Raw genomic sequence first — 108,945 nt, forward strand, 5'->3', positions numbered from 1 at the left:
TGTCATTTGCGAAAAGCTTGATCGACGCACCAATGTCAGATACTATATCGTTGATAAATAGTATAAACAATAAAGGTTCCAGAAAGGAGTCTTGCGGAACACCCGCTTTACTTGATCTCCAATCTGAGTTACTTCCATACAAGACAACCATTTAAACCCTCCCCAATAAATAATTTTTAAACCAATGTAGCAGCGTTCCCGTAATTCCGTATTTTTTTCAGTTTAAATAAGAGTCTAGCATGTCAAACTCGATCGAATGCTTTACTAATATCACAAAATACGACTCTTATTTCTTTACCACTATCAAGAAAGAGCTCGACCAATATCATTCGAAAAACTATCTAATTGATTTACAGCTGAATCACCCTTTGTAAACCCAGACTGACTTGGAGTGAATACATCTTATTAATGAACAAGACATCATGATAAAGATATAACTCTAAGTATTGAAGAACCACATAATCTATTTTCACAAAAATAAAAATAATTTGCTACCTGTTTTGAATATTACAACGTAGTTGATGTTCCACATTGTACACATCGTGCGAGGTTGAAAAGGCGTGAACTAAAAGTAGGTCTAATGCAAAAACCATCAATTATCTTTTCTATAGAAACAGGATGACACTGACAAAATGCTAAGAAAATCAAAACACCACTTCCAGTTTTATAGCAGCAAAACCGTATGCATAGCCTTTAATCGAAATGAATAAAGACATTTGGGAAAAAAAAACTTTTGTTAAACAAATATTATAAAATTATTGTTCATCATGTCATGCATAGTTTTAATTTCCTCCTTCGTCTACCTCGGACTTGACTTTTTATGAGCAACTCGCGGGTGTTTCTTGAAATGCAGAGGACGCGCACCCTACCGGTGCACCTGGTCCATGCTCCTAGTTTTTAGTGGAGTCCGAATTGCTCATTTGCTTTTGTTACTTTCTATGTATAATTTTAGTTACTCAATGTTCTTTGTTGTGCAAGTCTGTTTTCCACGTCTGATCTATGTCCCTGGATTACTTTCTTTGGATTTCCCCTAGAACCTTGGTTCCCTTGATTACTCTTTCAGTTGTTATTACCATTTATGAGACACTCCTTTTATATACGTCTAAAACATTAATTATGCATTTAAAACATACCACTTTTACAAATGTTTTTCTATACGACATATTGTGTTCAGTATTCATGTGATGTTAGATTTAGACAGCATAGGCGTATCTTATCGAAATTTCAGAAGTGATCATTTTCAATTATCCATTGAAACAGGTTGTTGTACCGAGTCAAAAATGTAAATACTGTTCTCTACTGTATGAAAGACATCTATGATCGCTTGTATAATTTTAATTCTTATTAACGTTTTTATTTATTCTTTCAGTAAGGAGATTTAATAGACAGCTTCGATACTCTTAGTTTAGGCGACAGTTTAATTTCTATTACGGGAAATCGTGATTTACAACCAGTTTTAGCAAAGATATCATATTCCAATATATAAAATAGTTTAGGAATGAAACGTTTTTAATTATTTCCTACACTTTTTTTTTTTAAAAAGTAATAATTTAAATAATGAATGAAAGTTTTCAATGAAAATATTGAACTTCTCAAATGTTTCATTTTTTTTTTTTTTTTTGGGGGGGGGGGATAATTTATTAGTTTAGGGATCAGGTATTAAATGCGATTAAGATTATATATTAGCAAATTATGTGAATGTTTGTTACCTAACGTTCAAAGATGTTTGGTTTATACAACATATATACCTATGAGTACAGCCATCCAACAGAGGTCCGCTGCTATTGAATTCAGATCTGATAATTTATGATACAAACTTAAAAATAGAGGAAACTGGTCAAGTTGACTTTCTCTTCAATGGTATATGTTGAACTCTTTTGCTTAATAGCGACAAAACAAGTTACATAGTGCTCATTGTATTGAAAACTATTTTCTTTAGATTCTTTTTGGATAATTTATTGTTAATAAGGAGATTATTGTGTATAAATTTAAGTCTTTTTCTTTGTATGATTTTGATATTAGTGTTTTAAAATATTTTTTTTATGTATTTTTACATTCTATAAATGTTCGTATTACTGTTACGAATCTTATAGCTTTGTTGTATTTGTTGATAAGCAGGATTCAGATATTCGATACTTTGCATGTATATTCTACTCTGAATGTTAAGTATACTTTGTATTAGGATTTTGCCAATTTATTTTGAATTTTAGTTTTCTGACAACTGATTGTGGTCTCGATACTTTCAGTGTTTAATTAGAGTCGTGTTGTAGTATTTGGTGGTTCTCACTTATTGTGTCCCTTCAGTATTGAAGTGGCAGTTAAAGAGAATACCACCATATCTTTCTTTTTAATTCAATGATAAAACTTTATTTCTGATCAAACGTTTAGTTCATTATTATAGATTCAACTTCATTTCTACTTGAAAAAAAGAATTTTATACAAGCACAAATTATTTCAGTTTTACAACAAAGTGTTCAATTACCGAACATGTAAAGTTAATTTTAAGTAAACGTGAAATCAATGACTTAGATATTTCGCCATGCTAATTATTCCTGCGCATCTATCTGAAGTTAATTTTCTAGGATTACACATTAAATAATCTTAATTAGTAATGATATTTTCGACTTGCTTGTATTTAAATGACTAGAGCATGCCCGCGAAATCGCGGTCGATTGAACAAAGTGTGGACACAGTACTAATTTGACTAATCCAAACAAAATGAGTAATCGTTGCAAAGGATCTACGATCATCTACCATACATCAATGGTGTACAGTTTTGTTCAAATTGGCCGAAATCAGTTAATACCCACTATATGTAAATTCATTTTGTAATATTACAAATTCCTCATTTAGTAATATTATAAAATCTCACAAATTTTGTAACATTAAAGATTCAATGTTGCAAAATCAGTCACATTTTTTAATATATCAAAATGATTTTCTAAAATTAAAAAATCGGAATTGAATACAACAAATCCATTTCCTAATATTAGAAAATCATTTTGTTATACTGTATTAAAAAATGCGGCTGATTTTGCAATACTGCAAAATGATATTTTGATATAACAAATTTATTTTATAATATAAAAAGGGGTTTTGTATATTAGAAATCTAATTCGTTATATTAGAAAATGAATTCGTAATATTAAAGAGTCATTTTTAATATTAGAAAACACTCATTTTCGTGCACTTTGGCTGGACCATACCCCTTTAGAATGTCAACGACCACTGAAACATTAAGGCCATGATAAATAAGCAAGCTGATAAAAAATCTGAAATTTAGTCAGCTCCCCCTGCTGACCAAGGTCTGGATCCGCCACTGGGTAAAACTCACTTTGCTCGCTGATTTAGGCAATGCCTACTCCATATTAATGAAAACTACAGAACGTCATAACCAAGCACCGAATATAATGTAAAAACTACTAAAAATAATGTAAGAACTACTGAACATAATTACTGAACACAATATAAATACTACTGAACTTATTGCATAAAGCACTGAACTTATTAAAAATCAACATCAGAAGACTGTCATGGTGTTTCATAGTAAAACAATGATGAAACTGATTTATTTCTATTATAATAATGACTAAAGTGGTTGGAAGATGGCAAATGTTACTGCAATTTACAAAGGCAAAGGTGGTGGTGGGAGTGCTAGTAACTTCAGACCCATATCTGTTACCCACTGTTTTGGTAAGATGTTGGAGAAAATAGTTTTTAAGCACCTTCATAACTACATTTGCCGAAATAATATTTTGACAGATCATCAATTTGGATTCCGTCCGAAGGATTCAACCGTGAATCAACTATTGATTATTTATGACGATATCATGAAAAATTTGGATAAGGGAAAGGACGTTCGATTTATATTTTGTGATGTTTCCAAGGCGTTCGGTCGAGTCTGGCATTCTGGTCTTCTATATAAACTGCGAAAATATGGCATAAAAAATAACTTATTGGGTTGGTTTCGAAATTATTTATCCTATAGAAAAGAACGCGTATGCATGGATGGATACCATTCACAAGCGCGTAGCTGCCGTTAGGCAAAAAAACATTTGCCTGCACTTAATTTTGCCAATTTTTTTTAATCGGCCCCTAGAACCCCATGCCGTAATTTTGCCTACACTTCAATTTGGCCTCCGCTACGCGCCTGGTTCATCTTGGAAATCTATCCATGCTGGTGTACCACAGGGATCCATTTGAGCACCTTACCTATTTTTATTGTTTGTCAATGATATTGTAGATGTTGTCTCTAATAAAATAAAGTTATTTGCAGATGACACTTCATTATACTGTATCGTTGATAATCAAGAAATAGCTGCCGAATCACTTAACTCTGACCTTGATAGTTTATATACATGGTCTACGGATTGGGGAGTTACGTTTAATTCTAAAAAGACAAAGTCCATGCTATTTACTAGGAGACTATATGATGATATCCCGACATTATACTTGAATGGTGACGCCTTAGAAAATACACAGGTTCATAAACACCTTGGTTTGAATCTTAATTCGAAAGGTATATGGAGAGACCATATTAACGATATCTACTGGAAAGCCTGTGCTCAGTTGAACGTCTTGAGGATGCTCAACACAGCCTTTATCGCGATTCTCTAGAGAAGCTTTATAGCAGGTTCATGAGACCCATTTTAGAATATGGTAATCTCATATGGGATAATTGCACTAACTAAGAATCGGATCTAATAGAATCTGTGCAGTGCGAGGCTGCTAGGATAGTGACTGGCTTGCGAAGAGGCACATCTAGATTAAAACTTTATAATGAAGTGGGATGGGATTCACTCAAGGAATGGCGCAGAAAACAAAAACTTATATTTGTGTATAAAGCCTTGAGTAGATTTCTTCCCAGTTACATATCTGAACATGTTATATCATGCATACAAATTGAGGAAAACTATCCTATCAGAAACCCACGATTCTTCAATATTCCTAGATCAAATACTCAGTGATACAAGAACAGTTTTTTTCCCCCGAGTGCTCTGGCTCTATGGAATGATTTGGACCATGAGTTTCAAAACGTGCCGTCACTTTCATTATTTAAGAAAATACAAATATAAAGAAACATCCCAGTCACTATTCGGTGTGTACTTGAAAATGGTGACATCCTGTACATGTAAATGAAGGCTTCGATGCTAATTTGAATTTTAAACTCCTCCCTTGAGGTCCTGAATTTGACTTGAAGTTGACTTTTTCTATTACTGAGGTATTGATCGACGTATATAAGAAATTTTGCCGAAAACCATCCCTGCTTTATCCCCATTTATTGAGAGTATTAACTAACTATTACAAGACACTTAAAAATATAATTGACGAGTATGATTAATGTTGCCACCCGAAATACATTGAGAAAGAATGAGATTCTAATTCTTCTATTTTTAACTTCTTGGGTTGACCAATTGTTACAAAGTTTTGATATGATTTTACTAACAGCATGTACTTGAAGAAAGAGTAATCAAGGGAACCAAGGGTTTAGCAGTAATCAGAAGAATGTAACCCAGGGACAAAGACCAGACATGGAAAACAGACACACAACAAAGAACATAAAGTAACTGAAATCATACATACAAAGTAACGAAAGCAAATGTGCAAATCAGACTCCACTAAAAACCAGGAGCATGGACCAGGTGCACCAGTAGGGTAGAAAGTTCCTATTTACTGGTTTTTGGTCCCTTCTTTTCTAGAAAAAAGGGTCCATGAAGGGAAAAAAAATGAGAGTTTTATTAAAACCCATGTAGAATTTGTTTTTCTTCTGATTTTGATTATTTCTTTTTATTGTGTTCCTCATTTTGGACTGTTTAAGTTAAAAACGGTCAGAGGGACCACACCAAAAAAACTTGACTTGTATTTTTGTTTCGATTACAGTTTTGTCATTGGATTTTTTATGGAAATCCCTTCCTGCATTTACATTCAGATATCTTATGGTTTTCTAGTTATTAGGTGTCAGGGGCTACACCTAAAAAGTTGACTTTTTTTGGGGTCAGATTTTGAACAATTTTAATTGAATTTCAAATTATGTGCAATATAGTGACAAAACCAGTTGTTGTGTTCATAATGAATTGTAAGTCACTATGTGTCAAAAAGTAATGTTATGTCCACAATATCCCCAACTGCTTAGGGTTCTGCCAATGCGGTCTTATCATGCTGTACTCAGCCAAGTTTTTAATTTACAATACATGTATATTTTCCTTTTGAAAACCCATGTGGATTTTAGTTATCTCTAGTTTACTTTTAGGTATTGAAGGTAAAGGTTTTTGGTTAGCACCCATGAAGCACAACTTTTTTCACCTTCAATTGAATTTCAAATTTTGTGCTACATGTATATTGTGTTCAAAACAAATGAACTGTTAGTCCCTACATGTATGCTTAAGCATGTGAAAAACTATTACTGCATAGGTGTTAACCTTCCCATTTTTCCGGGAGTCTCCTGTAATTTTTTCTTTTTTAAGTGCAAAAAAAAGTCTCCTATTCAGGAGGCATCGATCTCCCAGTTTCAAGAATTTCTCCCAAAAATCTTCCAATAACTGAATTTATAAAATTTTTATCATATATTGTCAGCCATTTTGTTTGTTTATGTCAACAACTGTGTGGGTCATGAAAGTGGTTTATCGTCAAATGCTTGGAATAGCTGATCGACATACATGTACAAGTCTCTCTAGAATTATCTTCATTCGTAAAAGTTCTTTGCTATTCTTCTTTGCATTTTTAAAGATGGAAGCGGGTCCATCAGAATCAGATTCATTGACATGCCAGCGATGAACATTGGAACGGCAAAATTTATTTTATTCTATACCAAGCATCACTTCTGTGACCTACATGTATAATTCATACTGTTGATTCATTTGTATATATCATGTATTTATGGTTTAAAAAAATATTTGAAATCTGTATTATTTAATTTATAACATAACAAAATATGTTGATAATGTCATCATGCAAAATATCCTGTAATTTTATGATGGATTGCAGGTTATCTCCCACAATAAGGTTAGACTAGGTTAACAGGTATGATATTGTGTCTATACATGCCCCAGTAAACAGAGTTCAACTGAACTTGCGGCAGCTGTATCTTGCCACATCGGCTAAGCTTTTTGTTGTAAAATATTGCAGAAATTAGAGGTGCATGTTGCTAAACTTAGAAATTTCAATATTTCATAGGGGCAAAGGGGTGGTACAGGTTTGTACGGCTACAGTGTTTCTACTATCAAGAGGTGTGCAAGGAGAGCCAGAGGTTTTTGATTTTTCATTAAAAGTAAAATATCTAGTGTATACATGTATAAGGGGACATAACCATTTGAATCAAGTTGGCCTGGCCAATTCCATGGGTCTATGGTGTCATAATATTTATTTTTGAAATTTTTTTAGTCCAAAAATTTATTTTCAACCACACGGGGCATAAGAATAATTTCTGCTTCAATGTATGAAGTACATGTATCTGGACTGAGGTAAGAAAATTCATTTTTTTTAGGTGTAGACCAGAATATTTATTTCCAATAATTGCCAGCTGTTATCCTCCTTGGGATCTAATGTTCTTCCTCTGCATTCCACCCACAGTGAACAGTATAATTCAGGAAAGAGCAAACAGAAAATATTCTAATTTTCACCTTCAGTATCTTTCCACACATGCTTTTTCATGCATGTCAAGATTTACTGTTGTTTGGTCCTCATCTCTTCTGTCCTTTATACTTATTTTGTAACAGATTTCTAAGCTTCTACTAGATGGAATGCTATACATGGTATATGGCTTTCTCATGATAACTTGTACCCAGTCATCTCCTTAACCTTAAACATAGCTCATCCATTTCCTGTTTACTGATCGTCTTCATAGTTTTTTAAATACTGGAATACAAAAAATACCAGTTTTACAGTATATATTGTAAATTTCGACATGCTGTACACGTGTTTCAAGAAGTAACCTCTTATCAGCAGCATTAAAATCAAAATATGTAAGAAGATCATAATCAAAATATTAGTTGTATACAAGAAGTACTCCAAAACAATCGATAGAGGAAGCCAAATCCATCACCGAGAGGTTCTACCATTTGCAATGCTTAGATATTTGGTATATTGCTTTCTCTAGATGACTTGTACTGTGTCTCCCCTTTTCAGGTTGATGGCTCATCCAAATCCTGTTTACCAATGGCCTCATTGTCTCCCTTTCCTAGGTTGAGTGAGGATATGTCATTGTCTCCCTTTCCTAGGTTGGGTGAGGATATCTCATTGTCTCCCTTTCCTAGGTTGGGTGAGGATATTACATTGTCTCCCTTTCCTAGGTTGGGTGAGGATATCTCATTGTCTCCCTTTCCTAGGTTGGGTGAGGATATTACATGATGTTGCATGCAATCTATTGTTTTTATATTGCTTTAATAGTTTTTGACTAAGGTACATGTATTGCTTTTCATGTGTGACATTGAAGTTCTACTTAAGATTATACATGTATGTTAAGTTTCTGATTAAGGTAATTTTTATTGGTATTTTGTCTGTAATGGAAATCTTTATAATATATTTCTCAGCTTCTGTTAGAGGGATTGCATATGAATGTATTTTTTAGGGGAATCCTGCATAAAATTTTGTGGGGATTTTTGATAATTTCTGAAAATAGAACATAGGGGTCAGACAGTAGTTTTTCGCTACAATTTGTTCAATCAATCAGCATCCCATATTTATATCTGATCTGCCTTTCATGACAGATGTTAAAGCAAGTAGTCTGTTTCTGTTGTCTTGTCATTGGTAAAGTCTTAGGATGAAAATGTGTAAGGGTTGAACTATATACTTACTGTAAGACATTCAGATAATTCTGCTAACTTTTATGAATGAATACTGATGAGGAAAAAGTAGCAACGTCAAACGTACGAGCGATATGAAAAAATGGACGAAATAATTCAGGTTTTACTTAAAGAACGAAGAACAAATCACATTATGAAACGTACGTGCAGAAAAGAAGTTTCAGTAAATTGTTTCAAGTTTGTTTTTATTTTATATGTTTTGCAGTGTTACATTTTTTGAAATACTGAATTCTACTTTAAAAATTAAAACAACTAAATATAAGTATACCACCTTTCATTATTACAGGAATGGTAAAGGTCCAACACAGATTACTGAAGCATGAATAAACTGATGTACAAACATTCACATGCAGTTCTGATGATGTTGTTTTACAACTTTCAATGATACTTTTACCATGAAGTAAGTAAATGTAAGTTCTTCATCTGAAAAAATCATTTTGTGAGTTTTTGCTCACAGTTTTTCATGAATGTGGATGTTTAATTCCATATCAAAGTGAAGAAAGATGGTATTTAAGCTAATAAATGGGACTGGCATATGGCTCTATTTTCTTGAAAATAACAGAGTTCTAGAGGCTGTGAACTGCCAACTTTGATGAAAATTTATATCTATGTCCATATTTTGTGGTTGCTAGATCTCCTACATTTATAGTTGGAGTTTAATGAAACTTTACACATTCATTTAGTTCAATGAAAAGATGTGCAAAACACATTTTAAGAAATTATTTTCTATGTTTTTCTTTGTCATACAACTGAATGTTTCTGTGTTACAGTAAAAATGCACTTATTAATTGGTGGCATCTGTGTCTTTTAGGCAGAATTCTATAGAGAAAGTATCGTTTGGTAGTGCTTGGACAACACCATACTTCATCTCTGAGACCCCCCCCCGTGGGACCCCCGGGGTATATAAATAGGACCCAGTATCTCCAACTGTGTGGTACAACTCCTTCTTAATGGAGTGTCTTATTTACAAGACAAAATGAGTATCTGTCTGTGCACATGGAATATGCCAAATGCAGGTTCCAATAAAACATCAGACACATCAGATGTATTAATATGTACCCATGGACATGAAGAGAGGCATCCATTTTTCTCTTTGTAGAAGCTTGCGTTTGTGAAACTTAAGTTAATAAAACTTAGTACAGATGTTATAAGGTTGAATGAAGGGGAAGTGGTCAATAAATGATGATGTCTTGGTGAGTAAGGCTATTGCTGATTTCAGGGTTTTTACTGGCCCAGGAACACATCTCGACTCCCCCCTCCCTCCCCACCAAAAAAAACCTGTTCCTTGAGAATAGTGTAGTCTGGCTTTTCCATGCTTCTTTTTTGTTATCAATCTTCTTTCATTTTGATCCGAAAACTGTGCAGAGTATTGCTACCTTCTGGTCCATAAGTGCATGCTTAGTCTAACAGTTCTCAGTTAGAAAATGACTCGTGATGTGAAATCATCATAAACATTTCATGAAATATGGAATATGCATTTTCATGTATATATGAAATATTGTGAGGAGAATCGTGAGGTGATACCACGCAGTCCCACAGAACTCAGTATTTGAGAAAAAAGTTTAAATTCTGTGGATTTACATATGAATCATAAACTTTATCTCTGTTAAGTATCAAAATCCTTATGATTCCTATAGCTGATGTGAAATGTTGCAAATATGATAATTATTTAAGTTGGATCTTAAATATAGTTCTGAGAATTTCTTTGAACTTAATGAAGAGGTATTTTGTAGATGTGCACAAAAAGACACTAACATTACAAGCATAGGTGTCATCATTGGAATGCCAATGCCCTATAATTATAATTAGGATTGTCTGTCTATCTGTTATTACTAATTTTCTTGTTTTTTTCTAAAAAAAAACATGTCATGAACTGTACACAGTACTCAACTGCAATTATGTACCATATTCATTGTCAACTACTAGCATATTGAGATGAAGTTTATGAGTAAAATTAGGTAAATGTACCTGTCAAAGAATTAGTTGTGAGCACAAAATCGGGGTTTTCATACCCCCGTGGGACACACCCCCCAGGTTTATAAATAGGACCTGAGTATCTCCTACTGTGTGATACCACTCCTTATTAATGGAGTGTCTTGTGAACAAGACAAAATGAAGATCTGTTTGCATAAAATGCCATGTCTATGTACATGAAATATGCCAAATGCAGATTCCAAAAAAACAGACACATCAGATGTATTAATATGTACACTTGGACATGAAGAAAGGCATCCATTTTTCTCCCTGTCAAATGTAAAAGTAAAAAATAAATCCATAGGGGGGAATTATTTATTGCAGGTTGTGCTACATCAGTTAACATATACCGGTACTTTTTATTAAGAAAATAATTTGTGTTACTGCTCACTAAGTGGGCTTGACAGTACATTTTTTCAACTTAAGTGACTTGTTTTGTTTTCATAGATTACACAGCATTTTGCTATGGCTTATGATTCCATTTTCTTGAAAAGAACAGAGTTCAAAAGGCTGTGAACTGCTGACTTTGATGAAAACTTGAAACTTTCTTTTGATATCATATTTTGTTTAAATGGATTTGGAAATTTTCACTTTCAAATATTTTATGTGAGGATGCCGTGTGTTAATATTTTGGAAATTAGTATTTTTTTTTTGGAGGATAAGAATTCTAAATCATATCAACTGTTTGTTGCATACAGAACTAATTTTTAATCCTCAGTAAAAAAATTTTTTAAATGAGGAAGTTAAGGCACATAGACTGTCCAACAGTCAATCCATCTTGATATTTAATATTTTGGTAATGTATCTATTATATAAAGATATACATATTAAGGTTTGGTACTAATTTAAGAGAAATTTTTATGCAAACTCTTCTTTAATTTGTAGTGGTGTGCTTAGCTTGGGTGCAGTAGGATTTTGATTTCCTCTCCAGCTATATCATACCAAAGACTTTAAAGATGGTGCTCACTATTCCATGAAAGCAGTAAATGAGTGATCGAGTAACCTGACTGGTTAAAAAACTTAACATTCAGTTATCTGATAACTTTATTTCAACATGAAACCCTTATGCTAGGTCAATGATATTTTCAGTACAGATGCATTACCATCATTGCATCAAATTCTTGCCAATTTTAGGCATATACCCCATTATATCGAACTGGCAAGACTTATCTCTGATAATTAGTTTGGGTTCCAGTTGAAATCTATATTCTTGTATAATGGTATCACACAGTAGTCATTGGCATCCATTAAATTTTGTTTATTGTATCTTGAGTAAAACTTACCTGATCTTTTTTTTATTTTGAACACAACATTCCAAGGGACATGGAGGAGAGCCCTCCAATACATGAAGGTTTTTTTTTAATAATAGAAGAGTTAAAATACTTAATATATTTATAGAATTAAACGTTTATCAGATTTTGATGACTCATATTTCTATGTGTTCCTTTTTAAATTCTGTTTTAATTTTATTTTAATTTGGAAATCAACTTTTTTTTTTTATTTTGTGTCCCCTATTTTTTTAATTGATTCCATATGGAAATATCTGCTGACAGATATCAGAAGGCGCACATCCATAAAAATTAAATTCTTATTTCTGGTTTGATTTTCAAAATTTTGTGTTTGTATAATAGATTCCTTATGAATTCCCAGCCCACACTTTTAAATCAGATTTCAGATATTAGTTTTCAAAATCAAGTAATTAATGTTTTAATTGCTATGAATAAATGACGACTTTTCAGTTCAGTAGGTTCTGCAAAATCTCAAGACTCATCTGAGTATTGAGGTGAAGTATTTCTAATGTTTACTTTAATACATATATAGCAAACTAATCACAGTTCAAAAGGTGGCCACTTCAAACGGCTATAAAATTTTATTTCTTCAAGAAAAGATTCAATTAGTTCTAGTTATTCAATTTGTATTAAAATGACATTATTAACCAATATTTCTGTTCCTCATTTAAAAATGAAAAATGTTAATCATTACTTACTTTCTAATATGAAGTATTGACTTAGGAGTTCTTATAATGAATATCTAAAAGTGGACATCTGGTTAAAATATGTTATTCTTTACAATTTCAGTGAAACATGAATAACACAATCTGTCTTATAGTTTCTATACTAAATACCTCCCTCTTTATATATTACTTAAGTGAATAGTGAAGTTTTACATATTTAATTTTGGTAATAATTGGTTCAACACTCTTGTAAAGTCAGAGATTGTGAATAAATCCATTCTAATTGACAAGAGTTTAATTGGAGTAGCTGGTATTATTTCGTGTGTCTGCTCACAGTATTTTGTAAGTATATATGTGTGTGTAACATATATCATGAGCTTTGTAGAAGTATATGTTTGTAAAACTTAGTACATATGTTATAAGATTGAGTTAAAGGACAATGGCCAATAAATGGTGATGTCTGCATGAGTAAGGCTATTGCTGATTTCAGGTTTCAGGTTTTCTATTGGCCCTGGTGCACATCTCGACCCCCCCTCCCCTCCCCCCCCCCACATTTTACTTGAAATTAGTGTAGTTGGGCTTTTCCATGCATCAGTTATGTTGTCAGTCTCCTTTTATTTTGATCTGAAAACAACTGTACTGAGTTTTGCTACCTTCTGGTCCATAAGTGCATGCTTCTAACAGTTACCAATTAAAAAATGACTTTCATGATGTGAAATCATCATAAACATTTCATGAAATATGGAATATGCAATTTCAAGTATATATGAAATATTGTGAGGAGACTTGTTAAGTTGTGCCACTCACTCCCACTGAACTCTTGACATTTCAATTTTGTTTAATGATCACTTTTCTGTGCAAACTATATTTCTACTGTTAAACACAGTATTATGATAAAACCAGGTATGCAATAGTTTAAATAACATTTGGCTAAACAACTTCTTTGGTACATAATTATCTTTTGAAAATAAGAATATTTCTCCACTTTTTGTTAAGAGTTCTATTTTACATTATTTAGAAGAAAAAGAACATAACTGCATCCTGTGATCTGTTCATAATTTGTAAGATTTTCCATTTTTAATGATTATGAGATCTATATTTCAAAATGTCCAACCTCTTTCTGTAACATAAAATATTAAATTGAAGTTATATTTACATAGGTTCCATTTGTCTATCTGTAAGATCTTGTAAAGACAACACCTGAAACCACTGGTTAAATTTCTTCTATAATTGGTAGGTTGTGTTAGGAAGTGTGGCTGGGCATGCTATGCCATATGTTTTATTTTGGTTCAACAATCGTAAGGTATTTCTCTATACATAAAAACATGTAAACTTATGCACCAATTAATAATTTAGGATTTAGGAAGACATTTGTTTTTCATGAAAGTATAAGGTCGTATATACTTAAAGAAGTATTTTGTAAAATAAGAAATTACTTCCCTGGCATTACTTCTGAATGCATAAATTTGTGTATTTTCACAGAACTTGCCCTAAATAACCTGATTTTTTGGGCTGTTGGTTCATGTTTGGGGTCTCCTGTTGGTAAAGAATTACACTTTGGTATTCCAGGCTTAGCTTCTTAATCTTTTGTGCATTTTCATTTTTTTTAAAGATTCTTTAAGGGGTGAGAGAGTGAGTGACCTATTGATGAAATGGTCAATAGCTCGAAGTTCTAGATTCAAAGCACTTTTCAGAAATAAAGTATTGTTATGGGAAATTTGCATTCATTCCAGAGAAAAGGTATAAGAGGTAATAACTTGTGAGTTTGAATAATAAAATTACGATTATAAAGTTCTGCTTCTAACTGAAAAAAATATGTCACGCAGTTTGTTATTTTTCCATTTCTTTTGATGCACTTTAAGTATTTTTGTTTGGTTGTATTTTTGGAATTCTTTTTGTTTAGTTGTTTCAATTTTGGCTTTCATTTTTTTTCTATGGTTGGGTAAATATTACTATGTGCAGAAATCCTTTCTTTTTTGAATTTTTTCTTGTTTTTGGACTTTATTTCATTTTAGATCAATTTTTTTTTCTCAAGTCACCAAATTGTGGCATTCTAGAAATGGTTATACACCTGTCAAGCCTGCAAATTGACTCAGGCTTGCAGTGTAGACACTATTTTGAATGTTCACACTATCAGCACATGATGAGGAGGATTCGTTAACAGATACACATATAGATTATGCAGCAATTACTTTCCAGGTATGTTAATTCCAATTACAAATAAGTATACAATATGAAATTACAAGAATATGCTTGCCAACCCACACATTTTGTACCAACTATAAGATGGAAAAAAGAACAGATGTGATGAAACGCAACAAATGCACCATCATATAACCTTTATTAAAAGTAAATACTTACAGATATCTCCAAAAGGTCTTCCAACAAATGTTAAAGCTCTGAAAGGCCCCTACATCAAAAGTAATTAAATGTACAGTAACATAACAAGGACACTTCTTCAAAATAAATTAAAAAGTCCAATAAAGTCATGAAGATACAACATCTACACAACTGTAAGTAAAACAACGGATTCAGAGGAATAGTATTATATAAAGGTTGATTGATTGATTGTTGGGGTTTAACTTCCAAGCAGCAATATTTCAGCTATATACAGACGAATTATATAAAAAAAGGGTCGAATGAAGTGAAGTCGGGCAGTGTTTGGGGTTCACTGCAGCAGCCATCGGCTGCCACTTCCCCGATTCGACCCTATATTAATTAAATAATTATAGGGTGGCATCAAGAGATGCGGCAGATTGTTCAGCTTCCACGAACAAATTTTCTACTACTTTTTTGTTTTTTGCCAAAAGAAAACAAAGGCGTGTTTTTAATCAACTACTACTTTGGCATCAATTGTTTTTAAATTCTGTCAAGTTCAGTAAATTCTTCTTTGGTAATTTTCTTTCCATCTGGGTAATATAGCAAAATTATGAAATAGTTAAATTTAAAAAAAAATTTATGTCAAAATCAATTCAAGTAAATTATAATCCATCATTTTTAGGACCAAAAAAGCATTTCAAGCTGATTGTTAGTCCAAAGTTTCATACAGTATGATCTGTTCGTCCATCTGTTAAACCATTCCTCAGTCCATTCATAGGTCAAGATATTTTCTATGTGCACAACACTTCTTTCACTGTTGAAGTGATTGAATTGATGAAACTAACATCGGATGTGTATGTGCTAGTTGCAATGAAATATTGTGACAATACTTGAGAAAAGGATTACATAGTATATGATACTAGTAAATGCAGCTTTACTTATGCAGTTAAGATGATTTTGATGAAACTTTATATGAGGTGATGTAGATGTAGCAGAACAAAAAGCAATCATTAAATGCTTATAAAGGGGGATAATCCAACTTCGATGTTTTGACACCATATTTTCAGCCTTGAACTCCTCCTTCAAATGGATTTTAATGAAACTTTACATGGATAAGGTTGAGCTTCATGTGAACATATTCATAAAGCAAGACTATATGTAGCTGCTGACAAAGGGAGACTACTGTCCAAGAGTAATCAAGGGAACCAAGGCTATAGCGGTAATCGAAAGAATGTAATCCTGGGACAAAGACCAGACATGGAAAACAGACATACACAACAAAGAACATAAAGTAACTAAAATCATACATACAAAGTAACAAAAGTAAATGAGCAACTCGGACTCCACTAAAAATTGGGAGTATGGACCAGGTGCACCGGTAGGGTAAGCGTCCTCTGCTTTTCTAGAAACACCTGCCGAGTTGCTCATAAAAATTCAAGTCCAGGGTAGACAAACGAGGGAAGGAAAACTATGGCCCGTTGAATAAGTTAGTTTTCATGGTGCTGATGGATACACCATAACGATTCACGAATTCATGATAACGACCATAAAACTTCTGTAGTGATGACTTCAATCTTGTAGGAACATAACCCTGTTCCAGAAGCCAGTTTGTTAGAGTTCTAGCGCGATACAAAAAATCTGCGTAGTTTCGGCAAGCTCTGGCATAACGTATGAGTTGTGATATGAACACTCCATACGCAGGAGCCGAAGGGATGTTGCCACAGATGAAAGGAAAGTTGACAATTCTGAATGAAAAGTCATCACGTTTGTCGTAAAGTTTGGTCAATAATTTTCCTTTACTATCGATTTCTAAGTGTAGTCAGGATATGAGGCTGACTTCACAGTGTCTGTAGTATCCTTTATCTCAAGTTCTTTTGGGTAGATGCGATGTATGACATTCACGAAATTAGGATTGTTTAAAGATTATACGTCATCTATATAGCGGAAACTGAGATTGAAGGATCTAGCCAAACGATTTTCTTTCTTTCTGATCAGATCAGCTATAAAGTCAGCCTCATAGGAGTGAAGGAATAGGTCAGCAAGTAAAGGAGCACAATTTGTTCCCATTGGAATGCCCATTGTTTGTTGAAAAACATGTCCACCACACTGTACAAATATGTTGTCAATTAAAAATTCCAGCATTTTGTAAACATCTTCCTCTGTATATTTGGAAGATGATTTGGAATTATTTCTTACAAAGTATGAGGAATCTCTACCAAGAACTATATATTTGTATCTAGATGTACCATCTTTTTTGGAAAAACAGCGATGTATAATGTTTTTAAGTCAGGATTTTAACTGAGTATGTGGAATAGAAGTATACAGTGTTGAAAAATCATAGGTTTTAATGTTATTATATTCAGATAATAGTCTTGAACTGATTGTCTTCAAAAGATCTTTCGAATTTTTCAGGATCCACATTGAATTAATACCACTGCGGGAGTAACAAGTGTTGTGGTAGGACTGTAGACCCTCTTTGACAGTTGTGAGTATAGAAGTTAAAAGTTTTGAAAGAGGTTTGGTGGTACATTTTGCAGATCCAGCTATGAAACGTTGTTTGTATGGATTATTGTGAAGTTTAGAAATCCAGTACATAGACGGTAAATCACAATCATCGTCCTTGGTAGAGAGACCAAAAGAAGATAGCACAGATTTATGGTTTTCCACAATCTCTTCTTTGGAGAGAGTGGTAGCAGTGTTGGTCTTATCACTGCTATTATTTTCTACGTCTACCTCTGATAATAAACACTGGATATTAAACGTTTTGCAGACAAAAAACAGTGTTGTTGTGGGCTTTGTCTGCTGGTACGACAACATATTTGTCATGTATAGTAGACAATGTCTTTGCTACATCGGGGTCTTTGAAAACTGATGTAGCTTGGCACTCATTGACCAACTTAAAACTTTCATTCGTTTCAAAATTAAAGACCTCACGGCCTTTAACCACTATGACAGAGAATCAATGTCTTGTTCTCGTTTCATCCATTTTCTTGCATAGTCCTCGACGGCATCCAATTTACAGGAGGATATGTGGAGGAGTCAGGCTACACCTGAATTTCATGCTTAATTCAATAAAGATGTGTTCCAGGGTCAGGCCTCACACACCAGTGTGAGGTAAAACAAAATCTTTTTATGTTCCAAAGGGGTCCCCTGATTCAACCCTATCATTACTATTTTGCTAATGATAGTATAACAACATCAAAGCGAAACTGCAAAATTGATTTCTAGATTGCACTTATGAACTTAGTGACCATTTTGATTATCATGAACTCAATCACAAACCCTGTTTTTCTAATTTATTTTTAAAGTTTAAATATCAATATGAAATAACCATTTTCTTCATATTTTTCGGGAATGTCGGTAAACTAAGTACCATTTTTAGGTTGCCCAATTGAACTTTTTATCTTCTTGTTAAAAGAGCTCCATTGCGGGAAATTGAAAAAAAAAATGAGTAATCGACCTCGTAGAAAGTGTGTTTCTGTCAGTTTTGTTGCGGACGAAGATGTCATTCAACATATTGTTGATGCACATGATAGAGTTGCGAAAAAAGGTGGTATGTTTTATGTTCTGTATGTATTTATATTTTGAAAAAAAACCAAAAAAAAAAAAAAACCAAACAAATCTTACCGTATCATGATGTTTATCCTTACCTTATCTTACCTCTGGGTCAAAACCTTCTTCAAAGAGGAACCGAAGTTACTGAACTGCGTACAACAGGTGCAATTGGGTACTAGTGCTCTGTGCAGTGTGTGTTGGTGCTCTTCATTATTTCACATCCACCACCATGAATGGGTCCATAGAAATACCCCAGAATACCCAAGAATACCTCCAAAACATTATAGAGTAATCATGATAATTATAGAAAACATATATTTTCCATTGAGACGTGATATGTTTTAATGGAAATTGCAAAAAATATATAAATCAAAAATGGGTGAGGTACGACAGACGGATTAATGCACCCAGACTTGTTCATTCATAATTAACGGAGCCATGGCTGTATTCTAACTATTTTCCAGGTTTGTATGAATTTGCATAATATTAGTTATTTTAAACTTTGTATTTATATTATGTATTCTCTTTATTATGTAAAACAAAGAGTGTCTAGCCTTGTGATCAGTCAACCATGAAGATTTATCTCACCTTTGTATATTCAAATAAGGAAAACAAGTCAAGTAATTGTTTATGCAGGAAAAAAATGGAAAATTGATTTAATGTTAAAATGTAATGATGTTGAAATTTCAAATTAATTACCAATAATGACGGACGACGGACACAAAGTGATGGTTGTGAAGAGAATTTGTATTATAACACGTTTCGAATATGTCTATTTATACTTGTTTTATCATGTCATATGAAAAAACAAAGTATCAACCAAAATACCCTTACTGTATGCATGTTTTTTACCAAATAAAGAAAACAGACTGCATCTGAAACACAGAGTGAAAAAATCCCAAGGGTACCTTTTAGTGTTCAATTGTTGACGAGCAACACCCTATACAATAATAATCAGATCTGCAATGAAGGTACATATTTGCTTTGACAATAATTTTATGCTGGAAAAACATAGTATCAATTGAAATACTCCTATTTCGTGTTAAATCTAACTCAGAATAAAGATTTGAAAAGAAATGAATATAATTTCACATTTTTTAGAGACGTTGAAGCGAACTGCTTTTGAGTGTAATAGCTACAATTTTGTCACACCACACATCTTTACTTCTGAATGAAGTTTTGTTTTATGTGTAGGTTATAGAAAGAAAATATACAATAATAGTAATAATAGTAATGCATATAAAAATCAAGCACAAGTGTTTGAAAAAAAAATCCACAAAATGTTCTAAATAAAACAATTAAAATCAAAGACTGAAGTCTTCAAAGTAGCTAATCATCAAATATTCTCTGCCACTGATTTTGGCTTACTTTCAACATCCAAAATGCACTAAGACCATAAAAGTAGCACTAAGACCCATCAGATGGCATTTTTTCAAAGTAAAAGTACTATCATTAGAAAGGTAATTAAAAAATGGTCATTTTCATTTTGAATTTTTATCATGTTTGAAATTAGAAAATAGATTTATTTTTTCATTTTTACAGTAAGAAATAATAATTATTTCTTCATTGGGAGGGTTGGTTTCTCTCGTATCATACATGTATATTCCTATCACATATAAAGGCACGTCTATAAGGGACTATCAACTGTATGGACTTGAGAATAGGCAGTGACGAAGAAAAGGGTCTGACAAAAGCGGTAGACAGTGTCTTTCCAGGAGCCACCTGATTATTATGCACAAAACATTTAAAAGACAGTGTTGCTGATCATCTAAAGAACAACCTTGGTACAAAAGATACAGAACGGACTGACATAATAAACAAAATAATCGGTCCATGTGGTATAGCCAAAGCAGACGACACCTTTGAATTTGACCAAAAGACAAAAGAAATTGTAGCCGACCACCAAAAATTCACAAACTGCTTCGTGTGGAGACTGAAAGACAGACTAAAGGACTATGTAAACAAGCCATGTGTAAACTTGACTTAAGACCGCCTTTGGACCAACAACAATCGTGAATCCATCAATCACGTTTTCAAATGGGTATTGGACTGGAAGCCACAACCAATTCCATCACTTGTAAAGTCATTACATTTAGGAGACCTGAAAAGAATCCTGTTTGGTACAGGAAATTATGAACTATTTGGTTATTTTAAAAGATATGCCGTTACACATCAAATTTGGTTCTCAAAAACTGCCGACGAGAAAGAAACTCTGTACCAAAGATTTTTATTGGACAAAAAGAATTATGCTAATGCTGTTCAATCCTAATTTGGAAAACTGAAAGTGCTAACATACCAGAGACTTCCTAAAAAACCCAATCAACGTAAAAGACCTCATACAAATAGAACACAGAAAAGACTTTTAAGTTGTGCCATAGATGTTATTAATGTAATGAATATTGTTTCACTATTAAAAATTACACGACTTAATACTGTTTCTTTATACATTTCTTGTATAGGCTTTTTTTCAAAATCGGTGTTATGATTATTCATAAATAACAACAAAAACTGCAAAATCACACACGTGATTGTCGGCATGTACCGGAAATTTCAGCATCAAAAACTACAAATCTAATGATTCAATGTCTGTTTTTATACTAAATTTGGTGTATTTGTTTTTTTTAAATAACCTTTCTTATGGTAGTACTTTTACTTCAAAAATATGCCATCTTATGGGTCTTAGTGCTACTTTTATGGTTTTAGTGCACTAAGACCGGTCTTTGCAGTGTTAAGATGTACCTGGTTCATTCTGAGTAATCAGTGTCTGGCTTGGTGTTTTATGACCTTTTCCACATCCTGTCATTCCGGTTGAAAAAATCAATTACAAAAACACTGGATGTATGTTTTACAATTAAAGAACAGAATCTGAATTTTTCATACATTTTCAACTAGTTGATTGAATCATGTATTTATAATCTTAACAGTTTCTTTTGTTGCAATAAAACTGGTATGAAAAATCTTAAATCTGTTATATAAAAAGTAAATAACTGATTTTCTTTCTTGATTTTTGTTAAATTTTAGCATCCAAATATAACAATATAAAGAGAATAGATATGGTGTATATTATTCTGGCCTTAAGGCTTAATCTTAGAATGTAAGGTTTTCAAGTCTGAAGTTTGAACACACAGTTAATTAGTTCCACAGTTATACATGTAAATATTAAACAGTAAATTAAAAAAAATTAATGAAACTCTAATTTTAACTAGAGATTAAATGTTTTTATTAGTAAAACTAATGACCTTGAAATGTTACCAAAATATGTAGGAAAGAAGTCAGTATAATGTTATGGAACCTGATACACACTGTGATTGTTTATTCAAAATTTGCTTTTTTTAAATCAGTAAAAACAATATTTACTAAAATGCAAAATTTGATATTAAATCAAGTAACATTTAGAAAAAAACTGTCGTGTTTTATATTTAATATTTTGTAAAATATGAAAATAACAAAAAAAACTTGCTTTTAACACAATTTTTAACTTATCTACTTTTATATCAGTTTTAAAACATCTGTGTGTGGTAACTAACTGTACAGGTAAAATCACCAATAAGTCCATAAACCTTTCAGTTAATTAGTCACTTACTTTGTATATTGGATACAGGTGATGCTGGGGGATGGGGGTCCTGTTAATTAGGAGCCAATAAGCAATAAATATTGGATGCCAGGTATGAGGTATACCAGGTATTTATCAGACTCTCCTGCGAGATGTACTGTAACAGTGCCACGTCATCTGTGCACCCAGTGTTCTTGATGTTGGTATAACCAATATTCATTCCAAGATTGGTATTTTGAAAGTGATCCAGTAATGGGTTGATACAAAGTGCTTAGTATTCCTCCTCGGCGGACTTCCATGTTAATTTTGAATGCATCTGATGTTTTCCATTCCGTTTGATTCAGCTTGCTGTGTTAATGTGCAAATTCTTTATAATTGTTCAGGTCTTTTTTTGTATTCCTGTGTGGTATACCCTTCTGAGGAAGTTGGAGTGTACAACTTTATCAAAGGCGGTTTTAGCATCCAGAAGCACAAGATATTCGTTTCCCTTTTTATCAGCTAAGGTACAGTGGGCCTCTTCGACCTGTAGTGCAGCATTATTGGAGAGGAACTCTTTGTAAATCCCTGTTGTGTTAGGTTTCTTACCTGATGAATCAGTGGTTGTATCATGTCTCAAATGATAGCTTCCAGTATTTTGCTGATGACTAGTAGTACAGTAATTCTATGGTATTTGATGGTGTCATTATTATCGCCCTTGTTCTTAATTATTGGTGACAACGGTCCTATTTTTTTAATTTTCTGATATTTCCCCCTCAGATAGTATTCTGTTGATAATTTTGGTTAGAGTGGTTATCCGTTTTTGTCATCCACATACATGTATAATGTGCTCAATAGTGATGTAATTATAGTCTGGTGATTTTTTTTTGGTTTATTGTGGCAATTGCTTTGTTTATTTCTTCGTTGGTTACAGGTTGTATTGATTCATTATTTTAATAGTTCTTTTATATATTTGTTTTCTAATTCAACTTGCTGGTGGTAAGTTCTGCTAGTTTTATCCATTATCCAAGTAGCTAGAAGGGGTGAAATATTCCATGGATTGCTTTGAACTGGAAAAAATTAAGTGAACATCTTTCAATTCAAGTTTTCTCTTCGTTACAAAAATTGCCGCCACTGATTGTTTATAATCTGTAAGGGCTAGAGTTATCTCTCTTTAGTTAAATTTCACAGCAACTTCAGTTCTCTTAAAAGGACACGAGCTGGCGGCTTTTAACTATTTTTAAAAATTCTTGGCACCTTAAATCTCCATTTCGCTGCCTAGATTATGCCCCGATTGGATCTTGCCGCCGTTATACATTACTTCTCAGTATGTAATTGTTTTTCAACTGCTTTTCTGATAGCGATAGCTAGACCTTGATACTGGTAGTACTGGTTCTTTCATATCTACCCCTATTGTAAATGTAGTGTTTGGAAAGTATATTGTAATATATGTTAAACATCTCACTAAAATCAACCAAATCAAACCAAATCAAGAACAATAACTCTTGCAAAGTGCTAATTTTATGTTCAATCTATGTTAATTTTATCTCAAAAGCGCAACACTCTAATAAAAACTAAGATTGGTTACGTGATCTATAGTGGTTTCTGAACAAGAAATAAAACTGTATTTGATGGGTTTTTGACTTGCATGAATCACCTCTTGTCTAATTTTTAGCTCACCTGGCAGAAGGCCATGTGAGCTATTGCCATCACTTGGTGTCCATTGTCATCGTTGCCATTGTCCTTGTCTATTTACAATTTTTCAAAAATCTTCTCCCCTGAAACTACTGTCGAAATTATATGAAATTTTGTACAGATGTTCCTTAGGGTATCTTGCACAAAACTTGTGTTTAGATTTTTGATCTGTCCAAAAACATGGCTGCTGTCACTGAAACAAATGTAATGGTCAGTCATTAGTTTTTTGCATACATGTATTTCTCCAAAACAGTAAGGTTTAGCCAAATTCTGATGGTGGGTAAAAGTGTTCAGCATGATGAGATCTATCTGTGGTCAAATTTTCATTTTTATCTGTTAAGCCATGTTGGAGTTTTTGCCCTTTTTTGATGTTTTTTTTTTGTTGCTATTTTTAATGTTATTCCTTTCAAGAATCTTCTCTGACACTACTTTACTCAAATGGAACCAAACTTAGTATGAATGTTCCTTGGGGTATTTTGCACAAAAGTTGTCTTTATAATTATGATCCATCCAAAAACATGGCTGCCATTACTAAAAATAAAAGATAGGTTTCAAATAATAGTTTTTTGCATATATCTTCAGAGCCATTAGGTATAGCCATATTCTGACGTGGGTAAAAGTGTTCGGCATGATGAGATCTATCAATGATCAAATATTTATTATACCCCTTGCAACGAAGTTGCGAAGGGTATAATGTTTTTGACCTGTCCGTCCGTCAGTCCATCATCAGTTTTCCAGACTTTTTTTCTAAATGTTTGCAGATATTGACATGATTTTTGGTATATAAGTTCACCATGATAAGTTACAGGTCAAGTTTAACTTTTGTTCCCCTCTGATGATTATTATCGAAATTAAGGGCCTTGAACTTAGCAAATTTCACAGAAAAAAAAGTTTCCGGACTTTTTTTCTAAACGCTTGCAGATATTGACATAATTTTTGGTATATAAATTCACCATAATAAGTTACAGGTCAAGTTCATGCTTTGTTCCGCTCTGATGATTTTTACCAAAGTTACTGGCCTTAAACTTAGCAGAATTCAGAGAAATAACAGTTTTCCAGACTTTTATTTCTAAACACTTGCAGATATTGACATGATTTTTGGTATATAAGTTCACTATGATAAGTTACAGGACAAGTTCATAGTTGGTTCTGCTCCAATGATTTTTACCAAAATTATGGGCCTTGAACTTAGCTAAATTCACAGAAATAACAGTTTTTCAGACTTTCTTTTCTTAACACTTGCAGATTATGACATGATTTTGGTATATAAGTTCACCATGATATGTTACAGGTCAAGTGTATGTTTTGTTCCGCTACGATGATATTTACTTTGGATTAAATGAAAGAAATCACAGTCTGGAGTTCTGAGTAACAGAATTCAGTTAGAAGATAAAGGTCTAAAGCCTAAAAAACACTCTTATTCCTTTTTATTTATCCAGGTCCTTCTACATGTATTTCTCTTACAAACAAATTTACTTGAGAATCCAACATAGGTATGCGTGGGGTATGTGAGCTCGCTCACTAAGGTACTTTAATTTTAATCAGTTAAGCCATATTGGAGTTGTTGCCCTTTTTCGACGTTATTTTGCCATTTTTAATGTTATTCCTTTCAAGAATCTTCTCTGACACTACTTTACCAAATGGAACTAAACTTAGTATGAATGTTCCTTGGGGGTGTCTTGTATAGAACTGATGTAGGGATTTTTGATCCATCAAAAAACATGGCTGCCATTACTAAAAATAGAACATACGGGTCAGACAGTAGTTTTTTGCATATTATATCTCCAAAACCGTTTTGTTTGGCCAATTTTTTTCAATTGCTTTATTGATCCTTATTATAAGGCCTACAAAAGTCTCTAGGGCTTGTAAGAGTTATTGCCCTCGAAAGATGAAAAATGATTTTTTGTCTTATTTAAAGAAAAAAAAAAAATCTATAAGGATTAAAAACAAGCAATTATATTTAAAAATAGGTATGATAGTACATTTTAATCATATTTTCCAGAGTTTCCCTTTTTTTGAGTTACAGTTGTATTACCAGTTTTACCAATGGGAATTCCATGTATTCTGGCCAATACTGATGAATGGATATTAAAAACATAGTTTGTGGTATTGAAACAGAGTTTAATTGAAAGCCTGTTTTTAAGGGTTTCTATTATCTGCCTACAACGTACAGGTACTGCCTATATTTATTACCTTACTTTAGTGTAAACCAGAAATAGTTCCACATTGCTAGACATAAAATAATCAATGTGTATCTTTTTTTAGGTAAAAAAGGAGAATTGGGTACAACCAGCAAATCAAAACTAACATACAAAGAAGATCTGAGAGATGACACATCAGACATTAGTGAAGAAGACAATGAAGTCCAGTTAAAAGCACCTACAAGTAAAGTATTTTTTTTTGTTTTTTTGGCCTTGTTATAAACGTGCTAATGACCTATGGAATGGTGATTTTCATTCGGGGGGATAATGTTTTTGTAACATTTTTATCAGGGGCTAGATATTTAGAACTCAACTTAGTATGGGGTCCCATATTGGATGCAATTTCCGATCTGTTGCGCTTCTACTTCCTATTTACAGCATTCTGTGTATTTCTTTCTATGACCATTTTTTTTTAACTGTTACAATTTTTATTTGAAAGTAATACCTGTGACATAACCTACCTTCCCTAGTTTAAACAAGCCTGCTTTAGTTTAGTATATTTATGTAGTGATCATCACAGTCTTTGAAATTGACCACCAGCTGGACAGTTGTGGCTGGTAAAAATGCTGGTGGGCTTGCAGAATTAGGTTAATGTGCCAATGATTACAGTCATAAATTTATATGATAAAGACTGTCATCATGCTTGTTTTTCTTTCAAGATGTAATTAGTTGGCTGTTCAATTTGTATTTTTCTAACTTTAAACACAATTCTTTGAACAACGCTGGATAAACTGAAATGTAGCGTACACATTTATATAGTACTTGTATTGTTCAGAGTATATGGCAATTTTCACATTGAAAATTTGCAATGTGGTTATCAATGAATGCCTGATCATCATTCTGTACATTTTTAGGGATGGAACTGGATCCACACACACATGTTGTATTTTTGATGAACTAATCTTTCTTTAATCTGTATGCATAAATAAATTTGTTATCATCTTATCTGATTGACTCTCATTAGAAAAACATATCATTGGTCTGGGGTTAAATCCTTACCTTGAGTTTTCACTTCTGTAAATTCATTATAAAACAAATTGGTTCTGTAACTGTCTAGAACAAAGAAATGTCATCACTATTGATCATTATGATTTATGTTTTAATCCTGAAATGCATGAATATACAACTGTAGGTACCGTTCAATGGCATACCTTCAAAGTGTTGCTATTTGAGGGAGATTTCCCAAAGACAACTCCAAAATTCAAATTTCAATGAGCAATATTGATCACAATTTAAAAGCACACATTCAAATAAGTAATGCATTAAATCATGAAAAAAGCTAGAAACCATGAATTTAATTAATACGAAGGTCACTATAATAGTTTTTTGGATACTTTATGCATAAAATGGTCAAGGGCGTTTTCTACTTTATGCATAATATCTTCAAGGGCATTTTCAATGTTGGCAGGTATGCTAAGACATATAACTATTAAAGAACATGAAAGTGATTAGGGTAACATCATGGACAGTGTAAGTGGTATAATCTATCCTTTTATATGACAATATACTAGTAATTGGTTAGATTTTTATTAAAAGATTTTGTTTTTTAATTTATACTTTTCTCTTTTATATTTTTCACTAAATTAATTTGTAATTAACACAAAAAGAAAGAACTTAACAGTTACTCTTACAAGGTAACATTTAAAAAAAGAACATTTAAATACATGTAGGGGACCTAGGGTAAGGGACACAATTTAGAAATCATTGGAATGTTCGTATCTCATGTAAGCATCAATGTAACTTGGATTGATTTCAATCTTTTTCAAATGAAAGCTTGATAGGCTTTGGTGAAATTGAATATGATACAAACATATCACTGATTTCAAGAGTTATGTCCATTATCCCAGGTCTACCTCCTTAAGTTTTTTAATATGCTTTAATTTTTAGCATTGGAAGAAGAGAATGGGCTAGTTGGTACTGATTTGTTCCAGTTCAAGACACCGAAAAAATCAGGTCAAATGGCTGCTAAGGGTGAGGCATTTGATACAGCTGTTTATTAGTTTATACCGGCTATTAGTTTGATTTTTAAGATGATGAAACGATCTTCCCTATGGTATTTGTTTATGGACCAGTGAAATCTGTCTATAACATCTATCCTCTAAGAGGAACTAATCCACTCTTTTTACTACGCTGATAAATGATCTTGGTTACAGAAAGAAAAAATCTTTCATTGTTTATACATGTAAAAATGTCACCATTTTTGGACCAAAGTAGTTCACTCCATCAGGTTTGGCAAATATTTCTACTAAGAACAATAACTGTGCAAAGCATTTTGACATGAGCAGAGAAGTGAAAGAAAAAATAGAAAAAAAAAGAAGTAAAAATACAAGCACCCAGTCAAATGGAACAGAGTTAATTTTAAGAATGGGATTAGAAATAAATCCAGACAAATACTTCTGCCTTGTGCAGGCAGAGTTTTCGTTTGGTCTTATATCTTCGGAATTGAAGCAGATGTATACAAAATGCCTCTAAGAAATTAACTGACAATAAATTACCTTAAAACCTGATTGGTTAAGACAACTTTCTACTTTATCTAAGAATTGGCTAAGTAAAATTCTATTAAGATGCAAAAAAAATATTTCAATTTCTTTTTAGCATCGGAGTCCAGAACACCCAAATCTATTTTGAAGAAATCCAAGGACTTGAATGACAATGATACACCAAGCATGGGTATGTTGATATGGAAATCTCCACAGGGGATAAAGATACTTCCAAATATTGTAAATGTAGTAATTTATGCAGTTGCTAATTTTACAGATTTTGTCGTGTGGACATATTTGTGGGTATGAAATTTTGCGATTACGAAAAATTGTATTAGCATGATATAGTGTTGGAAATCATTTTGGTGGGTATTATTTTTCACATTTTTCTGTCCACTGCAAAAATTAATACTTTTAAATTAGTTTGTTAGACTTCAAAATTTTAGGATAAAATACACATGAATGTGAGCCTCAAAATTTTTTATTGGTCTTAATTGAAGTTACTATCAATTTAAAAAAAAAAATTATTGATTGTCTTTCTTTCCTTAGGAACTTGAGGATATTTAGTAATACAGGAATGGTTTACTTGTCAATCACTACTAGTTATAGGATTCATGAAGGCATATTTTATCAGTGATGGAGTTATACAAACAGGCCAACTATTTCTTTATAATTAGGCTACAGTGGCTTCTCAGAATTACAACCCTACAAGAAAACACTGTTTAGCCTATACCTTCTACAAACATGCACAAGTTGCCTTGTTGATAAATAAACTGACAAAAATTATTGGAAGGCAAGTGTAGGCTTCACAATTCATCTTTTCTGAAACTATAGGCATAAATATTTGGACCTTACCTATCACATTATTTTGTTTTGATGCAGTAGTTTTGGTGATCCATAAATGTACATGTTACTTTTTTTAATCTCATGTAATGTATAATATTTTTTTTTGAATAGACAAAAAGACACCTGTGAAAAAAAGAGGTAAAACCAAGAGACCAGAGGCTACAACACCCTACAGACTGAGACAACGACAATTAGAAGGTTAGATTAGGCAAAGTCACTGGGAAGTGTAAAGCAATGAATTTGTTAACAAACTTTGTATTTTTTACATAGTTATTAATGATTTCTGCTATATTATATTTTCTCTGATAATTTGGTAGGTACTGAAAAATTACTCGAAGTAGTTTTCAAGAGATTGTTGCAGAAACCTCAAACTATGAAATATCAATTAAAATTATGTTGAAACATTTCATACTTTCAAAACATCTACAAAAATGATTTTAGAATATACATTTGTTGAAGCAGCTTTATTAGCTGACTTCACTATGTTTACACTACCATTTGATTACAGGATCTGATTCGGATGAGAGTTTTTCCTCTGGTGACAGTGAAGATGATGATTATGATAGTGATGAATCAGCACGAAAAACTCCTGGTGGTTCTAGAACACCTAAAACACCCTCTGGAGGCAGTAGATCTGCAACTCCAAAAACACCATCTGGTGGCAAAACACCATCCAGTATCAAAAGAAGCAGACGGCAACAAGAAGACGCAATGGATATGGTAAGACCAGGAAGTTAAGAATAACCAAATATATGCTGAATAAATATAGTGCAACCTCTGTTACGCAGAATGGAAATATTGACCTTTTTAAGGTTGTGATCTTTCAAAAAGGTTTAGTAAAATGAAAAATTAAAAGTGCAAAGTGAAAAGTTCACTAAATAAGAATTTTATGTATGAATTGGTTTATTTTGTTTTGTATTTTGTTTATCAAAAGAAAGTTATTGTGATCGTATCCTGCCATTTTACAAAAGTCGATATATTCCAACTTGACTTAGACATTTTTTCTCAAACAAATTTAAACTTGACTTAATTATTGTTTCCCATCTCATTAGAGTGAGGGCTATTACAATCTACTTATCCATCTGTCTGTTGCATTTTTCTGTAGCAGATATTGTAGTTTCTATTGGAGGGAATTCTTAGAAATTTGGTTTATTATTTATTCATGATGACTTGTACCATGTCTCCACTTTTCAGATTTGTTCCTTATCTCCTTCCTGTTTACATTGGGTCGCGCTGGGCTTCGCCAATATCGCAGTTTGCGATTTTTTATTTCATCTGGCGACAAAAATAGCCAGTTGGCGATTTTCTTGGCGCCTAGGTTTTGTATATTAAAACTGACAGGAAGTTAATCAGCAAAGGATATTCTCTCTAATTTTGTAATGACACCTGGTCTGAGTTAATTGACCATAACCAATTCACGACTGAAGGCAATTAACATGTAAAAGTATTTAGACCAGGCGACTGTGACTGACAATATCCTTATGGGAGGTGTCTATCAAATGTAAATATATTATTGAGCCAATCAAAATTCTCATCATCTGGTCAAAGGTAAACACAATTAAGGCCATGTGCACGTGGCTACACACAAGTTTCACTGCCCTGTTAAACCATGTAATACATTCAGAAACAGACTTACCTAATAACAGAATAAATTAAATCCAATTAGCAATGATTATCCCACCAGGAAGTGTCTAAATACTTCGAAATAAAAGAATTGGTAAAAGAAAATGGATGACATTTGTTTACACTTTTGCCATGTGACTTTTTTGGCGGGAAAATCGGTAAACAAATAGAATAGGGATTCCCAAAATCTAGTTAAAGAAATGCTATTCAGATACCAAGTTAATTAAACAGGGACACAGATAATGGTCCATGGTACAAAATGTAGTTTGATAGAAATTTTATCACTTGAAAAAAAGTTAGTTGAAAAAAAAATTATATTGTATTAGATAAATTAGACCATAAAGGACAAAGGTGAACATGTTTCAGAATCATTGATTACATGAGAATAGTAATATAAAGTCTTTGATAGAAGTAAAATACCTGTTTCTGGTGTAGTACTTAATTATTTTATGCATATGAAAGTGACTAGAGCAAAAAATATGCTTTAAACATTCATCAAGAGTGAATCTTTGGGTACATGTACATGTATGTCATGAATGGAGAGTTTATTTTGATGAATTGAGAAAGATAATTCATCAGTGGACGTATACTTTTTTTTAAAAAAAAAGTATGATTTTTTTTGGCACCCTTTGGCTCTAATTTCTGAAAAATGGCGACAAAAAATGGCAGCTGGCGATTTTTCTGGCAACAGAATTTTGGAAGCCAGAGCAGCCCCTGCTGTTTACTGATCTTCTTGATAATTTTTAAGTTGATGCATAGTGGAAATTTTTGTTAGATTTCTCAGCATCTTTTGGAGGAAATGCTAATATTATTGGTTTATTGCTTTTGCCAATGACTTGTACACTAATGTACAGTGTCTCCGTTTCCCATCATCTTTGCCATCAGTCGTTGTTAACAATTTTTCTAAAAACTTTTCAAACTACTCAACTAATTTTAACCAAACTTGTTATGCATATTCCTTTGGATATTTTGTCTAGAATTTTTGTGGTGATTAATGATCTGTCCAAAAACATGGGAACCATTAACAAAAAATTAGGGGTCAGTCAGAAGTTTTTCGCATATTTCTTCAAAACATCCTACATTCATCTTTGATAAATCTTACACATTTACCCTTACTGAAACAGAAGAAGCAGGAATAAGATAAAGGTAAACTTGTTATTAGCTCATGCCATCACTTGGTATCTCTCTTTGTCGTAGTTAACAATTTTTCAAGTCTTATCTCCTCTGAAACTATGTGACTAATCAGGCCCAAACTTTGTATGAATGTTCCTTAGTTTATTGTGCATAGTTTATTGTGATGTGGGGAATTTTTATCTATCAGAAAATATTGCTGTCTTTACTAAAATAGAACATAGGGGTCAGTCAGATGTTTCTCACATGTATCTCAAAAATTGTTAGGATTAGCCAACATATGACATGGGATTAAAAATGATGCATGATGTGATTTCTTTGTAGTCAAATTTTTATATGCCCGTCTATATAGACGGGATGTATTATGGTATACCGTTGTCTGCCGTGTAGTCGTGTCGTCCATCCTTCTGTCCGTCCATTCACACGTTGCGTGATATCTCAAATTTGCTTTTACGGATTCAAATGAAATTTTAGCGCAATATTAATATTAACGGAAGAAAGCTCCCTTTTGATTTTGAGGAATTTTTTATTTGTCGTTCCAGAGTTACGGAACTTTATTCACTTAAAAATCTATATTGTTGTCAAATCTGATGTAATTACCACAACATAAGATTGCTGCTTACTTACAGTTTTGAAAAGCTGTATTATATTGGGGCCATGAAACGACTTCATTTCTACAATAGATTTGATTTTTATGAATACTGACAATTATCAGAGTGGTACCCTAGAAACTAATTATTCTGACCACAAGGCAATATGAACTTCCTTACAGTAGAAGTAGAAGGAATTGTACTGTTAACTGTAGGTCTTACCTCATAATAATATTATTACATAATGAATTATTTGTCCAGTTTTCAATTCTGTAGTTTATTGTAGTTTTATCTAGTTCAAAAACAAAGAATCCCTTTTAAGTGCTATTGTATACTTTCATCATGTCAAACAGTTGTAAGATCATTTATACTTTTTGAATAAATGAAGAAAAGACTTTGCTCACTATATATACAGACTAATTTTTTGGTAATCAGAAATCAGGTTATTGTTTTCTAAAATTTATACCATCAGCTATTCTTACGGCCGGCGTATCTTGCACTCTTAGCGCAGCTGTTTATTGTGTTAATTTGTTTAGCCATTTTGGAGTTATTGCCTTTTTTCCATGTTTTTTTTTCGCTATTTTTAATGATAGTACTTTAAAAAAAAATTTCTCTTCAGAAAATACTGGACAGAGTTTAATAAGAATTGATATGATTGTTCCTTAGGTATGAGCATTAGGAATTTTTATCCAAGAAAAAAAATGGCTGCTTTTGCAAAAAAAACAACCTCTAGTTGTTAATGTTTTTATTCTTTTCCATGATTTTCTATTTAAGGCACCTGTATGTGAAATGATGAGATGAATAAATAGTGTTTACTTATCTCTCTGAAAGTGAATTTTTAACAATTTCTACTATAGCCTTCAATGGTACAGGATTATTTTGACTTACACTCTGATGGACCAGGGGTTACTTCAGACAGGACACTTGCCAAACTTGGTACAGCAAAGATGGACCAAGAGACACTGTCCCAGCTTCTCAGTAAAATCCCCTCTAGTCATACCTCACAATGCACACAAATGTATGCAGAACACAGGAGTCTATTCAATCAGTGGATGTTTCAAATGTGGTACGAATCATATATCATATGATGCCCTCTGAGGCAGAAAAAATGAGGCATTTAGATTATAATGTGCTTGTCTATCCATCTTATCATAGATTTATTTTTGTGTTGTGTAATTTTTTATATGAATGTATGCTATAACTTTAAGGCAATAAGTGAGATATCAACATGATCAATAGTCCTTTTTTCATATATTCATGATTTTGACTTTTTTTTTTTTTTTTTTGCTGAAATTTTAAGCAAAGTCACTTTCTACATTTTTGAAATTCAACAGTCTGGTTTACTGTCAAATTTGAGTAATGGACAGCAGTAGACTTCAAATTCAAATGTTCAGTTTATTAGAGCCATGGTAAGTACTTGAATACGTTTTCATAACTTATTCAGGTACACCATTCAGGTACTTACCTAAGTGTAAACAGTTCAAGTTTCCAAGAAATAAGACTGCCAAGCAGGTCGTTGTGTGTAAGTGGGATATGTCCCTTGGCAAAAAAACTTGCCAAAAATGGCTTGTGTTCCATAAATATGAAAATCAGTGTTTCCTTATCTGGTTACCTTTAAAAATCTCAAAAATGTTTTTTTTGCTTTTTTGCAATGAATATTTTTTGCTGAATCTATATATCAGTTTTCTTCCTTTCATTAAAGATGAGGGAATAATGATAATAAATTTTAGAGTTTGCTGTCAGTCTGTCACTGTGGTTCCATTTACAAATTTGTGGGATACTTCATTTCATGTTTTTATTTTTTTTTTGGGGGGGGGGATGACATTGAATCACAAAATCAAGAATTCTACAAACAATGATATCCGTGGATGAAAATCTACTCAAAAGACTTAGAATATTACATTAGGTATTCTTGGCCTTTTTCATCTTTCCACTAGCAAGGGTTGTCATAAAAGTGGCATGGGGTAAACTGGGGGTTTGCTACCTCTGTTTATCATAAACATAGCAATGGTGTCTGAATTTTTCATTTGAAAGAACTTTTAAGTTACTGTATTGAAGAAAATGTAAGTCATCATTCCACTTACAGCTGTATCATACATGTCTATGTGTATGATATGTTTACATGTATGATACATTTGTAGGGTGATGATATCTGTGTTGATTATCAGGGTGTTGAAACATATTTCTAAAAAAAAAATTAATGCATAACAATTTTTTTATTTTAATAGTGTGCAAATAACTTTGCCAATAATTTAAAGAAAAAATGCAAAAAAAACCATCATTTTATTGCCCCATAAGCCATGAATTCAAGTAGCTAACTAAATATCTTTGTTCCGATCTTACTCAAATTTAGCTATACCCACCTGATAAAATTAAACCACAGTAAAATAGATATTAAGAATGTATAATTTTCAGTGAATGTATATTTTGTTGTTTGTGCACATACCTGTATATTACTCATGTAAAACAGTATTTTTTCTTTTTTCAGCAATAATTTCAACATCCTGCTACATGGTTTAGGGTCAAAGAGAACATTAATGGAGGATTTTAGAAAGACCATGTTATCAGAACTGTCTCATGTAGTTGTCAATGGGTATTTCCCTAGTCTTACTGTTAAACATGTATGTTGATCTTAGTATAAAACATGTGCTAAGAAATAGCCCCAATCTTTAGGGTAGTCTATAAGCATGCATGGAGCATGCCCAATATACACTTCTGGGAGGAAAACTCTTTTGTTCTACTCAAGCACTACCTGGCAGAAGTGTAAGTCCTGCATATCAACTTATCACGAAAGGGTCTAATGTTTCAGTTATACATTTTTTTTTCAAATCAAGATACATGTACATGTACTATCGTTACACACGTAAAATGTGAAAATGTTTTCATTTCAATATGCTTGACTGTGCATTGCAACAATACTATAAATCTATTATCTTAAATAGTCAGAAGAAAATTGTGAAGTGTTGTATTGTGTATCACTTTACTGTAATTTTTGGTCTGTTTTCTTCTTTCAGATACTCAATTCAATCACCGATGAAATTTTAGAAAAAGGTGTTAGTTTTAAAAGCCCTTTAGATCAAGTAGATTTCATCAAATCTGAGTTTGAATCAAAAGGTACGGTACAATTTAATTACTTGCATTCTTCATTTTTCTTATTTACTTTAAATGAGTGAATGGTAAATCAAGGGAACCAGAATTGGAACCATAATCAAAAAGAATAAAATCTAGGGACAACAATTGGACCAAGAAAATAGAACAAAGAACATGAAATAATCGAAATAACATACATATAGAAACAAAAGAAAATGAGCAACCGGGACTCCATTAAAAAATGGATATACATGGATCAGGTGCACCGGTAGGGTAAGCATCTTCTGCTTTTCTTTAAACATCCATTGAATTACTCATAAAAATGTAACCTTTTGAATATTCAATTTATGTACTTGTCGAAGGAAAGTAGAACATAATATGATGGGAAAGTAGAATCCTTGAACACAGCCTTCAGGGTAGACAAAAGAGGGCAAATTGTGACATGGTGAACAAATCAGTTTGCATTGTGCAGATGGATACATTATAACAATCCATGAATTCATGACGACAACCATAAAACTAATTTAGTGATGACTTTAATCTTGTAGCAACAGATTTTAGGATGAAATACACTATTTTTTAAAAAGAAGTCCAATTTTAACTTGTGTTACCTTTAGATATACTTAAGTATGAAACACAAATACATTCAAATAAGATATATACTAATAGAAGTTGTGGAGGTTTTCAGCTTGATGACTGAAAGAAAGAAACTGTTCACATACTATGAAGACTTGGTATAGTTTGTTTAACCAGAATATTTGAACTTGATAACTAGTCCCTATGAGGTTTGGTTTATATATATTTTTCAATTTTTTTTTCAGAATACAGAGATTTTTATTTAGTGATAAACAATATAGATGGGATGATGTTAAGAGGAGAGAAAACCCAAAATATACTCAGTCTTTTGGGGCAGATCAGGGGGTTTCATGTTGTAGCATCAATAGACCATATCAATGCCTCACTCAGTAAGTAATGTCTTAGGATGTAATGTCTTTGTAAATTTAAAATTCCGAGAATGTATGTCTTCTGTTTGATATTGTATTATTAAGTGAATCAACACCGTGTCAGTTTCATATAATATGTCTTGTCATGTGTCCGTGTGATTTTGCTAGAAGACAAATTTTTGACTTCCTGTCTTTTTCATTATTGGCATGAATGTTTTGTTAGCCTGTACTTAAGAAACCTATTTTATGTAGGTTTCATGAAGTATTTGTCATCCAACTTTCTCAATATTTTATAGAATAAGTGGTTGTCAGATTTCATTCATGTAAGGAGGTTACAAGGAAATGAATAGACCAGTTCAAAGCAACTACTGTGAAAGTACTATTGTTCATGGGGTACCAATTTTCGTGGGTAAGGTAAACGACGAAATTTAGTTCTCAGCGAAAAAGATTATTTATTTTAAATTGTATGACAGGATCATCAAAACCACGAATTCAAGAATCCATGAACTTTTGCTTTTCCCCTAAATCTAAAAAATTACCCATGATTATGAGTACTTTCACAGTATGTTCTGGTATCTCTTATTCGTAACTCATTCTAGCTAATTGTGTATGATGAATATTGCAGTCTATCCTGTCCTAGCAATCTCCTGTACTCAGCAATAACCTGCCTTAAAATATTAATAGGATAATTAATTGGAAAGAGTGAATAACCAAAATATCATCACGAGTGCTGAAGAACGCCTAGATTTAACTAGTTAAATTTTGATGTGTTCTTGGCACTAGTGGTCATATTTTGGTTATGCACAATAAACAGTTGGTTAACCTAAATTATATAGATTTCCTCAATATTATTCATTGCTATTTTCAACATGAAATTTAAATTTTGTGAAGGCAGATATATATTGATATTCGTGTTGTGACATTTTGGTGGGAGAAAGTCTGACAGTGAAATTACCTAATATATATATTTAAATTTCACAGTGTGAATTATCCAGTTTTTTTCCCCTTGGAACATTTGGTAAATCACTGCTAACTATATAATAATATGAATAAAATACTCCTGCATTATGTGTTCAATTAACCTGTCTATGTGACCAGGATTTTGTTCTCCCTTGAAAGTTCACTTTCACTGTAAACTGTACAGTTTATTGATAACATCATTATAAGTGATATTGTTTACTTATTAACATAGGTAAAACACCAAGCTATAGCCAATGTGTATGGGTCATCTATTTGAAATGTATTAAACTAAAAAAACTTTATTTTTACTTCAGTTTGGGACCAAAGTAAATGCAGTAGATTCAACTGGTTGTGGTATGATGTAACCACATATCTACCGTACACTGACGAAACATCATATGAAAACTCTTTACTGGTTCAACAATCTGGTTCCTTAGCTCTTAGCTCAATGACACATGTAATGAAAAGTTTGACTCCAAATGCTAAAAATATATTTATATTACTCTCCAAACACCAATTGGAGAATAAAGATAACAGTACTTACATAGGTAAGTGAGTCCAGTGGTTTCAGGAGACCAAGGACCTAAAAAGATTATTGTTGGTCTACCACCATTAAAATGAAATTGTGAAGATTTTCTTCATTGTCTTATTTTGCAATAATTAAGAGACTTTCTTCATGCTGAGTTTAAAAAAAAATGTCCATGATGTGCATTATTTTTGGTTTAATGAATACTTTACAATTTATGAGATTATCCAAGTAGAAATCAGGCATTTGTTATGATTTGTTTGGCACATGGTAAATATAATACCACTGAATTCTTTGTTCCAATGTAATGTTTATATCATATGTATGTCCAATTTTAAAAAGCCACAATAGATGGCTTAGAAAATAAAGCTGCCTTGTTTTTGTTTGGACACTCCCTTATTCACTAATATTTATTTACTATAATTTTTTTAGTTACTTAGACGACTAAGATAATGACTTGCAAACATATTAATGTAAGGTTAACCCTGGCATTAAGATAGAACAGTTTTTACTAGTATGCAGTTTTAATTAAGAATTGATAAAAATTTTGTCTATTGAAAAATAACATAAATTATCCATGTGCATATTGTTTATTGTGCGAAGTGCAATAAACAAAATATGCACATGGAAAGCTTATGTTATTTTTCAATAGATAAAATATTTATCATAGTCAATTCTTATAAATTAATTTTAAAACATATTTTTATCTTTAAACATGAAAAAAGTAGCTCTGAATTTAACTGAATAGGGGCGTGTCAACATTTTTTTTATCCATTGAAATGTAACAAAATTATTGTAATTTAACATTTATTTATAGGAAGTTACTTCATAGGTATTTTTTTAACTTTGCAACTAAAAATTGGTGGACATATTGTTTTATCCTCATCTGTGCATTTTTTTTTCACATGCTCGCTTTAATATTTTGAAAAATTCTGATTTTTCATTTGCCAGTTATGGAAGTATTTCATAAAAAAGGGATGCTTTTAAATTATGCCACAATAATTTAAAAGTACACTGCCACCAATTACAATTCAACTTTTGGGTAAAAGGATATATTCATTGTGAGCAGCTCCCTTTAATTTATTGAGATACAGAAATTTTTTAATCAAATGGGGGTTATTTAGAATTTTTTGCACAGCTTCATGCATTTGTTAATTTAGGATTGATGTAAAATCTACTTAGCAGCGTAATGAAAAGTTGTTAATTGTTTGTGTTACCTAAGTGCATGGGCATGATCTGTGTCTCCCAGGAACCAAGATGTTTCTAGTGTGGTCAGTGTTTTGGTTAAACAATGATGTCCATGTGAAGGCTATCACTAGTTTCTCCTGATTAGACCCTGTTTTCATCGTCTTATTATTATATTGTAGGTATGTCTATACAGGACCTGTACCAGAGATGTAGAGAAGCTTTCCTTGTCAATAGTGACCTGACGTTACGTGCTCAGCTCGTAGAATTTAAAGATCATAAACTCATCAAGAGCAAAAAGGTGTGTTAAGTAGGTTGTTATTATTAAAGTAAATTAGAATGTTTGTAGAGATTGTATACTGCTGCCCCTATTGACTTAACTTGTTTTTTCTGAGATGATAAAATTACTGTAAATTTTCTTGTACTTTATCCAAGTAATTTATCTATTGATCACCTCAACATGTTAATATTTCTTGCTTGAACAGACTCACCAAAGGTAGAATAACAACATCAGCTGTGAAGGAAGGACATCATTTAATTTTTTTTTACAATAATCACACTAAGAAATATTTGTAGGTACAAGAAAGGCATGTCTTTCAGTTGTATGCGGACAGTTTGTGTATTTTGTAAACTTTATTTTACAGAGTTATGATGGAATAGAACATTTGATGATCCCAATAGACAATGCTACATTGACTGAGTTTCTGGAACAACATGAGAATTCTTGATAATTGGAACCATTTACAGATTGCAATAACAGTGCAAATTTCTAGGCCAATTCCAACATCTTCACAACTCAGATTTTGAATCAAACAGAAGCATAAGATGAATGTTTGATGACATTATTAGGTCAGACATTTGCAAAATGATATTTTTTTCTGGTCGTCGATGCCTTCTATAGAAGTATTGCTATACAAGTATTTAAAACTGCGGTAACAGGTTGTATCATCGTAGAACAAAAAATGAATAGTGAATCATAAAATGGTGCTATGTACGGTCTGTTGAACAGAACGAAATGAATTGGAAACTATACAATATACCCGGTAGTTATATACATGTAACCAGACTTATTTTTCGTGGCAACTGTCGTGTGATTTTACCTAGATAACCAGTGTCACATGCTGTACATGTTTGAATCTGTCTTATTGATTGTAAATCTAACTAACAGCTGATTAACTTACATTTTACATGTTCAAGTCTCATGTAATCACAGTTATATGAATGACTGAATCAATGTAATATTTTTGTAATAAAATGTTTCCCCTTATAATCTTGTTTCCAATATGTTAAGATCAATTACACAGCATTGTACTATCAACATAAATCAAAGTAACAAGACTCTAATCATTTAATTCTATCAGTTTCATTTTGCAAAAGGAAAATTTTGATGCAAATGGTTTGACTAACTTTTGAGCTATACAAATGACTTATAAGTTATTAACTACCACTTATCCACTAGTTTTGGTACATCAGGAAGATGAAATCTGTATAATTTTGTTTGACTTTTAAAAAAAATTAATTAAGCTGTGACATTATGCATATGTTAGCTCATTCCTAAACCATAAATCCTAACTGATTTTGTACAATCACAAAAAAAAGGTTGAAGTATGATGGTATCAGGGGGTCTTCTGTAGACATTTGAAGTCTGACTATTAAAGTGAATGGATCTCTTTCATATTGTACCACAAGAAGTCCAGTCAAAATAAATTTATCTTCAAATTGATTGCAACAAAATGTTACACATACACAAAGAAAAGTCTGAGGAAAACACATTGAAAAAGGGAGATAACCACGTAAAATAATGTATTTGGCAGTTTTTGTGTCATTTCTGTCAGTTGGATGTTAAGTAGAGCACATCCTATACTTAATATAATATATAAATTCAATGGGTCTATTTAATTTTTAGGTCATTTTTAATTATAGAAATGTTTATTTTCTAGCACTTCAGTCATTTTGAAAAAAAAATGGTATTGTTTATATCTGCAAACTATTTATCAGCTATACCATAAAATAATCTTTTAATCACAAAAAGTGGAATATAAACTTCATTTTCATCAAACTTAAATTCTTAAACTTAATTATCTCAAAAAATAATCTCATAGCTTACTGTTTAGTTAATAAATATAAGTTGTTCTTGAAACTAGTTAATGGCTAGGTTAAATGACCCATAGCACAAAAAAGGACGGCTTGAATTGATCTCTTAGAGTTGTAACTTCAACCATTTAGGAATAAGTGGTACAAAATGCATAAGTAATAAAAACTCTTACTGATGTCCAGTCAATTGAAAAGATCTCTTTAAAATTGTACTACAAGTTGCCATAAAGAAGGCTGGAATTCATTAGATTCTTGCAAATGTGTCCTGTAGTGAAACTGATTTAACCATAATTAAATTCAGAGCTATATGAAGCTTCAATGATGTGTCATTCTTGTCCCATCTGAACTAGGTTAGACATCTGCATTTGTACCAAGCTGCTTGTAAAACATTTCAAAAATAAATTGTACAGTTTAATTGCTATCATAAAAAAACCATTGCAATTGATCTTCCATCGAAATTCTTGAAATACCTGCATGCCAAACATGTCAAAAAGTTAATTTGCAATCACTTTAAAAGCTATTTCAACATAGTATTATACTACACTGTAATTATACTCAAATGGAACCAATTTCAGCTTTAAGAAAAATATTTCCTTGATCACTGTAAGATTTTCAAAACTAGACACTTTTTATCAAATTGAATTCTCTGCAAATTTACTTGATCAAAATCACTGCTACTCACTTCCTGTTAATTATTCATAAACTATTAATGATAGGATGGAGATTTTGACTGATAATTCTGCTAAATAGAACATGCTTGTCACATTTAATGCTTCTTGACTCATCACTGAAGAAATTCATTCCCCAATTGAAAATTTATATCTAAACATCTTTCAAGGGCAAAAAGGAGTCCCTTAAATCTTCATTTCATTTGAAGACTAGATCTTAATTTTACTTGCAGAAATAATAGAATGTTATTGAGCTGAAAAATTTCCAGAAACAGGATATAAAAGATGTATTGAATGATATAATAGGAATTACATTGGGACTTTTTGTCTAATGTTTATAAACAGTAGGGAAGTTCCTGGCATAAACTGGTAACATAACATACTTTTGATTCTTAAGGACCATATATCATATACCCAATAAAAATGAAAACAAAATAAGTATTAACTCATAAAAAGTAATTATAGAATTATTAAAAAAGATTAGGGAAAGAAAGCTTGTAAAGAGAAAAAAAGAGTTTAATGAATATACAAAAAAAACTGAATAGACGTCAAATCAAAATAAAACTACAGAATAATATCAAAAACTAAATATGTAAAAATGATGTCTAAAGTGTCATAAGAATAAAAAAAAACTGTTGACTTTTTCTGCATTTTCTTATCTAAAAATAAATAATTTGTAAGTAGAAAAGTTAAAATATAAAATATATGATAAAGTTAACATGACACAAGTGTAATGTATTTGTATTGATATAAGTTAATTTTTACAATAAACATATTATCTTGATGGCTTTTTTATTCACAAGTACATGTAGTGTTAGAATATGGTTATCTCACTTCACCTCAAAAGATAGACATGTCCAAAATCAATAAACAGTGAATGTGTGAATTTATTAACCAATTGTGTGAAATATGTATACAATACCTATTGGAACTTAATCCTATGATATTATTACATTGTGATTTCTGTAATGGCCAATTTTTTTGGGTTTGAGGCTTGCTGTGTTGGCCTGAAACACAGTAGCATACACTTAAATCATATAATTAGGTTTAAATATATATTTTTTTACCTCATATGCATTGGAACTAATTACTTAGACCCTTTGTTGTTCACCCTATAGCACAAAACCCAATATCACACCCCTAGACCTAAGTTGCACACCTACTCAGAACACACTTTAAGTCTAGTTTTAAAACATGAAGTATATGATAAAGTTGACATGTCAAAATTTGTATCATATTCTGTATCAACCATTGACCTGTAATACTCCTTGGGCCAGTCTCCAGTTGATGTGGCAGTTATGTAATATTCAGTACACACTCTTAAGTTACTGTCTATCCATATACAACCAAAAAGTTTAAAAAGTCATGCTGGGATTGATTTTGAAGGTGCAAATATATTTCAAGAAGGCATTAGGGACCAAACACAAGCTCTCCTTTTTGGGCAATAACTTGATTGAAAGTATATGGATCTCTATGAAATTTTACTACATGTAATAAAATTCCATACCTTTGAAGGAGTATTTTAATGGATTAAAAGGTTTATGACCTTCACAACATCGGAATTCAGGGGAAAAAAAGGGGTATGATGTAAGGAATTTCTGAAGTTTTGTATTCCAGTAAATGCTTATTTCTCATGTCTAACTGCAAGTTTGTGACTGCATAAATTCTGTTAATAATTTTGTCAATTGTCACAGTATGTATTAAGTGTTGTATCAAGTTTCAATATTGTATTCATATTTGTCCCAACTGTTTAGGGTTCATCCTCTATGGGTGTATGAAGTGACACCCTGCAAAACATTTTTTTAAACAAACAATAACCACTAAGGAATAAACGGTTTCATCAAAGGCAGATACAAATAATTTAGGGCTTTCACATCTTTATTTTTTTTCAAAGTGATATGCACAACCGAAAACAAATCAAAAACTTAACATTAATATAAAGAACAACTTGAAATTTGCAAATACATGTACATGTGCTATTTTGCTTAAGTAACTGGAGATACTCCAGTGTTCTCCCTAAGATTAACAGATAGAATCCTGGTAACCCCTGAATATCAATATAGCATTTTGCATATAGAATTATAGCATCACATTTATAAGTGACCCTATGGACAGCATCCTGATAAATATATGGCATCAGGGCAATGTGATACTATATGGCCCTAGGGAGATCACTGATATTATATTTAAATGGACTTCTGAAATATACATGTAAAATAATCTACAAAATAAATCTAAATAGTAGATACTTTGTAATAAAATCTCTTTAGATACAACATGCTTTAACCAGTACATGAAACACTACTGCTAAATCTTTCTTTTATATCATACTGTAAAACATTAAAACTGATAAGAATTTTTTTTTTGGTTTGGATCAATGCCCATGGTGCTCACTTGAAAATAGCCTGCTACTTAGGTTTATTAGTGTGCACCACGTGATTGAGGTTATTTCTTCATAGACAGAAAAAAATATAAGTCATTCATTAAAACAAAAAAACACGTAATAGTATTTTTTTTGCATGCCAACCTCTTACTTATGCCATATTAATAGAAATGAAAGGTGGATGTTTTTCTTACATTAGAGGCTCCTAGACACCCTGAGTTGCTCACCTGATTCACTGTCACTTTTCAAAGACAATACCTCTATCAAGGAGTCATCCTACAACTTGACCCAAAATAAACTCTTGTAGAGTTCTTCATGCTTCAAGGAAAGTCACCTTCATTTTTCTCTATCCCACATAACTTATACTCTATAAAAACATGGCTAGCAAGTTTTTTAACAGATCAAAAATCCAAACACATTGATTGTGCATGATACTCCAAGGATTATTCATGCCAACTTTCATCAAAACCAGTCAAGTATTTTCAGGGAAGAAAATGTTTGAAGAAAAGTTAACAGATAACGACTAACCCCAAGTGATGACAATAGCTCATGTAGCCTTTTGGGCAAGGTGAACTAAAAAAAGGTCTTGAGAGCAGTCAAATGTAATGAAATACTAGTTCAAATATGGGTAATTTATTTATTTATTTATTTTATTTTTTATTCCTGTAAAATCCTACATTGAGAAGAGTAAAAGCATGGTACAATTACTATGTAATAATCTTCATATTGTAAAGTCCATCTAAGACTGGATTTTTGGCCAAGGCTTGACATTTGACAGCCAAGTATGTAATGTACATAGGTGAATGTGAAATTCATTGAAATGATCTTCTCACTTTCACATGAAATTCACTCAACACGGACATCATGCAAACATTCATTTGAATTTTGCATTTAGGTTCGATTCACCCTAATTTCACATGAACTCTATCACAAATAACATTTGCTCAATACATGTGAATATCATGTGAAATTTGTGTGAAAATCATATAAAATAATTTTGCCCATGTAATAGTAAATGACTACAAGATAATACCTGAGATTATCTAAAGGAATTACTTAAAAAACATGTCTAGTACGTCTATAGAAATGTGTCTTTGTATTAAAATTGTGGCATATCATAATTTCAAAATAGAATATAAGACAAATTAGTAGTATACACCTTTATGATATTAAGTTTATTAAATTTTCAAATTCATCAAAAATTGATAACCATTACAACAAAAGTTTCTAACATGAAAAATAGCAATCAAAAGAAAATTGAAATAAACCACAAAATCACTAAACCACTAAACTTTCATTTCTAAATGAAAAGAAAAAAATATTCAATTAACACTGTTATCCAATCATTCAGTGGATTTGAAGTTACACAGATAAGAAAAGTTACTTCAGTTCTTTAAGTGGACTACATTGTTTTAAATGCATTGAAATAACAATTGCATCCACATCAACCACAGAAGCAGGTTCCCCATTTACAATGATACATTCACATTATCCTAGAATACTAAATCATCTGTTTACATGGTAAACAATGCACATTAATAAAACTGTACTGAACAGTGTAATTACTTGGTAATGATAATTATATACAATTTGACAAAGTAAAAAATGAGCATGCTAATATCAGTAAGTCTTCCAAAATCTGTTTTGAATACAAATTGCTAGCACATAGTTTTTTTTTCTAGAAAAAAAGGTTTAAGTTTGAAAGTTAACATATAGTAATTAGAAATATAGCATGGAACCTCACAAAGAGAATAAGCCCCACTTGAAACAAATTTAAATGTTAAATGTAAAACCCCTAAGTTGAATTATCTTCCTATGGAGCCTTCACAGTATTATATTTATACATACATGTCTACATATGATGCCGAACCTTCCTATAAAATTTCATCAAAATCCCTAGCCAGAGTGATTCAGGAAGAGTTACACTTACAAAGTTTTACTGCAAAATTCTTAAGATGGATTAGCTTTCTTTGAAGTCCTCCAACAGTATGTGCATTTCTTCATGCATATCTACATATGAAGACCAACTGTCTTATAAACTTTCTTGAAAATCCTCCGAGGGTTTAGTAGGAATTTTGCGTACAAGAGATGAGGACAGATAGACAAATAGTTTCCTATACCTTCTACCCAAAATTTTGTTTCTAGGAGGTATTAATAGACAATTTATAACACATATACCATTAAAATCTGCATGTATACACTTTTCAGTAGTATATTGAAGTCCATACCAAACTCTGTACAGTTGTATATTGTTCTAAGGCTTATTAACATGCTATATTAAGTTTCTGTAGAGAATTAGTTTCATCTTCTTCCTTTTCTAAGCACTGATTACTTGGTTGTTGATCCTGGGATGATTCGTTTTCTTTTGTTTGTTGTACATTGTCATTAAGTTTTGCTTGTTTAGGTGGTGCCCTAGCTCCAAATATAGTACTACCAACTCTCACATTGGTACTCCCTAATTCAATCTGAAGTATACAATCAAATATAGAGATATAAATCATCCATGGAACTTGACTGTACACTCATTAAAACTTGGGAGTTTTTACACTCATGAGGCCAAATAAAATTATACCTCTGTTTCCTGTTACAGGACCAACTCATGCCTTGGCCCCTGACTGACTTATTCTCAAGTTAACAAATACCAAACAACCTGACATTGTACAGAAGTCAAATTTGGGTTTCAACAGGTATAGGTGATTATTAAGAAGTTTTGGATGTTGTTTTCTATGAAATTTGGGAAAAAATAAGTACCAGTACAGGTAAATAAAATAAACAAAAATCCCAACCAAAAGACCCATTTTTTTCCTGACATATAATAAGAAACAGAGGTATCATTTTATTTCGCCAGATCATATTTTGATAATTCACTCTTTCTAACTAGTTATCCTATAAGCATTTCTCAAAAAAAAAAACAAAAACAAAAACTTAAAACAAAAGAAATCAACATTAAATTTTACAAGCAATTGCAGGTGATAAGAAGAGTTTGACACTCAAATGTTAGGATAAGTAGTAAATAAAGAATAAAAAATAAGAAATATATACTTAAGTGCTTATAAGATTTCCTTTTGTGTTTACAATAATGGAATAATAACCGAGGTCAAATTTGTCTAGATTCTGACCTTTTTCAACTTGATGCATTTCTCATACCATAAACATTAACTTCTAGGTCAGATTCCTTTTGTTCGTCACAATAAAATTCTCACTAAAAAGTATTTAAGAAATACATACTGCATGTTCATAGTCATTGGACATCCCCATACTGAGTTCTACATCATCTAAAGGCAGGTTCAGTTTGTTACATACATCATCCCTACATTCTATCAATTTCTGAAAATATACATATAATTTATGGTTCTGAATTCATCAGTAAATTGATCATATTTAGTTAAAGTAAGGGAATGTTTTGTCATTGGAGCCATGTGCCTACTGGTCAATGATGGAAGAAATGTTTTTTTTTCTAAGTGTAACGATTTTTAGTATTATCTTTTATTTCCATTTTATATTAAGTTTGAAAGTGCCGAATCTTAGGATTTTCATGATTTTATATTTAGAATGACCTCCCTGTTTACCAGCTAAAGCCACAAAATAATTTCTCTTCGGGCACTTACCACAAGCAATTTCAATAACCAGTTCTAGATATATATACATTTCATATATTTTAATATTTTTTAGTTAAATTTTTCAAACAACTATAACCTACTCATGTTGAAAAGGAAACCTTCAAATAAATTGTAGTTTACCATTTCTGCTGTCTTACCAAACCCTCTGAGCCAATATACTTGTAACTTGCTTGTATTATTTACTATTGACCCATCTAAAGACTTAGTGCATTATTGGTAAGTTTAATCATTGCTTTTAAACACTGGAAGAATTTGAAATAATTTCATGCATATTGTCCTTCAAAAATGTCCTCATAGCAACAAACTTTCCCCATTATACATTTGACACAGTAGGTCTTACAACAGCACATTTATCATCATTAATTAATAAAAGAAATAGTTATTCTAAAAAAAACAGCCATGGATAAATGTCATGAAGAAAAATGCACATGTGCTGCTGGAAATCTGAAACCATTTCAAAGGCTAAAGCAAGCAAAGATATGTATGTAATTCGAAGGAGTTAGCTTACAGTAACTATTTTCCAATTAGCCATTTATAAACACAAATACATGCAGCATTTAGGTTAAACTCTGCACATAACTGTTATTGTGGTACTAACAATGAAATCAGGATTTTCTCCATCAGCAATACTGTGATTAAATGCACCAATGGTCATCAGTCCTACAAAGTCTAGCTTAGGACACTTAGATTGGATCAAAGATACAAGGCTATGGGCCTCTGTTGGGGGTATACCATTCTTATCTGAAACAAACAAACTTTCTGGTAATTTGGAAACAGCAAATTTTCTCCATTATTCCTCAGCTTTCTTGTTACAAAAATAAATTTTACTTTAAAGTAGTATGATAATGAGTTTTGGGTAACAAAATATTTTGTGTTTTAGATCTCTATCATTCTATACATATACATAAAAACTAAACAATCCATATCCATTTAAAGAAGTAGAAATGTTTCACTGCAGCACAAGCAATGCTGTTTGATCATGTTCATAATAATGGTAGGGCTAATTAACTTTCTATTATGTTACCTTGATGACAACCAAATGTTACCTGAACAATCGATAATGTGCTGCATCCCAACTCAGTAATACTCATAGGATACGCTGATTCATTGTGGATATTTGACTTACATTTTCTTAGTTAAATATGTTTGGAAACTTAATTTAAGTACCAGTACTGGTAATCACAGATGTGTATTATTTGTTTCACTTTTTATATAACACTACACATAATAAAAAATATTGTTTATAGAACTATACAAATGGACAGTCAAGTGTACTTAAAATACAAAGAGGCTCTTTAAAAAAAAAATCTAGAAACATATTCTGAATTTCCAAGTAGATTCTATGGTACAATAATAAAAAAATACTATTAATACACTCTTCAATGCTTGTGTTGACCTTAACAAACACCTACAGAGTATCTGACTTACTATCTTCACTACTTGTGTTGACCTGAACAAACACCTTCAGTTTATCTGACTTTCCTGCTTTATCCATTTCTTTCTGTACACTTTGAGCTATCTTTGCTGAGTCTACTGTCTCAAACATATACAAGTTTGGTATACCTGTTACAAAACATTAACCAGATTTAGATATCACATTCTGCTATTTTCATTATATATATATCATGTTCAATAAGGAAGAAAGACACATTTTAAATAAGTTATCAATTGAGTAGTAGTTGGTAAATATGGGCTTTATTTCAATTTTGTTCTAATTACTAGAAAACTGTGGGGAAAGCTTACTTGGTGATAACCCCTGCTCCCCTTTGGTAAGCCCCAAAGTCATTCTGATATTAAAACAAAATAGGAGTGCTGCACAATGGCATAATGTGATAAATAATGTTCAAAAGCAACTCAAATAGCTGTGTTAGAGGAGAACTAGGAATGGATAACAGCACAGTCACAATATATCTCTCATATTTCAAGGGGGTATAATTTTTTTTATATAAAAATGCAAGAACCTAATTTAGATAGTATATCTTACACTCACATCACATAACAGTTAACTTATTGCACTCATAAAAAATGGAAGTTGCCAGCAAAATTAAATTTACATAATATTTTTAAATCAATGACACAAACCATAAAGTTTTTACAATCCTTAGTGTACTAGAGTTTTTTTGGGGGGATATTTTTTTTTGGATAGAACTATTTTTTAAGAATGGAATGAATTGTTTATCACTTTAATAACAATAATAAAATGATAAACATGGTTTTCCTATCACTGATGCATTCATTGGGAATTCATATTTGGTCATATTGTAATGCCAATACAAACAAGAAAAAGCCGTGAGTGATGTTAACATTATACCCCAGCTGTGAGTGATGTAAACATTATACCCCCACTACCCAATATGATAACATGCATTTCATTTCCACTCAGTGATGATGGAGGAGTAACAGATATGAGATGTGTCCCCCATGCCTCCATATTCATAAATGACAAAGTCCATGTTTTGTTATGTGATACCATAACTGATTCAGATCAAAATATCAAATAGCAGTTGTACAATTGGAACATGTAATAAAGATTCTGTGAATGTTAAATTCAACTCCATTCAGTGGTGTAGGATGAGTAATTGATGACAGGGGTATAAATTAGCAGTCACCTAGTATCCGCTGACTACCAGATTTTGAGGTGAGCTACCAAATTTTTGGTAGAATTTAGTTGAATATAAAAAAATTATTTAACAGAAATGTAGTATGAGCTACCAGCTTGAAAAGCCGAAGTTTTACCCCTGTATAAGAGATGGGTACCCCTCTGTGTAATGGAAAGAACCATGATGGACACCTCCACTTTGCAATGACCTGTTCAAGGACAATGTATTTATAAATACATGCAGGTGCATCTGGCAATTCTTTATGGAGGTCACATTTCATTCAATATAGTAACAGATTTGTTAACTGATGTTATTTGTACGTTATCTAAGTAGATCAATCTTTAACTAATGGTATTGGTTATTTCTATATGGTAGGTATCTTATTAGAACTATCTTACCAACAAGTTTTTTAGCTTTATTGCTCTGTAAATGACCAATGAAATGCCATTTGATATCTTTACACTGTTCTACTATCTGAAATAAAAAACAACAAAAACATGTACATTCAGAACTCAATCAATAAGTCTTTTTTCTGTAAATAATACACTAGAAAGACTGAATAAGGGAGGCTAACTCACAAAACTACAAATCAAATTAAAATTTATACTGTTACATAATCACCATCTTGGACTGATCAAGGACCTCAAGTTGGGGATTAAAAATCTATTGCAAATTTTTAGGGTATTATAACTAAAAGTAAAAAAAAGGGGATCACATACAAACATGTTTATTTTCTTTTTAATGGTGTTTCAATACCACAATCAAGTTCATGTTCTATTGTCTAATTATTTTAATATTTTATTGTATAAGTAGTCAATGCACATACAAAGTAACCTTGCGTAAGAGTAATCAAGGGAACCAAGGTTATAGCGGTAATCAAAAGAATGTAATCCAGTGACAAAGACCAGACATGGAAAACAGACATACACAACAAAGAACATAAAGTAACTAAAATCATACATACAAAGTAACAAAAGTAAATGAGCAACTCGGACTCCGGTAAAAAACTGGGAGCATGGACCAGGTGCACTGGTAGGGTAAGTGTCTGTGTTTCCTTATATATATGTATGCTGTATCACTTGTAAATATTATAAACATCTCTCATAAAATACTTGTAGTGCTGTATATCAAATAGTGATAAATAGACATTTCAATAGTAAAAACATCTCAATGATAAATTATGATGCTATTCTACATAAACCACTTACTCTGGGATCTCTTGATTTTTCTTCCAGTTCATTCATCTGTGAAAAGAAATAACCAATAATTTAGTTTCCCATGCATGACACATCTTTAAAGTTTTTAAATTTAAAACATTTACGTTTGAGTGATTGAAATCCTGATCATGATGACAACAGTGATGTATTTAACTATAAAAAAGACAGCTGCACTAAAATAATCTTTCATTCAAGGAGGTAGTCCTAGGGTAAAGAACACAACTCTTAAAAATCATTGGAACGTTTATATTCAGAATTTTACATCAATCTCATGTAAGCATCAAAGTAACTTGTACTGATTTCATTCTGTTTCAAAGGAAAACTTGAAAGGCTTTGATGAAACTGAATATGACACAAACATATCACTGTCCCTTACCCTATGTCTACCACCTTAAACATTTTGCTTAACATTATAGAGTACAGTCACTAAATACTTGTTCTCTAGCCTTGAACCCCCCCCCCAAAAAAAAAAAAAAAAAAAAAAACAAAACAAAAAAACCAACAACAACAACAACAACAACAAAAACAAAAAACAAAAACAAAACAACTGCATAATTTTCATTTTTATTTTAGTAAAATATTTCAATTTTTAGGATTTAGTAATGTTAGGAGAGAATTTTAATTAAGTTCACCATCACAGACCTTAATAATTGTTGATGAATAGTGCTTACATAGTTTTCTCCAAAATGTCTTTGACCACATTCATATGCTGCCAGAACATCATCCACAGGTTTTGTTTTAGATACAGCTACAAGTCTTACTTCGTTAGTGCCCTGAAAATAAATTAAAATGTTGAAGTACATATATACTGGGTTCTCACTGTATCATGGAAGGTCATTGTTTTATACAATGAGAATGGGTTTTTTGTCTAAAGTTGGTACAGCATCTTTAACACTCAGTTATTGCTTGTCAAATGATGATGTAAGTTTATGTGCTTAAAAAATTTCCCGATGTATTGCTCTACTGAAAAAAAAAGAAAATTCTAAATCTATTTCCATAAAAAATCTTGCAAAGGCAATTTGTAGGGACACACTTCAATAACATTTTAATGGATCATGATAATTTTAAATCTAAATTTCATCTTCATTCCACTTGACAGTAATTTTCTAAATATGACCATGGAAAAATTCAAAAATGGCCAAAAATCTCATAATAATATTAAAGTTTGGTACTATGTTATCTCCCTTTCCTTAGGAAACCTGGATAAATATATCGTTTAAAATTTTACACTTAGCCCAAAGGTAAAGCACAACAAATACTGAAAATGTCACGATGTGCATTCTTTCATTATCTTGTTCTAGCAATACCATGATATAGTGGGACTCACAATATAATGGGAAAAGACCATACATGTTTTATTAGTTTTTGTTAAAATTCTTAAAATTCATTAACTTTTGGCCTGTAACAATTTGGTTAATTCAACAACCTCCATATTAAAATTTACAAATCCAAATTTTATTCAACAGAAAATACTAATATAAAAAATTTAGAAACAATTCATGGGTAATTTTTTTGTATTCTTGCATATTAAACACTGCCAATACACACAAAAAATAAAATATGGTTAGAATATGACAAATTCAAGGCATTTTGAGACATTAGTGGATAGAAATAAATCACTGTTAATAACTGACATACTGCACATGAATCAAAACTTATAATATTTCACAAAAACAGTTAAGGTGGTTGTATTGGTTTTCAACCACTATTATATTATTTCATTATTTTGCCTATACTTACATTTTGTTTGTATTTTTTCTGTTTGGGGCTAGTTACTTACAAGTCTTTTGTAGGTTGATGAATATTTGTGTGTATGATTCTTTTTTTATTCACACTATAGACATCCAACAAATGTGTGCCAAATTTGACTGACATGTAAATTTGATCACCATAGAGAAGTTCTAATAAATTCTCAATGAAGCTTTAAAGGGCATTAGTGTATAAGACAATTGTAGAAATGTTTGCATTAAATGCATCAATTCAATTTAAATTTCAATGATCTCGCAGTTAATATGATTGATGTGTACAAAATGTATGTCTAGTCAATATCAAGATATTTTCTATCAAGTTGTCTTTCAATGCATTTATACTACATATACATGTACTGGTATTCATAGATTTTTTTTTCTTAATCTTCTGTATTTCTAGATAAAGACTTTTTTTAGAGATTTAGAGAAGTACATGTATAAAGGAAATTTAATTTAAGTTTGGTAACTTCACTAAAACCTCAATGAAAGTTGGAAAATAAACTTTGATTTAATAACAAGAAACAAACTTGATATCATTAGAAATGGAACCTTTTAAATAGTGAATGTTTTGCTTACTTGTCTAAAAAGACAAAATTTTGAAATGGAAAATATTTATATTCATCTTATTTTAAATAAATAAAAAAATATATGTTGGCATTCTCCAATCTTTTTTCTTTAATTTTGGACATCACTCATCAAAATCATCCAGTGCCCTTTACAAACACCCTTAGCAAAGTTACCCTATTTTCAACAAAGAAATTTGAGAAAATTAGCTAATAAACAGCCAAATAGCAACGGCAGTGTTCTATAATACTACATGTATATATACTTTGGGTCACCCGGCCATTTTTTTTTATAAAAAATGTAGATAAAAAATATGTTACATCCTTGCACTCAGTGAACAATAATAAATTGAAATTAATGCTTCGACCAACAATTTTTTGGGTTGACATTGTTTTTGGTCAATTGAATTTGCAATTCCACCTCCTTAAAATTCCTTACAGGGATTTCCATTGTAAACTTGTTTCTGTCATGGCCGATTTCATCGCCTAGCAACAACTAATTTGCATAATTTCTTTCCAGTTTTCTTCAAGAAATTCCATAGACCAATCAGGTCAACTTCTGCCAAGTATGGAAAAGTTAATGCCATTTCTATCAAAATTCATACTGGAAGTCATTTACAATTTGAAATCAGTTGAAAAGACAAGAAATGCTTGAACTTAAATTTCTTGATGATTATATCTTTTGCCTCTACTGCCACTGTGCAATTAAAATATTCCATCACTGTATGAAAACAACAATGCTGTCAAAATCAGCTGTTCAGCATGTTTTACAAGAATAATTCCCCTTTACATGGAAAACACCATTGTGAGTACCACCTTTCTGACTTAAATTGGGTCTACTGCCAGCTGCTTCCAGCAAAAAACATGTCTGCCATTGTAACATAAATACATGTAAGTAAATAGCAACATAACAAATGCTAAAAGAACAGAACAGAAATTTTATTAAGTCGGATGCACATTACAAAAAACATACATGTAAGCTCTGAAGAGCTTTTATACAGACTCACATAACAAAAACAACACATACAAGTACACACGTATTGCAAACATACAGATATATAATTAGACACAGGCATTACATATATACAGTACATTAAATACAGACAAATTTAAGCACATGCAATGTTAAAGCACTACATAAACAGCACATTGATAATCTAAACAAGCAAGCTAAAAGCTTAAATGAGAACTGATTAAATAAATAAATAATGGAGTAAAATAACTGAGTAAAATAGAAGATAAAAACATATTAGATATAAAGCTAAGCTATAGGAGAGTTTGCCAATCTCATTAGTGATGTCATATTCACTAATTTGCATATCATTAAGTGTCAGATTGGTTGGCAAATAATCAACTAAATGAACAATTGACAATTTCATGATTAGAATCCCAATTTTCAAAACTTAATAACTTTGTTATTTTATATCCAATTTTGGTTCTGTAAAATGTTTCATTTAGATAAAATAATTCATATTATGTATGTGAAATTATAACTCTTTTACTTGAAAAATAAATTTGAAGTAATATTTAATATATGTAAACCTCTACTTCTTGTATAAAATTAAATTAAAAACTTATGTACATATAGTCTAATTACTGAATATTTACATGTATTTCAAAATTCCATGGATAAAAAGAATTTTATTTGCAATGTTGGGAACCAAAAGAATTTTTCAATTATCTTTTAAATGAAAAAGTTATGATGATTGAAAGTTGATGCCCCATGCCACTCAATGGATTTTTTGCCAACCAAAACCAAATCACAGGTAAGTGATGACATCACGAAGAACTCTCCTATAGGAATACAGATGACTTAGCCAAATTAGTAGGATCTGCAAGAGCCATATCTGCTGTATATTTTTGTATCGCTGATCAAGTGCCGTGGTATAGGAGAGTTCGCCAATCTCATTAGTGATGTCATATTCACTAATTTGCATATCATTGAGTGTCAAATTGGTTGGCAAATAAACAACTAAATAAACAATTGGCATTTTCATGATTAGAATCCCAATTTTCAGAACTTTATAACTTTGTTATTTTACATCCAATTTTGGTTCTGTTAAATGTTTCATTTACATAAAAGAATTCATATTTTATATTTGAATTTATAACTGTTTTACAAGAAGAATAAATTTGAAACGATATTTACATGTAAACCTCTATTTTCATATAAAATTGTTTTTAAAATTTTATGCTCATATAGTCTAATTACTGAATATTTACTTAAAAATTCCATGGATAAAAAGAGTATTATTGGCAGTTTAGGGAACCAAAGGAATTTTTCAATTATCTTAAAAAACGACAAAGTTATGATGATTTAAAGTTGATGCCCCATGCCACTCAATGGATTTTTTGCCAACCAAAACTAAATCACAGGTAAGTGATGACATCACGAAGAACTCTTCTATTGGTGTTGCCAGTAGGGGCAAAAAATACTGATTTTTTAATGGATTTTATTTGCATAAGGTCAGTCATATTTTTGTAATCTCAGAATTTGATGTACATTTTGTATCAAGACTTAGTTAAAGGTGACCCAGAATATAGATTTTTACAAGTGACTTCTCCCTCTAATATACATTCCCTGGTCAGATCAAAAGCTTGCCAATGCCAAGTGCACACTGGGACAGGGTGTGGGGAAAGTAGGACAGAGAAAAGGTAACTAACAGTTTACAGAATAAAACTGTGTCAAGTGTGTTACGAAACAGGTCACATTAAACCTGTACAAGTAAACTAAAGCCAAGGACGGTAATGTTGACATATGTATGAAATCACAAAGATAATTAATACCTGAGTTCTCTTCGACACAGCATTTTGAACATTTTCACTGACAGCTTTTAATGCAGCTTGAATGCTTGATGTTGATGCCATTCTTTTGATAAATATCATTGTCCATCTCCCGGCTTCTAAAAAAGTAGAAATATAAGGGAGATAAATCTTGTTTGTGAAGATTACTAAATTCAGGCCTGCTCATTCGCAAATGACACAGTTTTCACGTCGGCATAGATAACAGTGACATTTTATTACAGAAATAGCTCAAAATAATAAGGAATTATTAGTAATATGAAATATTCTTAGAGAATGTGTTTTGCTTAGAGTTTGAATCGTATGTATGAGAGTCTGCAAATAAAGACTGCGTTTGTCATAGAGTATTAGCTACATGTATATTTTTTCGTACTTCAAACCAGGGACAATATAATACTAACAATAGTAATATAAAGTCCTTGTTCAAACCAAGTAAATGGTCCGAAAAGAGTGAAGCAGCAACTTTTAACCATTCAGGGTTTAATTCATCATAAATTTGCCACAGTAACTGTTTTTTTCTTCTTCAAGTTTAATGAGACAGCTCAGTGTTAATTGTAATTGCTAACATACAAAAAAGAGTTAATTAAATATAGTATACTATAAAATCCACTGCATACAATAACACACTAAAGTTCATTTATATATTCAACTTAAGAATATGCTATCGCGTGAAATGAGGTAAAAATATATTAAATTATTGAATTTCGTTAAAACGAAGGTCAAACGTTTAGCTGTACTGCGCAAATATTCAGATGTTTCAAAAGGGTATGAAAGTCCACTGCAGTTATTTTTGTACAGAAATCAGACGTAAAAGCCACATGATTTGAGTTGAGAGTACCAATGTATTATTACAAAGGAGCAAGACAACCTGAATGTGTATGTGCGTATTCCACATCCATTTCTTGTTTTCTGCATGTCTTTGCATTATTTCAGCCATTGTTTCTGTCTTCCATGGACTCTGCCATGAAAAACAATTCTAATAGCTTTTACTAAACCAATTTACTAAGACCAAAATCCGGAATTCATACGATTCTTTTTTGAACGATTTTAACACGGTTTTTATGTATTGTATTCTTGCAGTACATTCAATCAGCCTTCAGATATCATTATCAATTAGTTATAAGTTGTTATAGCTCTTGATTCTTCGACAGAAAACTATGCACAGTAACTGACTTTTATCCCTTTATATAATGGGAACAAATGTATCTTAGAAGTCATTTACCTAAATACAAATATCCAACAAAACACTTTAAGCAGTAAAAGGTTTCATTCTTGTAAACTGAAACCGTTAACATCAGCATTATTTCCGCATTAGAAAGAGAAAACTAGCCACTAAGAATATAAGGTGTCAGAAAGAATGCATTATCAGAAAGCTGTAATCTTCTGATAACATTCAATTGAAATCTTGAACAAATAATACTGCAAAATAATCATTAACTTAATAGATAAGTGCAGCTTAATGTGTGCAGAGAAGTACATAATCACAATAACGTACCAAAGAAACAATCACATTAAACGGCATCAGAGCCAGATCCAGACACTTTGAAAAAAAGGGGTGCCATCTGGGATTCCTCAGAAAAAAGGGGCTACGACAATATTTGCCATTTTCTTGTCAATTTTATACATGAAAATGACAAATTTTCCAATAAAAAGGAGGGGTACCAACCCCTGAACCCTCCCGCTGGATCCGCCACTGGGCATGTCCTCACGCATTTTCTTCATTTCTAGTGGAATAAATCCAACAAGCAATGAATCATATCATTGATTTGACCATCCACTACCAAAATGGAATGGAATTTCGCAAAGCTATAAGAATAAGAGCTATAATTCTATCTTATTTGGGATAATAATTCTTATGAAGACCTCACACATGTATAAACATATAGAGGAAATGTGATGTTTAATATACGTGACAAGATAAAGATCCATAGGCGACATGGACACTGATAAATCGATTGTTTGGAATGGATTTTGCACAGAACCATGATATCGAAGTGCTTCAAACTGAGCACACACACACACACACACACACACACACACAGCTTTCGATGTGTGTATATCATCACAGCTTTTATTTATTTATATTTATTATTATATCATAGTAAAATTTTCGAATCAAAAATATGTTAATTTGTTTTCATCTTTGTTATAGTGAAAATGTTATCCTGTTCAAAACGGCAACACTTTTATGATGAAAGAGTAATCAAGGGAACCAAGGTCATAGCGGTAATCAAAAGAATGTAATCCAGGAGACAAAGACCAGACATGGAAAACAGACATACACAACAAAGAACATAAAGTAACTAAAATCAAACATACAAAGTAACAAAAGCAAATGAGCAAATCGGACTCCACTAAAAACTGGGAGCATGGACCAGGTGCACCGGTAGGATAAGTGTCCTCTGCTTTTCTAGAAACACCCGCCGAGTTGCTCATAAACTATGCCGATAATATAGTGATATTCTCAGAGAGTAAAAAAATCAAAATAGATTGTTTTGAACAACAAAGTATTTACTACCGTCAAAAATATAGATTTTTCTTACACAGTGTATTGTAGAATTATTGACCCTGTAACGACCATTCTTATATCATGGAATTAATGACCCTATAACGACCATTCTTATGTCATAGACTTATTGACCCTGAAACGACCATTCTTATATCATAGAATTAATGACCCTGTAACGGCCATTCTTAGATTATAGAATTATTGACCCTGTAACGACCATTCTTATGCCATAAAATTATTGACTATGTAACGACCCTTCTTATATAATAGAATTAATGACACTGTAACGACCATTCTTTGTATAAAACATATATCTATTGACCAATCCATATAGAAGAAATCATCGCAAATATTCAAATAAAATGAAGTTGTAATTTTACCAAATATAACGAGAATGGATATTGTGAATATGTAAAAGAGACAACAATGTGATAAAAAATGTCAGCTCAAGGCAATGAATGACAAGGAAACTCTCACACCACAGGGCAGGCTGCAGCTGGCCCCGAAACATTATACACAGGTACAGCAAAATAGTTGCCTCAATATACTCCTGCAACATAAAAGTGAACTGAAGGTGAAAACGAAATAGTACGCACAGTCCAGAGATTCATGACTTGGTACAGGCGCAAACAAATGTGGCGGGGTTAAAGTAGTTTGACGTGATCACACAAAACTCTCCCTAAAATATGTGAAACAATCCATTAACTAGCAGTTATTTGTTATGTAACTGTCAAGTAAAAAGCTGAAAGATTTACATATCTGTTATGACTTATCGTTTATAACCTTGAAATAAAAAAAAAGTCATTTATTGATTCATGTAAATAGCAAAAGTGTGAAATTTGTAAGGGTAATCTACGGACAAGCGAACTAAGAATCGAGCGGAAACTGTATATTCCAAGGATAAAGGCTAGACTGAGAAAACAGGAACACAACAATAACATGAAATAATCAAAATAACACAACCAAAGAAACAAAAAGTAAATGAACAACCCAAACTCAATTACAAGTCCGTTTCAACAAGCTCTGGCATAACGTATGGGTAGTGTTATGAAAACTCCAAACATGGGTGCTGATAAATTCAGGAGACAAAGAAGAGAATGCAGGGATAAAGTTGAACATCGTTTTTAATTGCAATGGTAGAAGTAGAACATTCTTCTGTTAAGACTAGCATTAAAATCCAGATTTGAAATATTCTTCATAAAGATCACATTTTACAAACTTCACGACACGGTTAGTTAACAGTGTTTAAACCTTCGTTCTTTCTTTGTATTAAAATTTATAAACATATGTCTATCTATAATCTCAAAGCGCTTTAATTATTTTTCTTCTCTTCTTTTTGTCCTAGTTGAGGTTTTCCGTAGCCGAATGCTGGATTGCTATTTTTTCATACTACAGATACAATTGAAAATTGTATCTTCTTTATGTTCTAATTTTTTTCCCGATCGTCGAAAACACATTTTAAACTGTCGATTTAGTTTTGTTTTTCCGTGGTCGTCTAGGTTTTTTTTCGGACTCGAGAGGCTGATTAGAAACAGTTTTAATTATTTTGGCTTTGATTTTGATTTTATAACCGTCTTTAGCGTTGTTTATTTTTCTATTTAGTTGATTTGTATATGACCTTTTGCTTATAAGTTTCGTTTTTGTCGTCGTGCTTTACCTTTGATTTCATTTTCTACACCCCGTTTAGCACCTAATAAAGTGTTTAATTTGCCCTTGAAATCATCTTTTAAGACTACGTACTCTTGATTCTGTTAATACCAATAGTTTTTCACTAGGTAGAATTTAGATAAATCTTTCGATTACCGGTCGAAACTTGTCTAGCGAAAATAGATGTATCTAACTAGATCGGAGTTCTTTGGCTTCTATCAGGTGCACTTATCCACAGTTGCGACAATATTGCCAGTTGGAATTTGAGTAAACAGCATTTCTGTATATTGGTATTCTGAAAAAAAAATTGGTACAGTAAAATTATTTTTTATTAGTTCAAGCGACACTGTTATCTCATCTTCGTCCTTTTTTTGTGAAGAGAAAGAGGAAACTAGTTTAAAAAAAAGAACCATATTCGATTCTCGCTAATATGAACATTCGCTCAGATGTTATTGCGCTAGATCTAACCAAATCACCTCCTTGAGTTTTTAGCTTGTAATACAAGTTCTGAAGGAGTAGCAGGTTTAGGAATTCATACATATTCTGTATTTTGAGGGTTTCTTCGGAACCAAAGTAATGTCCAAGATGTCGTGATCAAACCTGACAGACATGGTATTGTAATGATTTGCTGGTGTATGACAAGTTCAAAATAACGAGCGAGCTGACTCGCGTACCTACGGTGTTGGCGGTATATTGAGTTTGTACGAAGTTCCTGAATTGAAAACTATATGTATGTACGTGTACATATGACAATGTGAAAAAATAAAAGTAGAATGAGAATTCACCAACAAAAGAAAACAGTTTTCATTTCGTAACTCGAAGGACTTTTTATGTTTTCACTAAATTCTGTTGGACATGTTTTTATTGATACTTTTGTCTTAGTAAACTAGGTGTGCTTATCAGTTGCTTATTGATTTTGTTAAGGTATTTTGATTCTGTATCGATTTCAAGAGTTCTCATTTTACAGCTTACTTTATGGTATGGGGTTTGCCCATCAGCTTATCCCATTTGATAATAGCTAAATATCAATTTGTTCTATAAACATTTTGTATAACATCACAATTCCATAGCAAACGTTCAGTTGTTTCTACTTCTTCTTTACAAAAAGTACAGTTTGAGTCGTTGACAATATTAATTTTACATAAATATTTCTTTGTGGCCAAAATATAGTGATTCATTGTAAACGGCAGCCACATTGTAGTTTAGTATTTCGTGTCAGTTTAAAAGGTTACTGAAATTTTCTCTCCATTGGCGCTCTTCAATTTCCAAAATTAATCACTTACCTGACTTCATATACTGCGTCCCATGGGGGACATAGGGCCATCATTGCTTCTTAGTATCAGTACATCTCTTTTCGGCATTTTATCCGTGACTGTCTAATGAGTTGCTCATAAAGCGTAAAGTCTGGGGTAGACGAAAGAGGAAAGGAAAACTATGACACGTTGAACAATTCAGTTTTCATGGTGCAGATTGATACACCGTAACGATCCACGTGTTCATGATGACGACCATAACACTTCTGTAGTGATGAATTCAATCTTGTAGCAACATAATTTCAGAAACCTAAATTGTAAGAAGTTAAGCGCTATACAATGAGTCTTTGTACTTACGGCAAGTTCTGGCAGAACATAGTTGTGATATGAAAACTCCATACATAAGTGCTGAAGGGATATTTCAACAGATGAAAGGAAAGTTGAATTATGAATGAAAAGTCATCGCGTTTGTCGTAAAGTTTTTCTTTACCATTGATCTCTAAGTGTAGGTCAAGTTATGAGGCTGACTTCACAGTCAGTGTCTTTCGTATCCTTTATCTCAAGTTCTTTGGGGTAGATGCGATGTATCAAATCCCCGAAACTAGGATTATTTAATGATAACACGTCATCTATATAGCGGAAGCTGAGATTATAGGATCTAGCTAAACGATATTCTTTCTTTTGGATCAGATTAGCTATAAAGTCAGCCTCATAAGAGTAAAGGAATAGGTCAGCAAGTAGAGGAGTACAATTTGTTCCCACTAACATATTAATCCCACTGATATTGTTACCTTACCGGTGTACCTGGTCCATGCTCCCAGTTTTTAGTGTAGTCTGAGTTACTCACTGTTGTTTTTTTGTACGTATTATTTTGGTAATTTCATGTTCTTTGTTGTGTATGTTTATTTTCCATGTCAGGTGTTTATCCCTGGATTGCGTTCTAATAATTTCTACTAGAATCTTGGTTCCCTTGATTACTCTTATTACAGCATATCGAAATTTTCAATACCTATGAAAGTTGGTTGTTTTTTTCTTATTAGAAGTAAAAGACCAGATATATCATTTTCTTCGCTGTAAAATATCTTACACTTATTTAATATTATCCCCAATGTACTCCCACTTATACAACCAGTTTTATCTATCTAAAACCTTTTTAACTCTGCTTGCAATAACACCTGACCCAATCTTGTAGCCTATATTAAGAAGCCAGAAAGGATGCAAGTTTTTTTTAAGAAAATGTCTTGGTTTATCGTCTTTAGGAAGACAAATAATTTATACTCTGACGTTGTGTCACTGAAAACTCACCATTTTGTAAACCATGATTTAAGGAGACAGAAAAAATGCTTTAAATCGCTCAAGTCAAAAATAAAGAACTCTGTGGAAAATCTGCCAGTTCCGGGCTTTTTATTATTTTTCACTTTCTTAAGAGTACAAGTTGCCTCTACAATAGTTATCTCCAATTTTAAGTTTATTTTTTCATCGTTTGTTTACTTGTTAAATCCAAATTATGTAAATTATCCTTCAAAATTTCCACTTTGCAAGTAGAATTAATGTTCTTGTACAATTTTCATAAAATTCATAATTTTGTTACCTTTATTATCTTACTAGTAATTCTTTTAAATTCTTATTAAAAATACTTTGTTGGCGTTTCCTTTTCTTCTATCCACTGATTCTGGACCTGATCGACTTTCATTTTTATCTTTTTTGATATTTTCTTTCTCTTTTTTATCTTTAAGATCATCAATTGATTCATTATTAACAAAGCATTCTAACAAATCTATTTCTACTTGTAAAACTTGTGTGTAAATCTCTTCTTTTCTTTTTTCTTAAAACTGGAATAAAAGATGGTTTCCCCCTTAGTTCCATGAACAATGTCTCTAAAAAAATTCTTCATTTAAAAGTGAAAGGTAAGTTTTCATTTACAATGTCACCAATATGGTTCATATCATGAAAAAAAAACTGTCTCTTAACATTTAGAAACATTTCTATGACAGTATTCACAAAATAAATATTACTCCGCAAATAATTGTTGAATTTCCACAATCCTTTACCTCTAATACAAAGAGTAAAATAATAAATCAAAAATCACTAAAGAGTAATCTGAACGATTACTGAGTCCGATCCTACACTTTCTAAGATTTGTTAGTAGGTTTTCAGTAAAGAGGAAGAAGTCAAATCTAGCTTGCTTGAATGGGTATCCCCCCTCTGTGTATGCCTGTACAGTATAAAATAACTCTCCAAAGGTAGCTGTAATACAAATTTAAAATCCCAGCAAAGAAGAAATGACTCATTTCCAAAATTTTCAATTATACGCATAAGTTGATTGAAAAAAATAGGGGTATCCGAATTGGGACAATATACATTAACTAAGGTAATCTTTTCCTTCCAAATATACTTATATCTAGTACTAGTATCAGATTGTTTCCACCTTTTTTTCTCTTTTAAAACTTTAAATTCACAAGTGTTGTTGAAAGAAAACTCCCATAAAGTTTGAAGCAAAAGATTAAAAAAAAAATAAATATATAAATAAATAACCTCCAAGTAGTTCTTACTTGGTTTTCTATTTTATATGTAAAATCAGTTTTATTCCTACGTTGGGTGAAAGAGTAATGAAGGAAACCAAGATTCCAGCGGAAATCAAAAGAATGTAACCCAAAGAAAAAGACCAGACATTGTAAACAGACAAACACAACAAAGAGCATATAATAAATAAAATAATACATAGAAAGTAACAAAAGTAAATGAGCAACTCGGACTCCACTAAAACTGGGAGCATGGAACAGGTGCACCGATAGGGTAAGCGTCCTCTGCTTTTCTAGAAACAACCACCAAGTTGCTCATAAAAAGTCAAGTCGTGGGTATACGAAAGAGGAAAGGAAAACTACGACACGTTGAACAATTCATTTTCATGGTGCAGACGGATACACAGTATTAATCCACAAGTTCATGATGACGACCATAAAACTTCCGTAGTGATGAATTCAATCTTGTAGCTACATCATTCCAGAAGCCTAATTGTGAGAAGTCTAGCGCGATACAATGCGTCTGTGTAATTACGGTAAGTTCTGGCATAATATAGTTGTGATATGAAAACTCCATACACAGGTGTTGAAAGCATGTTGCAACAGATGAACGGAAAGTTGAATTCTGAATGAAAAGTCATCGCGTTTGTCGTAAAGTTTGGTCAATAGTTTTCCTTTACCATAGATCTCTAAGTGTAGGTCAAGATATGAGGCCGACTTTACAGTGCCTGTAGGATCCTTTATCTCAAGTTCTTTGGGGTAGATGCGATGTATCAAATCCCAGAAACTAGGATTGTTTAAAGATAATACGTCATCCATATAGCAGAAACTGAGATTAAAGGATCTTGCTAAACGATATTTTTTTCTTTTGGATCAGATCAGCTATAAAGTCAGTGAAGGAATAGGTCTACAAGTAGAGGAGCACAATTTGTTCCCACTGACAAATTAATAGCACTGATATTCTTGCCCTACCGTTGTACCTGGTCCATGCTCCCAGTGTTTAGTGGAGTCTGAGTTACTCATTTACTTTTGTTGTTGGAAAAAACTCCCCTAGAGTTTGAAGCAAAAGATGAAAAAACAATTAAACTCCAAGTAGTTCTTACTTGGTTTTCTATTTCATAAATAAAATGGGTATCTGGAATACGATAAATACTACACTTTGATGGTATTATTTACATTCCTTCTCCTATTACTATCCCACACCTTGGCTGTCAATACTATGAATGAATCCATAAATACCATTGAAAATCAATTACACAGTGAGCCTTTGATAATCAATACACATATAAACACAAATATTCATCGTACAAAAATGAGAGTAACATAAGTATCGAATATAATGGATAAAAACGATTTATGATGAAAAATAAATAGAAAAAGAACATTTTCATTTTCTAAAAAGAATGCTATAAATGATAGTTACAATTTTTGTAAAATTTCTACCAACTATCGTGTTAGTAAACGTTGATTGTATTTATATATTATATGGATTTAAACAGTTCTGGGTGTTCAGTTTTTTATAAGATTAAACATGATCAATTCAAATTAAAAAAGTTGGTGTCATCTCTCTTCTGCATCTCTCAATATCATACAAGCCATACTTCAGTTGAAGTTCATTTTCGATCACTTCAAGCATACACGTTGAAGTTAAAATTAAAGTTCGTGCGATTAAAGGTCATGACTCACTCTTTGCAGGGAACCATGAATCGCAACAATATCTCCTTCCTTTAATTCAATACTTTGGTCTGTTAAACCATGTTACTAAAGTCTTTTTCTGAAATCTCGACTATCCTCCTAAAGAAAATCATATATTTTCATGTTTTTTTTTTAAACTATATTGTTCATTATAGTTGCTGCTTAACTCAGCAGCTCTAGCCAATCTGGTTGTATATGAAAGTTCATGTTTTAGAAATGAAGTTTGCATCATCTATTATAATTATAAATTATCATAAATTATCTAGTTAGTTTTAAGATTTTCAATATTTAAGAAGATATTGCTTATACACTTTTTTATCTTACTGTCTCTGATAAATTTCATTAATATTAACCTACCAGCGAGGATAGCATTTCTTTGTGACCATCATTAGGTTTACTGTAAATGAAAAATAGTATCTGAGAACGTTGACTATCCATATTCATTTGAAATAAAAGTATCATTCAAATTTATGAATTATTTAACTATTTGTGTGTTTTGAACTGCATATGCATTTGTCCATTTATCTAAAATTCTGGCATTTTAATATTGTCTTTGGAACTGAGTTTTGGGCGAAAGTTACAGGGACGATATTAATTGCAATGTGACGTTCTCATAATGTAATACTAAACATTGTACGTACTTCATATCGTCTTTTGCTATTTAAGCTAAGTTTTAGAAGTTCAACAAACCGTTGGATTTTAAAACATTTTTCGAAAACTACTATCCTTTTTTCATATAAATAAAAACAATTATTATCTAACGTAAAAATAACTCCGTCACATGCTAAAAAAATCATTGAAATGTTTCAAAAATTGGGAGCTGAATTATAGTGTTAACAATTCGGCGGTCATCTAAAGATCATCTTTTGATAAAACCTTTATGATTATTCGAAGTCAACATTTATGAATGTGAAGTTAAGAACATGACCGGCCAATAGATCCCATCAATTATAACTGAAGACCAAAATGATGATAAATATTAACCAATTATCTTGGGCCGCCGAATGAGAAACTTACACTTAAATCTCGCAATGGTAGAAATTGGGCAACCTGTATCACGCAGTTACTGATCTACACGTGTCGTTTGAAAGACCGAGTATATTTTCGATTGTACTTTTCTCAGTTGATCGTTGGTTGTTCTATTAATGTACAAAACTCGTTTACCGAATTGCTTGTACACATGTAACTATATTCACAATACTACAGAAGCATGATACTTATGTGTTTAAATTGATTCCTAGGGCAATAAAACCACCTGGACATTTCACATTACAACTTAATTGATATTAACTTTAAGAATGTTTAGGCATTTATTGCTCCTCCATGTGTAAACACACAGTGAGAGAGACTAAAAGTTCAAAATTATCAATAAATTACAATAATATGATAAATTGGTAAGCACACCATTAGGTAAACTTATTAAAACATTGTTTTTCGATAAATAGAGCCCTAATGCCAGGCAATCTTTCACTCAAAGTGAGGGAATATCATTACAATTTAAAATTATCAATTATCTCTTCTTCAGTTATAGAAGAAGATAAAACTGTGAGCAATGCTCACGATCTTGAAACCCCTACTCCCCACTTGACAACACGCATCTTTTAACATCAAAATATGTTTGTATCAAAATCTATGATAGGAAAAGCACATTGGGAATATGTTTTCAAGATTCCATGAAAGTTTCATTTAACTCCATTCAGTGATATATGAAAAGTAATGGATAAGAGATCGGCACTCCTCTGCGTAGGAGAAGGCCAAAAAGAAGTATGAAAGGAAGGACGGACACCCCTATTACTATTTGCCCCTACTCAACGTGGAGGGTATAAGACAGCATGTGATGCTTCCTTTTGAATTTTCACCCGGTGTAACACATCAATCCTGATAAATTGGATGATCAATAGCCAGTAAACTCGCATTACTCTATTACATATATCTTGATTACTCTCCTATGTATTATCAATTTATTGTATCATTTGTTTATTACGCAAATGTTAGAAATGTCATCTGTTCTATGTGAGAGTTATTAAAGCAATACAATCTCTAAAGCCATCTCTTTAATGGGTCTCATATTGTTACCTGAGAACAAAATGCGATCTCAGGTGGTCCACTATGTATCTCACTTTATTACTGAAAATTAAACTAGCTTGTTTCCTTTATTATAATGTTATATTTTTTTCAAAACAAATAGGCGCAGACATTTTATTCATCAAAATTAGTTTATGCAAGATAGTGATAAAAATCTAAGAAAATTGTTTGATGGAGTAAATTGCAAAGATAAAGCACAGCATGTTGTCGATATTAATTTGATTTCAAGAGCAAAGTCGTATTTTAACTAATTATAGGCTGATTAATATAAAAATTGAAAGCTATCAATGCGTTTGTTCTTGTGTCCGATTTTTCTTTTCGTCTACAATTTTGATTACTAACTTTAACTAGTTCACCTGACTAAAACATCAGAAACGCCTTAAATCTGGGAAGGCAAAGAAAGATGAGAATATTTAACAGTAATGTCAAGGCAACCTTGTTGTGTGGGGACAGAGACGTGGTAGACTATAGTGTCAGCAGTAAAAAGGGTAAAGACTTTTATTTACTTCTATATAAAACATTTCCTACAAGTCTATTGGCCGAATTTCATCAGCAACAAGGAACTATGGGAATTAACGAAACAAATACCCGTAGATCAAGAACTCTTACAAAGACGTTGGAGTTTCAGAAAACCACAAATAGATATCACACGGCAGGCCGGAAACGGATAAGAGGTAGTCCTTGCAATACATGGAGAAGAGATTTAGTTGCAGACATAAAAAAACCTGAAACGAGTTACAAAGAACAACACATGAGAGAGTTGCATGTAGGCAGCTTGTTGGCGACCTATGTCCCAGGAGGCGTAAAAGGTCTAAGTAAATAATAAGTTTTATAATTGCCTTTCAGGTATGAATATTTAGTTGAACAGATTAAATTTTCAAGAATTTATATACACTTGACAATCTATGCAATTTTGACACAGTGTTTAATATGTAACATGGTTAGTAGAAGATATAGCACTACCTGACAACCGTTTCCATCAAATACTAGGTATTTGGATTTGTTTTTAAATTTCGTTGTGGAACATGCATATATAAAAATTTGGTCCTTTTTTTTTTTTTTTTTTTTTTTTTTTTAAATAATTGCTATGTTGCTAAAGAGGGGGGGTATCATTATGGAATAAAGTTTGATGATGAAATAATAATACGTCAAGAACAGAGACGTAATATAAGTTGTATGAGGGAGAACCTTTTGAAGTCTAGGACAACGGAACTGTATACTAGTAGGAAATAAAGTGTTATTGACAGAAACAATTATCTACGCATTATTCTGATAGATAGCCATAGGAGTGACAATACTATACGTCATGTATTATCAAGACGGATTTTATGACATAACCATGGTCGTAGCTTATACACCCACCGTGGAAGGCTTAGTAAAATGATGCAGGCATCTTAAAGTTACGTCTGGATCACATAGCAATTTACATCAAATTTGTTAGTGATGAAAATATTGTTATCATTTTAAATGACATTTGCCTTACATGACAAACCGGACACTGACCAAATTACTTTAAAAAAACTACTTATTAGATTGATATCTATTTGTCGTGACAATAATGCCGCTGGGATTAGCCCTAAGTAAAGGGTAAAGAAGAATGGATCAACTATGAAACACAAAAAGTCAAATGATGAAGGTATAGTTGGAGTGAGGCACGCAGTCACATCAACATGAATTATTTTTTTTTCACAAAAGAATTGACAGACTAAAAGAGCAAAATATATGATAAGTCAGTTATCCACAAAAAGCAAAGCAACGAACAATCTTCCACATTTTATTTTTATTTTATATTCAGTTTGGTACGGCAAAACGTTGTTTTCCTTGGAGCATCTTTCAAGAAAACTGCAAAAAACACTGATCGCATGCTGAAGATCCTAATTTTACCATCCAAAGTGGAGAAATAATTTAAGCCACAATACTCACGAAAAATCTATATGTAAACTAAGAGCAATTTAATTCAATGGTTAATTACATCATTCTCATATGCACACATATTATAATTATGTGTAAGTTAAAAAAACAACAACAACAACAACAAACTTTTAAACATAAAATGTTAATCATGCGAGAATCATATGTGATTATCAATTGACGATTATCAATTATCGATTGATATTCATGTATTATCAATGTGATCCCTTCAGAAATAAGTATAAGCCACAAATGGTAGTTTTTAATTTTTGATTTTGGTTTCCAAAGACTATTTGAACCAATTTGTGTTAAAAATCGAGATGAAGAAAAACGATAATTTTTCCCTGTAATGTTTGTCAACAAAGGGATAGATGCTATTATTTTGGCTTACATCCTCCATCACAAAAACATCACGAACAAAATTTTCCCGTATTTCAAAGACTAATCAATACCAATTATTTCATATTCCTATACTTCATTTATTGCATCCAAAATCTTTAATTATAAAAGGCTTAACTGTTCTTACAAAAACTCGCCATTCGAATATGGCCCTTCCTGTCACGTCAACACTGGAGATTTAAACATCATCGAAAATGAATCTCTCCGTAAGGTTCTTTCTAAAGGCCCCAAGTACCATTACCACTACGCACGAAAATGGATAAAACAAGGACAAGAAGACATTGATTCGCTGTCTCTCAGTGGGTAAAGCCTGTGAGGTCTTTAATTTTGAAAGTTTTAAATAGGTCAATAAGCTTCAATGCTACGTCAGTTTTCAAAGTGTACCACCAAACCTTGTTCCAAACTTTAACCTTCTACACTCACAACTTTCAGAGAGGTTCTCCGGTCCTACCACGACACTTCTTACTCCCGTAGTGGTATTAATTCAATGTGGATTTTCTAGAAAAGCAAAGGACGCTTACCCTACCGGTGCACCTGGTCCATGCTCCTACTATCAAAATAAAATAAAATTAAATTCTATGATATTTCAACTCTTTATTCTTCTAATTCGTATACTCTGTTAAAATCCCGACTAAACAGCATTTTACATCGTCGTTAATCCAAAAAAGACGGTTCACCTATACAAATGTAGTTCTTGGTGGAGATTCCTGATACTTCGTAAAAAAATTCCAAATCATCTTACATCGAAGTTGTTTTCAAAAAGCTGGAATTTTTTAACGACAACATACTTGTCCAGTGTGGTGGACACGTTTTTGGACAAACGGTCGGCATTCCAATGAGAACAAATTAGGCTACTCTAATTGCTGACCTATTCCTTCACTCTTACACGGCTGATTTTATAGTTGAACTGATCCAAAAGAAGGAACATCGTTTATAGCTACATACTTTAATCTCAGTTTCCGCTATACAGATGACGTGTTACAGTTAAACAATCCTAGTTTCGGGGATTTTATTCATAGCATCTACCCAAAAGAACTTGCGATAAAGGATACTACAGGCACTGTGATGTTAGCTTCATACCTTGACCTACACTTAGAAATCAATGGTAAAGGAAAACCATTGACCAAACTTTACGACAGACGCGATCACTTTTCATTCCGTATTGTCAACTTTCCTTTCATCTTATGCCAGAGCTACAGACTCATTGTATCGTGCTAGACTTTTTTGAATTAGACTTCTGGAACAGAGTTATATTGCTACAAGATTTAAGTCATCACTACAGAAGTTTTATAGTCATCATCATCAAGTGGGGTCAGAGTTACTCGTATAGTTCCATTACTTTTAATGTATTTTTGAGTTATTTTATGTTCTACGTTGAATGTATCTGTTTTCCATGTCTGGTCTTTTTCCGTGGATTACATTCTTTTGATTTCCGCTATAATCTTGGTTCCCTTGATTACTTCTTAACTACATCATAGTTTGTAATTTGTTCTACGAATTGCTGCTTTAGAAATATTAAAAGAACTAGAGTTATTTGCAGTTGAGTTGCTTTCCGGGTAACGTAAACGATAAGTATTACATCACATCATAAAATAAAAAAAACTATCAGTTGAGTACAAATTAAGTTAAACAAATAATTGATTTTCATTTCCTTGTCGGTGCGGATTGTTAGTACTAAGGATGAGCCACCAGAATATGTATAACAATATACAAAAAATGTTTCACCACGTCACACTGTGAAGGGAGCAGGGGCGTGGTGCCTGGTAGGGCAGGTACTGCTGAAATAGTACCAATAATTTTTGTTGGTACTGCAGTCCTTACCTTAAAATCTTGTCAAAAACTTGTATAAACAACAAAAAAAAACAAAACAAAACAAAACAAAACAAAAACAAAACAAAAAAAAAAACAAAAGCAAAAAACAAACAAACAAAAAAACAAACAAAAAACAAAAAAAAACAAAACAATAACATAACTAAAATACGTTGTTTAAGTTTTATCTGATCGTCCGTGTGACCCTTCGATGTGTTGTCATTCACAATCTTAAATATTTCATTTACGACCAAGCTAAAAAACTTGACTTATATTATCGATCTGTTCATGTTCATTGCTATCGCTTGTCAGTGTGACGGGGATGGGTGTATATTGAGTTAGTGTCATTGTTATGCTCAGGGCCTTCAAAGCTTACTTTTAGGTGTGTTTACACTTGTTGAAGACTTTTTTCTGATCTCTGAAAGTATTGACATATTGCATTTAGGTTATACACGGGTGCACTTTGTTTTTGCGTTTCACCATATCCGTCCTTGTTTTCTACATTACATGTATTCACACAATTTATATTATATGATAAGCCCAATATTGTTTGTGCAAATCATATATGAAAAAGTTCCTTTCTCAGCTCCATAAATAATATCGATAAATCAATTGATTACCAATTAAGATAAGATTTAAGTGGATTATCTACACAGCTGGTATCGTTCAGCAGCTGTATAAGACCACACGTCAGATCACATTGTCACACGCTGACCTGTGGCTTATCCCCATTTTTATTAATCTCAGCTTCTAAAGGCTCAGTAAATGATGTGAATGTATGTTATTTCCTGTTACATGTGCACGTGCAAACCACTCAATATAAAAGGTTAAAGGGTATTTAAGTTCTTATAAAAAAAGTGAACAGGTCATTGTTCCCGAGGAAAATATATAAATAGGTATATATTTCTGAACTATGAAATACTAGTGCATGAAAGTGGTGTCTTCAGTGATCAGCTTACCACTCCAGCCAACATCATATGGAAATACTCAATTGTATCTTTAAAAATCACCATTTAGAGACCACTAACTCATTTACTGAAATGATGAAAATTGCAAAAAATGAAATAAGGCGAAACAAGTCTTTGATCTATTGATGATTTAGTTGATTTGCGAGGGACATACAAAGATATTCTGGGCCATCTACTTTCAATGCAGAAAACCCTCAATATTGATTGGATATAACTTACTACGTGCTGCATATTCCTGTATGATATGTGCCCTGTTTCTGTACAGACAGTCTCATAAATGAAAATTACTTAACAAACTGAAAGTAAATAAAAATCCAGAGTGAACCAGCTGCAACTGTATGACTTTAAATGATGTCCTTTTTCTGGCGAAGTTACACTAAGTTGTGTGTGACTTTACTATATAAGGCGATAAAAGCGATATTGCATTGAAATATACATTAATTAGAAAGCAGTGGAAAGTGCAAATTAATAAATGAACTTGTTTAACAACGTAAATTTGAATAGAATAATTAAGGAAAACCGATAGCACTTTCTTGATAAGACTATTCATTTAGGATCAATGAAACATATCCAATTATGTCATTTGAAATCCGTACTGTAGTCGCATTATCTATATGTAGAACATATTTACATCGAAACACTACTATCAATGGTAAGGGACCATTTACAAAATACGAACACCATAATAAAGTGAAATTGTCAGGCGGACAAGAAAATATGAATTGAATATGATTTTATTCCATCCATCATTTTATTAGAGGTAAAAATAAATTTCTCTTTTAATTTGTATTTTTTCCGGACGCAGTCGGTATAGTTTCGATTTTTACCCTTTGACCTTAAAGACGCTCTTCCATGGAAACGCAAGTCACCTGATCGCAATTCTATTTGTCGATTTGGCAAATAGTGATAACCTAATGTCGTTCGGAAAAGATGTATCGAAAATTGAAATAAATTGCGTGCCATGGGTAAATGTAGAAAATTATAAGTAAAAAGAACAAATTTTGCTGCGTTGGCTTTTACTAGATCTTTTACCTTCATAAGTTTGTGATTCATATTGGTCTTTAGTTCTATCATCTATACACGGACACAATGTTCAACAACGAGCACGTCTCGAACATTTCAAATTTAAAGCAATAAAAACGAACAGAACCATCCCCATTAAAACTAAAGTCATCCTAATCTTCGACACTCATAATAATGCCATTTTATAAGCAATACTCATCGAGATGCTTTACATACTTTAACAATGTAGTACTGTCATCGTGTTTCTATTAACCATATTTATGACATCTTACTGGTTCTTTATTTTGCCAAAAATGTGATCATCCTTAGGAGATATATGTAAATGTACATGTAGTCTGCTGAATTCACCGTCAACTATAAAATAAAAATAAAACTACCGAAATCACGTTCTTCATATTAATAAATTTGTTACAATTGTCTTCTGCAAGATATCTAAAGACCTTTACCATATCTTTAATTATATGCCATGCTCATTCTATAACAATAAATAGTATATCCCTGTTTTTGTTTGATTTTGTTAAATTCACAAGTACGATTTCAGCAGACAAAAGCTGAAAATAGGAAAATATGGATTTTTGCATTAAATGGAAATGAAAAAGTCAACCATGATCATGCATTATGACAGCTGAGAGTGTGAAAGTTGTCACTGTCATGGAAGAGGCGCATTTAATTATCTTATTTCTACTGTCAATGTTTTTTCTCCATTTCCACATTTTCCAGACAACGCATTTGACAAGTATTTCATAAAAAAAAGTTTAATGTAGTCAAGTTATTGAATTACATTATAAAAACTTTTAACTTTAGTGTTCAGATTGCTCTCTTGCTTTTGTTTCTTTATACGTGGAATTATTACTAGTTCATGTTCTTTGTTTTGTGTGTCAATTTTCCCTGCCTGGTCGTTATCCTTGGATATTATTTTGATAAACGCTCGAATCAGGGTTGTCTTGATTTCCCATACTACTTCAAACATATATTTTTGATAAAACACTTGGTTTTTGTCTTGCTCAGCTACAGTTTTGAACACACACATTAGTATATTATTTTCAATGTTTAATTCTTCGCTTTCTCTGGACTTTATTGCGTGTGTCTAGAATCAAAGGTAATTCTCTTGAATACTGCAGGGAATCATCAAACATTAGATCTTCTGATATCCTGCAGGCAATATGACTGACAATTTACGAGATTACAAACAAATGTTCTTCATAAAGTTTCCGAATAACCAAAACACAGTTGCCACTAAGAATTACGTTAAGAAAATTAGAACCAAAAACAAAATCAAACTCTTTCAAGATATTCACATATTGATAAAAGTAGAATCTAATTAAATTTCGTACAAACACTCCGAAAAAGATGCATAAAACTGCTAAAAACAAAAACCTAATCCTAACCAAATTTCCAAATAGAAAATCGGAAACCTACAAAACAAAGACTTACGTAGTAGAGCTGCACATATCATTGTTTTCTTGTTAAGGAAGCCTAGTATTACTTTATTATAGGTAATTGATTAGAAAATAGGTGAACGAATATAGAGAATTAACTTACTCCATTTATAGAAATATTGGTAATGGGAACTTAATAAAATCACATAGATGTCATCTCTCTAATAGAATTCAATCAATGATCATACAAAAGGAATACGCGGGAAAGCCGAAGCATCGATAAAACCACACATTACGCCTTTAGTCCAGATTTATGCAAATGACAGAACATTTATTAAAAGAAAATGGTAGAACCAACGAACTGATTATCATAGCACTGTGATCCTAGTTATTGTTACTTTGGGTTTTTGGTACCTAGCTCTGGTGATTATATCGTTTCCAGTATTGTAATACAACTAAGTTAGGTAAGTGTTTAATCATTAGAAACAAATAATATTTTCTGTAAAACACTTTTATGAATTGGAAAAAAAATATTTAAAAAAATATTTAAATGTAATATTCTATATTTGAATTGAATGTATTATGTTTATATTTCAATGAACTTTGGTTGAAGAAAGAGAACGGTTCTATCCCGAACGTGACATCTTATTTGCAACTGGTCGGGTGTTTTCTAAAAAAGCACGTTGCACCTGATCCATAATGCCAATTTTCAGTGGAGTCCGGTTTGCTCATTTCATGTTTTTTCTTTAATTGCTAGTGCCTATTTTGTCTTGTCCAGTCCTAATTCTATACTGATGTTCTTTATATTGTCGTTTGAAACCTGATTTCCTTATGTTCGTCATACAAAATTTGCATACCATCGTAACGAAGATATCAATACACAGGCAAACTGGCAACATGTGTTATACATGTTTAAAATATATGGAAACATATGTTTATGACCAGCATGGTTAATATAAGTTTTAGTGCATCTGAAATATATATATATATATATAACATGAGTTTTTGAAAAAGTTTAAAAAGCCATATTCTTTTCATACATGAAATCCTATTGTAAATATAATTGATATACGACTTTTGTTCACTTGTTTTTAATAAGTTAGTTCGTTAGTAGGAAACATGTTTTTCATATTTTTCATGGTGGTTTGAAACAAATGAAAAACATATGACAAACACATGTTTTTTTAGGTGTTTTCGAAACATATTTTATGCCAATGTAAATGTGCATATACCTTAACGTTGAAAGTCATAAAATTCAAAAAAGAAGTTGAATCATATTGAAAGTACAATGTTGAACTGAAATAACTGGTATGAAAGAAAGAAAAATAGATTAAAAACTGCGAATGAATGAATAAAAAAAGTAAATTAAAAAAACAATTGAGAAAAAAGTGACAGTAGCCGAAGAACAATAAACCATAAAATATTGGCAAGATGCACATGAGAGAGTCTAGAGTTCTCTCTCTGTGTGTTTTTTTTTAAACTTCGACAAAAGTATTTCATATCTTATGCAAAGGGACAAGAAAATAAATTAAACATTTGGATGCAAAAAATCACGTCAAATAGGGTCAATATCAGTATAGCTTCTAGCAGAAGCGTACTCTTGACTAATTTTCGTTATCAACATAACGGTTCTCAACATACATACTTTACAAATATAATATTGTATTTCCTATAATGTGTCCAGAAATAACAAAGAAATAATTAGAATTGCAAGGTTTAAAAAAACAAAACAAAGAACAAATAAACAAACAAACACCCAACCAAAAACTAAAGACAATTAAAAACACACAAACAAAAAAAGCATATACACAAAAAAAATCCCAAATCATTTTAATTACCGTTAGGTTCTTAGGACGTTTCTTCTGGGAAAACTCGTTGATGTGGCAGTACAGCGTAACGAGAGAAAAAATCTTTAAAAAGAGTAAAAATGTGTATTTTTTTTTCGGAGAATAATAATATTCATGAAGTAATATAAAAGAGAAGAATGTGTACACTCAGAATGTGTCAGTGAGACAACAAACCTATCAAACTGTGATAAAAAGCTACAACAACTAAAAACACATACTACGGGCCTTAAATAAACGATGAGAAATGTTCATACCCCGGAATATTCCCTTTTTTCTCTTGATTACTATTTCGATCTTGAAACAAATATGTTGGTACAGCTCAATAGACATAACACTACACCCTTTTCATATAAACAAAATTAAATTTCAAAATCACACTATATCAATAAACAAGGGCTAATGACTTGGAAAAGGTGCAAAAGATAAAAAAAACTAATTTGGTGGGACCAAACCCTTTTCCTAACTCTAGCCAATGAAGCCGACAAAATACACACTCACGAACGAGACAACTTTTGTTCCGAATGTTGAAATAGAAATTACTAATATGAACCTAGTGTAGTGCTACTAGCAGTTACTGACATGCTAGCTCAAGTTAGTCAAATTAAAGTGATCAAATGATGATTCCTCACCTTCTAGCCAATCAGGATAAACTATCCTAAATTTGGGTTTAATATATTGTTATCATCTGTCTTATTTTGAGAGCAAACCCATGTCTTGCAAATAATTAGGTTTAAAATACCGTATTGAACGCCGATGTAAATGTCGCTCATTTGAAGGCATGATCAGTTTCGATTTTGGTACTGATTGCAAAAATACTTTTATAAATCCACGGCTGTCGCACTTTCTAAGCCATGGTGCATTTGTACACCTCTTATTTTGTTTTTTTTCAATTCGAATGACGCCTGGGGTTTGTTTATTTAAAACACAGGCTATTCCATTTATAGACTATAGGTTAACTATTATCTTATTTGCATCTTTTAAAGCTGAAAAAAATTAACAGAACCATCAGAAATTCTTTATTATATGATGTCATTATGCGCTTCTTTCCATCTGAATGACTTCATTTTGGGGTCTTCCGATGCAAAACTTAGACTATTTCATGGGTCGATCAGGGAGGAGGATGAGAAACTTCCAATCTAACTCCTCCAAAAACGCTGAATGAAGATTGGTTTAACTTTTACAGTTTTGTTATCAAATGATGGCATTGTAAACCTCCTATATCACTTTTAATTACTTTTAGAGTTCCTTAATCCAAAGCACATCCCGTTTGTATTTTCATTTTGCATCAAAGGGTAAAAATATTTGCCAATTTAACCAAGTGCCGATTTGACTTGTTCAACTGGTTCTTTTATAGGGAAGTTCTAAACAATTAAGGTTAGACATCGACTGGTACCGGTACATGTTTAATAGTGTAAGCCGTTCAATATCGCAAAAAAACAAAGAAATGATGAAAACAAAAAACAAAAAACAAAAAACAAAAAAATCTTTTGGTGGTTAAAGGTTTAGTAGCGAAAATCTCGGTGGAAATTTTTTTTTAGATATAAAGAGATTTCGCTTTCACGTAAAAGGTAATAGATACTAAATAATAAGAAATGTAAGTCATCTCTCATCATATATTTCAGTACTGTTTGTCATTTGAAATTAAAAAAGGAAGAAATAACAAGAATCTTACTAAATTAAGTTCTTATATATTTATAAAGAAGGCGTCAGATCTGGTTATTAATAAACAACTTGGGATAAACTACTTTGGACAACATACAATTTCGAAAAATTGCAATATTTAGCTTTTTGAGTATTTTCCTATGTGAATATCGTTTTCATTCTGAAGTTATTTGTTAAATCATCCATTGATCACTAGGATTGTCATATTTTACAACTTATCCAAAAACACCTCAATTATCTGCTATCTTTGTGTCATTTTTGAACAAAAACTTATTATTCATCTACGTATTCTTGTAATAGTTTGATTTATTCCTGAATCTGAAACACTTAGAACACAACATAAGTATATTGTGCACCTTCATTACATAATGTTTTATTGTGTAACAACATAAAATTATGATATATTGAACAAATGAACAAATGATGATTTAGTATAGTACATCTTACTAAACACAATGCGAAAGTGTTGTCCACAGTCTTAAGATCAAATGATTAGGGATGGACGATTATATGAAAAGATTCCTGTTTGTTATCTTCATTTAATGCCCTTTTCAGTCATTAAGTCTTTTTATTTGCTCTTGTCCTATTTCACTTTTTAAAGTAAAATGCTTTTAACAAAAAGCCGTTAGGACAAGAACGCTAATACTCGGTGTGGTTGACATGAATCTAACGGTCAGAATTAAATTATATTGCGGTAGTTAAAAGAATATGAAAAACGCTTTGAAGTTGTTCGAAATCTTTTATCTTGCTAATAAACAGCGCTTCACAAAGCTGTTTTCCGGTTTGCGTTTCTGATTTGTTACGTCTGAAGTCATTCAGTTGTTTAAGTTTCAGTCTACATGGTTAATATATAGGACGTAAAATAACATATCACTTGTGTCTTTATTTTAAACATACATGGTATAATTATCTCACTGTTCACATGAAGATGACATATTACGCAATTGCACATACCGTATTTAGGGAAAATATGTCGTATCAAAATCGCATGATTAGCAATTGTGTTTGCAGACGAAATTACAGTAAACCCCCGTTTAATTGTGATCTGATGTGCATTTACATTTGATTTTCATAAATACTGGGCAATGGCGCCGGGCCGTAAAGTGCACGAAGAATGAAAGATTGAAACAAGTACTATGTCTGATATTTTATTTGGTAGTTAAATAGACTAAAGAATAACATATCTGTATTTTTTTAAATAAAGAAAATAATATTTTTACAACGAACTAGAGTCCAGCTGTCCTTAACAAGATATTATCCAACCAAACCATGAGTTAATAAATATACGATTTCATACCATTGAATACGTGATTATAAGACTTTTCTATTCGGATGGCAAATTAGTATTCGCATTACAGTCATGCATATCATATGCTACTACAAAATTATCCTGTTCAATTCAATACCAGTATAATGTTCTGTCTAATCAAGTTATGTATTTAATTACCGTTTTTTTATATAACTTGTTAGAAAATTTAACAAAAACCAATCGAAATTTGTTGTTTCTGCATGTCGCAATATAATGTCCAATGTTCAAACCGTTTCAAACAAGTTATACCCAGAGTCATAATTTGAAATCAAAGTATTCTGTGATGACTACAATACACCAGTAATATGTGAAGGCCGAAAATCCTTTGTAATTATTGAATGGCCATTCTTGTATTTTCAAATCATCACTTGATATGTTATCAACACCAAAACAACGATTGAAATGGCAGTAATGTGGAACTATATTTTAGAAAACTGAGATCTGCTGAAAACACTTGATAAATCAGAACACAGTCATCTTATTCTTTGTATTCTGTCATGTACAATTACCAATAATGAAAATGCATAGTATGGTGTCTTCATATAGCTTTTAAATTTCCTGACAAAAATTTTTTTTTTTTTTTTTTTTTTTTTTTTTTTTTTTTTTTTTTGTGAATAAGAGGTATCTTTGTTTCACCGTTTCATATTTCACATTTCATACTTCGAAAAGTAAATCGGAAGGAAGTCGACTTGAAAACACTCAATTAATTAATACAATAGTTCAGAATTCAAGGAGGCAAAAGCAATAAAACCAAAATAAATGGGAAGATATGTTTTATTCTTGAGCACGAATACCCTTGTTAAAACATTTGTATGCTGTTGAAAAAAAATACCAATCGAATAAAAGGAATATACTTACTAGAATTACGAACACATTTATTGGTTGAAATTAATTTCCAACTTCATTTTAAACCTAGTGCAAAGACATTTTACAAGCGACAGATATAATAAATATCATAATAATAAAATTACCTCGCTCATAATCATGAAGAGAGAAAGGAGATATTAAAACTTGTGCAAACATGCAAAATCACGGATTAACAGGAAAAGTGATTTTGGTACTATGTACATGTACCTGCCTTGGTTCAGGCAAATCAAAGTGAAACGGATGGTTAAACCAGGCTTTATGGTTAGGGAAACCTCTCACTTCTATAGTGGCCGTTATTGTTTTGATGTAAGTTGTGTAAACAAATAAACAAAATAGTAAAAGAGAAACCTTAATGTTCATATAGTTACTATCTAGTTTTTTTTGGAGGTGACTATTATTATGCATTAGATGACCAATGTAAAGATTAAAAACTAACATAAATAGTTAAACAATTAAACAACACTGTATTTTCGTAAGTCGGTATAAAACGAAAATACTGTTGTTCTACTTGAGGTAACGAAGTAAAATCAGTAGTTTCCTGTGTCGTCGATATTACCATACTGAGAAGACTATTTCCTGAAGGAAATAGTATTTCCTATTAAGCTCAATAGCACGTTTGTAGATGATTAGTTTTAAATTCTGTCAATTAATGATACGGTTTGCTTAATTGAATAACCACAGGGTAGATAAAATCGTGATTAAGATAAGCCCAACTAAATCCTTCCAGATCCTTGCTATAGTGGTTGATATAATAAGATAGTTCAATCGAGTTATTTTACATTTATTCCTTTTCTATTTTATTAATATGAAGTTATCATTTGTGATCTAGGGGGTGGCTTTTTTTTAAATTTCCATACACCTTTCACTTTTTTATTTTATTTACTACATTGTAAAATATTATTGTCACACCCAATGCATGAACTTGAGATGTTCTAATCAATAATGTACGATCCATAAAATCAACTTATCATACAATACAATATAGTATTATAATCAATAATGGTACTATTAGGACGTTTCAGTGAATTCAATTTTAATTGATAAACAAGCAATTGCAACAAAGATTTCGTTAATAAATATGTATAATTTTTTATTTCAAAGTTATATAATTGATATTTAACTTATTAACAATATTTAATTGTATTCAAATGAAATTTATAATTTGCTTTTGAACGAAGAAACAAAAACCATATATAAGATGGAGGGTTGAACATTTGTCAACTATAGTACGATTGAGCGAAGAATAAAGAAAACACCCCTTTACTATGTAGTATTTTGATCTTTGATTTTTACCTCATGGGTAATAATCGTATGCATCAATTCTTTTCTTTAAATATCCATGTACTTTTCTTTAAGCATCGTTATTTTTACACATGCATATGGTTTTCACATGACGCAGTTCTTTGTTATGTATATCAAGGACAACATGCGCCTATAATTCAACAAATAATCGTCGTATATATTGTATTGTCACTCAACAGCAATGACGACTGACTTGATACTTCTGTTATGGAACAATTCATACTTTTACGACACGTGGGTGAAAAGTCTACTTGTCAGGCTGTTTTTGGTTTAGTTATCTTCTACAGATGTAAAATATATATTACTTTATAACGCAAAATTGTACATTTTATACTTTTGAATCTCGATCAATAGTTCCCCTATGATGTTTTATTTAATTTTTACTTATTGATTGTTTCATTTCGCGTTGTGTTATCAAATTACTCTCTCTAGAAAATGGTAAAATTTGGCGCCAAGCTTGAAACGCAATAGACATTGTGTCACTTGAATGTATAACAAGACTCATTGTCAGTTCAATAAAAGCCTAACATAAATCTGTGTACATAGACAAAGAAATGAATTTTCCTTGCTTTATGATAGTGATTGAATAGGGTATTTGGATAAATCAATTGGTAGACGGCTGTAATGTAGCATCGTTGGTACGACATTGTTTTGTTCGTCATATTAAATTTGTGATCAGTGACATTAATATCATTAAGGCTGTCTAATTATTCAAATAAGTTTTGGTAGCGCGTCACTCTAGACTAAATCGAACACTGGTCTGTAGTAATTTAAAGTACAAACCACTGCCTTTCACCAAGGATTTAATGTGGATAGAATTTTTTTTAAATATTTTTTCTTTTGGCGTGAAGCCGCAAAGGATCCATGTTAGGCCATATAATATAGAAAGATGGGTATAGTGTTAGGGTGTCCATTCTTTCATATAGTGAACACATAGTGGTACCCATCAACCCATTTCTTATCCGTTACTCCTTCTACACCACTGAATGGAATTCTGTGATATATTCACAGAATATTAATCAAATATTTTATTTGTAATTTTGATGTGAGTGCTTGTTTGTTTGTTCGTTTTCTTTTAATTTTCCATAGCAAAAAATGAACCTGCCTTTATATGAATACGGGATACACTGGAAGAATTACAGCACGTTTTCATGTGTTTAAAAACATATGAAAAACATAAAAAAAACCACATGAAATGGTACAGTTTCAAAAATCAATCGACAACCATACTTTTTCATACATTAAGTCCAATTGGAAATATTTGATAACCATTCATGGTTGACCTCAACATATCAGAAACAGTTTTTGTCAGGTATCTCAAAAGGTATGAATTGTAAATGTTAAAATTGTCGTTGTGTAGACTTTTATTATCTGCAACTAATCGTACATCACTGAATTAAATTAAATTTAACTTGCTAGTGCAAAATATCTTTAATACATATTTCTAGTATGAATTTCCTGTCAAAGATTTTGATCCAAATCAGCTTTGGTGTATCAAATTGTAAAACATGAAATTCACTTAGTCGTTATGAATATAGAGGAATGGAGTATTAATTCAGTTAGTATTATTCTCAGAATGTCAAGTTTTAGATAATCCGTTCTCAAAAGCATGCGGTATCATTATTGTAGACATAATTTTACTCTAAGTTTTCTTACTTGTATACATTTTTCAGAAACAAAGAAATCTCAGGATGTATAGTGCCTATATTTTGATCCTTACCACTGTTATACTATGCTGTGCGCATGAACAAGGAAATCAAGTAAGTAAAACAATATGGTTTGTTTTAGCACATTATGTTAATATTTGTATTGACAAGCAAAATATGTTAAACGAAAGTTCTGAAACCTATCGAGTTGCCCACACTTTGCATTCTAAGTGAGGTATGACAACGAATTGACAAATTCGGATGTAATACAGATTTCAAGGAAATTAGTGTAGGAAAAATACTCATACATGTGCAGTTTTTCTTGGCAAACATTTTAAAAAATACTTTTGCACATTTTAAAGTTAATACATGGCCTTCCGGTTAGTTCATCAAAAACAGTTTTCTGAAATACCTTTCTTTTCCTTAATTGAATTTAGTGAAATAAAAATGCATTTCGTGATTTTTTGAATGAGTAGTTTAAAAGTCGAGTTTTACATATATTAAACATATATGATTACATGATGATACTGATGAATAACATATTTAATGTAATTAAAAGAAAAACAAACAAACAAGAACAAACAAAAACAAACAAACAAACAAACAAACAAACAAACAAACAAAAAAGCAAACAAAAAAACAAAACAAAACAAAACAAACAAAACCAAACAAACAAACTAAAACAAATTATATATTATATTGGCTTTTATACAAAAAATATCAGATACATGCCACTTTTGTATCATACAATTTCATTTTGTCATAAATTCAAAAAATATTTGTTATGGCTCATTTTGCCATATTTTGGAAATTTGTCTGTTTTTTTTATCAATACTGGTACCCAACTACTCAGCAATAAGATTTCCTTAAAATGTCTGATTATGAGTTAAAATGTTCTGCTGTTTGTAACGCATTAATACTACTCGATAACGAGAGATCAATTTGCCTATACCTAACGAGATATACCGGACTACATTTAACTAAAGTTTTCTATGGGATCCAGTTAGTTGTGACTGAAATTTAACATTTGACTAATAGTACTTCTTTTAGAGAATGGTCTGTTGACTGACAGTTAGAAATTAATATGATTGAACGAAACAAAGTGCATAATTAACTATACTTCTATGCACTTTGGCTGTCACTTGAGGAATGCTTGGCGTTCTTTATTGACATATAATTGAATTTAAATTGTATCTCGAAGTACAAAACAAGATTTTTAGCAATTTATTCTCCCCCATTTGGCTAATTGTACTTCCATGCAATTTAAAGTATTTTCTGTTCTAAATAACTCAAACACGGTTTTGTTATTTTATAATATTTCTTTTTCATTGGCTCTTCCAACAACTAGGAATTCATTCATTTTTATACCGTAAACGTAAATAATGAACAACTTGTATGCATATTTGCTTGTTCATTGTTTTTCGACTGTAATAACTCGCATTCAACTGTTAAAACTTTAAAAATATGTCAGCAAAATGTTAGAATTGAATCTCTCAAACTTTCTCTAATTTGGGATTATCGTCACTTTGTTTAAAAGTCTAAATATAGTTCCACCTTTTCTCTGGTTTGGTATTAATGGAATCATTCATTTCTATGGCTCACCATTTACACCGGTATTGATATTGATGTTTATGTAGGTAGTTATTTGTGTTTCGTGCCTAACGGTAAGATTTAATATAATTGAACCTATGGATTATGAGTATACAATCTTTGAATTCAAATTGAACTTTCTTCATTTTTCTATGAAGATTTCGATCATTTTACATATCCAATTTTTACTATTTGATATAATCCTCTAGTCCTTATGTTGTAAGTCTTATTTTCCTAAAACCTTTTACATCGCATGCCTTTGGAAGCAAATGACATTCAATTTAACTGAAAATAAATTGGCAAAACGGCTTTGCGTAAGTCGCTGAAAGTCTTTAAACTCTCATTTCTTTACAAAGGTTTAGAAAATAATCTTTAGTATTTTAAAGAAGCGTTCTAGTCTACGACCATATATAACCTGAAGGTCTGTATCAGATAAAATACCCCATGAAGTTGCCATGTAATTAAAACTGGTATTCTAGTAAAAAACTTAAACCATTTTACCGTAAGCAGAAAGGAAACGGTAATTCAAATCAATTAATTTGTAATACTCAATTGTATTAGCTTAGAGCTTAACTGTCTTTGATTTCAAACACCAAAATACATACTTTATATTTTTTCTAAAAAGAGTCGGAAGATATTCTTTTTCACATACATTGAAGTTATTATCTTTATTCTCTATAAAGAATATTGTATTGTGTAAACGATGATAGTTTGTAGATTTAGTGAGGCAGATAGACAGTTTGTAGTAATGCTTTGCTAATCGATGATATTGAAACTTTTCTGATCACATTTAGGAATCGAACATCACATTTTTCATAATCAAAATCTAAATCACCTATTGTTGTCTCAATTGTCCCTTTAACTTAAATTTATTTGAGTAGATCAAGTGTATGACCTTCTTGAAATTGGGATTATTTTGAGATAATACATCATCCTGATAATAAAAACTGTAAGTTGAGTAGTGAGCTAGCCGCCTGTATTTTTTTCTGAATAGCGCTTGTAAATCCTAGCTTCATACAAATATATAAGCAGATCGAAGATCGACCAAATGCGACGAAAAATTTGTTCACAAAAGTGTTCCTAGCCTGTTCGCAAAATTCAACATTATATTTTCAGCAAAAACTTTTAACTTTATATCAATATTAGACACAGGATACTTTTGGTTAGAATAAGTTGTCTTTTTCACAAATTAAGACTTTTCTCTACATGATACTAGAAAGTATATCTAGTCCCCTTCCTTGTTACACTGAGTTAATTACTTCTGACCTTGTTGAACTGGAATAGTTCAAGGTAAATACCAGTTTTGCGAAAGTTCATCAATAAGTAACTATAGAGTTTAAAACCCTGATCATTTAAATAAATACTTTCACTCATTCAGTTAAACAGCTGTAGGATAATTTTTCCTCACATGAACAAACGTACTTGTTAGGAGTTTCAGTAGGTGACCACTGGATTGTGATATAATAAAAAAAAATCCTGAACTGATGAAATCAGTATTCAATTTAAAAATATTCTGTTTTCCCAATTGTTAAAGTTATCGAGAAGAATCATATTTCAGAGTAAAGCAATACATGACACACTTTGAATAATGCGACAAACCTGTTGAAAATGTTGAATATTTGTATATACAGTTGTATTAGTTGATGCACATTTCAAAAATCTTTGTATTTTATCGTTTATTTCAGTAAATGTGATGAGAAAGTTAGTTCGAGTCTTTGTATAGTTTAGTATGAACATGTCAACTATTAAAATTGTACAAAACGATGCAGCGTTAATCATTCTTCATTGAGTCATTTTCCCTGTAGGCAACAATTCATTATATGTAGGTAACAATCTCCTAACTTGTAGGAAAAACCTACATTAAGCTAAATGAAGGTGTGTATTTAAATGACCACATAATTTAAGCTCCATTGTTACTAATTCAATAGAGTTCATTTAGCAAAATTGGTATTTATCCTGGTTATTCCAATTCAACGAGGTCAGTGATCACAGTCAACTTGCTATAAGAAAGATTGGTGAAAAAGATTTTACAGAACGGGCTTTATCTCAACACATCGAAGTATGGTTTACACGGTAGAACAATTAAAAGTTTTTTTACGTTATGACAAAAGTCAAGGTACCTGAAGAAATACACTCATGGCGGACGTTAAAATATTTGAGAATCCAGATCTGATACACGCTAATTGTAAATAAAGGTTTGTCAAGGTTAAGCTTGAGTTCATCTTTCAGTGCTGCAAGTGAACAAATAAGAAGATTTGACAGGGGTTTGTTTTTACACACTTGGTAGTTCCAGCAATCTACCTGTTTGAAAAAACACTCATGACTTTTAATACGGGAGAGTCATATTTTAGCACCTAAAGTAATTTTAAAGGACGATAGAACAGACAATGCTTTCATTTATGATCATTGTTATTATTCCCCAAAAAGGCATTTCTTTTACAATTACTTAAGCAATTAAAACAAGTAATCAATCTCAAACATTTATTTTTTTTAAACATTTTGCATCAATTTCATTCACCAAAATACCAAAATATCGAAACAGATTAAATCAGTTGTCACAGATTTCTCATTTTATTTTTTGAACTTTGTTGTCAACCAATAAACTGTCATTAAGTCGTAATTTAACATAATAATGTTTTCTTAAATTAGAAATCCTTTATGAAATACAAATATCTTTTCGTTTAGTTTTACTGAAGGCTAAGGAATATTAAACTGTAAATACTCAATTCTTATTTATTATCAAGAGATCACAACAATTTTCATTTGAACAGAGATTTAATGTCAAGTACTTTAATTGAACCTCGGGAAGCTATTTTTTTGCAGAATTTTGTTTGTTTGAAATAATATCAAATTACATAATAAGGATGCATATTTTATTGATTGACTCAACAAAAAACATTCTGTAATCTTTGTCCATGAATATTCGCTTCAATCTTAATCATACAGACAAAATATAATAGAGATTTTTTCCACTTCGCACATCATGACATGATATATTTAACCTCAATCTTTCATTAAATACAGATTGTTTATATATTAAGAAAACAAGACGCATCACCTTGCGCAGTGGCCGCGAATTTTAAGACCGCGAGCTTCCTTAAGTAACGTTTAGATATACATGTATCTATATAATTTAATTTGATTGTTTATTTTTCATAAACGTACTTAGTACTGTGACGTCAATAACGTCGATCGGTCCACAGTCTGCAATACAAATAATTCCAATCTCAATAACCTTTAATCAAGGGACACTCCTTAATTTGAACTGAAATCGATTAGATATTAAATTATAAGGGTTGTTTTTTTATTTTTATCAAGTTATGCTCACATAACCAACTTCGGGGTATCTTACTTTTGTTCAATTTTTAATGTGCATAACCTGGTTAAAAAATAGATAGAATCCTTAGATAAATCAATCCTGGAGCCCTTTAATAAATATTTAAAAGTACAAATTTGTGTCACATATGGTCTGCTTAAAGAGCATCATTTCAATTCAATTCAATTCAAAGTAGTATAAAATGTTTCAAGAAAGTCAGTTAGGATGATCCATTTGAATGGAACATGCATGAAATTCATCATTTTGAAGATGACTTGTTCCGGAAATTGACAGCAATTTTAGTTTGTTAAACGTTTCAGAAATCTTGTAGTTCTAGAAATAATAACTCATTTTTTCAGGGCTATAGTCACACATATTCTTTTTTCAGAAATCAGCAAACAGATTTTCAGGTAAGATATGTCATGCATTATTTTAGAGTTCTATTTTGTATAGAAATCAAGATTTTATAAAGAAAAAAATATCTTGCTACACTTACTTTGGTATTTGTAGGGTAATTACCTAATAAAGTGAACAAAGTTTGTTATACAAATATCAACATGAAAAATACAAACCAACAAAAGCACTCAATGCATATCAGAGGTTATTAACGTGGAGTTAAATTATTCAGACAGCGCTCGAAGATATTCAAAATCACGAAACACATGTATTTAGATCTTAACTGAAATGGAACTGTTTGTTTTCATGAGTCAATTTATATTCATTATTTTTAACACAATGCATACTATTCATTTTCTATATACTTCGAAGACTATAAAACCTCCCTTCAACGAGAGGTTAAATTATAGCGATAAGATACAATGGTTGCATTAAAATCTTAATTCCGATAGATCTGTCTGTCCAGACTTTTTCCCAAGAGTAAATGTACATTGACAATGGATAACAGTTGCTAGTAGCAAATATAACTGATAAATGGGAATACATAATCTAATATACTAGGAACAATCAAATGCTATCACAAAGTTACGCCAGGCAGTGTTAAACAAAACTGGGTAGAGACACTAAAAGCCATCAGGCATGCTAATCAAAATATTGTGAATGTCTTCTATAGATATTTTAAAAGAGGTTCTCAGAAATGTGTATTAGGGTGTGTTATATTATAACAAATTAGCGCCATTCTATATCGTCAAAATAAGACATACTATCGGCCAAATCACTACTGTGTGTAATAGCATAAAATTACCAATGACCCACTCTTTAAGCTCACCTGGCCAAAGACCAAGTGAGCTTATGCCATCACTTGGCGTCCGTCGTCGTCGTCGTCCTCATGGACAAATTTTCAAAAATTTTCTCCTCTGAAACTACCAGACCGACACGTTTTAGACTGTGCATGATTGTTCCTTACGATTTTCTGCATACAATGACCTTTGGGATTTTTGATCCATGTAAAAACATAGCCGCCGTTACTAAGAATAGATTATAGGGGTCAGAAGGCAGTTATTTTTACAAATAACTCAAAAACCGTTGCCTTTAACAAATTTCTGGCATAGGGTAATATTGTTCAACATCATTAGATGGACCTATGCCGAAATTTTCAAAACCATTCATTGACTGATGTGGTTGTTTTCACATGTACAAATCTTCTCTAAAACCATTGACGATCATTTAATGAAAATAAACATATTAATTCTTTAGTTTATAGTTCTCAAAATGACTGTTGTAAATTTTTAATCTGTGAACAGATATGGCTGCATATACTAAAATGGAACATAGGGGTGGGAAGACAGTTTTTTGAAAATAATTTAAAAAAATTTTGCCTTTAGCAAAATTCTAGTTTAGGTCATGAAAATGCTATTAAAAGCATTTCCTGCATTTGACAATTCAGTTGATTTTAGCTTAGGCTGTCTCATTCCTCAAGTTTTTCATATAAGCAAATGGTTAACCAGGTGAGCGATTCAGGCTCTCTTGAGCCTCTATTCTTTTTTAAGGCTTACATAAACGTTTACTGTGTTTTGACGTTTAAAATGTTTTTAATCATTTTGCCGTAATAAATTCGAATGCTTGATATAAACCAGTTTACATGTGACTATCGTTAGTCTCAAAAGGCAAAAAAAATTCCCTTTCTTAAAAAGGTCGCATAATATATTGTGATCGTTCAATACTTTTTTGTTTTATATTTTTATGTTGCATATCAAAAATCAAAGAAGAATTTGCAAATCTGCTTTAGCTTTTATTGTCATAATTGACACTTACCCTATGAATAACAAGTTTGTGCTGATAATCTATTTTCTGTCAATTATGTAGGCTCACATTATTCACTTTTCTGCATTAATAAGATAATAATACTCTCGATTTTGTTCGTGTAAAGAACATGATCAGTCATCTTCATTATTGATTACTTTCGCAAATTTTTATTTATTTTTCCGATGTCCATTTTGCTTTTTTTTTAGATATTAGCGGTAAAAGTAGACTACATCGATTGTTCAAACGAGGAAGTCTACGACTGAGAGACACATTTGGTAACGAAATAAAATTAACTTAGTCAGAAAATATAACACTCTGACAAACAGTCCCAGGATAAAAAAATTTACGGGATAAATTTTTAAGAAAGAAAAAAATTCATCTGGTTATTCAAAACAACAATCACCTCGAGCAGACAACGACACTTTCATACTGGATTAAAGTTGTACTTTGAATTTCATGAGACCACAATTAATTGGATTTTTAAAATATTTTTGGTAATACAAATTCACCTTTATTTTATGTGGCTGATTTTATTTGTGGGGTGACAATTTTGGTTGTTTTCATGGGTAGTGTGGCACCACGAAATTAATAATCCAATGAACAATGATTTCAGTGGACGAATGTAAAATCAGATGGAATGGTAAGGTATCTTAAATCTCAGAATCGTTTACATAAAGTGTACCGGGTGAATAAGCCATATGGAATTTACATCAAGTCAACCCTTAAATGAATATCATATTTTTTATCCAAAAAAATGTAAGTAGCCTTAGGGTTACCCGAGTCATGTAATGTTAATGGAACCATAAACAAATCGTTGGACGAAGTTAAGTATTGTCGACTTTTTTGGAATCTTTCATGCGATAAAAGTGTCGTAAAGTTGTCTTAGGAAAACATGGGGTTTTATTTTCCTTTTAACTTTTATGTAACAATGGCGCCTGAATTTTCATTAGCAAGAATTTTACTTACTGGAATTGTTGTAGGGATATAACAAGGAGTCTTGTTTCCTTGATGGATGAATTATATATGTGTTACTTCCATTCGCAATTGAAATTACCTGTATTTATTCAACGTATTATCCACGAACTACTAATATCACACTAATAAAATGCCTTTTTTCTCTAACAACAGTACAAACTGTCTTCCTCCTCCTTCCTACTCTTCATGTACAAAACACATGTTACACAATAAATCTTAAATAGATTATTTTCATTATTTTTCCGAATCTAATAAATAAGATGACTCTTTTAGAATATGATCATTATTATTTGTCCTTGTGCCTGTCTTAGATACTTCTTTCGGAATAACAAATACCTTAATTGTCATTTGAAATGTTTTTATATGATTATACAGAAGGTTTTCCGTTGAAGAGGACAAGCAATCATATTAATGTCATACCAGAGTACCCATCGAAACCAGTAGAATCTGATATAGGCAATACTATTATGGATGAATTTATGCTCTTTCTTACACTAAAAGGTAATTTCAAAGTTGAGGGAGTCACTTATTAAATTGTTAAGGATATTAAAGTTAGAGGGCGACAATTAACAACAATACGACATCTCATGCTCGTGATTACAATTTTGATTTTTAGAAGCACCGTCTGTAAGGGTTGTATAATACGATTTTCAAGGAATGCAATAGTATTGTAGCTTATAAAGAAAAGATATTAAAAAAGTTTAAATAGATAAGGAAATGGTTACTTTGACAGACACTTATCTACTGTTTAAAAACGTCACCTGTTGTGACTCATTTTTTCTTTTCATTTTCTTATTTGAGGCATTTATTTGTTTTAAAAAAACACAGGTCACATTCACTAACATGTTAATACTTTTATGAAACAAGGTGAAATAAGCCTTTTCATGCTGACTTAATATTTGTAGTTTCCAGAACTCCATAAGTTTTTTTTATTTTCTGTTTTTGGAAACTAGAAGGGTCCATTGACAGAGATTTCTTTTTTTATAATCCTTCATCATTTTGGCATAATTTTCCAGCATCACTGAAAACGAAAGGTCAAAGGGTATAACTTAAATAAGGTAACCTGACTGCCCTACATTTGAAATGAAATTCTCCAGTTTCTAGAACTAGAACATCAGCATCTAGCAGTTCTATTCTTTTAATGAACTTAGAATATAGAATATTGATTGAATGTTTCAAATGCGTGCATTGAGAAATATGTATTTTACTGAGTAAGAAAATACCTACAAAAGGGCCTTAAACTGCAATTTCATATTTCGGTAGAGGTTGACAGATAGTGTATTGTAAGAACACAGGATGGTGAATTTATTTGCCGACTTTTCAGGCTAGACTATTGTCTTTTCATCTTTTGCATAATGAAGGAAGGTTAAGATATGGTAATGGAAATAATACCAGTGTTGCTCCTGATAATTGATTATTTAAGTGAATAAGGAGCCTTAACCTAATGGGTAAATATTGCATCTCAAATGTATTTTGGTTTAATACCATGAAATAATTATTAATTAGAAAATTGTCTACTTTTCAGACAATGGGATGCTTGACATGTGTTTGAACTAAGCCAGTGTGTTTTGATTTGAGCAAGAACAGTATATATTTCGTACTTATTTTGTATGCTGCAAATTAAATGTCAAATTGTATTTTGTCGATCTCTCAAACGTTGTTATCAGTACCTTTTCCCCTTTTTTAAATATTTTTTTTTTCTAAATGCGAAGAATTGTTATGCTAAATAAGGGGTTCGACTCGTCTGAAACTATGGTGAACAGTGAACAAAAGAGAACCACAATTCTAGAGGAAATCAAGGGTGTTATCCAGGGCCAAAGATCAGATATGGAAAATAGACATACACAACAAAGAACATAAAATAATAAAAATATATATACAAAGTAACAAAAGTAAATGAGCAAATCGGACTCCACTAAACCCTGGGAGCATGGACCAAGTGCACAAGTAGGGTAAGCATCGTCTGCTTTTCTAGAAACATCTGCCGTGTTGCGTATAAAAGTCAAGTCCAGGGTAGACAAAAGATGAACGGAAAAAACTATGACACATTTAATAAATCTGTTTTCATAGTGCAGATAGCTACATCGTAACGATTCATATTTCTTAGCAACTCAAACTACACTTTAGTCCTTAACTGAGGGATACTCTTCCCAAAATGAATCGGAATTTTTCTGAAAAGGACAACTTTAAAGGGAAAGACGACCACTGCATTAAGTTGGGCTCTTATGATAAATCATACCCACGTAAACAAAAATAAACAACCTTTAATGCAAAATGCGCTTTTATAAAATGCTCAGGGCTATGCAAAGTTCGAAATCCTTGAAATATAAGTGGATATCCATCTTGCAGAACTCTCCTATCTAAAGGAAGATCATAGCCAGATTTTATTTATTTTTATCGATAGCTTCCGATTGGCTCGTGACGTCACTAAGTCGGTTCGGTACTGATACAAATACTGCAAATAACATGTAAACAAATAATATTCCGTAAATATTTCTACGATCATGTTTATCTAATTACCAAAACACGATGACTTGTCAAGCTTACGATTGCACGAATAATAAAAGAGAAATGTTCTTAAAGCTTTTTTTTACAGCAACACGAACATTCTTCGAAAGTAGCCATAAGATTTTCCCTACAAATACTAGTCATCTGGCTGCAAATCCTGTTGTTCGTCAATGATGTCTAACATTTGCTTATACATGTTGTTCCTCAATCTCTCCTATTTATTCTGGGTTGAAATTATACAGGAAAAGTCCCAAATTGGCGATTTCTTCGGACATCGTAATCAACTACCTATTTACTTTCACTTTACAAACCGACTTCGTGACGTCACATTTCAACCGGTCATGGTGGCGCCCATAGGCGCGGGAAATTCAAATTTCCTAATTATAAATCTAGATTTTTTTAATTAAGTTTGTTTGTTTGTTGGGGTTTAACGCCCGAGCAGCAATATTTCAGCTATATTCAGGCGATTATTAATTAAGGAAAGGAAATTAATTAATTTTTTAATGAGTATTTAACAGATTAGTTTCGATATTTATGACTTGCACAATAACATGGTCTTCTCCTTTAATTATTGTAAAATTATGTATCGATCGCCATTTGCAATATTTACTGCAATCATGACTAAAACATATATAATACACATGAAGTCCGTTTTGTGTCGGAGTTTTATTAACAATATGTTATATATGGAGAAATAAATCTGTAGAATCATCTAACAATATCAGTCTAATGATTTTAAGAAAAAAATGGCTTCAATATTTAAAGCATTGCCACATAATCACCGTAAAGAACGCCCTGTGTTGTCATCAAAACAAAGGGTTTTTTTTAACATTGACCTCTTTTGCCAATGACATGGACAAAATGACGCCGTTTGTGTGTTAAAGATGTCCTCCTCCCTCTGTGCCTTTATTTCTTATTCTTATTAAATATTCTACACTTGCCACTCGTTAACAAGTGACTTCTTTATAATTTTTACGTGGAATAAAAATACTAGTCATTTCTTGTTAGACAGTTGAGTTATTATGTACAAATTATTTATTTCTCAATAGAAAAAAATGTTGATAGAAATATTAAATTATTTCTGAGATCACCAAAAATTATTCAACAAGTGATCCTTGAAAGGCAAAAACATGTATTGAAATTCACGACCACAGAGAGCTTCTAGAAAATAAACTAAAAATTAAATCAACGACACAAAGACACTTAATAATTGACATCTCCTGTCTGTGGACATGTGCATGTCTGTGGTGGGATTAAACTAGCTGTTTAAGCCTTAAACACCCTCTTTGATGAAAGGTCAAAATTGAACTGAAACAATAAAATAAAACTCACAATACAATTCACTCAATAATATATCCATTTCTACAAGATAAAAATATGAAATAGACGACACTTTTTATGAACAAAAGACATCTTTCATTGACAGATGATTAAAAACAGATCAAACGTGTTTGCTTTACGTTATGTGCTTTGTTAGAATATAGTAGAGAAAATGAGAAAAATAATCTTCCTGATTGAGGTTTGCTGACTCTAAAAAAGTCAAAATTCAAAACAGAAACGCATTCGAACAGAAATTCAAAACAAAAAAAAAAAAGTGACGAGTTCCTCCGGACCTAAGTCGAAATCACTACACTAGTAAAAGAATCAAGTTTTTACTAGTATTTCAGTTTGAACTTCCACAAATATTCACATAAATGGGAATTTGATTGAGAAACTTAACTAAATTAATTCTTGTTTTTGAAATCGATTGTTGGTTGTTACATAAGTTACACAACGGTTTTTAGACACATATTTGTTGTTGACCTGGTTTTGTTATTGATATTTATTTGTTTGTTTGTTGTATCTTGAGGTTTACTGACTACAAACAATGTACCTTTCGAATGATTGCTTGATTGGAATTTTGGACTATATAGTATGCAATTCGATTTTACTGTTATAATGATAATGTAATATCATTAAATAATATTAGCTAAATCAAGGTAAGGGACTTACACAAAAACTACTATGAATAAGGATATGTTGCTCTCAGATTAAAGTCGTCATTTAGAAGTTCTACGGTCGCCATTATTGTCTTAGATCAAGTATTCGTTTAGATTTAATTGGAAAGTTATTCAAATTATACAAAGCGAGAATCAACAAAATTTCATTGTGGTGATTGGAAGCAAAAACACACAAAAATCTAGATAGGCAAGTACACAGAAAAAGGTCAACACCTGATTAGTACTAACATGGAAATATGCTTTCTTCGTATTATCACTTGATATACTTCCTTCAATCATACCAAAAATGGCATTTAATGTTTTATTGAAAACATTTGATTACCATTAGAATTTCTTATACATATGTATCATTCATGACTTCGTCTGGTCATAAGGTTTACATAGACCCAAACATGTGAAAACGTATTTTATTTTTTTTAATATAAGAATATTTACCTTTTAAACGGTCAGCATTCCAGTGGGAACATATTGTGCTCCTCTAACTGCTGACATATTCCTTCACTCTAATGAGGCTGACTATATAGCTGATCCGAAAGAAAGAATATCGTTTAGCAAGATCCTTAAATATCAGTTTCCGCTATATAGAAAACGTATTATCTTTAAGCAATCCTAATTGATACATCGCATCTACCCCAAAGTAAATGAGATAAAGGATACTACAGACACTGTAAAGTCAGCCACATATCTTGGCCTACACTTAGAAATCGATGAAAAATGAAAACTATTGACCAAACTTTACGACAAACGTGATGACTTTTCATTCACAATGGTCAGCTTTCTTTTCACCTGTGGCAACATCCCTTCAGCACCTGCGTATGGAGTGTTCACATCACAACTCATACGTTATGCCAGAGCGTGCCGTAAATACGCAGGCTTTTTGTATCGCGCTAGATGTCTATCAAATACGCTTCTGGAGAAAGATTATGTTGCTACAAGATTTAAGTCATCACTACAGAAGTTTTTTGGTCGTCATCATGAACTCGTGGATCGTTATGGCGTATCCCTCTGCGCCATGAAAACTGTTTTGTTCTACGTGTCATAGTTTTCCTTTCCTCTTTCGACTGCCCCGGACTTTTTATGAGCAACCCGGTGGGTGTTTCTAGAAAAGCAGAGGACGCTTACCCTACCGGTGCACCTGGTGCATGCTCCCAGTTTTTAGTGGAGTCCGAGTTGCTCATTTGCTTTTGTTACTTATTTTGTTACTTTGTTTGGTTACTTTATGTTCTTTGTTTTGTATGTCTGTTTTTCCATATTTGGTCCATCGATTACATTCTTTTGATTTCCGCTAGAACCTTCGTTATCTTGATTACTCTTTCAACCCTATCATCTGACTAACCATTTTATTTATACGTGTGCTTTTTAAAGTATTTTGTTTTATTGATTCATTGTTTCGTCTTAAGCCTTTCAATTCTATACACACTTTTCACGCGTGTTTTTCTTAATTTTACTAAAATGTGAAATGCTAGAGGACTGGCATTGTTCAATCACATAAGAATTCTTATGAATGATTTTTAGACAAGATGAGAGAGTAATACTAGCTTACACATAGAACTATTGAGATAGTTACACCTTAAATGGAGGCAATGGAACAATCTTGCTATTAATATAAAAAATGGAGCATAATCTAGCCTTGAACGTAGAAAACGGAACACATCTAGCCTTTAAGGCAACAAATGGAGCGTAATTTAGCAAATAAAGAATACAATAGATCATAATCCTCCCGTTACTATATACAAGAAGAGTCCGATCTAGCTATTGACGTAGACACGAGCATAGCATCCTCAAGCCTTTAACTTTAGTTTAATTAGTTGTGACATGGAAGATGTTATTTGTCAAACAAAACAATGAACATAACAACCACTCATCAGTTAATGGTACCATCATATATGGATACATAAATGAACATAAGGAACCATACAGTCAATGAAATAAACTATAAGTAATAGTGGTCCTAAAAAATGACGGTGTCTTTTTGTGTGTGGTGCACAATACTCTTCAAATAAATTCTGACGATAAAACAACAATACAATCTTAATGCTCTGTTTTAAATCACTGTCTGATTATTACAGTGTAAACCATATTCATTCATAAACAATGTATGTATGGTAATGCATTAGTATATTTTATATAAATGTCTTTTATCATTTTTAGCCATGTCACAAGATAGTTTCATTAATTTTCACAGAATGTATGTAAAACTGTATGTAAGACAGTATACATCATGATGCACCTATTCAGAGGTATCATATGACCACTTCTTGTCTCGCATTTGATGTTTGACCTATCAACATGGTGTTATCGTGACAAAATTTACATAATGAAAGCGAATTTAAAATAGGAAACACCGGTCTTCGATGTGATTTTGTATAATTTCTTGACAGTTGTTTTTTTTATTTGTTTCGTGTACTGTTTAACAAAAGTAATAAATGTCCGTCCGTAAATCGGATAAAACGCTTGAAGGTATATTTCTTTTCTGCTGTTATAAATATTTAATAATTATTAATTGTTTTTCACAGAATAGGGAATTTAGTAGATAGGATCCGCAAATGCCGTAATAATATTTTTTCAAGCCGCAATAATATTCATTATATATTGTTATGGGTGCCACTGGTTTTGCAGGAGAAATCAAGGGAACAAAGATTCTAGTGAAAATCAAAAGAATGTAATCCAGGGACAAATACCAGCTATGGAAAACAGACACACACAACAATGAACATGAAATGATCAAAATAACACCTATAAAGCAAGAAAAGCAAGTGAGAAACTCGGGCTCCATAAAAAACTGAGAGCATGGACCAGGTGCATCGGTAGGGTAAGCGTCCAGATATAACTTTTTAACTTTAAGAACATGCAGAACAAGTTTACCCTTTCGGTGCACATGATGTCACAACCGGTATTAAGTGATTCAGTTTGTTTGTGTGTTTGTTGGTTTTTGTAATGTCTCTGATTTATTCTCTTATATTGAAGCATCGGTATATTTGTTTTCCGCGTTTCACTCTTTGTTTGACAATCATTACTTCTAACACAGGAATACCTAACGCCGACCATAAATGTTTGTGTCTGCTAAAATAACATGAATAAATTGAAAACCAAATATTGTTTCCTCGATGGAAAAAAATGCTCTCTGATCTATTTCAATAATACTTTATATGATACAATTATTGCAAATCTAGGAACTATAACCTTATCTGAAAAATAATATGTCTAACTTCGCTTATATGGTTAATGTTCTAATTCAAATTATGTTTATGGTTCTAAAATTCTTAGTATGTCATGGACGTAAATGTAAGTGTTGAAATAGAACGTGATAACATGAGCTGTTTTCCATTTATGTCAAAATATATATGCTTGCCATTGAACTATTTAATTTCTCCCTTCTATCTAGAACAACTAGAGTAACTTTGTTGTTGTAATAACTGGCATAAACATTTACAAGGATGATTTATAAGAAACATAAACTTCATGGATATGGATACATGCTTTTAATTGAAGTACCAAACGTGTTTTCAACGACTGCATTACATGAAACTTTATACACATGGATTTACAAAGTATTTACTGACTTTGACATTCTGACTTAAAAAGTCATATCTGGCTGATCAAAATATTAACAGAGACGAAGATGCCGAATTAAAGTACATCCATTGGATAATTATATATATTTTTTTAATAATTGTACTATTTAATTTCATATAAGTTATTACTGGTATTAACATTCCCGTTAAACTTCATGACACTTGGTACAGGTTGATTAAAGTGTTTCTATTTTCATGCTTCGACACCTGTTATTCTGTTATAGTAAATTTAATATGTAAAACATTAGATTAAAACCCATATTTCATAAAGATGTATAATTAAGTTTACCGCCCTCTTTAGCGATGTTCTTTTTCTGTAAATAAATAAACGCGATAAGTGTGGCGATAAGCGTGTATGATGGGCAATATTCGCGATAAGTGTATATGATGGACAATTATCTCGGTAGGTGTTATGATGGACAATAGTCACGATAGGTGTGTATGATGGGCAATAAACATGATAAGTGTTATGATCGGCAATAATCGCGATAAGTGTGTATGATGGCAGTAAACGCGATTAGTGTGTATGATGAGCAATAAACGCAATAAGTGTTTGATGGGCAATAATCACGATAATTGCGTATGATGGACAATAATCGCAATTAGTGTATATGACAGGCAATAAACGCGATAAGTGTTATGATCGACAATGATCGCGATAGCTGTTTTGATTGGCAATAATTGCGGTAAGTGTGAATATTGGACAATAAACGCGATGAGTGTACATGATGGGCAATAATCGCGATAAGTGTGTATGATGGGTAATAAACGCAATAAGTGCATATAAAATATGCAGCCCGACTATATATGAACAGTCGAGTTGCATATTTGATAGTCGGGGCAAGCCCCTGTGGTCTAGTATAGAGTTAATGAACACAAGAACGATTCAGGCGAGTAACAAATATGTTCTTGGCCTTTACAGATATGTATATATTGTGTTATTTTAGTCGGTTTTTCGTCTTGTTTTGTATGATTTGTTTGTTTGTTTGTTTTCATTTTTAGTGCTGATGCTACTTTTGTTGTTTTGTCGCTGAAGAAGGTTATCTTATAAGATCCGATTTATATCTCGATGTCAATGAAATTTAATAATGAAACACAATTCAAATGGTCGCTATGTATGCTTTGCACATTAATTTACTTTATGAATATGTTTGAATCTATGGTTTCGATCCCATCTGCAGGTCGACATTTGCCATAAAGCCTGAACGTTAGAAATAGCAGTACTCTTGAGCATGTAAACAAAACGAAGGAATGTCTCTGTTTTTTTTTTATAATTTACTTGTCAAGAACATTAAAATTTCAATGTCTGTCATATGATGCTGTCACGCAGTGAAACGAAAAAAAAATAATTAATTAAATCGCTGTTTTGTACAAATGCAAAATATGCATGATGTGAATTTAATTACTTAATTTGAAATAATAAGAAAAAACGGTGTATCATGTCCAATGTTTGCATAATTCTTATTGATCGGACAATGTTAAATTGATAATTTGAAGAAAAAAATATTATCGAGAATTTCGTTAACCTAAAAACTAATCAGAGTAAAACATTGATAAACAAATATTTGGTCAGGTGGACTTTTTACATCAATCTACACATGTCACGTGTTTAGACAGTACGAAGTTAATTACAGGGGAAATCATTAATTTAATTTTTTTTGCATAATTAACTTGGTTTCGCATAATCTTCTAAAAGGAGTCGTTTTTTTATAAATTAGTCAATATGAAGACGTTTCATTGCTCGTTAATATGTATTTTGCTTCTGGTCAAGTTTGCATTGATTGCAGGTAAGTAAAAATTGTTAAATTGAGTTTTTTTTTATTTAACTTCTTTAAGCGATGACTCTCTTCATAATTACGCATTGGGTGTGGTAGATAAGGGTAACAACAAAGTTATCGAACAGTAATCCGTTTAATAATCAAGTCAAGTCCAAAATAAATCTGGAAAAATAGATAGATATATTAAATGTTAATTACCAAAAGGTATACATATTAAACTATTTTTATTTCGGAATATTGTTTTATATTGACTGGCATACACATTATTGAAAACTATATTTTTGTATGTCGACATCGTTTAGATATCATACTAGACAATAGATTATTTAGATATATTAGTATTTATAGGTTTCAATAATACCAGTGTTTAAGGTATCTTTGTTTTATTAATATCTATTACCTAAATGGAGTCTAAGATGGTATTTACTCACACAATTTAAATGATTCCTATCGTTTTACCATTGCTTGTAGGCTTAACATGTTGTAAGACATAAATATTACAACCTTACATTTTAGGGCAGAGACAACTACCAAGAACAGAATTTTTCATACCAAGGACCCAGCAAAATGCAAAACGAGTACAACAAAAATTTACTCAATTGGAAAGACTTAAACAGCTTAATAACATGTCTGGAATGAAATTTGGAAACTCAGGTGCTAGTGGTAATGGGTGGAATAACAACGTAGGCGCTAACAGTGGTAGAGGATTGAATAGTGGTGGAGTAAACAGCGGTACTAGGATGGGTGGAGTAAACAGCGGTACTAGGATGGGTGGAAACAGACGACAAATTAACCTGTCAAACTTGAATGCAGAGCAACTTGAAGTAATAATGGACCAGAGACGGATGCAGATGGAAATGGGTATGGGCATGGGAATGGGTATGTCTGGTGGTGGAATGGGCGCCGGAAATGGAGGATACACATTCATTAATGTTGAGGCCTTAAACAATGCGGCAGAAATGGGCATAATGCCAAGTATGTTTATGGGCAATAATGGAGCCAGAGGACAGCAAGGCATGCTTGGAAATAATAATAACAATGGAAAAGGAGGAATGAATGTCGGTCGAGGAAACGGAAGTCGACGAAACGGTATGAATCTACCACTTTGTCAACCTCTTTATGAATGTGCTGAAAATTTCATTCCACCACAATGTCGCACATGGAGATACGATACTGTTAATAGTATGATGTGTCGATCATGTCCTATTAATACATGTCAAGGAGGAGCAAAAGAAATGTTTAACACAATGTACGAACATCATCCAAAAAGGCTTTTATTTGAGGCTCTAACTGGAAAGTAAACAGTGTTGAAGCAGCAATTCATTCATATATTCCGTTGTCGGGAAAACTAGGGATTTTTATATGTATTTGTAATGCAAAATTGTCATGTAATATATAACCCAAGACGCTAATAAGCTAAACATCAATTAGCTCGCAAAATAACTCAGGTGTTTAGATCGGCACAAGCTTATTAAAACATGTTCAGCTAAATGATATATATTTTTTTATCTTGAGTTTCTATCAAAGTTCAAACTTTTATTTAATGGACAGTAATAAAAGATACATTTTGAGTAATCAACCTCTTTTTAACAAAATGACTAAAATGTAATAAAAAATACCAATTTTTGTTAAATCATTTTACCTACTTTAGATTTTGTGGCCAAAATGATTCTGTTGCTATCTGGTGCTGTTTTCAATGGTTGTATAAAGGATAAAGATGATTTCATTCCCGGTTTAATTGTTACAACGTTATTCTGTGAAGGTTTCAAAGTAAATAAAACAGTACACAATAACTAGTCGGTCAGCATCATATTTTTTTTATGTGGAGTGGCAAGTTTTGTGTAAAAAGCCCGCTTCGAGTGTCCAAGTTATTGAAAGGATTGTCCGTTTAACTGATAAATGTTTCTTCAAGAAAAATACAGTATTTGATCGTCTAGATTTGAGAGTGTTTCTGAAAACAGGCAGAGGGTAGCACATGGCAATATGTTATTTTTTTTCTATTTTTTTCCATCCATTTCATATCACAAATGCATCTTTTTCTCTTTTTTTCACAAAAAATTGTGTTTCATTGTTAGGGAACTTTGCAATCATTTTCTGAACCATCCATTGTTGATTGATACCATCTTCATGCAAGTTTGACTTACATATTATATCAAAATTACATTAGAAAAAATAATAATACAGTCGGGAAAAATTACATTAGAAAAAAAATAATATAGTGATAAAATTTATTGAGTGCCACCCATTTCATAGGATTTGCCTGAATTTTACATGGACGGCTTCACAAATGAAAACAAATTTGTTATTTATTTATACCTTCTCCTTTGCGAAAGGTATATTGTGATCACAGTCTTAGTGTGTCCATACTTCATTCCACATTTTTTCGTTACTGTTCGTTTCGCTACTTATCACAGCCACTTGACATTTTGACGAATGCTTTCAATAGGTATACCATATCAAAGGATACGATCTCAGACTGAGGCTGCATCAGCTCTGTTTGAAGAGTTTGACCGTATTATGGTTACTTTGGTCGGGAGCGGGAGTATTTTTAAGTGTACTTTGCTAACAGTTTTGTTTTAGTGGAAATCATTCTCTACATAAGAATGAGTAACGTCGGGTGTTTCTTTGAAAAAATGTAAGACGTTGTTGTAGTGATTATGGTTCATGATATTTTCAACAGAACTAAATAAGCGGTTTTATGCACTATTAGAGTAAATGTTGTTTTTAGGAAATAATTCAAACAACCAAATCAACAAAAACAACACAAATTTTCAATTTTTCTTTCTACTTTTCTCCACAATAAAAAAAAATACAAAAGAAAATCCTCCGAAAACAGTAAGGTTACATAAATTTTAACGAATAATCGAGTAATCTTAAGGCATAATTGTTGATGACACCACTTTCTCATTGCATCATTCAAACATTTTTTTAACAATTATTATATTTTGGGTTTTCTTTTCTTACGTTAAAATTATGGTGGTCCCCATCCCTTAGGTCAAATTATACAATGTAGTATAATTACTTCTTTGTTTATAAGAAAAATAATTACATTAAATACAAAATTTGTAATTTTAAATACTTCAACATCACTTACACGAGAGTTAAAATGGCCTATAGCCGCTTTGCAAACTGAAAACAATTAAAACGTTTCAAGAACAGCTGGAATAGATGATCGATGGTTGTCATTTTATAAATAAACTGTGGCATAAAGAAAAGTGCAATATACCTTTATTTTTTTTCATTAAAACCTGGTTGACTAAAAACCAGATTATTGTGCAAAATCATGTAGTTTGACAAAGAATCAGAAATTCGTAGACAAATTTCGATTTTGATACTACTAAAACTATCACATTATTATCATTAATAAAACTTTTCGAAGATTAGGTACTTAGATACATTAGTTCATGGTGATATGCCAGCAACACACAACTTGAGATTTTAAACAAATCCTTTATTTCTTCTGTCTTTTTAGTCAGTAAGAGTAAATAAGGGAATCAACAAGTACTATCTTTATAAAAAAGTAGGCGACGCAGTAAAATTTGTTCTTTTTGCTTATAATTTTCTACATTCATTCAGGAAATAACACGTTTTTTTGAACGCCACTGAATTAACAGTATTTGGCCAATCGAGATACAGAATTTAGGTCAAGTGACTTGCGTTTCCATGGAAGAGCGTCTTTAAGGTCAAAGGGTAAAAAGCGAAACTATACCGACTGAGTCGGAAAAAAATATATTCAAAGAAAAATTACAGGGAAAATAATAGCACACAACAAGGAACACGTAAGACAACAAAAAAATAGCACGTACAAAGAAACACAAGAAAACGAGCAACCCGGACTCCACTTAAAACTGGGAGCATAGACCAGGTGCACCGGTAAGGTAAGCGTCTTCTAACGATCCACGAGTCCATAACCATAAAACTTCTGAAGTTATGACTTTAATCTTGTATCAACATAAGGTGCTGAATGGATGTTGCCATGGATGAAAGAAAAGTTTACAATACGGAATGAGAATTCATCGTGTTTGTCGAACTGTTTGGTCATGAGTTTTTGCTCTCCATGGATCCCTTATTGTGAGTCAAGATATGAGACTGACTTCTCAGTGTCTGTAGTGGTCTTCATTTCCAGTTCATTGGGATATATGCGATGTATAAATCCCCGAAAATTGGATTGTTTAAAGACAGTAGGTCAATTATAAATAGAAAAATGATTTCGACTCTTCTGGCTAAATGATCTTGCTTCTTTTGGATCAGATCAGCTTTAAAGTCAGCTTCATATGAGGGAAGGAATATGTCAGTGAGTAGCGGAGGACAATTTCTTCCCAATCGAATACCGAATGCCTGTAAAAAAAACACATCCACAACACTGGACGATATGTTGTCGATAAAAAATCCAGCATTTTGTGATAATTCATTAATCTTTTGAAAACGTAAATAATGAAACTATACAAATATGAGCAGCGGTCCTTTTGGTATTTACATTATATCTATTCTAAAGATGTTAATTGTGGTCCTAATGAAAATATATCTTCACCACTTAAAGGTAGAATGACAATTATGTATTTCATTTTCTTTTTTAAATATTTTTTTTAACGATTCATATATAAAAATGTAACAGAAGCAAATGTGCAAACCGAAGGAAATCATTGGACAAAACAATACAAAAGGTGCAAACCTAGGAAAAATTATAGGACAAAGCGATACCACAGGTGCAAACATAGGAAAGTCATTGGACAAAACAATACCAAAGATGCAAACCTAGGGAAATCATTGGACAAAGCAGTACCAAAGTGCAAACCTGGAGAAATCATTGGACAAAGAAATGTAGCACAAGAAGGGCATCATACAATAATTATTATCATACAATATAAAAGGACTATCAACTTACAACAAAATAGCGCGAACCATCACGAACCATTCGATTAATTGATTGATTGTTGGGGTTTAACGCCCGAGCAGCAATATTTCGGCTATGTTCAGGCGATGAACGTGAAATGGATGATAAAATAAACATTATATGATGACGATAATGAAAAAAGAAATTGGACATAAGGATAATAGGGTCGACAAATTTTGGTTGCCACTAAAAAAAGGGAGGGATGGGTAGGCTCGGGCATTTTAGCCTCCTGTGGCGGAGCGCAAAGGTTCCTACTCCTATCAAATACCACGAATTTAGGGCTGCTGTGGGCCTATTCTTTTGGCACCCGGATCCGCATTCGAAACAAAGAGTGCTTTTGATGGGTGAGTAGTCCCTCCTCGATGCAAGAATCGCTAAAAATCAGGTCAGGTGAAAGATTGGGATGACAGAGGAAGATTATTATTATCATATGGAAAATATACACTCCATATTAGTTAATTAGGCCATTGTGGGGACTGTAGAATTTTTGAACTGACAACTTTTATATATTGGCAACATATCATTGGCACAGTATGCAAATCGTAGCAGAGCTTATGTGTCAAGCAAACAGGAAAATGATAAACACTAAAAGGACAACATAGGAAGAATAAATCGTACGATATAAAACAATATGTATCGACTTTAGAAAAGGTTTGAGCAGATGGAAAGTTACTTCTTAGAAAAGGAAAGTTGACAACTGGCATTGATATTTGTATAAAGTCATTTGGACATAGTCTGCAAGCTTAATGACGATCGGAATGCTTAGTGTCTGTTAAAACACTTATTTACCAAACTGTACGAATATGATGTCGATCAAATCCCTCAGTTTAAAGGTATCTTTCAACCAAACCCAGCATGGGACTTTGATCGGCAAAAAGCTACAATATCCCCATGTGATAATTTTTCCTTTATCTTTAACAATGTTGATGAAATCAACAATGTTACGAGCAACGGTAGATAAAAAAATAAAAGTAATAGTAAACTTCTTTTGTGTCAAAAAGAGAATATTATATACATCTAAATGAAAGACTGAAAATATTTTCTTCAGTGAAAGACTGAAAATATTTTAATTCTTCAAAGCTGTTTCACAAAGAACGAAAGAGTCTTGGGATGTAAGTAGCGCCATACAAAATTATGTCGCATTGACACGCATCTTCATAAACTATTCTTTTTAAA

General features: G+C 31.9%; 4 protein-coding genes across 5 annotated transcripts; 3 read left to right on the forward strand and 1 right to left on the reverse strand.

Annotated features, from left to right (window-relative positions):
• Window positions 1-18,459: 18,459 nt before the first annotated feature.
• LOC148609315 (origin recognition complex subunit 2-like) lies at window positions 18,460-40,673 on the forward strand. Of its 2 annotated transcripts, none has more exons than XM_088541179.1 (13): window positions 18,460-18,598; window positions 26,093-26,212; window positions 27,916-27,999; window positions 28,624-28,698; window positions 29,466-29,552; window positions 29,863-30,074; window positions 33,556-33,764; window positions 35,187-35,319; window positions 35,713-35,812; window positions 36,610-36,753; window positions 38,007-38,240; window positions 39,586-39,704; window positions 40,048-40,673. In XM_088541179.1, exons 1-13 carry the CDS (start codon window positions 18,496-18,498, stop codon window positions 40,129-40,131), a joined length of 1,704 nt encoding a protein of 567 aa, XP_088397305.1. In that variant the 5' UTR covers window positions 18,460-18,495; the 3' UTR covers window positions 40,132-40,673. The 2 variants fall into 2 exon arrangements, with proteins under 2 accessions (XP_088397305.1, XP_088397304.1); XM_088541178.1 differs by having other exon boundaries at window positions 18,460-18,601; window positions 40,048-40,280.
• A 3,352-nt stretch (window positions 40,674-44,025) lies between these two features.
• LOC148609316 (pyridoxal phosphate homeostasis protein-like) lies at window positions 44,026-57,228 on the reverse strand. The gene is made up of 8 exons (XM_088540958.1): window positions 57,084-57,228; window positions 52,657-52,758; window positions 51,977-52,012; window positions 51,167-51,242; window positions 49,597-49,731; window positions 48,767-48,909; window positions 47,777-47,875; window positions 44,026-47,013 (listed from the first exon to the last, which is right to left on the reverse strand). The coding sequence occupies exons 1-8, from the start codon at window positions 57,180-57,182 to the stop codon at window positions 46,813-46,815; spliced, it is 891 nt and encodes a 296-aa protein (XP_088397084.1). The 5' UTR covers window positions 57,183-57,228; the 3' UTR covers window positions 44,026-46,812.
• Window positions 57,229-76,515: 19,287 nt separating this feature from the next.
• Window positions 76,516-94,669, forward strand: LOC148609317 (uncharacterized). The gene is made up of 6 exons (XM_088540853.1): window positions 76,516-76,762; window positions 84,959-85,045; window positions 90,226-90,247; window positions 92,246-92,314; window positions 93,390-93,515; window positions 94,540-94,669. The coding sequence occupies exons 2-6, from the start codon at window positions 84,977-84,979 to the stop codon at window positions 94,569-94,571; spliced, it is 318 nt and encodes a 105-aa protein (XP_088396979.1). The 5' UTR covers window positions 76,516-76,762; window positions 84,959-84,976; the 3' UTR covers window positions 94,572-94,669.
• Window positions 94,670-102,749: 8,080 nt separating this feature from the next.
• On the forward strand, window positions 102,750-104,671 carry LOC148609318 (uncharacterized). The gene is made up of 2 exons (XM_088542060.1): window positions 102,750-102,884; window positions 103,392-104,671. Exons 1-2 carry the CDS (start codon window positions 102,821-102,823, stop codon window positions 104,174-104,176), a joined length of 849 nt encoding a protein of 282 aa, XP_088398186.1. The 5' UTR covers window positions 102,750-102,820; the 3' UTR covers window positions 104,177-104,671.
• The last annotated feature ends 4,274 nt before the right edge of the window (window positions 104,672-108,945 follow it).

Source organism: Perna viridis, chromosome 8 (assembly GCF_037379345.1).
Source record: "Perna viridis isolate PV_CMFRI_1.1 ecotype Kerala chromosome 8, ASM3737934v1, whole genome shotgun sequence".
Classification (NCBI taxonomy): Eukaryota; Metazoa; Mollusca; class Bivalvia; order Mytilida; family Mytilidae; genus Perna; species Perna viridis.

Coding starts and splice junctions, on each gene's coding strand:
- LOC148609315 (XM_088541178.1), top strand. CDS start 18,496: ATGAGTAATCGACCTCGTAGAAAGTGTGTTTCTGTCAGTTTTGTTGCG. Junction 33,765..35,186: donor CAGTGGATGTTTCAAATGTG/GTACGAATCATA, acceptor TTCTTTTTTCAG/CAATAATTTCAACATCCTGC. Junction 39,705..40,047: donor AACTCATCAAGAGCAAAAAG/GTGTGTTAAGTA, acceptor TTTATTTTACAG/AGTTATGATGGAATAGAACA.
- LOC148609316 (XM_088540958.1), bottom strand. CDS start 57,182: ATGATATTTATCAAAAGAATGGCATCAACATCAAGCATTCAAGCTGCA. Junction 51,243..51,976: donor AAAAATCAAGAGATCCCAGA/GTAAGTGGTTTA, acceptor TTTTTATTTCAG/ATAGTAGAACAGTGTAAAGA. Junction 47,876..48,766: donor GAGAAAATCCTGATTTCATT/GTTAGTACCACA, acceptor GTATATTTTCAG/AAATTGATAGAATGTAGGGA.
- LOC148609317 (XM_088540853.1), top strand. CDS start 84,977: ATGTATAGTGCCTATATTTTGATCCTTACCACTGTTATACTATGCTGT. Junction 90,248..92,245: donor ATCAGCAAACAGATTTTCAG/GTAAGATATGTC, acceptor CTTTTTTTTTAG/ATATTAGCGGTAAAAGTAGA. Junction 92,315..93,389: donor ACGACTGAGAGACACATTTG/GTAACGAAATAA, acceptor ATGATTATACAG/AAGGTTTTCCGTTGAAGAGG.
- LOC148609318 (XM_088542060.1), top strand. CDS start 102,821: ATGAAGACGTTTCATTGCTCGTTAATATGTATTTTGCTTCTGGTCAAG. Junction 102,885..103,391: donor CAAGTTTGCATTGATTGCAG/GTAAGTAAAAAT, acceptor CTTACATTTTAG/GGCAGAGACAACTACCAAGA.